General features: G+C 42.1%; 3 protein-coding genes across 8 annotated transcripts; 1 reads left to right on the plus strand and 2 right to left on the minus strand.

Annotated features, from left to right (window-relative positions):
- Positions 1–2,925: 2,925 nt before the first annotated feature.
- On the minus strand, positions 2,926–16,914 carry MAPK1IP1L (mitogen-activated protein kinase 1 interacting protein 1 like). Of its 3 annotated transcripts, none has more exons than XM_048854306.2 (4): positions 16,806–16,914; positions 7,755–7,782; positions 6,503–7,216; positions 2,926–5,219 (listed from the first exon to the last, which is right to left on the minus strand). In XM_048854306.2, exons 2-4 carry the CDS (start codon positions 7,776–7,778, stop codon positions 5,193–5,195), a joined length of 765 nt encoding a protein of 254 aa, XP_048710263.1. In that variant the 5' UTR covers positions 7,779–7,782; positions 16,806–16,914; the 3' UTR covers positions 2,926–5,192. The 3 variants fall into 3 exon arrangements, with proteins under 3 accessions (XP_048710263.1, XP_048710267.1, XP_074986080.1); XM_048854310.2 differs by having other exon boundaries at positions 2,926–5,661; positions 16,806–16,913; XM_075129979.1 differs by lacking the exon at positions 16,806–16,914 and adding an exon at positions 10,099–10,227.
- A 35,907-nt stretch (positions 16,915–52,821) lies between these two features.
- On the minus strand, positions 52,822–63,656 carry SOCS4 (suppressor of cytokine signaling 4). Of its 4 annotated transcripts, none has more exons than XM_048853935.2 (2): positions 63,517–63,656; positions 52,822–54,712 (listed from the first exon to the last, which is right to left on the minus strand). In XM_048853935.2, the coding sequence occupies exon 2, from the start codon at positions 54,611–54,613 to the stop codon at positions 53,303–53,305; it is 1,311 nt and encodes a 436-aa protein (XP_048709892.1). In that variant the 5' UTR covers positions 54,614–54,712; positions 63,517–63,656; the 3' UTR covers positions 52,822–53,302. The 4 variants fall into 4 exon arrangements, with proteins under 4 accessions (XP_048709892.1, XP_048709893.1, XP_048709894.1 ...); XM_048853936.2 differs by having other exon boundaries at positions 63,521–63,635; XM_048853937.2 differs by having other exon boundaries at positions 63,446–63,567.
- A 5-nt stretch (positions 63,657–63,661) lies between these two features.
- On the plus strand, positions 63,662–116,111 carry WDHD1 (WD repeat and HMG-box DNA binding protein 1). The gene is made up of 26 exons (XM_048853933.2): positions 63,662–63,744; positions 66,365–66,449; positions 69,706–69,817; positions 76,397–76,548; positions 79,717–79,828; positions 80,419–80,469; positions 81,418–81,513; positions 83,146–83,238; positions 84,205–84,311; positions 92,523–92,664; positions 92,849–93,050; positions 93,245–93,429; positions 94,376–94,560; positions 95,974–96,215; positions 97,028–97,165; positions 99,095–99,251; positions 101,725–101,839; positions 106,265–106,396; positions 107,226–107,440; positions 109,347–109,477; positions 110,902–110,958; positions 111,227–111,270; positions 111,409–111,567; positions 112,006–112,139; positions 113,669–113,804; positions 115,141–116,111. Exons 2-26 carry the CDS (start codon positions 66,373–66,375, stop codon positions 115,342–115,344), a joined length of 3,378 nt encoding a protein of 1,125 aa, XP_048709890.1. The 5' UTR covers positions 63,662–63,744; positions 66,365–66,372; the 3' UTR covers positions 115,345–116,111.
- Positions 116,112–116,416: the final 305 nt, after the last annotated feature.

A 116,416-nucleotide genomic window follows, 5' to 3' on the forward strand; every position in this document is an offset into this window, starting at 1 on the left:
GGAATGGGGGGGGACGGGGACGACAGACAGTATAGTAGAGACACACACCCAGAGAGAGAGAGAGAGAGAGTGAGATGTGCATTTCCCCTTTAAGTATGCTGATCCCTGTCTTAAGTACACTGCCTTGTTAATTAGATCAGCAAGCTGAGACCCACCTCAGCTGATGCCTCCAGGACTGTCCTGTGTCCCCCCTACTCTATGGAAGATGGGGTAAGCAGGGTGCAGGGTGCACACACCCTGACATTAGCCCCCCTCTCCCCTCCCCCCACACGTCTCCCTACCCGCACAGCAAGCAGGAGGCTCAGGGAGCAGCTCCAAGGCAGAGGGCAGGAGCAGCACATGGCAGTGGGGGGAGGGACAGCTGAACTGCCAGCAATTGATAGCCTGCTGGGTGGCTGCCACACAGGGAACTTAGGGGAGCGGGGAGCTGATAGGGGGGCTGCCGACCCACCCTGATTCCAAGCCCCCACCAGCTAGCTCCCCCGGGCTGCTCTTCCTGCAAGCAGTGGACAAAGTAGGCAGCTGCCAAAGGACATTAGAAGGGAGCATTGCGCAACTTTCAACAAGCGTGTTCCCTAATTGATCAGCAACCTAACAATGTTAACCGGGATGACTTTAGGTGTGGAGTTCCTGTACATAGGTCTGTACCCAGGACCCATTGTCAGAGTGGAAAAACTGGAAAATCCCACCCTGAGCCAGGAAAAGGTAGGCGGCCTATCACTTGAGGGGATTCACTCAGACCAGAAAGGAAAGGTGCAGCTAGCTAGTGCCAGTCAGAGCGTGTGATGGCTCTAGATACTACAGGGCTAGCAGCATTAGGCAGGCATACATGGTTCCAATGATAGAACACACAATTATCACCCCTAACTGCTTCAGCTACCTTGTAAGCTAGGAGGGAAGATATAACAACTTCTAGCTAAACTTTCTCTCTCTCTCCTGCAACTTTCACTTTGGCCAAACATAAGAACGGCCATACTGGGTCAGACCAAAGGTCCATCCAGCCCAGTATCCTGTCTTCCAACAGTGGTCAATGCCAGGTGCCTCAGAGGGAAGGAACAGGGAATCATCAAGTGATCTATCCCCTCACCCATTCCCAGCTTCTGGCAAACAGAGGCTAGGGACACCATCCCTGCCCATCCTGGCTAATAGCCATTGATGCATCCTCCATGAATTTATCTAATTCTTTTTTGAACCCTGTTACAGTCTTGGCCTTCACAACCTCCTCTGGCAAAGAGTTCCACACTGACTGCGTTGTGTGAAGAAATACTGCCTTTTGTTTGTTTTAAATCTGCAGCCTCTTAATTTCATTTGGTGACCCCCTAGTTCTTGTGTTATGAGTAAATAACGCTTCCATATTTACTTTCTCCACACTAGTCATGATTTTATAGACCTCTATCACACTCCCCCTTAGTCCTCTCTTTTCCAAGCTGCAAAGTTCAAGTCTTATTAATCTTTCCTTATATGGAAGCCGTTCCACACCCCTAATAATTTTGTTGCCCTTTTCTGAACCTTTTCCAATTCCAGTATATCTTTTTTGAGATGCGGCAACCACATCTGTACACAGTATTCAAGACGTGGGTGTATCATGGCTTTAGATAGAGACAATATAATATTTTCTGTATTACTTATCGCTTTCTTAATAACTCCCAACATTCTGTTCGCTTTTTTTGACTGCCGCTGTACATTGAGTGGATGTTTTCAGAGAACTATCCACAATGACTTCAAGATCTCTTTTTCGCATGGTGATAGCTAATTTATACCCCATCATTTTATATGTATGGTTCAGATTATGTTTTGCAATGTGCATTTTGTTGCCCAGTCACCCAGTTGTGAGAGATCCTTTTGTAGCTCTTCGCAGTCTGCCTGGGACTTAACTATCTTGAACAGTTTTGTATCATCTGCAAATTTTGCCATCTCACTGTTTACCCCTTTTTCCAGATCATTTATGAATGTGTTGAATAGGACTGGTCCCAGTACAGACCCTTGGGGGCACCACTATTTACCTCTCTACATTCTGAAAACTGACCATTTATTCCTATCCATTGTTTCCTACCTTTTAAACAGTTACCAATCCATGAGAGGACCTTCCCTCTTATCCCATGACAGCTTACTTTGCTTAAGAGCCTTTGGTGAGGGACCTTGTCAAAGGCTTTCTGAAAATCTAAGTACACTATTATCTACTGGATCCCCCTTGTCCACATGCTTGTTGACCCCCACAAAGAATTCTAGCAGATTACTGAGGCATGGTTTTCCTTTACAAAAACCATGTTGACTCTTCCCCAACAAATTCTGTTCATCTCTGTGTCTGACAATTTTGTTCTTTACCATAGTTTCAAACAGTTTGCCTGGTACTGAAATCAGGCTTACCGGCCTGTAATTCCCTGGATCACCTCTGGAGCCCTTTTTAAAAACTGGCATCACATTAGCTATCCTCCAGTCATTTGGTGGGAGCATGACCTTTCAGGCACTGGTCAGCTCAGTATGTATTTTCCCTGGAAGGCAATTAGGATAGAAGGAGTACATATGCATAGACCTTGTATAGACTAGGTGAAAAGGTGTTCAGTTTATAAAATGGTACCTCCCCCAATTTAGAGAAGGCTAAAGGACATTCTAATCCTGAACAAATCACATCCATGATGTCCAATTTCCACTAGCTAGCAAGGCAGTTTTTAAAAACAGGTGCCACATAAGAGGTGCTACGGACAGCATTGCAGTGTTACATCCATGCTTTCTGTATATCCTTCATCCAAGTGTCACAAGCAGCCTTTTTAGAGGCCAAACAATTCCAAATTTATATTCAGCTTTTCCTTACTTCCCTCACTCAGGGAAGTCCTGTTTTTGCCATTCACAATCAATATAAAATTTGTGCTTTACAGTGTGGCAAAAGTGGGTAAAAGCAGGAATTGAAAGACAGAAAAACATCAGTCCTGAAAATACGTTTAATGTCCAATCTTATACAAAAGTGACAGCATTTTCAAAAAATATCAAATCCTGTATTTATAGCTTTTCGCTATCATACAGCAATATTTGTCTCATCTAAAGAAAATACAGCAGCAGGTGATAGTCTATACTTTTTAAAGATGTGATTGCTTATATTTCATATTGTAAACAAATGCAGTATGCCAATCTCAAAGCACAAATCAAAACAAACTTCTCAGCAATTTAACTTAAATGATGCATAGAAATGTACAGATTCCATTGCAAAAGCTTCAGGCCAGAAGTTGCTCACACTTGACATTACATGTGATAAAGTTACTACACAGCATATAGTGACAACTTGAGTTTTTACACAATACATTAACAGATAAACCCTTTCACTGCTATGCAAGGACCCTTGCTCACAAAACAAAGGGGATATGAAACAGTTTTCATGACTTCAAGAAATATGAATATACACTGAAAAAGTGTCCCATATGTATCTGAATTTTAGCCTAACCTTTCCAGTAATAAATCCTGCCTATTCCAGGAAGAACCCAGACATCTATTTTATTTACTTTTGGAAATCGCCATTTAAAAAATAATTTGATATGTTCACTTTGTATTTTCTACATCTGGCCCCTTCCCCTGCAAACAGATCCAGACCAGTGCACGTTCTATCCACATTGTGACTACAGGATCAATTCCTTTAAATAAATTTATGTTTTCCGTAGATCAATTTACAGACTAAGGCCGCACATGTCAAATGCACTTGACCAGATGCAACAAAGCACGTTTGCTATAGTCACGTGTAGAAGCTGTATCAGTCTTGGAGAAATTTAAGTCAATTCAGCAATGAATTTTTGAAGTCTATATTCTAGAGGAATAGAATTCTACACTAAATTTATGAAATATCCTATTTAAACTATTTCTTCTGGTTCTGATTTCCAGTGTTCATAGATACTGTGATTTATGTTGAATATTAGGGACAAGTCTTTGTTGTGTTCAGTTCCACTATTGTCTTCCTAGTACAAAACACACCTACCTTGGCTATTTAGTGTCAATATGCTAGAGTGGCCACAACTCCTTCACAGACTGCACTATTCTGTAAAATTTATTTCAGGGTTCTTGCAACTGCCATGGAGACTATGGCTATGTATCCATCATCACTACCAGGCCAGTCAGTTTATTTTTAAAAGCCCACTACTCTGTGCATGCAGACGTCCATAGTAAGGGAGGGAAGAGAAAGTTACCTTGATTTCACAGTTCCACTACGAAAATGGATTTCCTAATGAGCTGATGTATTACTAATCCGTCAGTATTACTAATTCAGATTTTTAATTCCACCAACAGATGCTAAATTAAGATTTCCCAGGTTGGGATAAAATAACTTCTGCATGGTCACAAAAAGTCTAGGTAATCAAAGTACCATAATGAATTTAAAAAAGCCCAAGTCTCAGTGAAGAATGGGTCTTGGTAATGCAAAAAATCATCATTATGATAATTCCATAAAGATTCTCAGTCAGGAGAATGAAATTGATAGCAGTGACACTTCTGATGAACACAGATTTCTAGTCATTCAATTAAAACCAAATCAGATCATGTCATTCAGTGAGGTACAACATACATCTAGGTATGAACAAAGGGACTACCAATTACTACGTTCAATAGAGTTCTGACATAAGACTGGCTCATTTTAAAAATATGGCAGAAGGAGGGAGATGGATTTTAAGGATCTACCTAGGTCACAGCACTATGTGGAATGCCAAAAGCAGCTTTTTGCCACTGGACTATTTTAATTTAACTCAGGCTTAATTTCCAAGGATGCTGAATAAAAGTTCTGCAGAGTTCACATAGCTTGGCAGCAAAGCTAAGTTTCAGATGGACAGAACCCAAGTTAAGAGACAGGATTATCTCCTAGTGGGAATCAGTTTATCTTCATGTAGAGAACAAGCCAAACTTCCAGTCACCACGACTAATTTTGGGCTGGCAAAATTATGCCCTCCTTTTCATGCACAGACCTCACATTTGTGGATTTGTGCTACTTGAGTTGCACATAAATGCCTGTTTGTGAATGTGAACAGGTGTGCATACAAGTTAGACTAAGTACTTCGGCCTATGACTGCTCCTCTGTAGTCCCAGAATCGGAGAGAAATTGTGCTTGAGTGTATCATAAATACATGCTGAGACCACCTTCAAATTCACATGCTCCATTTCTCTTTAGTGTGTTGAATTACTGTAGCATGTTTAAAATAAAGAGATTTCACAAAGAAATCTCAAAATACGTTGTTCTTACTGATATCCTAGAATAAACAGAAAATAGACAAAATATGACTATCCATCCATTTAGTGACCCCCACAAGTCTGGTATCAAAACTTAAAGCAATCACTGACATTTAATGTTTAACTTTTTAGTAAGACTTTAGGCCTGATCCTGTAATCCTTACTCACTTGGCAACTCCCTTTTTCCCCCCCCCAAAAGGAAGTTCTGCCTTGAGTAAGAACCACAGGACTTGACTTTGTCTGCTCATCCTAATTCACTTTAATAAACCAAAAGATGCCAGCATATGAGCAAGTTAAATTTATGCAGATTGCTCCTTCATACGTCAGAAGTACGTACAAGAGGTGAGTGCTCTTCACAATTCCAAAAGTTACTGAAACAAAATTTTTAAAAATCTCTGCAAATAGTGGATGAAGGTGGAAAGCTACAGTACTTTGTTGCCCAGCATGAATTCAGCGGTAAGGCTGTAAAAAATTAAAAAGTGAAATTCAAGGTCAATTTATGGCTTTAGCAAGACAATACATCCTCAAATCAGCACTAAGTAAATGTCTCAACTAAAGGCAAAGACAAATTTAAGTGTACAAGTCAATTGGTACTATGGTGGTTTGTTTTGTTTTTTACCAGTAGTTCTACATTCTAAGGCTATGTCTACACTAGAGACCGTACAGCGGTGCCCTTGCAAGGTCTCCTGTGTAGCCGCTCTATGCCAACAGGAGTGATCTCTCCAGTTGGCATAATTAAACCACCCCGCAACGAGCCGCAGTAAGGCTATGTCAGCAAGAGAGTGTCTCCCGCCAATATAGCACGGTCCACACCAGTGCTTCTGTCAGTGAAACTTATGTCAGTAAGGAGGGTGTTTTCTTCACACCCAATTGACATAAGTTTTACCCACAAAAGTGCTAGTGTAGACAGCCTTTGATTCTAGTCTCTATACGAATAATTCTTTCCATTCTCTCGTTTAAGCAAGGAGTTCTAGCTGCATTTTCATATTTAGAAGACAAATCAAAGTGATGCCTGAAATGAAAGTATTTTTGGAAGGCCAATAAAATACAACCCTAAAGACCACTGTCATACTTCTCAGGCTTAATAGTATTTCAAATCTGAGTTAACTCCCTAAACTGAGCATTCCCATACTTTTAACTCCACTAGGCAGATAATGTCCCATTAAACTGTTGACTGGAAAAAATACATAGCAGTTCTAACAGTCCATACCATTTTATTAAGTGGTCTTTCCACTGCCCAACATCAGTACTTGTGTGTGATGAATTTTGGAATTGTTCAACATAGTACAATTTAAATACTCACATGGTGACCACCAGGCATTGATGGAGTACCAGCAGGACCAGATGGCACTTGAAAAGGATTAGGGGGTGTAGGATATAGTCCTGGAGCTGGATATGATCCCGTGGGTGGAGGAAATGGACCGGGTGGTGAAGGTCCCCATGTTCCAGGTGGAACAGTACCCCACGGTACTGTAGGTGCAGCCCCGGGTGTCTGGGTAGGAGTGGCATATGGCCCTGGGGGTGGATATGGCATACTAGGTGCAGGATACTGCCCTCCCATTGTTGCTCCCCATGCTCCAGAAGGCATGGATCCCCATGGCCCAACAGGAGCAGGAGGTGCAGCTGGCTCTGTTGGACCACCATATGGTCTTGGAAGCTCTGGAAAGGGCATATTTGGTGGAGGATATTGCCCTGGCGGGACAGGACCTGGCACAGATGGGGGTGGATATGGACCACCAGGAGGAGGGCAAGAGGGTCCAGTAGGAGGTGGTGGAAATGGAGCAGGCGGTCCAGGTGGCATTGAAGGATACATTCCTGTTGGGGGAGGTCCAAAGGGCACACTGGAGGCTGTTGTATTTGGTGGCAATCCAGATGGCCCAGTAGGTGGAGCACTTGGGGTGTTCCAAGGATTGGAAGTTGGCCAGCCTTGTGTTGGTTGACCAGTTTGTTGACCAGATTTTGTATTGCTCACTTTGGAGGTTTTAGCAGGGGAATGATCCGGTAAAGCATCTGCCAACTAGAAAACAGAGCACCAGTGAGACTGCAAACTGCCTACTATTGTAATCACTAACTGTACATTTACAAATTACATACAATATTGTTAGGTAAAGCTATATTAGCTCCTGCATGGTTGCGCTTAATTTCATATAGCTTCTCTCTTCAGAATAGCTTCTCTTTAGAATAGAAGTTAAGAGACATTCTGACATGCTATAGCGATAGAACTGAAGACAAAAGGAGAGATACCATTGTGACAATAAGCAAACTTTTCAGTGCAAATCTAGAGGGAAGGGTCTTAAGCATCTTCTACATAGCTACCTTGAAGGCAGCATGTTGGAATTACATTTCAATGCTAATCTCAGACCTGAAAGTCCCAAGGAGACCATCTGACAGATTAGTACATTTAGCCCTCTGCATTGCTCTACTCACTCCAGAGCGAATACCACAACTGCAGCACCAGAAGAATCACCTCCCCATTATTTCTTAAATAACTGTCTGAAATTCAGAATCAAGTTGCTTGGCCAAGCAATTTTTAAGAAAGAAATGTAATTACTTACCGAAAAGTCATCAGCTCCAGACATTTTACTAGGGAAAAAAATAAAATAATGAAGTTAGTTGAAAGTAATTCTCAAAGTATTTCAGGCAAGAGCTTGTAAGGAGGCTAATTCCTGCCTATTTTTCTAAGTTCAGTGCACACAGCAGTTCTATTCTACTAGATGTCAGTTTCCCCAACCATGGCTTTGTTTTTAGGATTCAGAGCTGAACAGATATCCATCTGTTGCCAGGGCGGACTAAGATAGTTCTCTCATGGGTGAAGAGACAGTTTTAGTAGGTTTCAGAGTAACAGCCATGTTAGTCTGTATTCGCAAAGAGAAAAGGAGTACTTGTGGCACCTTAGAGACTAACCAATTTATTTGGGCATAAGCTTTCGTGAGCTACAGCTCACTTCATCGGATGCATGCTCTGGAAAGTGTAGAAGATCTTTTTATATACACACAAAGCATGAAAAAATACCTCCTCCCACCCCACTCTCCTGCTGGTAATAGCTTATCTAAAGTGATCACTCTCCTTACAATGTGTATGATAATCAAGTTGGGCCATTTCCAGCACAAATCCAGGTTCTCACACAGCAGGAGAGTGGGTTTGTGTGTGGGGGGGGGAAGGGAACCTGGATTTGTGCTGGAAATGGCCCAACTTGATTATCATACACATTGTAAGGAGAGTGATCACTTTAGATAAGCTATTAGCAGCAGGAGAGTGGGGTGGGAGGAGGTATTTTTTCATGCTTTGTGTGTATATAAAAAGATCTTCTACACTTTCCAGAGCATGCATCCGATGAAGTGAGCTGTAGCTCACGAAAGCTTATGCTCAAATAAATTGGTTAGTCTAAGGTGCCACAAGTACTCCTTTTCTCTTTAGTAGGACCTCTGTCAACATTACAGTTCCAGCACATCAGGGAACCAGTCATAACATGGTAGATGGGACCTGCCTATGCTGTAAACTGGATCACATAACCAGAGCTTAAAAATTCCATGTGCTTATGGCAAGTTGGAAGCTGCCCCAGGCAACTGCTCTCAGTTTCTGTATAATCTAAACTCTTATTTTTAGTAGTATTAAATTTGTGAAGACAACCTTCAAAATGTGAACTGACTGAACAGATGCTGTCTTCGTGAATCTAAAGACAAACCATCCCATTGTCTATTCCTGCTCAGAACTTTCCCAAACTGCAGCAGGGTGAAAACTGACCCATCTTGTCAGTTTTTACTACTCCTATTTGGAACAGCAGGGGCAGCAGTGAGCTGAATCAAACCAAACCAGTTTCAGTCTGCTACTTGGGCAAATTGAGGGATGGCTACTCATTGAAGGTGCCCACAAACAAAGGAGACGCAGAGTAGTGGAGATAGTTTGTAGCAACCAGAAATCTCGAGGGATAAACTGGGTAGCGGACAGCCCTTCATCACTATGGCCGGAAGGCTAGAGGGAGGAGTAAAGAAGTGGAGGTGCAAAAGTCTGTAGTGTAGACCTGGCCTTCGTATCAATCTCTGGCTAGCAGATTTAATCTTCAGGCTATTAGATCTCCAATTAACTTCTAAGCCCTATGGTGCATTGATAGGTGTGAGGTGGGCAGGAGTGAGCTGGAGAGACTGATGGACAGAGCTTAAGGCCAGAAGGGAGCATTTTATCATCTATTCTGGCCTGAATAGATATTTGTGGGGAAAGAGAAAAGCTTTTCTAGGGCAGGAGTTAGAATACGAAACGTAATGGAAAGAGAACAAACAGACCTCAAATTCAACTCAGGAATAGATACCCATGATTTATTATAGAAAAAAGACAAAGGGCAGTGAATCCAGAAAGGGAACGAGAATAACAAAAAGCAAAACCAATATAAATAGGGCTGGCTGAACAGTGTTCATTGACTATATTGACAAATGTCATTAGTATCTATCAAGTTGTACATTCAACATGTTTTGCAAAATTTGACCGAAAACACTATTTAAAAAATACTAGCTGAATATCTAAAATCAGTCACATTTATTCAATGAACATTTTTCTGTGGTGACTGACAACGTTGCCATTAAAAACAATTTACAACTGTTTTATTCCATTAAATTACAAAGGGATATAGCCTGGTGTGAGGGTTTAACGATAATTTTTACTTTGGCAAGTAGGCCTAACCCTCAAACTAACAGACGTCAAGTAAAATTTAAATGCTCTGTGCATAAATGAGCGAATCCCATGCATGTATCTCGTGCTAGGTCAGAGGACAGTAATTTTATTTCTAGTATCCCCGACCATGGTTATATTTTTAGTGTAGACTTGCCATACCAGTTTACCCATCCCCTTTTCAGAACCCTAAAAGTAAATCTTTAAAACATATTAGATAAGATATTATTTATTCACCTTAATGTATGTAGTTTTTCACTAAAATGTTTTAGAAATTATATTTAAATTAATATTCCATTCAAGTTGTTCAGTGCAGGGAAAATACAGGTCCCCCAAGGATCTGGACTGGGATCTGTGCTGTTCCACATATTCATAAATGATCTGGAAACGGAGGTGAACAGTGAGGTGGCAAAATGTGCAGACAACACAAACTTACTCAAGATAAAAAGAACAGGAGTACTAACACGGCTGCTATTCTGAAACCTGTCATTACTCAAGATAGTTAAGTCCAAAGCTGACTGGGAAGTGTCACAAAGGGATCTCACTAAATTGCGTGACTGGGCAACAAAATGGCAGATGAAATTCAATGTTGATAAGTGCAAAGTAATGCACATTGAAAAACATAATCCCAACAATACATACAAAATAATGAGGTCTAAATTAGCTGTTACCACTCAAGAAATGTCTTCGAGTCATTTTGGATAACTCTCTGAAAACATCCACTCAATGTGCAGTGGCAGGAAAAAATGCTAATGTTAGGAACCTTTAGGAAAGGGATAGATAATAAAACGGAAAATATAATGTCACGTTATAAATTAATGGTACGCCCACACCTTGAATACTATGTACAGTTCTGGCTGCTGCATCTTAAAAAGATATATTGGAACTGGAGTAAAGAGAAGGGCAACAAATGTTTGGGGTATGGAATAGCTTTCATCTGAGGAAAGATTACAAAAACTGGGTCCGTTCATCTTAGAAGAGATTAAAAAAGGAGGGATATGATAGAGGTCTATACAATCATGAATAGTATGAGAAAGTGAACAGGGAAGTGTTATTACCCATTTATATAAACACAAGAAGTAGGGGTCACCTAATGAAATAGACAGGAGGTTTAAAAAACAAAACAAACAAAAAAGTACTTCTTCACGGAGTGCACAGTCAACCTCTGGAACTTGTTGCCATGGTATTTTGGAAAGGCCAGAAGTATAACTGGGTTCAAAAAATAATTAGATAAGTTTGTAGAGGATAGGTCCATCAATGGCTATTAGCAAGATGGTCAGGGATGCAACCACATGCTCCAGGTATCCCTAAGCCTCCAGCTGTCAGAGGCTGGGACTGGATGGATCAGTCCGAATTTCCCTGTTCTGTTCATTCCTTCTGAAGCATTTGGCACTGGCCACTGTCAGAGACAGGATATTGGGATAGATGGACCATTCGTCTGACCCAGTATCGTCATTCGTATGCTTCAATTAAAGTCTCAATAGGCAAAATGCCAGATCAAGTGGTAAATGCCTCATTTGAAGTTTTTTTTTCCTTGACACTCTTCATATATGCTTACAACTAGTTACGGTATGTCTACACTTGCGCTTTAAAGTGCTCAGACTTGCTGCACTCAGGGGAGTGATTTTTCACACCCCTGAGCCAGCAAGTTAGAGCGCTATAAAATGTTAGTGTAGACAGGCTCCGAGTGCTGGGAGAGCACCCCCCGTGGAGGTGGATTACTAGGAGCGCTGGGAGAGCTCTCTCCTAGTGCTTCCACGCGACCACACTCACACTTCAAAGCGCTGCCGCAGGAGCGTTCCCGCACCAGTGCTTCGAAGTTTCCAGTGTAGACATACTCTTAGATGCAGTGGAGCTGTACCCATGTTGGATCCAAGATATTAGAGAGAGGGAAAGGAGTTATTCAAGTTTAAGAGTTTGGAAGGGAGTGGGAATGATTACAGAACTGAAAGAAAGAAATAAAACCTAAGTCAGGCTTCCCTCCATTTGTGGCAAGACAAAGGAAATTCTGTCTTATAAACCCCTGCCTCTGGAAATACCCTCCACAGCAGCTCCATGCCCTGCTCCAACAGATCCAGCAGCTTTGAGACACCAAGCCTCAGCAGCCTCCATCTATATATACAGCCCTGACTGTGAATCAGGGGAGGGGAGAGAGCTGCCAGAATGGCCTGTGAAAAGATTCCGATCCTAGATGCCAACCACCTCCCTCTTCCCCCAGCATTCAGGGTAAGAAGAGGGCCTGCTAGATACTCCCACTACTCTGATCCAGAGATATGGGGCACAACATTCCAGCAGCCTCCAGTTCCACCCACCAGCCCCTCTTCCACAGCAGAACCAACAACTGGACTACATACTCCTGAAGTCACAAGTGACATTTACAGTGACTTTTCTGAATTATGAACTCTGCTCAAATCACGTCCACCCCTCCTGCTGCTTGCTCTCTCTCTTTCCCTAACACTAACATTAAGTGCTGGTGATCTATTAACCATTCTTTTTCTATACTTCATGCCTTACAAAAAGCCCTGTCTTTCCAGCTCCCTTCCAAACCAAATATATCATTCAGTCTGACCTGCACAATAAATTATTTACTACAGGACTATAAAAACAACTTGTACATGTTGAGGAGATGCGCTAATAATTAGATCATTAACTAGCTGCTGAGATTTGATAATCTCTGTCCTTGAGCCACCACAACTGGTCTTGAACAGGAAAAAGGGCTCTGTAGGATTTTTAAATTTTATCTGGAACTAACTGACAGCTATTTCCAGGACAGGCATAACAAATGGCACGGCAACTGCCATAAACACACATGGTTCTTGGTATCAATTACTTACAACTCAAGAGCTAAGTTTACTTCACCTTAAAAAACAAAATAAGAGTGTTTTCCGTAGAAGGCTGAACTATTTGGATATGTAAGTTTCTCAAAACTTCTCTTTTCATAAACCTATCCCACCCTTCTCCTTCCTGCTGGGATACCTGTTTGTTGCCACACCACATTTTTATTCTTTCACTTTCTCTTAGCACAGTGGTTCTCAAACTAGGCTTGTTCCGGGAAAGCCCCTGGCGGGCCGGGCCGGTTTGTTTACCTGCTGCGCCCACAGGTTCGGCCGATCGCAGCTCCCACTGGCCGCGGTTCACGGCTCCAGGCCAATGGGGGCTGCAGGAAGCGGCGTGGGCTGAGGGATGGGCTAGCCGTCCTTCCCACAGCCCCCACTGGCCTGGAGCGGCGAACCGCGGCCACTGGGAGCTGCGATCGGCCGAACCTGCGGACACGGCAGGTAAACAAACTGGCCGGGCACTCCAGGGGCTTTCCTGGAACAAGCGGCAGCCCTAGTTTGAGAACCACTGTTTTAGCATTACATAGCTTCTATTCTCAGATTCATAGGGTTTAAGGACAGACGGGACCATTAGAAAGGTCTGAACTGTACATCACAAGCCATTCATTCTCATTGTTACCTTTGTACTGAGCCTACTAACTTGGGTACAGGTTAAACACTCTCTCCAGAAATGTGCCCATTCTTGATTTAAAGACATCAAGAGATAGAGAATCCATCACTTCCTCTTGGTATTTCTGGCTTCTTATGCTCTTGTTATGCCTTTCTCCACTAGGTTAAAGAGCACTGTAGTATCAGATATTTTCTCCCCTTGAAGATATTTACACTCTAGTCAAGTCATCTTTTAATCATCTAAACAGATAGAACTGTTTAAGTCTCTCACTGTAAGGCCTTTTCTCCAACCCTGAAATAATTTTTGTGGCTGTTTTCTGCGCCCTCTTATTTTCAACATACTTTTAAGATATGGATACCAGAAGTGTACACTGTATTCCACTAGTGAGCCCTTTCTTCTTTATGCTCATCCTGGATACCTCACAAGAAATACAGAACTTTGGTGCAAGTTGTTTGCAGAAAGTCTAGAAGATGATCCTGATAAATTGAGAGATGAGTTCAAAAGAGACAGCAGAAAGAAAGTATATGGTATATAACTTCAATAACATGAACGCTGAAGAATTATCCTTGAAACTAGATGGGCAGACATTACCGAAAACGCAATGTTTTGAGTATATGGGTTTCAGAATCAGGGAAAATGGGGAAATTAGAGCTCAGATAATAAATGCCTGGCACAGACAGACAGGTCCTGTACTATGTAACAAGAAGATACCAATAAGATTAAAAGGGAAATATCTATAAAAACAGTGGTCCATCCAGTTTTAGTGTATGGTACTGAGGGCTTTTCTACACTTAAAACGCAACAGTGTAGGTAACACTTACACCAACAGGAGGGTTGGCATAGATAATCCACCTCCTGAGAGGTGGTAGCCAGGTCAGTAGAAGAATTCTTCTGTCAACCTAGTGGTCTGTACACAGGGACTTAGGTCATCTTAACTATGCTACTCAGGGGTGTGGATTTTTCCACACCCTGGACCGACATAGCTAAATCGACCTAATTTTCTGGTGTAGACTAAGCCTGAGTTTTAGGCAACAAAGAAGAAACATGACCAAGTGATCTGTCCCTCAGAAAAGGAAATGCTAAGGTGAATAAGTGGTGTAAGCAGGAAAGACCACGTGAGGAACATGTATGTTAGAGAGACGCTTGAAATAATACCCATAAATGAAAAAGTTACAGTTTGGTCATGTAAAGCACAGTCCTGATAACTATGTGGGGAAGAGAGTTCAACAGATAAAGAGTAAAGGAAAAAAGAGAGGCCAACCCAAAAACAAGTGGTGGGATGTCATAAACAAAGACATGTTAGCATATGGCGTGACAGAGGGTTATGGCTAAGGCTACATTTTAGTCACGGGTACTTTTAGAAAAAGTCATGGACAGGTCATGGGCAATAAACAAAAATTCACGGCCTGTGACCTGTCCATGACTTGTACTATATGCCCCTAACTAAAACTTGGGTGCTGGGGGGAGAGGTGGGTCGGTGAGCTCCCTACCCAGCTCCCTGAAAGCGATGCCACGCTCCTCAGTTCCTAGGCAGAGGCACAGCAGGCCGTGAGTGCCCACTCCGCAGCTCCCATTGGCTGGGAACCACAGCCAATGGGAGCTGTGGGGGCAGTGCCTGCAGGCAGAAGCAGCATGTAGAACCGCCTGGCCACCCCTCTGCCTAGGAGCTGAGGTAGGGACATGTCACTGCTTCTGGGAGCCCCCCCCCCAGGTAAGCGCTGCCCAGAGCCCTCACTGCATCCTAACCCAACCCCCTGCCACACCCAAACTCCTGCTGCTGCTGGCCCAGGGGCTGCCCAAGTTGCTCAGGCAGCCCCGGGGGCCAGCCGCTGCAGAAGTCACGGAGGTCATGGTCATGAATCTGTGACTTCCTTCAAATTCTCTGATGCTGCAAGTCTGTCACAGAAGAGGATTTGAAGTGCCGCCCACATTTGATATGATTAACACATGGAATAGGATGACTATGTATACAGAGGTAAAATCACCTACATACTCCTTCTCACTACTCCCTTGTTTTATTTGAGTGTGTGTGTGTGTGTATATACACACACACATATACGAGCCTCTTTTGCCACACCACTGCACTGGTAGCTCATATACAGGTGCTTGTCCACTAAAACACCCTAAACCCTTTGTAAAGTCACAGCTTTCCAGACTTCAGACCCCCCTATTCTACAAGTATGGCCTGCATTCCTTATTCCTAGATGTACCACTCTGCATGCAGATGTACTGAAACCCATTTTGTTTGAACAGGCCAAGGCTGTCAAGTGACACAAATCACACCATATGAGTACTCAGTGCTCACTATTTACCACTCTGCCAATCTGCAAATTTTATCAGTGTGACTTCCAAATCATTGATGGAAATGTTGCTGTGTCAGGCCTAGTCCCAAACCCTGAAGAACCCCACTAATCAATGATGAAGATTCCCCACTGACAAATTTGAAGTCTGTCAATTAGCCAATTAACCTGTACATAATATTGCAGGTTAATTCTAAAATCAGAATGTCATGTGATACTAACTCAAACAGCTTACAAATGTTTAGGTATTACATCTCACATGATCTGAACTAAGGTCACACTGAAAGGAAACAGACTGGCCAAAGGCTTTCTTCAATGAGGCGTCCTTCTGCCCGAGTTAATATACATTTTAATAAGCATTTTATAAGCTTAATGGACAAAATGCTTTTTTCAGACAATCAAAAAACACAGTAAAGTTTTTTTTTGTACTATTACACTATACACAGCTGAACAAACTTGAGACTGAACCTGTTTGCTTTTTACATGTGGTGTACGAACACAGCACTACCTAGTATAAATGCCATCTTGACGATCAGCTCCTAAGCACCGATCAACGGGTTACCAACATGCCCCCTGGTGTAACGCGGCGTGCTGCCGCAGTTACTGAATTCCTTTGTGCAACATTTCGTGTCACTCGTTTAGCGCCGCTCTGCGGGGTGACTCGGGGTAGCTCGCACACGGTGGCCGCGCTTCCAGGCACCTCCTTTTCACAGCGCTTTTAGCGGGGGACACTGCACCCCGCAGGCGCTCGCGCAGCACTCTGGAGAGCAGGGGGCGGACGTGCGGGGCTGAGCCCCTACGCAAGGGGCGCGCAGGGGCGCGCTGGCCTCCGCGGTCCGCAGGGACACATCCCCCCCCCGCGCAAGGGCTCGGCGGCGGCCAACAAGAAGCGAACAAACCCTTCCGCGGCGCGGAAAGAAACCAGCCGCCAGGGCGCCTCGCGCAGGGCGGAGAGAGACCGGAGTCTGCTCCCCGGGCACCGGCCGCCCTCCCCGCCCCCGGGAGGGAACCGGGCCAGACCCACCGAGGCCACGGCTAGGATCTGCCAGAGCCTCCCCCCGGCCGGCCTCGGGCCCCTGAGCCCAGCCCGCCCCCGACGGCCCGCCCCGACTCGGGCCCCGCCGCACCCGGGCCGGGCCGGGCCACCTTCCCCCGCCCGCGCTGGAGGCCGCGGCCCGGGCTCCGCGGCCGCCCTACCTGCGAGGGGGACTCGCTCGGCGGAGGCAGCCGGCCCAGCAGCAGCGCGACCCAGCCTCCCACTCGGAAGCGGAAGTGCGTCTCTTCCCCCGACAGGAAGGTCACGCCCGCTGGGCCCGCCCCTTCCTGACGCGGGCGCGAGCGAACCCGGCCCCAGCCACGGTGGGTCACGTGATAAAGACCCCGCCCTGCGGCCCGAAGCGCGAGCGGCCTTTCTCGGCGCGAGGTGGATGACGGGACAGCTTCCAGCCTCCTCCCGGGTCCAGGCTCCCGCCCTGCGCCGCTGCCGATTTTGGAGGGCGCCACAGCGGCCCCTAGTGGACGGCAAGAGAGGTGCTGCTGTGAATCTAGTGCTCGGGCCATTAACAAGAGCGCCCTGCCCAGTAACATTGTTCATAGTCTCTGTGTGTATATAATGTCTTCTGCAGTTTCCACGGTATGCATCCGATGAAGTGAGCTGTAGCTCACGAAAGCTCATGCTCAAATAAATTGGTTAGTCTCTAAGGTGCCACAAGTACTCCTTTTCTTATTGTTCATAGAATTCACCCCCTGCGAGAAGCCAAGAAAAACAACTGAAACAGGTTTCAGAGTAGCAGCCGTGTTAGTCTGTATTCGCAAAAAGAAAAGGAGGACTTGTGGCACCTTAGAGACTAACAGATTTACTTGAGCATAAGCTTTCGAGTGAGCTGTAGCTCGCGAAAGCTTATGCTCAAATTATCATACACATTGTAAGGAAAGTGATCACTTTAGATAAGCTATTACCAGCAGGAGAGTGGGGTGGGGGGAGGTATTTTTTCATGCTTTGTGTGTATAAAAAGATCTTCTACACTTGCCACAGTATGCATCCGATGAAGTAAGCTGTAGCTCACAAAAGCTTACGCTCAAATAAATTGGTTAGTCTCTAAGGTGCCATAAGTCCTCCTTTTCTTTTTTCAGATAAATTGGTTAGTCTCTAAGGTGCCACGAGTCCTCCTTTTTACAAATAAAACAGCAACAGCCTCATGTGAAATAAGTCACACGAGCGTTGCCTGTTTAAGGTGAAACAAACAATGAAACAGCAGCTCTCAGGGAAGGAAAACAAACACACAACCCCGTCATCCGAAATGGAAAAATTCTGACTTAAATCCCCAAATGCTGGGGATTTGGTTAATAACAGAAGAATACAATGGGGTGGGGGGTTGGTTATTTAAAGAAAACCTGGATATTTTGGTGAATTTTTTTCCATAAAATACTTCATTTTTTATGAAACTCTAATTTTTATTTAAAGACTTTTTATCAGAAAAATGTCAAGCAGCTGTAGCAACCACATACATTTATATATATAAATAATAAATATACAAACAACCCTTTGCACTTGTATAGCACTATCCATCCAAAGATCTTACTCTGTTACAAAGGAGGTAGGTGTCACTCTCTGTCAGCCTGTCTATTGATCTATCTAGGACTCAAGGAGCTCAATCTATTTATCTTAGCAAGGAGAAGGTTAAGGGGTGCCTTGATTACAGCCTATAAGTACTTGCATGAGGATTAAATATTTAATAATGGGTTCTTCAGTCCAGCAGAGAAAGGTCTAACACGATCCAATGATTGAAACTAGACAAATTCAGACTGCAAATAAGGTGTAAAGTTTGAACAGTGAGAGTAATTAACCATTGGAACAATTTACCAAGGATCATGGTGGATTCTCCATCACTGACAATTTTTCAATCACTATTAGGTGTTTTTCGAAAAGATCTGTTCTAGGAATTATTTTTTGGAAGTTCTATAGCTTATGTTATCCAGGACGTCAAGTTAGATGATCATAATGGGCCTTTTTGGTTTTGGAATCTATGAATCTGTCTATGAGCTCCAAATATGGTACCTAGCACATGTAGCCCTTGCTATTGAGTCTTCATCTTAATGAGCATAAACCCTGCAATGTGTTATTTAAAATTATATCACAGCATTGGTAATATATTTAGGGACATACTCCTGCCTGGCACTCCAAACTGTAGTACCGATCCTGCAAACATTTTTGTATCTGAATAGTCCCATTGAATTCAATGAAGTGTATTAATGCGAGTATGCACGTCTCTGAAGAATTGGGCCCCTCATTTGATGCATTTTACTTTTGTCATAAATGTATCTCTTTTATCACTTTCCAAGATCTTGCTCCTGCTCCCCTTTGAAATCACTTACAAAAGTACCACTCTCTTCAATAGGACCAGCAACAGGCCCCAAATGTTACCATAGCTGAAATGGGAATGAGAATGCTATAGCTTTGCCGATGCAATTTATTTACATAAATTATTATTGCCTAAGCCAAAATATATTAACTACAGCCCCAATCCTTTTATGAGGCAAATGATGATTTAATAGTATCTCTGCTAATCAGCTCACTAAGCATTTAATGAAATACAATGGATCATTTAGGCCAGCTTCAGCAATTCTTTACTACTGTAATTTTATCTTTGGCTTTTTAGATTGTCTGGCCAGTATCATCACCACTGATGCTTATATCAGAACAATCCTGACCAAGTTGGAAAAATGAGGAAATAACATAATAGTAAAATGTATCCTCTTGCCAACAGTGTGCCATTCACAATGGTTCATTTAGTAGCATACTCCAAATTAAGGGGTCCAAGCATGGCAGCTGCTCAGTGCCCCAGACTGTGTAGTGAACACTGTAGTGGCAGCTGGGGTTCAGATAGCATGCCTGCCCTGTGCTGAATAACCTGGTAGCCAGGACTCTTAATTAAAGAGCATTTGTGCAGCTAATGATGGTTACAATGTATAACCTTAAACATTGAGCTAAAGCTGCCCTAGATCAGTGGTTCTCAAGCAGGGGTATGCGTACCCCTAGAGGGTAAGCAGAGGTCTTCCGGGGGTACATCAACTCATCTAGACATTTACCTAGTTTTACAACAGGCTATATAACAAGTACTAGCAAAGTCAGTACAAACTAAAATTTCATATAGACAAATGAGAAAGTGAGCCATTTTTCAGTACTAGTGGGCTGTGACCCTTTTGTATTTTTATATCTGATATTGTAAGCACATAGTTTTTAAGTGAAGTGAAACTTGGGATACACAAGACAAATCAGATTCCTGAAAGGGGTACAGCAGTCTGGAAAGGTGGAGAACCACCGTTCTAGATCCATCACATCCATAATACTGCAAGCGTGAAGAAAGAGAGATCTGGTATGTAATGCCCTCCTTCTTCCCCCAGGAAACAAAGGATTGTGCATTTTTACCAAAGATACCTATTTGCACATACAGTCTTCCATTTCTTTGTGCGAAGGCATATTTTGTGTATGTGTGCAAATGCATATGTTGCAGGTGCAAAAGGCATGAAGGCTGGAAAATGTAGCCTTGGTTGTGATTTGCCCAAGGCCACACAACTGTGTGTAAGAGCCAGCTACAAAATTCAGGAGTTCTGACTTCCAGTTCCATGCTGTATCTACCAGTCAATATTATTTGTTTATTCTAAAATATGTAACTGTAACCTCACTACTGGCACGCAACTCCCTTCGAGGTCAATGGAAGTTATGTGAAAGTATCTGATTGTAGAATTTGGCCCTTAATTTAAAAAAACCTATTTTACATTATTTTGCATCATTCATTTTGGGAATGGGGAATGTATGATGCAAATGATGACTTCAGAAAGGATGTTACGTGTAACCATACACAAGGCTATGATTAAACGTAGGCCCACATTAGAAGTACACTGTATAGTAGCTTGTATTTTTCTTTAGTGGCAGAGTTGTCATCCTTAGCTACTCATTGTAGATTCGTATATGGCAAAGATTGTTAGGAAATACTTAATCTAGAATTTAAAATATGAACAAAGTGTCAGCAATGCTATTCCATGTGAGAACTGTTAGCAATTCCATTGTCCATGAACACAAACATTGGCTTCCTTGGGGTTGCAGGAGTGAAAAACGAGGGTGAAATTTGCCTATGGTGCTTCAATTATATTTCGCAGGAATTGAGCTGTCATTGTTCCTACCGAGTCAGATTTAATCTTTTGCAGGGACAACAGCAGAGATGTGGAGATGACAAACATCAGAGCCAGGAAATCCAATCACACCCTCCAGGCTGTGCATATCACAAACAAGCTATCCAGAGGAACAACAACAAAATCTTTTTTTGCACCAGCTGTGTGAATCCAGCTACTCGGACCCAAGAAATCCATAACAGAATGGAGAAAAGAAGCATCTTTTACACCCAGCCTAATAAAAGGATTTTTATATTTTAGCCCAATAAAAGTTCTGGAATACAAAATTACTTGTAGTTAAGACAGAAAGAAATTGCCAAAAGCTTACAATGGAATAGAATGTGAAATTAATCTGCAGTTACGCAGAGCTGGGTCTTACTGAGTTACTTCCATTTTCATATCCATCATTGTGCACTGTGTACATCATGCACTCTAAAGAATTAGCTGACCCACCCTGAATCTAGTTTGTAAAGGATACCAGATGGTATGTTCAGTGCATGTGGTAAGCTTTTATGTGCTTCTCCCCTATGGCCAATCGCAGACTGATAATTTATTTCAGAAACCCTCATAAAATAAATCATGTTGAAAAAGATGCTGTCTTCTAGTTAATCATTGCTCTTTCTCTAGGCAGATCCTTACTGCCACGAAGATAAAATCAGAAAGCTGGTTTAATCTGCAACGGAATGGAAAGCGCACCCTATTGAGAAAATGAGATTAGACTGGGTTTAACTGGAAAAGAAGCAGCGCTAACATAGTAGAGCCTTTGATTCTTCCGGAATTGTATGCAGGCGGTCTGTCACTAGAGACACTTTGATAATCACTTAGGCTCTGGGGCAAGGGGTGAATTCTGCAGCAAGTTCTGGGCCTGTCGGGCGGGGGAATATATGGGACCCTGATTACATGTCAAACTACTGTTGGGACTTTTTCCAGGCCTCACATACGTGGCCATCTGAATGTATTTAGCAGCTGCCAGGACAGCCCCCTCTAGGGAGGAAGATGTTTACTTTCCATTGATGTTCAGTGAGCAGGAATTAGGTATTTCCAGTACATGCTGACACCCAGAAATTGGGCCTCCTCAGAGCTTCTCGTACCATTTTCCGTTCTCTAAAAGGGAAAAAAGTGTTTTAAAAAGGACTAAATATTGGAGCTGGACCCAAATCAACCCCCCCTACATCTGCACTAACCACACATTTTGGATCTTGTTCCAGTGATGCGAACTGTCAAGTCTCACAACCTCAGCTGCTTTGCTTAAAGCTCCAGTTCTGGAACCAGGTGATTCTAGCCCTCACTGTGGTGGAAAAAAGCGTGAAAACGTGACACCCCTGGGTCCACAAAGCAGAAGGCAAATAAAAAGAACCCCAAATTTATAATTTTTAAAAAAACTCACGATTTTAAAGCTAATCTCATGATTGTGGGGGGCCTGACAGGATTCTTAAATGCTTGGGGCCACCAATACTGTGGATTCAAACTCCCTGGTTGACCCCCAATTCTCTAATGGATAATAAGAGCTCCATTACGGTGCCTGGTACTACTTTTCAGCTCCACAGAATGTTGTATTCCTGTATCTCTGATGGTGCAGCTGCTGGGTACATACATGTGATAGATTGGTCAAAAGCTATATGCCTTGTCACCCAGATCCTCAAAGGTATTTAGGCTTCTAATTTCCACTGAAATCAATAGGAGTGAGGTGCCTAAATATGCTTGAGGGTCTGGGCCTGTGTTCAAGGTGAAATCTTTTCTGCAGCTGCTCTTATTTTGGATACTGTTTTGAACAGCACTAAAGCAATTCATATTCTAATATGACAAATATATGTCCAAAGCAAGAACAGCATTTTCTGTAGGCAGTATGTCCAAAGATTGCCTCTATGGCCATGTGAGTAGCCCTGAGCAGGGAGTATATTGTGTATCCTAGGACACGAAAAAGGATTCATGTCTGCATACATAGCACATTACACCGACTGCAGTCATTTCAGAGACTCAGCAACATGGCTACATCAGTCAATTGTTTGCCACTTGACTGCTTACTTGTGAGTCAGCTTGTGAATGCATCTGTGTCTCACTTTGTCTTTCTGTGCAATGTTGCTAGGATCCATCCATCTGTCTCAAGATAAACGTGCATTCACACTTTTTTCTCTCTTTATCAAGCACGCTGCATTTCCTCTAGCAATCCCTCTTAGTTCCTTTGAGATCTCTAACTTTGTAGAGCCATTAATGCATGTATTTCTACATGTGAAATTAATTGTTCACAATATAAGGTTTCTCATTTATCTAGTTAAAATGTATAGTAATGACACACATATGGGTAAGGTCAATGATTCACTGATTGGTGCCAGAGAACACATTTTCAGTTGAATGGCTTGTATTAATGATTGGAATGAAGCATATATGGATCATTTGGACTTGTCAGGGGTCTATAAGTTACTCTGATGGCAAAGATGCTAATGAAAGGCATATCATGAATTACTGATATAAGTACTCAGTCAGAAGCAGTTAGTGGAAAGGGTTAGGCATAGAAGGTCTGGCCCAAGAGCTAGACACAGGAACCTCACCTGGACAAAGGGGGTGGGTTAAACTTTCCCTTTTGTCTGGATGGGGACTATTGGAGGAGTTGGCTCCTGTGGACATTTGGTTTAAGTTGAACCTCTTTGAGGTTCCTTTGTGTTTCAGAGCAGCAGCATAGAAGAAGTTTTAACAGCCAGGCTAGGTTAATTGCCCAACCTAGACTAGGGAAGGACAGGCCTACACTAGAACCTTTTACCTGGATCGTAATGTCAATTGGGGAGGTGGGGTAGAGTCATGAGCGAGAGACAGACCAGGCATTTCTGTACTGGCAAAAGCCGCAGTGCTGACTCAGTTATACAGGCAGAAAGTGCTTTTGCCAGTACTGTATAGCTTACCCTGTTCACTGAACCAGTATAAGCTATATCACCAAAAACACGTTTTTTCTGGTATAAACTGGGTCTATATGAGTCAGGTTTGCTGGGATAGCCATACTGGCAAACCTTTTCTAGTGTGGAGCTGGCGCTAGTTTTGGGAACACAAGCATCATGCAGCCAGGGGGACAGTGACTTTGGGCTATGGGATTTCATGGGAGTAAAGTACGGGACAGAGGCAGGAGAGAGAGCGAGCCCTGGTCTACACTACGAATTTAGGTCAAATTTAGCAGCGTTAGGTTGATTTAACCCTGCACCCATCCACACGACCAAGCCTGTTTTGTTGACTTAAAGGGCTCTTAAAATCGATTTCTGTACTTCTCCCCGGCGAGGGGAGTAGCGCTAAAATCAACCTCGCTGGGTCGAATCAGGGGTAGTGTGGACACAATCCGATGGTAATGGCCTCCAGGAGCTATCCCAGAGTGCTCCATTGTGACTGCTCTGGACAGCACTCTCAACTCAGATGCACTGGCCAGGTAGACAGGAAAAGTCCTGGGAACTTTTCAATTTCATTTCCTGTTTGGCCAGCGTGGCGAGCTGATCAGCACAGGTGACCATGGAGTCCCAGAATTGCAAAAGAGCTCCAGCATGGACCGAACGGGAGGTACTGGATCTGATTGCTGTACAGGGGCGGCGAGTTATATGGGCCCATGGTACCTGTGCTCCAGGAATATTCAGAGCACAGGGGCCCGTCTCCACCAATGTTCGGGGCCGGGTCTTTCCCCCAGCACCTGCCTGCTGCCCCTGCGCGCCCCGCCTGGAGTGTCTCTCGGCCCTGACTGCCGCCCCCAAGCAATTTAAAAGGGCCTGGGGGGCCCTGGCCGCCGCCACCACCACTGGCAGCATAGCGGGCCTAAGGCGAGTTCCTGCCCATCCTCGCTCCTCACCACTCCCAGAAGTGGCTGGCACGGCAAAGCATGGCCCCGCGGCCCCTGGGGAGGGTGTGTCTCTGCACACTGCCCCTGCCCTGGCCGCTGACTCTGCAGCTCCCATTGGCTGGGAACTGTGGCCAATGGGAGCTAAGGGGGCGGTGCCTGCAGGCAGCGGCGAGCGTGGAGACCTCCTGCGCCCCCCCACCCAGAGCGGGGTGTGTGCTGGTCACTTTGGAAAGCACCTCACCCCTCACTCTCACCCGCACCCCAACCCCCTGCCCCAGCCCAGAGCCTGCATCCCACACCCAAATTCCCTCCCAGAGCCTGCCCCCAGACCTCTTCCTGCACCCCAACCACCTGCCCCAGCCCAGAGCCCCATCCAGCACCAAATTCCCTCCCACCAGAGCCCGACCCCTCACCCCTCCCGCACCCAAACTCCCTCCCAGAGCCCGCACCCCCTCCTGCACCCCATCCCCCTGCCCTAGCCCAGAGCCCACACCCCTCACGCGCCCAAACACCCTCTTAGAGCCCGCACCCCTCCTGTACCCAAACTCCCTCCCAGAGCCTGCACCCCAAACCCCCTCCTGCACTCAAACTCCCGTGCAGAGCCCGCACCCCTTCTGCACCCAAACTCCCTCCCAGAGCCTTAGGCAGGTGTTGGGAGGGGCGGCAGGCAGGACTTGGACCCATTCTGGGCACCACCAAAAATTATACAAACCTGCTGCCCCTGTCGCTGCATGGGGAGAAGAATCCGTGCAGGCAGAACTCCGTTCCAAAAGATGAAATGCCAGTATATGTGCCAAAATCTCCAAGGGCATGATGGACAGAGGCTACAACAGGGACACACAGCAGTGCCGCGTGAAAGTTAAGGAGCTGAGGCAAGCCTACCAAAAAACAAAGGGTGCAAACGGTCGCTCCGGGTCAGAGCCCCGTACATGCCACTTCTATGATTAGCTACATACAATTCTAAGGGGAGCCCTTACCACTTCCCCACCTCTGTCCGTGGACACCTGCAAGGGGGGAGTCTCACACAACAGGGATGAGGATTTTGTGGATGAGGAAGATGAGGAGGAGGAGGTTGAGGATAGCTCACAGTAGGCAAGTGGAGAATCTCTTCTCCCCAGCAGCCAGGAGCTGTTCATCACCCTGGAGCCAATATCCTCCCAGCCCTCCCAAAGCGGGCTCCCGGACCATGAAGCCAGAGAAGGCACCTCTGGTGAGTGTACCTTTGTAAATATAATACAGGGTTTAGAAGCAAGCATGTTTAATGATTAATTTGCCCTGAAAACTTGGGATGCATTCAAGGCCAGTATAGCTACTGGAAAAATCTATTAATGTGTCTGGGGATGGAGCGGAAATCCTCCAGGGAGATCTCCATGAAGCTCTCCTGGAGGTACTCTCTGTGTTAGCCTCAGGAGAAATTTGTTTAAGGGGACATTCAGAAGTGCCCGTTCCTGCTGGGCTGTATGCCTTTGGCTGAAAAGAAATCATCCCCGCTGTTAGCCACGTGGTGGGGTGAGACCCGTTCATGCTGAGCTGTTTGCGTTTGGCTGACAGGGATCTTCCCTGATACTAGCCATGCCGGGGTGTGTCGGGGGGTTTGAAGCGATCATCCCAGAGAATTTGGGGGGCATTGGGTTGTGCTGCACATTCACCCTAAAACCACAGCCCCTCCTTTTAAATGGCCAACCCAATGGGCTTTGCTTGGTATGGGAAAGGAGGGTGCTGCTGTTTGAAACCGTTCCCACATGTTATGAAGGTTGAAGAAGCCGAAACTCTTTGTCTTACCATGGCTGCCTGCAAGCCGAATTCTGTTGCCCAGCTGAGCATGTGTGATGTCTCACACCAAACCGGCAGGCACTCAATACAAGAGACAAATGCGACCTTGTACCAAAAGCACATGTGCTATGAACTGTGCATCACTTGATTCAGTGTGAAATAGTCTTTCCTTTGTTCTCTAAAATGTATCTTTTTAAATACTACTCTCCCTTTTTTTCCCTCCCGCAGCTGAAAATGTTGCTACGCTCCCCCTATCATCTCCGTCCCAGAGGCTAGCGCAGATTAGAAGGTGAAAAAAACACACTCACCATGAAATGTTCTCAGAGCTCATGCAGTCCTCCCACACTGAAAGAGCTCAGCAGAATGCGTGGAGGCAGACAGTGGCAGAGTCCAGGAAAGCATTAAATGAATGCGATGAGAGGAGGCAGGAGCATGATGAAAGGAGGCAGGATGCAATGCTGAGTCTAATGGGGGAGTAAACTGACATGCTCAGGCATCTGGTGGAGCTGCAGGAAAGGCAGCAGGAGCACACACCGCCGCTGCAGCCCCTGTATAATCGCCTGCCCTCCTCCCCAAGTTCCACATCCTCTTCATCCAGACACCCAAGAATGCAGGGGGAAGCTATGGGTACCCAGCCACTCCACCCCAGAGGATTGCCCAAGTAACAGAAGGGAGGCATTCAATAAGTTTTGAACTGTAGTGTGGCCTTGTCCTTCCTGCCTTCCCTCATCCACCACCCCATCCAGTGCTTCCCTCCTCACCCACCCTTCCTGGGCTACCTTGTGAGTTTTCCCCCTATTTGTGTGATGAATTAATAAAGAATGCATGATTTTGAAACAATAATGACTTTATTGCCTCTGAAAGTGGTGATCGAAGAGGGGAGGTCGGTTAGCTTACAGGGAAGTAGTCAACCAAGGGGGCGGGTTTTCATCAAGGAGAAACAAACAGAACTGTCATGTCATAGCCTGGCCAGTCATGAAACTGTTTTTCAAAGCTTCTCTGATGCTCAGGGCACCCATCTGTGCTCTTCTAATTGCCCTGGTGTCTGGCTGTGTATAATCGGCCACCAGGCAATTTGCCTCAACCTCCCACCCAGCCATAAACGTCCCCCCCTTACTCTCACAGATATTGTGGAGCACACAGCAAGCAGCAATAACAATGGGAATATTGACAGGTTTCAGAGTAGCAGCCGTATTAGTCTGTATTCGCAAAAAGAAAAGGAGTACTTGTGGCACCTTAGCGACTAACAAATTTATTTGAGCATGAGCTTTCATGAGCTACATGCATCCGATGAAGTGAGCTGTAGCTCACGAAAGCTCATGCTCAAATAAATTGGTTAGTCTCTAAGGTGCCACACGTACTCCTTTTCTTTTTGCGAATACAGACAAACATGGCTGCTACTCTGAAACCTGTCATTATGCAAGGCACTGAATTTAGCCGTATGGAGGGGAAATCTTTCAACTTCAGGAAAAAACTCGTACAGATACAGACAGACATCATCTTCCTTTCCAAATGCAAACAGATGGACATCATACCAAAAGGACTGAAGGTAAAAAATCCATTACAATCTACATACCACACAGACTATGCTGACAGCTTGTGCCACACACTCTCAAAGAAACTGCGTAACCACCTGATCAACATCCTCTACAGCAAACAGGGAAAGATTAAGAATGAGCTCTCAAAACTGGATACTCTCATAAAAAACCAATCTTCCACACAAACTTCCGATGAAGTGAGCTGTAGCTCACGAAAGCTTATGCTCAAATAAATTGGTTAGTCGCTAAGGTGCCACAAGTCCTCCTTTTCTTTTTGCGAATACAGACTAACACGGCTGCTACTCTGAAACAAACTTCCTCATGGCTGGACTTTACAAAAACTAGACAAGCCATTTACAACACACACTTTGCTTCTCTACAAAAGAAAAATGACACTAAACTCTCTAAACTACTACATGCCACAAGGGGCCATAACAGTGGTTCCCTTAACACACCCAGCAATATTGTTAATCTATCCAACTATACTCTTAACCCAGCAGAAGAATCTGTCCTATCTCTGGGCCTCTCCTTCTGCCCCTCCACCCCCACGAACATGATACAGTTCTGTGGTGACCTAGAATCCTATTTTTGACATCTCCAACTCAAGGAATATTTCCAACATATCTCTGAACAACATACTAACCCACAGAGACCTTCCTACCACGACTACAAAAAGAAGGATTCTGGGTGGACTCCTCCTGAAGGTCGAAACAACAGACTGTAGTTCTTCATAGAGTGCTTCCGCTGACGTGCACGGGCTGAAATTGTGGAAAAGCAGCATCACTTGCCCCATAACCTCAGCCGGGCAGAACACAACACCATCCACAGCCTCAGAAACAACTCTGACATCATAATCAAAAAGGCTGACAAAGAAGGTGCTGTCGTCATCATGAATAGGTCGGAATATGAACAAGAGGCTGCCAGGCAACTCTCCAACACCACTTTCTACAAGCCATTACCCTCTGATCCCGCTGAGGGTTACCAAAAGAAACTACAGCATTTGCTCAAGAAACTCCCTGAAAAAGCACACGAACAAATCTGCACAGACATACCCCTGGAATCCCGAGCAGGGATATTCTATCTGCTACCCAAGATCCATAAACCTGGAAATGCTGGACACCCCATCATCTCAGGCATTGGCACCCTGACAGCAGGATTGTCTGGCTATGTAGGCTCCCTCCTCAGGCCCTATGCTACCAGCACTCCCAGCTATCTTCGAGACACCACTGACTTCCTGAGGAAACTACAATCCATCGGTGGTCTTCCTGAAAACACCATCCTGGCCACTATGGATGTAGGAGCCCTCTACACCAACATTCCACACAAAGATGGACTACATACTGTCAGGAACAGTATCCCCGATAATGTCATGGCAAACCTGGAGGCTGAAGTTTGTGACTTTGTCCTCACCCATAACTGTTTCACATTTGGGGACAATGTATACCTTCAAATCAGCGGCACTGCTATGGGTACCCGCATGGCCCCACAGTATGCCAACATTTTTATGGCTGACTTAGAACAACGCTTCCTCAGCTCTCGTCACCTAATGCCCCTACTCTACTTGCGCTACATTGATGACATCTTCATCATCTGGACCCATGGAAAAAAAGCCCTTGAGGAATTCCACCATGATTTCAACAATTTCCATCCCACCATCAACCTCAGCCTGGACCACTCCACACAAGAGATCCACTTCCTGGACACTATGGTGCTAATAAGCAATGGTCACATAAACACCATCCTATACCGGAAACTTACTGACCGCTATGCCTACCTACATGCCTCCAGCTTTCATCCAGCTTTCATCCACACCACATGATCCATTATCTACAGCCAAGCTCTAAGATACAACCGCATTTTCTCCAACCCCCAAGACAGAGACAAACACCTACAAGATCTCTATCAAGCATTCTTACAACTACAATACCCACCTGCGGAAGTGAAGAAACAGATTGATAGAGCCAGAAGAGTACCCAGAAGTCACCTACTACAGGACAGGCCCAACAAAGAAAATAACAGAACACCACTAGCCATCACCTTCAGCCCCCAACTAAAACCTCTCCAACGCATCATCAAGGATATACAACCTATCCTGAAGGACGACCCATCACTCTCACAGATCTTGGGAGACAGGCCAGTCCTTGCTTACAGACAGCCCCCCAACCTGAAGCAAATACTCACTAGCAACCACACACCACACAACAGAACCACTAACCCAGGAACCTATCCTTGCAACAAAGCCTGTTGCCAACTGTGTCCACATATCTATTCAGAGGACACCAATGATAGGGCTAATTACATCAGCCATGCTATCAGAGGCTCGTTCACCTGCACATCTACCAATGTGATATATGCCATCATGTGCCAGCAATGCCCCTCTGCCATGTACATTGGTCAAACTGGACAGTCTCTAAGTAAAAGAATAAATGGACACAAATCAGATTTCAAGAATTATAACATTCAAAAACCAGTTGGAGAACACTTCAATCTCTTTGGTCACTCAATTACAGACCTAAAAGTGGCAATACTTCAACAAAAAAACTTCAAAAACAGACTCCAATGAGAGACTGCTGAATTGGAATTAATTTGCAAACTGGATACAATTAACTTAGGCTTGAATAGAGACTGGGAGTGGATGGGTCATTACAGAAAGTAAACTATTTCCCCATGTTTATTCCTCCCTTCACCCCCCACTCTTCCTCAGACGTTCTTGTCAACTGCTGGAAATGGCCCACCTTGATTATCACTACAAAAGGTTTTCCCCCCCCCGCCCCTCTCTCCTGCTTGTAATAGCTCACCTTAAGCGATCACTCTGGTTACAGTGTGTATGGTAACACCCATTGTTTCATGTTCTCTGTGTATATAAATCTCCCCCTGTATTTTCCACTGAATGCATCTGATGAAGTGAGCTGTAGCTCACGAAAGCTTATGCTCAAATAAATTTGTTAGTCTCTAAGGTGCCACAAGTACTCCTTTTCTTAATGGGAATATTGGTTTTGCTGAGGTCTAACCTAGTCAGTAAACTGCGCCAGTGAGCTTTTAAACGTCCAAATGCACATTCTACCAGCATTCTGTCCTTGCTCAACCTATAGTTGAACTGCTCCTTACTACTGTCCAGGGTGCCTGTGTATGGCTTCATGAGCCATGGCATTAAGGGGTAGGCTGGGTCCCCAAGGATAACTATAGGCATTTCAACATCCCCAATGGTAATTTTCTGGTCTGGGAAGTAAGTTCCTTCCTGCAGCTGTTCAAACAGACCAGAGTTCTTGAAGATGCGAGCATCATGCACCTTTCCCAGCCATCCCACGTTGATGTCGGTGAAACGTCCCTTGTGATCCAGCAGTGCTTGCAGCATCATTGAAAAGTACCCCTTGCGGTTTACATACTGGCTGCCAAGGTGGTCCAGTCCTGAGATAGGGATATGCGTTCCATCTATCGCCCCACCACAGTTAGGGAACCCCATTGCAGCAAAGCCATCCACTATGACCTGCACATTTCCCGGAGTCACTACCCTTGATAGCAGCAGCTCAGTGATTGCGTTGGCTACTTGGATCACAGCAGCCCCCACAGTAGATTTGCCCACTCCAAATTGATTCCCGACTGACTGGTAGCTGTCTGGCATTGCAAGCTTCCAGAGGGCTATTGCCACTCGCTTCTCAACTGTGAGGGCTGCTCTCATCTTGGTATTGTTGCACTTCAGAGCAGGGGAAAGCAAGTCACAAAGTTCCATGAAAGTGCCCTTACTCATGCGAAACTTTCGCAGTCACTAGGAATCATCCCAGACCTGTAACACTATGAGGTTCCACCAGTCTGTGTTTGTTTCCCGGGCCCAGAATTGGTGTTCCACGGCTGCCCCATTACCACCATGATGTCCAAATTGCCAGGGCCCGTGCTTTGAGAGAAGTCTCTGTCCATGTCCTCATCACAATCATGATCACGCTGTCGTCGCCTCCTCGCCTGCTTTTGCAGGTTCTGCACATCCTGCAGGATAATGCGCAAGGTGTTTGCAATGCTCACAACAGCAGTGGTGAGCTGAGCGGGCTCCATGCTTGCTGTGGTATGGCATCTGCAGGAGAGCAGAGTTGCAGCGGAAGCAGTGGATGATGAGGGATGCCACGAGAATAGATATTTATACAGAACAATGAGAGGACCTGCGAGGTGGATTCATGGCACCAGGAAAGCAGGAGAGCAGAGTTGCAGTGGAAGTGGTGGATGACGACGGCGCTTAGCAGTCCTACTGCACCGTCTGCTGGCAGCAGTATGGCATCTGCATGGAAAAAAGGTGTGAAACAATTGTCTGCCATTGCTTTCACAGAGGGAGGGACGATTGACGACATGTACCCAAAACCATCCGCGACAATGTTTTTGCCCCATCAGGCATTGGGAGCTCAACCTAGAATGCCAATGGGCAGCAGAGATTGCGGGAACTGTGGGGTAGCTACCCACAGTGCAACGCTCCAAAAGTCGACACTAGCCACGGTAGTGAGGACGCACTCCCCCGACTTAATGCGGTTAGTGTGGACATACTTAATCAACTGTATAAAATCTATTTCTAAAAATCGACTTCTATAAGATCGACCTAATTTCGTAGTGTAGACATACCCGAAGAGTGCACAGTGGGAGCAAAGCTGAGATGTTTAGCTGTATCCTCCCCACTTTGGCTCGTAACTTGATGGCTGCACTGCAATGCCGCCAGGAATGCAGGATCCAACTTCACAGCACTCCCTGTACCTCAGCCACTTTTTACATTGCTCTGTCAGTTTCCAACCCTTAAAGAGCAAATTGTAAAAACAGGCATATCGCTCTCAAAGCTCATCAAATCAACACTAACAAGGACATTTCTTCCCACATAGCTAAAGTTAAAGGGCATTCCACCATTCAAAGCAAATCTGGATAAATAATACCCATGTTATTCTTCCTTGGTTCCCCTTTTCAGATTTAAGGCCCTGCTTTGGCAAATCACTTAAGCACATGCTTGAGTGCTTTGTTGAATCAGTCTCTTACTGCTGATAATACCAACCTGCATCTTCAATCCATGTGAAAGTGCTGTAGGGGTGGCAGGGGAAAGCATTCTCACAATATTGCTTCTGAAAACCCACATGCGTGCTTCTATAGCTGGGTTTTATTTCCGCGTCAGCCCTCAGGAAAAGCTCAGCAAGAAAAGAGGATAGCCTGGGAAAGGCTTTTCTTCTCAACTAATAAAAACACCATGGTGATACTTGTTCAGCAGCATTTTAGATCAAATGGATTTGCCAAATCAATAGCCATCAATGGATGAATGATTCCTGTAAATAAATAAGAGACTGAGATATTTTGAATACCTGTTTGACAGAGCTATTCAAATCCAGAAATTAGACTGCAATTAATTGAAAGCACAATCAGTTCAAGCCAAAAGACCCATAATAAAACCTTGAACATATTTTAATCTTAGGGGTCTCTTTAGTCAAATATATAGCAGCAATAATAAATTCAGACAAATTCCATGAAAATCTCTGTTCTTCCAACTCTCAAGGCAATTAGCATAATCACCAGTTCCTCTTCCTTTTTATGAAAAGAGGAAGAAATTATGCAGGGTAGGAGTATTTTAAACTCTAGCTCGCATCCCTGGGGAGTTTTATAGACATTTCAGTGATAAATTAAAAGATGGATAATTGAACATTCTTAATAGGCTTGATCCAAAGCCCACTGAAGTTACTGGGAATCTTTATATTGATCTCAGGGCTCTGGATAAGGTCCACGATGAACAGGTCTCATCTGGTGGAGCCATGCTGCCAAGGCTTTCTCTGTGGGCAGAGCTCGCAACAACTTGGGTTTCACAGTGGGGATTACAGAAATGTTAAACCAACCTTGGGCTATATTCTGGGAAGTCAGATTGCATACACTGAAATTAATGGATTTCTAAGAGAGAGCTTGCCGTGCCACTCAGTTCATCTCCTTCAGGATCACTGAATTCATCTGTGACATTAATCTTATCAGTTTCTTCAAAAAGGTAGAGTATTGTTAAGGAAAAGTTAGCACATGTGACTCCATTTTGGTTTGGGGCCCACCTTTGTTTAAATGCCAGCACATTATACACCAGGAGGAGTGATCCTTAGATACTGAATCCCTGAGAAAATCCTCCTCCTTGTCTCCAGCCTGCCTTGACTCCCAGTATCTGGTTTTTGTTAGTCTCTAACTCCCTGTCTCTTGGCCTTGATGTGAGGCCTCCCATTCTGATAATAAAAGTTACTGATGCATGGCTTTAGGACCATGCTGTGTAATTAACATACTGGTATAGCATGAGGAATGCACCAAGCAGGGATAGGTGGTAGATAAGACAAGGGTTTGTTTATTGGCTAAGGTTTCCGATGCACGAGGGCAACATGCTTTGCTAAAAAGTATATAACCTTTGTATAATCTGTATTCAGGGTCCCCCCGGCTAGCAGGGGGGCACCACGCTCGAGCGTAATAAACTTAGTGTCTTTTGGGAATTCTGCAGTTGTGGACTTTGTTTCTGTGCCTCAGCCTAGATTTGAACTGTGCGTGACCTATCAGGTATAATTCGTAGCATTGGTATGCGTGTCCTATCAGGTGTAATTCGTAGCATTTGTGTGCGTGTCCTACCAGGTATAATTTGCAGCAGTTGCATGCGTGTCCTACCAGGTGTAATTCATAACAGTATAGCACATGGTCAATTTGTGCTAACAATATTCTTCTCTGTATGAATAGAGAGATTTCTGTCTTCATGTCTGTGCCTCCTTTTTATCTTGATTTTAAAGTTCTGCTCTCAAGTACAGACCTTTTAAGAAGGCCCTGCTTTTACAGTTTACCTAGCATTCTAGCTGGCTGGACTGGGATCTCAGAGAATTATTTGTTTTATCATCATGTGTATAAGTCCTAGTCATGTACCAGAACCCTGCTGTGCTAGGCACTGTATAAACACAGAACAAAAAGACAGTCCCTCCCCCAAAGAGCTTAGAATTTAAGTATAAGGCAAGAGACAACAGACAGATGGGGGAGTACCAGGAAACAATGAGTCAATAGTGGTCAGCCAGGTAGTCTATCGTCTCAACACATCAGCAACCTACCTGTTGTCAAATCAAATGGCCTCCCTATGCTCATTCAAGCTCAGCCAGGATAAGATCTCAAGATCTTACTAGTGTCTAAAATGTTGTTTTAACTACTAGACCGCATAGTCTTCCTTTAACTATGAGGTATGATACTGAACAGCAGATGCTATCCTGGCTCTTTTATCTGTCTGCTGAAAATCATGGCCCATTCCTTTGTCTGTCTGCACTGATTCAAAATTCCCTCAGAAATTTTTTGCAAAGGGAGAATTGAGCCTAATTAATGAATATAAATATTTATAGCAATCATGATAGAAAGAAAGAGAATTGAAGATTTCGACAAAGCACATTGCAAACACATTTGGTTTGATAGATAGCTCTGTCACAGGAATCAGAGGATGTAATGATAGAATCATAGAAATATTGGGCTGGAAAGGACCTCAAGAGATCATCTCATCCAGCCCCCTGCACTGAGGCAGGAGCTGCAGGAAACAGCTAGACCATCCCGGACAGATGTTTGTCTAACTTTTTCTTAGAAACCTCCAGTGACAGGGAATCTACAACCTGCCTTAGAAGCCTGCTCCCGATCTTTACTATCCTTATTGTTAGAAAGTTTTTCCTAATGTCTAACCTAAATCTCCCTTCCAGATTAAGCCCATGACTTCTTGTCCTACCTTCAATGGACATGGAGAACAATTGAACCCTGTCCTTTTTAGAGCAGCCTTTAACATAGTAGAATCCTCTTCTCAAGTCCCCCCTCAGCCTTCTTGTCTCAAGGCTGACCATCCTCTGTTTTTATAACCTTTCCTCATAGGTCAGAGTCACAGGATGCCTCCATCACTACCCACTGAACCTCACTATCTGGCCTGTTCAGATGATTTCACAGTAACAAACCCACACCAGGCCATTTATCTTTCACCAGGGTGTGCATTTATTTCCCTCTGACATAACGATACTATGCAACACAGGCTTACGGCAAGGACAGGCTTTCCTACAGCCCACACCCTCTGACTAGGCTTCCCCTCTGAGTTTCCTTTCAAGCTCCTCTTGCATTTCCACCCCTTATATTCTCCACAGTTACCGTGTTAGCCCCGTGATTGTCAGCCAGATGCTCACAATTCCCCACCAGAAAGTATGTAATTGCCCTCACCTGGGCCTGCAGCCTCCTCCAGGCTGCAGCACTGTTAGTGATCAGGGTGCTGCTGAGAGCACCCAGTCATAGTCTGGGTTTCTAAACCTTTTATCATTTTTATAGCTCTCCCCAGGACTTTTTCCAGTTTGTCCACATCTTTCTTAAAGTGTGGCGCCCAAAATTGGACACAGCACCAGGTCACCGCATCTCAAAAGAGATATATTGGAATTGGAAAAGGTTCAGAACAGGGCAACAAAAATGATCAGGGGTGTGGAGCATCTGCCTTATGAGGAGAGATTAATAAGACTGGGACTTTTCAGCTTGGAAAAAAAGACGACTAAGGGGGACAAGATAGAGGGCTATAAAATCATGACTGGTGTGGAGAAAGTAAATAAGGAAGTGTTATTTACCCCTTCTCATAACACAAGAACTAGGGGTTACCAAATGAAATTAATAGGCAGCACCAGGCATTGGCCACTGTCGGAAGACAGAATACTGGGCTAGATGGACCTTTGGTCTGACCCAGTATTGCCGTTCTTATGTGCACTGGAACTAGGGATACCAACTTTCTAATCACACAAAAGTGAACACCCCTGCCCCACCCCCTTCCTCGCCCATTCCCCAAGGCACTGCCTTACCCACCCCTTCTCTGAGGCCCCCCCGCCACCCAGTCGCCTGCTCTTCCCCACCCTCACTCACTTTCACCAGGCTGGGGCAGGGGGTTGTGCAGGAGGGGGGAGAGGGCTCCAGCTGGGGGTGCGGGCTTTACGGTGGGGCCAGGGATGAGGAGTTTGGGGTGCGGGAGAGGGCTCCAGGCTGGGGCAGGAGGTTGAGGTGCAGGGGGGGTACGAGAGCTCCGGCTGGGGGTGCAAGCTCTGGGGCGGGGCTGGGAATAAGGGGTTTGGGGTGCGGGAGAGGGATCCAGGTTGGGTAAGGAGGTTGGGGCCTGAATGCGCCGCCCCCGCAGCTCCCATTGGTCATGGTTCCCGGCCAATGGGAGCTGTGGAGCCGGTGCTGGGGGTGGGGGCAATGTGCAGAGCCTGCCTGGCCACCCATGCACCTAGGGGCCGCAGGGACCTGGCAGCCGCTTCCGGGACCCGTGTGGAGCCAGGGCAGGTAGGGAACCTGCCTTAGCCCTGGACCCCCACTGTGCCGCCGACTGGACTTTTAACAGCCCGGTTGGCAGTGCCGTCTGGAGCCGCCAAGGTCCATTTTCAACTGGGCGTTCTGGTCAAAAACCAGATGCCTGGCAACCCTAGCTGGAACCTCAGGAGATGGTGTGTGTGGGTGGCCCCATGTGGGTGTGTGGGTGGCTCCATGTCCCTGCCCCTCTCCATGGCCACGCCCTGCTTCTCCTCTTTCCCCTGAGGCCCCACCCCCTGACCAGGCGGAAGCTCTGGACCCTCCCCCTGTCCTGGGCTAGGGGAGCCTGAGAGCAGCCCCTAGCCCATGTCCCTGCCTCCTGGGGCAAACACCCAGGGCAGGTGAAGGGTCCAGAGCTCTCCACAGTGGCTCAGGCTCCCTGGGCAGCTCTTACCAAACCCTGACTCTGGCTTCTGGCCTGGCCAGCAGGCAGGGCCTCAGGGGAAAAAGAGGAGCGAGAGGGGACCTCATGGTGAGGGGGTGCTAAGGCCAACCTCGGTCCCCCCGCACCGGGAAGAGGCTGGAGATGCCAGCAGAGGCTGTGCTTCACCGCGGGGGAGCTGATCATCTCCCCCGCCATGAAGCGCAGCCCCTGTCAGCGCTGTTCAGCACCTGCCCGAAGCTTGCAGTTTGGGGGAGCAACACAACCCCTCAAACTATGCCCAAGTTAAAAAGGAGGGACATGGTCCCCTTGGCCCACCCTAGTTCCGGTGCCCCTGCACAGCACTTCAGATGAGGCCTCACCAGTGTCTAGTGGAGCAGGTCACTTACCTCCTGAGTCTTACATACAACACTCCTTTTAACACACTCCAGCATTATATTAGCCTAGTAACTGTCTCATTGTTACCTGGTTTTCCCCAAGCTGTTTGCTGCATTCATCTCCTCTCCCTTGAATTATACTTAGATTCATAGGTGCCGACTTCCCCTCTGCCCAGTGGGTGCTTGACCCCTCCACACCCCTGGCCCTGGCCCTGCCCTGCCTCTTCCTTCCCCTGCACCGCCCTCACCCCGCCCCCAGTCCCCCAAGTTCCCGCTCCTCCTCCTCCCTCCTGGAAAGTCTTAAGCGCTGCCAAACACCTGTTAGGTGGCGGGGGGGGGGAAGCGCTGGGAGGGGGGAGGAGCGGAGATGTGGTGCACTCTGGAGTGGGAGAGAGAAGGAGGCGGGGGGGGAGCTTGGTTGCCGGTGGGTGCGGAGCACCCGCTAATTTTCCCCCATGGGTGCTCCAGCCCTGGAGCACCCACAGAGTTGGCGCTTATACTTAGATTGTAAACTCTTTGGGACGGACACCATCTTATTAGAGTTTCCAGTGCCTAGAACAATGGGACTGCAGCCTCTAGAGGGGCATAGACAACTTTTTTTATTTGGGGTGGGGGGGTAATAAAGTTAAGAAACAATAAACTAATAGTTGTTAAATATCACTCTAATGAGTAGTTTTGTACCATGACTAAACTTGTCCACTTTTAATAAAGTGAAATAAATTAGCTTAAATTCCAAGCTCAGAGTTTTCTTTCTTTATTCGTGCAATCCCTAAATTTTGGAGGGGCTCCAGCCACCCTGAGCCTCCAGCTGTCTGCCCCCATCCTCTAGGTAGGTGCTATCTCAATACAAATAATTAATATAAATAACACTCAGCTGTCTACATCTTTTCTGTCTAGTATCACATATAGAAAGGAGATCTCTTGCAGAAAAACATAATATCAGGGCTGGTTGCTGACCTGAGAAAACTAGTCACATTCTGGAACAGTTCAAAGAAATCTCTCTCCCTTCCCCACCACTAATCTTGCTAAATACATTTTGAGAAAACAAGATTTGCTGCCAAAATAGCTAGAATGGACCAACTCCCTAACTGGGAGGGAGACCTTCCCCTAAATCTACCGATGCTTCAAAGCACTCTTCTCCCTTCAGTACCAAGTATTTTTAGTGCTTCCAAAGAGCAGCCCAAGATTTTGTGATATTACTATTTATGTGGTTGTTTAAATCAAATAACAGCGAGTTAAGAGCAAAGGGCACAATACTGCAATCCTATGAAGAGTCCTTACTCACAAGACTAACTTCATAGAAAGACTACTATGTGAATAAAGGTTGCAGGGCAAGAAACCAAATCTTATACATTAGGGCCTCAAATCTGCACAGCATTTAAGCACATGCTTAACTTTAAGCAAGTGCTTAAGTCCCATTGGCCTCAATGGACTTATGCATGTGCTTAAAGTTCAACGAGTACTTCAGTGCTTTGCTGAATCAGGATGTAGGAAGAGAATTTAGTTTTGCTGATTCATTTTGAAATTAGACCACGCAATAGTGGTTTGGATCATTTTAAATCATTATTTACTACAAAGATTCAGTATCTGAACCATAAAGTCTATTCCCCTTGCACTTTATGGTATTTGAACCAAAGCTTATGAAATATGGTCAGATCTCAATGATTCATATTATACTCCCAAATAAAAATATATTTTATTCCAAATTTGTGGTTGAAGAAAATGTATTGGCTAATAGGAAAGTGATATTTTACAAGGTGAGCAAAATCAGAAACATATGTGAAAGGAAATTAATGCCAAAGGACATGAGACCTACTATCTTCCTGCATTTAAACTAGCTATCATGTGGTCTACCCAAAATATTCTTATTCCAGGTTGCTGCTAATCCCTCTAAAATTACATTAAATAGTAGGTGGGTCAAGGAAGTGCAAAGAGAGATTTTATATAGCTAGCCCAGAGCTTATTCTACTAAGCTACTATTTACACTGTTGGTTAGGCAGCTCTTGTGTTGTCGCTACTGCTTATTTGACTGTCCATAATTATCTCATTGTTACCTTGTGCTCCATCCATCTGTTTGTATCCATCTTTGGGGGCAGAGACCATTTTTTGCTGTGTGTTTGTACTGCACTTAGCCCCTTAGAGTCCTGATCCCTGGTTGGGGCTCCTAGGCACTATGGCCTAGATCTTCAAAGGTATTTAGGCACCTAACTTCCATTCAAATCAGTATGTAGTATGTAGGACCACATCTCTATACAAATGTCCTTTCTGAATGTCTGCCAGAGAAGTGATATGAAGGCAGATGAGGTCATGGTTATGGTTTTGCATTAGAGTACAAGTCTGGGGAAGCTGAGGCTTCTGCTTTTGGGTATCTGTTGGAGACAGAAGTTAAAGCCTTATGGGACATTGGAGCATGTTATTGATAGGGCTGAAGGCCAGATGATGATGGAAAGGACTGCACAAGTCTTTCCCCCTAACTTCTTATTTTAATGTTTTTAAGGTTGTGGGTGGATAGAGTGTGTCTTGTCACAACCTTAACTGCCACTACATGTAATTTTTATTCATTAATACAATATGCTCTTTGTGTGAAATGGGGTATGCATCTTTCTTGAATCATAAAGGGTTACACCAGTTTCCACAGTATAATTTATATTGCAACCTTGGAAAGTGTTGAAAGGCTGAGCTCTAAAAGATGCTTTCTAGAGTGCTATTTGGCCATGTTAGTGTAGGAGTTTAATTGCTTAAGGATGCAGTTTTGGGGACGGAAGGCATTATAGTTAAATAACAATGGCACAGTTGTTGACTTGATGAGTGGCTGGAAATCGATGAGTCAAGTGCTTTCGCCCCTCCCCCCGAACCCCACCTCCCAACTATTCCTGGCTACTTTGACTCCAAAGAAATGAGCATTCTGGGTACAAGAAGGTGGTAGTTTATTTCCTGCTTTTGTCATTAAATGAAGAAAAATATAAAAGTATTGAATATATGGCCTTGACCCATGTAAAAGAAGAAAAGAAAGAAACCTCTGATTTCATCAGCCAATCTTTGTCTAGCCATGAGTTTGCTACCTACACCTTTAATCTCTACCAAGGGAATGCACCTGTGTCGTAAAGCAGTTCCTATTCCTTTCCATATCTTTTCACTGAGGTTTATATAAATACAATCATGAGTGAGATTTTCTTTGAAATCCTAGTGCCTTATACAGTTTATATGTTTAAAGTCACACAAACCCACACAATGTCACCCTGGCATGTATCTACCCACTCAATTAATCTCCTATTCACCATCACACCTACTCCACCTGACTGAACACTGGGTCAAATCCATCTACAGTGTAAATGTTCTGAAACCTTTGGAGCTACACCAAGGATTAATTTCATCCCAGAGTTTAAAAATGCCAGTAGATGGCCTCATTAATCTCATCTGAGAGTGACTGAGGTTGGATTTAAACGAAGCTCCAAAGCAAAAATGTTGTCATTCAACAAAAGATCTTAACAGGATCAGCCTGACCCTCAGTCTACAGCTGTTGGAGCTGTAAGGTTTTTGGAAGGAGATAGATGGGGGATTTCTGAGCAGCATTCAAGAGCTGCAGCATCGAGTTCCCCCACAGGAAATATGAGAGAGGGGTTTCCTGCTTTTATGAATGAAATACTGTGACAGTGCAAGGATCTAACTGTGGAGCCTGGACTCTGATCACTCTGGCACTAATTGGCTCCACAAGAGAGAGCTGATTGGGTAATGGAAATTAATGATCTAATCAGGTAAGTGGAGGCTGGGTGAGCTAAAGAGCCAGTTAGCCCATCAGTGCAAGACTGATAAAAGCACAGGATGTCAGTGCAAGAAAGAGAAGGAGAGTGGTGAGGTTGTGTTGTAGGTCAGAGAGATCTCCTGGAAGTGAGACGACTTCTCTTGGGGCCTGGGAGAAGGGCTGAGGATACAAGGGACGTGGTAAATTGTCTTGCTTGAAAGGTGTTGGTGGAGGAAGCATATACGAAAAGCACAGTGTGGAGCAGGTGGTGCAAGAAGGCAGGAGCAGAGCATGCCCTGCTACAAAGAAACATTCAGTGGTTCCCGCAATTTGATCCTGCACCACACTCAGCCTTCCATCTACACCTCTCTCTTATCGCTGCAGTTTCCCATTCAGAAAGAAAAGGAGGACTTGTGGCACCTTAGAGACTAACCAATTTATTTGAGCATAAGCTTTCGTGAGCTGTATGAAAGCTCATGCTCAAATAAATTGGTTAGTCTCTAAGGTGCCACAAGTTTTCTTTTTGCAAAGACAGACTAACACGGCTGTTACTCTGAAACTTTTCCATTCAGATATCTGCTGTGTCTTCCCTTGTTCTGTTTACTTTGGGCCAGTAACGCTTTGTGTGCACTGAGCATCAGTGGCCTCTGGTATTTATATCAATACTTTGACAATGCAAACCAGGTCCATTCTTTTATAAATGCAAGCAGCTTACAACTGCTCAAAACAACAAAAAAGCATTTAGTCACCAACCTCTGTCAGGCTTTGAGACACTGCTAACACACATACATACAATTCTTCTGTGCTTATTTTGCTAAAGAACATTTATTTTCGGGGTGGGGGAGGACCCAGAACCAATGAGACAATGAGTTTTGGGAGTCTCTGTGACATAGCTCAGATTAATTTTCACCCAACTAAGTTTACTTGATCAATTTGTCAGGGTCTGAATATCAATTAAAATAAAGCTCTCCATTTGTCTTGTGTGTTATTCCCCTACAAAATAATGAACTGTTTAATACCCCAGAGGCAATTTCAATTTATCTAGTTTAATGAGGTAGGTTGTGGCAGAAGATTTATTACCCTGTTTGATCTGCTAATGTATTTCCCTGACCATCCCAGCAGCACCAATCAGCATATTTACATTATGCAGCTCTATTTTCAGAGGGTCCTTACCTGCAAAATAAAAATGACACAGTAGGTTTCAGCCCAAGAGCTAATCCAATTTTTTTTTTTAATTGGAAACAAAATTTGATAAGGCCACTTTCTAGTCAGACCAGCATCAAAAATTAAGAGACGTTTACAGGGCTTTTTGGCCATCTTGTAACTTTTCAAAGGCCTGTCCTGGGAATATAACTACACAGCTGCTGCAGGAGGACAAACTGCAGTCTATTCCTTTAAAAATCACATGATTAATGCAAGCAATAGGTTGCAATTGGTGCTGATTAACACGTATTTTTAAAAACACTGTAAAAAGGACCTATTCAGCTGATGCAAACCCAGAGCTTTTTCTAGCTGTTGGCTCACAATGACACTTTTAAATAAATTGCCTAACTATACAGAGTAAAAAGGTAAATAAGAAATCATTTCTCTCTGATAGGTTAGAAAAAGAAATAAAGCAGGACGAGGTGGATTAGGCTGCAGATACAAAGCCATGCACCTCTAGGTTATTCGTTCAACTCCTGATCAGGTTGGCAGTTTCCAGCAGTTGTTACCAAATGGATTCATTGATTGCTCTTTCGTCATGGGCAACAGTATGTGAAACAAGCGTGGTGACTTTTGGGCTCCATTTCCATATACAAGAACCACCAGCACAGCTGGCACCCATCTAGGCTATCACAACAGAGAAGCCACATGGACTTAAAGGCTGAACTGCTCACCCCCTTCAAAGTGTTTGTGCTATTAGTTTGAATCACATTGATCAGGAAGGGTCCAATGGCACTGTCTGCATTATAGCAGATCTGCAGATCCAGAGAGGATTTCAGTCCTTGCAGGGCTATTCTCAATGAGGATGATATAAATTTCATAGGTAGATTAGCTGATCAAATACACTTAACATCAATGGCGAGTCTGTCTGAAAGATCAAGACTGGATGTTCTTCTAAAATACGTGCTCTAGGAATTTTGCGGGGAAGGTTCCATGGCCTTTGTTATACAGAAGGTCAGATTAAATCAGTGTTTCTTAACCCTTTTGTGTGGGCGATCCCCTTTGGACTTACCCCTGTGGCACAGGGCCCCAGACACAATGCTTCCTGTCCCCTAGCACCAGCCCTGTTTGAGACCCCCCTAAACCTGTCCCGTGAGCCCCAGGTTGAGAAACACTGGCCTGGGAATCTATGAATCTTGGCACCTGTAACAGATACATAAAGGTCAGTGTAAATTTTGCCACTGACATCTCAGGGAACAGAATCAGGGACAGAGATCCCATAGAAGAATTAATGAAAATAAAGAAGCACTCAGGCTTTATTAGGGGTATGAATTCCAACTTCCACTGGAGACAGGCACTTACCTACATAATGTAGAGAAAATAAAATGAGCAAAACAGTTTCAAAAAGGGTGGAACTGCCACTCTTAGAATATGTGGCAAAAGATCAGGGAGGGTTGAGTTTGCCAAGAATGTTTGTGTGTGGATGGAGTGAGGGGGGTGGATGGAGAAAGAAGAGAGATTGCATCTAAGGCCTGATTCAGCTCCCTTTAAAGCCAATGGTGTAACACGCTGGCCAAGTGTGTTTTTGTCCTTTCTCATGGCCGGACCTCATAAAGAGGCTTATAAGCCTGCTACAGCCTTCAAGCTATGGAGTTGGTTCTTTAGCTCTAGTAGTAGAGGTTCATGCTTCTAGATCTAGATGTCCCTAGTTCATTTTCTACAGACAACCTGACCAAGGGGTCTTATAGCAAAACTCCTTTTGAGCATCCGTAGGAGCAGATCTGGAGTCCGGGGAAGTTTACCAGAATCTTTTGAGGTGCAGCAAACACCTTTAAAAATGCATGCACTCCTTAGCACTTTGACTTTATTATCAGAGGGGAAACATTTAGATAATGCATCAGCTACATTCATTGAGGCAATAATTACGACGAGTATTGGGGGTGAAGTTACTGCAATTCACCCCATGCACGTACTATTTATTTTATATGCAGCCCTAGCAAATCATGCAGAGGGGAGTAAACCTGTATCGATTTTTATAGTGTAGCACATGATGAATATTTCCACCATTCTAAAGGCTTTCATGACACTCTTGGAAACTATGCCCTCACCCTTGCTTCCTGAGAGTAGCATTTAATATGGACAATCAAGTTTAAAAATCAGTTAACAGCTACAGCCTCTGTTTCAAATGGAAATCAATGTACACAGGAGGTCAAATCTCACACAGGGCAATGGAGACAGCGATTGCCACCCGACTGTAGTCCAGTTTGTGTCAGAATAGATACTCTGCCTGCAGATGACTCTACACATATCACAATCTACAACTTAAAATCAAACGTTTGGTTTCTGAAGCAAACGAAGGCTGGTGCAGATGGAGCCAGGAGGAGAGGATGTTTGAAATGGTGTTTACATCATTCATTCTCCAGTGCTAGCCGGTTCCCAGACTAGGAGTGGCATTAGCTCTTGTGCACCCTGCCGAGAGGCAGAATATAATAGATATATGACTGCAGTGCTGGGACCGAGAAAGAAGATGGCTCTCAGTATCAAAGAAAGTGAGAATATTGTATAGATCAACCTAAAATCCCAAACCATCCGAGAAAGCTCCCATCAGCAGTATATGAGCTGTGGTCAAGATTTGTGTCTCATTATGCCATCAACTTATCACATCCCATACACATAAAAAAATAAAACAAACAAACAAACAAACACACCTCAACAGCATTTTCTATTATAATGTACTTCAGGGATTAAAAAAACACTTTCTTCACAGTTAATTTTGCTACACCGGACCAACGTACAACTTCTTTATTGGATTTTTATTACAGCTAAAATTGACAGAGAAAATCACTAGGATATACTTAGAAATGGGAAGGAAATGTACGTTTACAATAAATAGGTCTCTGAAGGTCTCTTGTTTCATAGGAAGGAAGCTGTCTTTATATTACATGAACTATAAAAAATGATTAAAACTGAAGAGACAGGAAGCTGATAATTTGATTTATCATCTTAATGGCTATGATTCATGAATAAATAATATAATGGTTTATGTCTCTCTCTTGTAAAAAAGTAAGGAAGAGCAATTTGTCTAATAAATGACTTCAAATATTACAGTTGAGTCTTGTTTGCCACATTTGTTCTATTTAAAAGAATGAGTGAATTCCTTATTTCTTATTACTTACTAAGACATTTGTTGTATTATTTATCAGAGTCAAAAACCTTAACTAAAAGCCACTCATCTTTGACCACAATCTCCCATTAGCTTTAAATTCAGGAAAGAAGATGGGATTGATCACCAGATCAATAAATCTAGCCTCAAAGCTGACTAAAAGCTTCCTTCAACCTCCTTCCTATGGGGTCTTTTTTCAAAATTAAAGTACCCCCTTTTTAATTATTTAAGAGCATGTCAGTTTTACAGTAAGGCCATGTATGACAGCATCATACAAATATTCCTTCTTTATATTGGAAACGTGGGCAGCTTCTTTAAAGGGACAGCATATAAATTATGATCCCTGTATTTCTTTGCAGCTGGATGTGCTACTAAAGAGATATAGCTTGTAAGAAATGACTGCACCGTAGATTTCACTGGTTTGAAGCTGCTGAAGAGTAGTAAAATCGACAAGAAATATATGCCCCTGATTATCAGACATGCTGAGCACCCAAAACCTTCACTCACTCCATGGGAGTTACCAGGGCTCTGCACTGCTGATGTCAGGCCAATAATTTACATTGCTGCAGAGAGCGATATAAACTCAGTGGGAGTAAAATCCAATGTAAAGAGTAATAACCAACACTATCTTTTCTGTAGGAAAAGCTTATATCTGAAATTTGTCCACTGTGCATTACAGGGCCTGACTTTCCTTCCTATGCTTTCTTACCAAACAACTATTTTACTGAAGATAATGATAGCCAGGCCTTTTCTTTTCCTTACCAGATGGGAGACCTAACTAGCAAAAGTTAAAAGCTTTTCACATTTATTACAATCAGCTTGACATGTTCCTAATGTAGGGGTAAAGAAAGCACTTCAGAGTGGTACCCACCCCCCACAGTCATTCTGCTTATGGCAAGACTGGCCGTGTAGTCCAGTGAATAAGGTATTGGGCTTGCTCTCGGGAGAGTTGGTTTGTATTCCCAAAAAAAGAAAAGGAGGACTTGTGGCACCTTAGAGACTAACCAATTTATTGGAGCATAAGCTTTCGTGAGCTACAGCTCACTTCATCGGATGCATGACTAACACGGCTGCTACTCTGAAACCTGTCGTCGTATTCCCAGTTTAGCCACTGACCTGCTGTATAAGCCTGTGCAATTGCTTCACATCCCTGTACCCTTTTCCCCTCTCAGGCTAGTGTCTGCAACTTAAATAGAGGAGGCAGCAGTCTCTTACTATGTGTATGTACAGTACCTAACACAATGGGTCACTTGACTGTGACCTACAAACAATAATTTACTGGCACTCATTTGTTGACTTGGGGAAGCAAGGGTGGACAAACATATGGACCCGTTGTCAAACTATTGACATATGCAAGAGTTTATCCACTGGGTCAGCTTTAGGTGAGGAGTCTTGGGTTAGGAGTAGGAACTGTAGCGTCAGTACGACAGCAGTGCTCAGCTTTTCCTAACACTGAGTACGCTGTGTGATCTATAGCACAAGCGGAGGAGAGGTGATCAGCAGACCAGACCTCCTTATGGCAGGGTTTGCAGCCTCAGACAATAGGACCAGCGTGGTACAATGTAGGATTACCATGGGAAAAAAAATCAAGCCCCAGAGGTTAAATGGCCTGCCCAGGTCTACTAGATTTTGCATGGACCTGGGAATCATAAAGATGATTTCTTATCTGGCTTCTGAAACTAACTCTCTGTGTGATCTTGAGCCTGTCACTTAACTTCTGTCAGCCCCAGTTATCTTTGAAGCAGGCATATTTGCCTACTTCAGAAGCTTAAAGCATGGAATGACATAAAAAAGGTTTGCAAAAAGAAAAGGAGTACTTGTGGCACCTTAGAGACTAACCAATTTATTTGAGCATGAGCTTTCGTGAGCCACAGCTCACTTCATCAGATGTGTACCGTGGAAACTGCAGCAGACTTTATATACACACAGAGAATATGAAACAATACCTCCTCCCACCCCACTGTCCTGCTGGTAATAGCTTATCTAAAGTGATCAACAGGTGGGCCATTTCCAGCACAAATCCAGGTTTTCTCACCCTCCACCCCCCCACATAAATTCACTCTCCTGCTGGTGCTAGCCCATCCAAAGTGACAACTCTTTACATAATCAAGTCGGGCTATTTCCTGCATAGATCCAGGTTTTCCTGCATAGATCCAGGTTTCCTGCATAGATCCAGTGAGAAAACCTGGATCTATGCAGGAAATAGCCCGACTTGATTATGTAAAGAATTGTCACTTTGGATGGGCTAGCACCAGCAGGAGAGTGAATTTGTGTGGGGGGGTGGAGGGTGAGAAAACCTGGATTTGTGCTGGAAATGGCCCACCTGTTGATCACTTTAGATAAGCTATTACCAGCAGGACAGTGGGGTGGGAGGAGGTATTGTTTCATATTCTCTGTGTGTATATAAAGTCTGCTGCAGTTTCCACGGTACACATCTGATGAAGTGAGCTGTGGCTCACGAAAGCTCATGCTCAAATAAATTGGTTAGTCTCTAAGGTGCCACAAGTACTCCTTTTCTTTTTGCGAATACAGACTAACACGGCTGTTCCTCTGAAACCTATAAAAAAGGTTTATGCCTCTCAGTGTATGCGTGCTGGGAAGGGTAAAATGAGGAATTGCCATCACATTCAGCACAGGGGACCCTGCATTATCTATAATGAGGACAATGGCATCATCAGGGCTTTTAGAAATATCCCAGGAATTACTCTTCTCAATGTAGACAAGCTGAATCTTTTGAGACTTACTCCAGGTGGCCATGTTGGGCGTTTCTGCATTTGGACTGAAAGTGCCTTCCGCAAGTTGGATGAATTGTATGGTCACAGAGGTGGTGTTAGGCCTTGTATTTAAGACAACATATTAGCAAGTTTGTTAGTGGCAGAGGTGGAAAAAGAACTCAAGGATGTTCTAAACCAGATAGCCTCTTAAAGGGTTCTTTCTCAAAAACTTGACAGTTTGAATTTTTGAACAAAAGGGGCTTTTTGAGTTTTCACATGCTTCACAGTAAAAAAAGTTTTGTCTTGTGAAATTACACGCCCACAGTCAGATCCCAGGGGTGCAAAAAATCACATTAAATTGGCAAAACAAAACAAAAACCTGCACAAATTTTCAAAAAAACACGCTCAGCAATTTTGTTCCTATCTAGTTACTTTAAACAGTTATGATTAATTAACCCACACATGAAAGGCTCTGTTTTTATACACACAATAGCTATTCTATTTAACTATTTAGTCTCCTAAAATTGTAGAAAAATCTGGAATAAACCAAGCTACTGTTTCATTTCAGTGTTATAACAGATGCCACCATTATAAAGGCTGCATAAAAATACATAGACAAAGCTGAAAAAATGCAGCAGGCTGTAAAATTGCATCCAAGACACATTTGTCTGATGGCCTTTCGTTGTGAAGGGACAATTTTTGTTCTTGAAAATGAAGATAGTCTTCGCTTTGTAAGCCTTCATTAAAGCACTCATCTTTCTTCTTAACGGGTTCAGTGTAAGAACTTAAATATATTAGATCATTTTTATGGGTTGAAATCTAGTTTTTGTACAGTGTTGTGGAAAACATGATGAACAATTCCACTTAAGTAAGAAATCCTTTAGTTATGAAGTGCTTGGCTTATATTGGAGTTTCTGAACGAGACCACTTTGATTAAGCAAAGTGCCTCTGCAAATTTTGGATAAATTTAGGTTTGGACTATTTATTAGTCAATCATGGACCAATATCCCATTGTGCTTGATGCTACGCACACATGGAACAAAAGATGATTCCCGTTTTTCATCCAGTCTTATGGATGAAATAGATAATGAAGAAATAGATTTCCTAATATGAACTAGCTTAAAAAAAATCATGAATCCTCTTAAAGAGAATGTCTGGTCTATTCAATGAAGTTAATTGAATTGAAGCAGTACAAGGAAGTATGCATTGATGGCTATGGATAGTTTCATAAATATCAGTTCCCTAATAGCCATTTGCACATACAGGGGCAGAGGCTCAACTGATGTAAACTTTTGATACTCATCAATTGTGCTATGATAGTTTACACCAGCTGAGAATCTGCCCCATAGCATATTCATCAACATATGTTCATGCAATAACATGGATTGATGCACTAATATTTTATTCCTGGAGACTTTGGTTCAAAACCAATTTAAACCACAAGTGAAAACAAACACAATGGTCTCCTTTTAGTCTCTAGTTGAAAAATGTCCACATCACAAGGACACCAGACTAGTTCAGTGTGTTTTCTACGCTGAGACGGCTGAGGCCTGAAAAGGAGATGTGACACCGAGGCCTATTAGTGGTTCGCTATTCTGTCAGCAACTCGTCAGGCCTGCCCTACTCGCTACACCTAACATCATGATGTATACCCAAAAGGTGGCAAGTAATCTATCATTGGAAAACTAATAACTCACTGATCATTAAAATTCCTGAGTGGTGTATGTATGGGATGTGTACAAAGAGTTATAAGTAGGTGCTAGAATTATGTTCTTAAAATGTGTTTGGCAAGAAATGCGTAAGCCTAGACTGCCTTAGATGAAGGAATGCGAACTTGCTTGTCTGACAAGCCTGGTCCTCAGGCAGAAATACTGAAGGTACTTTACGTAAAAAGGAAACAAAGCCATCAAGCTAACAGGGGGAGGAACCAGTATGAAGTCTTCCTCAGACTGCATGGCATCTCTTCCCCATAGGAGAAAAGTTACTTTATCTGAGAATACATTTCAAAAGTTTATTGGTCAATAAAGACAGGGGGTCTGAACCTCAAATCATAAGCCATTGAATCAATTGATTGTAAACAATATTGCTGTATTATAAAAGTATATTGAATAAAGTCTTATGAAAGCCTATGACATGCTGGTGATTAATATAATTGTGAAATGTATTCATTAACACTATATGAGGAATTTTGGATATTCACTGATATTATGCTTTAAAGTATGTGACCAAACCCAGGGACAAAAAAGTTCTCTCTCAGCCAGGAGGGAAGGAGCTCTATACCAGTCTCCAATGTTAATTAAGCAATCTAGAATCAAAAAAACAGAAGCCCTACTAACATACAAATCAGCGTGGGGATAGGAAGTCCACAGGAAACTTTCCTGACTCTTGAAACAGAGACAATGAACTTTGGAGTGATATAAGGGGGCAAAAAGACAGTGATCCATTACTTGCGTGATTCAAGGGGCCAGAGCTTTTGAAATCAAAGAACATTGGGTCCTTCAATGTCAAATGTTCAATAGGAGTTAAAGACTTGAGGAACTGAATATAGGTGAGAAACCTACTTCAGCAATGATTGTATCGTGCTGAAATTAAGTTTTAGTCTTAGAAGGGTATTTTTACTTTTGTTTGCTTGTAACCCTTTCTATCTGTATTTTGTATATAAATAGAATAGTGTATAATTTGACCCTATGGCTTTTTGTTTAATAAACTGTAAAAGTAAAACAAGTTTATTAAACAAAAAGTCATAGGTAAAAATACCCTTCTAACACTAAAACTTAATTCAGTTCTGTGACTAAAGTAAGAGTGTTTGTCAAACCTCAGTCAAATTAACAAGCTGCAGCATATTCTCTTTAAAGGAGCAACAAAGGTAACTTCTGTGACTGTTCCAGGAGCAGGCCGCAGGGAGACAGCTAAAGAAATTTGGCATTTGGGGGGCACTGGCATCACTCTGCAAACAGTAACTGGGCTGTGGAAGCCCGGGTGTAACCTGCATGCTTGTAGACTGACTGTTGGCATTCAGGCTGTGACCCACAGCAGCCTAGCGTTTAAGGTATCCAGAGTTCCAAGGGAGGCAATGACACAACCCCTAACTGGTCTGGGTTGAACCTTAAGATGATGTTACAGAAGAATTTTTAGGCAAGGAATGCTGTGCTTCAGTGGAGCTGTGGGGGAAAGTTTGCATAACCACCCCGGCATTACTCAGTCTCCAACTTTGGTGGGAGGGGAGATTTGCTGCCCACAAATTCACATAATTTTCTGACAGCTGAAATTAAAATGGCCAAAGAAACAATGTAAATGCTATTTTAGCTTCCAGTTCTGCAAACATTTCTGCATGTGAGTGATCTGATTCAAGTCAAAGAGACTACTCATGAGTCAAGTTAATCACAAAGGAAAGGATCAAGGCCTAAATTCGTAAGGGATTATTCAACATGTCAAAACTGTCCACATGGTTAAAGGGAAAAACAATATGCTCACTTTAGTTACCTATATTATTACTTATCACATTTGACAGATTGGCTAATCTGGGCCCAGTGCCATAAGCAGTGGTGAGTCCCTTCAATGAAGACAATGAGATTGTGGAGTGCTCAGCACCTTACAGAATTGGGCCCCTCTGCCATTTACAGTGACTAATTCTATGCCTAAACCTGCACACACTGAGGTTCACTGAGATTGTGCCATTGATTCAAGTATGAGCAGAATAACTTTACTGAAAAGAAGGCAAGAGTTTGATGTTTGTAAATGACCACACAAATATAATGTAAAATGGTGCCGCTTTCTGGAGGATTATCCATGCATAATTTCCTTGAACACAGAATTTGGCAGCAAGGAAATTATGCATGGATAATGGAAATCTTGTCTGGGGAGATGTAGCATTTGATCAATCTGTAGCTATTTCTTCTAAACCATATTTAAAAAAAAGCCCTCCCGCTACGAATGAAGTAAGAAGGTTATCCATCTTCTTTTCAGGATTAACAGTGCAAGATAAAATAGTGCTGTGTCACAAGTGTTTAAAGAAAAAAAGTAGAAAAAAATTCATAGCAATAACTGCCCATCAAAATAATATTTTACACACAGTAATAGTGTTAGAAATAGACTGATTAATTTTACTTTATATATAGGTCATTAGCACTCATTTTAAAAGATAGAAAATACAGATTAGTCAATCTTTAGTTTACAGTGCATACATTTCAAACATGCCTGCAACATATGCAAATTACAATATAAAAAGACAGATCAAATTCAAATATGAATTTTTATTTTTAAATCTAAAGACTATCCTTATGTGGAAACCCTAGAAAACCTACCTGAAGTTCCATAAAACCCTAGGGTATGAACATTACCAAAAAACCACAGACTCTAGTGAGTTGACTAAAAAGGGGTGGAAGGAAGAGTCAAAGTACATTTGGACAGAAAGACCCAGGCAGAGATCAATTTGGACTGTAAATAATCTACAGAAAAGATTCAAATTGCCATAGAAAAAAAATGCAAGGGAGGAAGGACAACACAAACGTTATCAGATCAAGAGACAACCCCTATTCCCCCGCCCCCCAAATACATTCTAGCTTTGTTGCTCTGGTACATCGATCCTGAGTACTCTAACTTTTGATTTATAGTGATATTCCTTCAGATATAACTTGACAGATGGAGGAATAGGAAGAGCATCAATGCCATCATATGTTGTAGAGTTGCAAATAACTGTTCTGCATATATGCTGAAGGGAAAAAGGAAAAGTCCTGTTTAAGGGAGTGGATAAAAGTGGTTCAAAGAACATACAAGAGCTTGGGTCTTTATAATGCTCTAAGAGACCAGTAATGTCAGGAGAATGGAAGACACAAGGATCATGAGCATCAAAGCTGAAGTTATGATTCCACTGTTCAATTCTTGCATGAAGAGAACGACTATAGCGTCTAAAACTAACAGAAAACAAATAGTCTTCTTGGGCAGAGTCTCGTAGTAAAAAAGTTCCTTCTGGCTTTCCTTCTAGTAGTGCCTCAGCTGCATATTTGTCCATTACACCCCAGTAGCATGGATTATTATTGATCTGGAGAAGGTCTGGGACAAGACAGTGGACATAATCAATCTGGGTATGGTATTTGGGAGGAGTTTCCAACTGTAGCAGCTCATCATCCGTTTCCCATTTGGGTTTGTTCCTCTTTCTAGAACTTGTGCAAAGTGTTATAACTTCATCATCAGAGTCCATATCACTCTCGTCTTTATTGTTCTTTAACACCTTACTCATAACCGATTCAGTCCTAGGATCACATTTACAGGAGTTGCTATCTGAAATGTCACATGGCTGTGAGAAAGTGTTTCCTCCCCGATCTGTGCTCTCTCCATCTCTCAGCTGATCATCTGTCTCTTCACTTTGGGATAAATCAGTGATTATCCAATCTTCTGATTTTTGACTTATGGGGGCAGTATGTCTTTTAATTAAATGCCATCGAAAAGCTAGCTCTGATCGAGGTGGGAAAGGACACTTATCTAGCATTAATTCACTGATATGAATTTTTCTCTTTGATGGAAGCACTGAAGCGTGCCGACTGCTACAATTCTTTATAGGAAAACACTGTCCCACAGCATCTTGCAATTTCTGTTTAAGAGACCGGCCTAAAAATCTGTGGCCACATGAACGATCTAAGTCCAGTTCAATAGATGAACAGCTGTGCTTCCTCTCTTGGTTCCTTAAACCAGCCACTGGTTTTCCTGCACTACTTGCTGCTTCACCATCAGAACAATTCTCATTCTTTTTTGACCATGAGAGCTTCTTTCCACTCCATACGTAACCATCCTTTCTGTCTGCACTCCTACTACGGGTGGTTTTGGGTCTTACATCGACATTTTTACTATTACTTTCTTTATTTTCCTCCATTTTGACAGCTTAACTCCAAAAGTCCCAGAGCTATATGTTGTGTTTTTCTGTAACAGTTTCTACAGCTTGAAGCGTCTTTCAGGCATTTTTTGGAAGTATCTAAGGAAATAGAAAACACAGCTAGGTTAACAGCTTTACAAGTTCATAACACAAGACCAACGCAACTGTATAAGTGACAGTAATGGCAATTCACTGCTGGCATATGTATAAATAATATACGTAATGGCAATTAACTGCTGGCATATGTATAAATAATATACATCAAGCTCAATTCATTAGGAAGATTCTTCACAAACGCTGCCTTGGTCGCAGACCTAGACACTCTTAATCCTTCTCCATTATTAATATTTCCCAGTAATTACCATCTCTTTGAGTATGAATAAGGCATACATTCAACCATGCTTTATAGCAGAAAGACCTGGTTGTTGACAATAATTTTGCACGAGGTAGGTTTTAAAATGGCACATCACATGCATTAGGTTATATTGCTTTAGTTGTTCACTGAGCAAATGCTGCAACTATTTCAATCAGCCTTTCAGGAAAGAACAAGCCGGAACAGAAACAAAGTAGGTTAAAGAGTACAAAGAGCTACTGTACCTAGATGATATGTTTGTTTATAACTAATCCACAAAGGCTGATGCCTAGGATCCTATTCTTAATTGACACTTTTGGGTCACTTTCAGGATACAAAAGAAATTAAAAATAAGTCACAGATTCTGCCAATCTCTGAATGCTTTTTTCATTTATTTTTCAAAATGGAGTTAAAAAACACAACATTAGGTCCCCGGGGGGCTGAAATATCTGGAGCTTTACATACTGAAAAGGATTAAAACAAATCCAGATCCCTTACTAAAAGCAACTGAAAAAAGGCCATGAAAGATGGAGCTGCTTATTACTCATTGTGGAGGAAAATGTACATTAAATGAGCGTTTTCCTGAGACTTATACATGCTTATTTCACTCCCTATGTTTGCTTCCTAAGGCTTATTGTATTCTTAAGAGTTTAAATGTTTGTGTGTGGGTACGTACAATGGGGAAGGGAGGGGGGCATCTTGAAAAAATCTCCTTGTGAGTACATAGCTGAAAGTATAGTAGTACATTTTTCAATATGCATGGCAAGGTGCACCTGACCATTCCAGGTCTGTCATAACCTGAGGTGGGTTTTTTCCATACCAAAATCAGGATATGCGTCCTCTCCTCAACTGTTTAAAAACGGATAGAGATGGTGAATACAAAGAAGGGGAAGAAAAGGCATACGCTTCCTCTCTCCATCAAATCCATTCTCATCATGAGAATTACCCAGTATTATACCCCATCGCTCTGCATTCCCTGAGGGGCTGAGCACGCTGACACTTCTGCATGCTGAGTTCCCTCCTCTGTTAGTAAGTGAGCAAGAGAGTCCGATGATAAATGAAACCTATGTCTCTCATACAGAACTATACAGCACTACTATTAGGCTAGCAAGATGTTTAAATTTAATCAATATGCCAAATTCGTCCCTGATGTAACTCCACTGTGGAATTTTGGAGAGTCACTTCATTTTACTAGAAAGTATTTCCCGCAGGCATAGTATGGACTTTGCAGCCTGGATAGACAGATATATGGGAGCAGGGCTTGCACGAATACACTAAAAATAGTTGTGTGAACACTGCAGCACTGGAGGAGGCTCGGCCCAGCCGCCTGAGCTCAGACCCACCCTACCTCCTGAGTCCAGGCTCAGGTGGCAAACCTGAGCTGCCGGTGATGCCTCAACATCCACACAGCTATTTTTAGCACACTAGCCCCACCCTGTCTACTCAGGCCAGAAGGCTCACTCCCAGTTGCTGTGTAGACATACCTTTTATGTCGAGTAGGGGAAATATACAGGAAGTCCCAGAAGTTTAATCGAATACTTTTCACAGAGCACTCTTGATGATTAAAAACTCAACAATATCTAGTATTGGAGAATGGAAACTACAGGCCTGGAGAGTAAGTTTAAGAGATTCACTGGCTCAGTTTTCATTTACATCCATATGCATATATGATGAACAATTAGCATTTGTACTTCAGTAGTGCCTAGAAGGTCCAATCAGGGCTCAGGCTCCTGCTGTGGTAGGCACTGTAGATACACATAATGAAAAGGTTGCCCTGCCCCAAAGAGAATATTATTTTCCCAGTTTCATCTGCTACTGCAGACTAATTTTGTCAGGCCAATTAGAAAGGCAATTGCTACTCAAAATATATGACTATGCAAGAGTACCTGGAGCTGCACCCTCTCAAAACCAGATCTGAACTTGGCCTGATAAAAGGACAGAAAGCAGGGTGCAGTGGCTAGCTGGGGATTTGGGAGACCCAAATTCAACTCCTAGCTCTGTACATACTTCCTGTGTGAAGTTGAGCAAGACACTAAACCCTATTGAAATCAATAGAAGTTAGGTGCCTAAATACCTTTAAAAAACTGGCCCTCAGTCTCTGCATGCCTCAGGGCTTGTCTACACTTAAAACACTACAGCGGCACGGCTGCATCACTGCTGTGCTTCAGTGTAGACACTTCCTACACCAACGGGAAGTATTCTCCTGTCAGCATAGCCAATCCACCTCCCCAAGAGGCAGTAGCTGGGTTGATGGAAGAATTCTTCCGTTGACCTAGTTCTGTCTACATGGAAACTTAGGTCGGTCTTAACTACTCCGCTCGGGGGGATAGATTTTTCACACCCCTCTCCGACGTAGTTAAACTGATCTAATTTTCAAGCACAGACCAGGTCTTAGTTCTCTATTTGTAAAATCAGGTGAACAACAAAGTCACAGAGGCATTGTGAGATTTAAAAGATTCTGAGGTGCTCAGACACTATAGTGATAGGGGTCATAGAAGAACCTTGAAGAGGTACTGTACACGTAACTATCCTATCCATAAACTGAAGACTTTCTAACCAAATAATGCCACGTAGGTGTACTTCCATTAGTGATTAAAACGCAACCCAAGGAAAAAGAAAAAGAGAAAGGCAGCAGAGATAGAGAGCATACTTTTACCTACCGGGCAATGTTAAATGAAGAAGCTATCCAGTATACCAAGTTATGCACATCAGCTCTGAGAACTTTACATTTACAAATTATACCCATAAGAGTAGAGTCTCCTGAGGCTTTCTTGTAAAGTGCATATACCTTAGGCATGTTAGAAGCAGATACAACTGACAAAACTCTTAAACATGAAACTCTTCCTCCTAAACAAATGACAAGACAAAACAACATGCATGGATAAAGCAGGGTTCATGTCAGGCCACCGGATTCTGAAGGTCATTAGATATCATCATAGCTTTAAAATCCCTACAGGGTCATTGCTACACGGTGTCCTGGCATAAACTTCAGGATCTCAACTAAAAGCAACATCTTCTAGCGGATGCATTTATACAATGAAAATGCTTCCCTCAATCAGACAGTAGGCAACAATCACCAGCCAGTGAAAATATAGAAGAGAGAGAACCTGATCCTGTGTGCTGAAGTCAATGGCAAAACTCCCATAGACTTCAGAAGCAGTAGGATCAGGGCCATAACAAACACAGGGAAGTCTTGTTCTGAATAACTTGAGTGTTCCCCTCCTAAAATATTCTTTTTCTACAGTCACCGTGAATGTTTGTCTGCACTCCACTGCCAGTCCCTCCAAAACCTTTCTAATCAAGTTGTTAGTTATAGTTTCCATGTGATTAATTATTTAGGACAGTTCTCTACTCAAATACAAAAATCCAAGTGTCTCCATCTGATTATTCCTCTCATTAAATGACACAACCCCACCACTGGTATACTACTAACCAATAAGGTTAATTTCAGTCATAATTGTGGAAGTTGATATTTTTATGTAACTTATAGCATTCAAATCTATTAAATATTTTTTCCTAACTACTGCCCATAGTTTCAGACTGCTTACATTTCAATAACTTGTATAAATTAAATATATTATTTGAATGGTCTATATTTATCTGTCTTCTCTTTATATTAGTATTTTTAGTTATTTTTTTTTAAAACAAATGATTTAAGTTGAGAACACAAGAATGGCCATACTGGGTCAGACCAATGGTCCATCTAGCCCAGTATCCTGTCTTCCAACAGCAGATGGTGCCAGATGCTTCAGAGGGAATGGACAGAATAGGTAATCATCAAGTGATCCATCCTCTGTCATCCAGTCCTAGTTATTATATACAAAAATATATTCAGTTATTTATATATTTCTCATTGATCAACTGCTGTTCACATTAATCTTTGCCCAGTCATTATTTTGGCCATCACACCTCATTTTAATTTAACACTTTCACTTCCACTGAAGGTGGGACTCTGTTGACTTACTTCTGAAATAAACCCAGTTAAACATAGCATTAACTCTCAATTCCCTTGTCTCCATTAATTTGTCTCAATTCTAACTATTTATTTATTTTGATTTATGTTTCAGATTCTAAAAGTACCTAACCTTATCTCTGGGTGCCTCTGTAATACATTATAGATACAATCCCACTCAAAAATGGAACCAGCAGCTACCTCTCACCCTTAAACCAGAAAATAATTTACTAGAGATAAAATCAATACCCAGATGATACCTCTAACCCAAGAAGAAATCCTGATTCTTATCCTGCCCTTTTCTCCGCCAAAACCCTGGGTAGATGGGCCTTGCACCATGCCCAAAGATTAAATACCGGGGCTATTTCAGATCCAGTATGTGCATGAGTGTGGGAAATAGGTTCCAAAGTTCAGGGCTACTCATGCAAAATGCCCTACCAAAAGTTCCCTCTCTTTTATACTCAAGGAGCTCCAAAAAAGAAAACGTGCCTCTGCAGACTAAACAGCAGTGGCCATGTGGCACAGGGAGAAAAGCAGTATCTCAAGTGGGCAGGTACCAAGACATTCAGGGCCTTACAGCTCAAGACTAAGCCTTTAAATTCCACACAGAAACCGAACAGGCAGACAGTGCAAATCATGGAGAACTGCTATCATGCTCCCAGCAAATTTACAGTATTAATAAGTCAGTTACTGCAACGTGCACAAGCTTCACCGTCCAAGTAGATTTAAAGTGTAGCCCCGTGTAGTGTGCCCTGCAATAATCTAATACTCAGACAACAAATGCATAGATGACAGTAGCAAGGTCTGGAAAAAAATGGTTGCATCCTCTTGGCCAAGCAAAAAAGAAACAAGCCTTAACAGAAAAACTACAGCTAGACAATTTTTTAACAGCAGCTGAGGATCCAATAATGCCCCCAGATTGTACGTACAACAAATGGAGGGCAGACAATTATCGCTATATCTTCTGATGGCTTTCCTAACCTAACAACATTATATCAATCTTATACGGATTCAGCTTCAGCAAGATTAGCTGTAACCTGATTTTGTACTTAAAGCATCCTTTACAGTATAAAGCATTTTAGCTGAAATCATTAAAACATTTATGAAAGACACTATGCATAAGACTACTGAATTGTTTTAAAACATTTGACATGAAATTCCCTCAGCTCCCATAAGAAATTTATGAGTTGAAGAGTGTAGTTCTACCTTCCCACTCACCTGATTAGGCGTTCCTACTAGAATAATTTGTTAGAACACATATTACCCCATATCCCCACTGAAAACCATGTCTCTGCACAGCTTCTACAAGGTTCCATAATGAGAGCTGAGAATACTAAAAAATAAAAAATATAAAGGAAGCCTAGAGTCTAACACTGTCACTGACTCAAACATGAAAGCACTAATAATGAAAGCACTATTACAAAGGGCCCAATAACAGTTCCAATACAAAAATTATTTCCCTCCACCAGGCACCAATAGCGCAAATGCAGAATAAAACTGGGCATAAAAGGGTTCAGCCTATAAGCAATTTTTCTTGGAAGCATGAATAAAATGTGCCATATGGTTAAAGGGACAGGAAGGGGAAACAGATCTGTTTTCTTATTTCAGATACTTTGTGATTTTAAGACAAGCCATTTTTTCGTCCTTAAAGAAATAAAACTGTATTGCACCTTTAGTGCTGAATACAGCGGTTCAAAGCAATACAGCCTATTGGTTTATGTATTGGAGTAGCTATTCATTTAACTACAACTGTATAGTCATCGTAAGTACAGTATCAGTAAGATACGCTAGTTATAGGATAGGAACAGATTAGTCTCTCATGATTCTGAGAACGATCCCACAATCGGTCAGATCTTGCACTCTTTATTCAATACCCGCCAACATCAATATGATGCCTGAATAAGGACTTGTTCTTTAACTGGAGCTTCCCACAATTTCATTGAGAATGGAGGAGTTAAGATCACAAAGGGAAATTTTAGTTCAATTTTAAAAATGAATACTAATTAATGAAGGTTATAAAGGACCAAATGTGCTTGCATGGACAACTTCTTTTTTTTTTTTTTTAAACTACCGACAACACATTGCAGGTTTGACTTGTACAGTCAAGCTATTATAGCTAAAAATTATAACAGCAGCATCACTCAGAATGGTGTAAGACAGCGACTTGTGTTTACAAAAATATGTCAATGTATTCTGAGAAAGTCTATTTTAGTAAAAATGACTATGTAAGTCAGCATGAAACATAAAATGTGTTCTGCAAACACAGGCTATAAGACATCAACATTTATTTTAACTGCTTTTGTAGACGTCACAACTATCTACAGCCACAAACCTGCACCAAAATACTTAGGAGGACAAGTTCGATTTCCTGTTATTCTCCCCCTTCACAAAGACAATAGTATCAGAAAAGAGGGAACGTGTCCTCAAAATACTATTATGTGTCTCTCTAGTGCTTATGAAATCACAGGCATTTAATACCTGACTCTCTGGAATTAACAACAGAAGGAAAACACCATTACTTGTACTTATCTACACTGTAAAGCTTTCACTCCATTAATGAGATACAAGAGCTTTCACTCCATGAATAAGATACTACCCCACTATTAAGAGTTCAGCCTAAAACTATTTTCAAAGCTAAATAACTGCTTCTTTAGGACTACCGTGAAAGAGTATAAATGGAAAATAATGCATATTTGAAATGGAGCATAGATTTGTGCATACTTAGTTCTAAACACTAGCTTCTGTCATAGTCTGTTCTGAGCAGTATTAAAAACCCAGCATCCCACCGTATTTTAAGGCACATGCTAAAAGGTGTGAACTGATCAAAGCTTTGAGCCCTTCTCTTTTAGCTGCTCCTGAGCAATAAATAAAAGAATAGCACTGTCCTAATGCAAATGCAGCCAACATTACTTACCTGCTGCTCCCCAGCAGAGCCATTACGAGGGGAATATGCAGGTGGGAATCTCAGAGCCCGACCTCATGCCAGGCAGCAGCAGATAACACTCACCATCAGACACAAAGATAGACTGGATTAATTGAACAGCTGGATGGGTTGCAAGGGGAAGAAGGAATGACAGAGGGGGCATAGGGAGAGAGGAAGCGGAGATTAGAAGGAGGAAGAATATGGGGGTGGGGTTGGAGAAGAGAGAATGGAGACGAGGAGAGAGGGGACTGGCGGAAAATGAGAGAGGCAGGAGAAGTAATGGGAGTATGGGACAGGGAGGGGAAAAGAAGGAGGGAGGCCTGGGGGCACAGAGGGGACACGAGGAAAAGGAGGGAGGGGGAGGCTGTGATACAGAGGAGGGGGAATGAGACAGGCTGAGTCAGGGAGCGAGGAGGAGGAAGAGGGAGTGAGCCAGGCTGGGGCAGAAGAAAGGGAGAATGGAGGGGCAGGAAGAGTCTGGAACAGGAGGAAGGGGGAGTGGGGCTGGGGCAAAAGGAGGAAAGGAGGAGTGGGGCAGGCTGGGGTGGGAGAAGTTGGGGAGGAGGGGGAGGAGGGCAGGCAGAGGGAGGGGGAGTGGGGCAGGAGGGCAGGCTGAGGGAACAGGAGGAGGGGGAGTGGAGCAGAAGGGCAGGCTGAGGGGGGGCAGAAGTGGGGCAGAAGGGCAGGCTGAGGAGGGGCAGGAGGGAGAGGAGGGGGAGTGGGGTGGGAGGGTACGCTGAGGAGGGGGAGTGGGGGAGGGGGAGTGGGGCAGAGGGAGGGGGACGGGGGGCAGGCTGAGGAGGGGGCTGGGGGGCAGGAGGGCAGGAGGAGGGCAGGGGCAGGCTCGGGGGGCGGGGAGGAGGAGGAGTGGGGCAGGCTGCGGCAGGAGGACAGGCTGGGGGGGCAGGAGGGCAGGCTGAGGGGGGGAGGAGGAGGAGGGGGAGTGGGGCAGGCTGAGGAGGGGGCAGGAGGAGGGGGAGTGGGGCGGGGAGCAAGCTGAGGAGGGGGCAGGAGGAGGGGGAGTGGGGCAGGCTGAGGAGGGGGCAGGATAAGGGGGAGTGGGGCAGGCTGAGGAGGGGGCAGGAGGAGGGGGAGGGGGAGTGGGGCAGGCTGAGGAGAGGGCAGGAGGAGGAGGAGGAGGAGGAGGAGGGGGAGTGGGGCAGGCTGAGGAGGGGGCAGGATAAGGGGGAGGGGGAGTGGGGCAGGCTGAGGAGAGGGCAGGGGGAGGGGGAGTGGGGCAGGCTGAGGAGAGGGCAGGAGGAGGGGGAGGGGGAGTGGGGCAGGCTGAGGAGAGGACAGGAGGGGGAGTCGGGCAGGCTGACGAGGGGGCTGAGGGGCAGGCGGGCAGGCTGAGGAGGGGGAGTGGGGCAGGAGAAGGGGGAGTGGGGCAGGCTGAGGAGGGGGCAGGAGGAGGGGGAGTGGGGCAGGAGGGCAGGCTGAGGAGGAGGAGGAGGGGGCAGGCTGGGGGGGAGGAGGGGGCAGGAGAAGGGGGCTGGGGAGCAGGAGGGGGGGAGTGGGGCGGGGGGCAGGAGGGCAGGCTGAGGGGGACAGGAGGGCAGGCTGATGGGGGACGGGAAGGACGGCGCAGGGTACGGAGCTGCCTACCGGGCTCTGTGGGGGGGAGGAACCGGCCCTCTCCCCGCGCTCCCCTCTCGGCGGAGCCCCGATCCCCTCACCTGCCTGGGCAGAGCAGCTCCGAAGCGGCCTGAGTCGCGGCCACCGCCGCCATCCTTCTTCCCCGGCCCGGGCTCGCCCCGCCGGCCCCGCCCCGGCCACTGACGGGAGCAGCAGGCCCGAGCCGCGGGGGGCGGGCCGAGCCGAGCCGAGCCAGGGCCGCGCAGGCGCAGCTGCGCGGGCAGGGAGCGCGGGAAGGCTGGAAGCGGGGCCGGGCGGGACCGTGGCTGGTGAGTGCCGGGCTGACGGGTGGCTGGGTCTCGCCGGTGGCGGCGGGCGAGGGGGTATGTGTGTGGGGGGGTGGAGGAGTTGAGTGCGGGTGGGGTGGGGAGGAGAGGAGAGGAGAGGAGAGGAGGGGTTGGGTGGGGGGAGGAGGAGGAGAGGAGAGGAGGGGTTGGGTGGGGGGAGGAGGAGAGGAGGGGTTGGGTTGGGTTGGGTTGGGGAGGGGGCTATGCACACATCAGGCCTTGCAGGAAAGCAGGCGAGAGGATTGTGGGGTGTCTCACTGTGACCCCCGCACTGGGCCCGATCACCCCTCAGGGGCTGGGTGCAGATCTCCCCTTCCACACACAGAAGATGGAGGCAGTAGCCTCTAGATACCAGCCACCCCAGGCTTTGCCTCCTACTTGGGGTTCAGGACCTACACACGGTGAGCGTGGGGATATATCTCCCCCTGCATCACCATTCCTGTGGCGAACGTAATCCTATCTTAGGGCTGTATAATTTCTGAGGGGATCTCTCCCCATCCTGCCCCCCATATTGATCTAATGTGGAGGTTTTAGGAGCAGCCAGGGGCCAGCAGGGAAGCCTTTAGGTTATGTCTACACTGCATATTAAGCCTGGGCTCTGACTCGGGTTTGAGCCCAAGTCCCCCTGCCAGCCACACAAAAATCAGTCAGATTCGGGTCTGTGAGGACAAAGAACCCTGATCCTAGGACCCTGCTAGGGGGGTGGCTCAGAGCCCACGTCTCACTGTGACTTGGGTGCAAGCCCTGTCATTCTGCAGCGAGGATACAGCTCATTGCTTGAGGGACAAACTTCATTCCGAACTGGTGGAATGATCTGCCCCTTCCAAGAGGTATTTTGCTCCTTGGTAGGGGATGATGATTATCTAGCCCTATGCTACATACTGAATGAATGACTGAATCTGATATCTGGTCATTTTTTCTATTGCCAGTGACTATCCAGTGATGCTTGCAGTGAGGTCCCTACCTCCAATAGGCAACACTCTGTCTTAAGCAGCCACTGTACTTCCAAGTCCTGCAGCCTTATTTTGTTTCACCATTAGCCAAAGGCCCACCACTCTAGGGAACAGAGTAGCAGCCGTGTTAGTCTGAATTCGCAAAAAGAAAAGGAGGACTTGTGGCACCTTAGAGACTAACAAATTTATTTGAGCATAAGCTTTCGTGAGCTACAGCTCACTTCATCCGATGAAGTGAGCTGTAGCTCACGAAAGCTTAGGCTCAGATAAATTTGTTAGTCTCTAAGGTGTCACAAGTCCTCCTTTTCTTTTCACTCTAGGGAAGTGGCTTTCACTAGTTCCATGGGAGGTTGCTAAAGTCACTTTTTCCATATATTGTAAAAAGTAAAACATACATCGAATCAATATAACAGATGTATATGAATTGTGTGTTTTAAGGTTCTATCCAGTTTATAGGTTTGCTGGCAGCGTAAAATACAGAGGTATTCAAAAAAGCAGACATGTGGAGGCAATTTTCTTATTTTAAGAGCCACTGTGTTTAACCAAGTTTAAGGCCTGGTCTACACTGGGGGGGATCAATCTAAGTTATGCAACTTCAGCTACGTTATTCACGTAGCTGAAGTTGACGTACTTAGATCTACTCACTGTGGTGTCTTCACTGTGGTGAGTCAACTGCTGACGTTCCCCCGTCGACTCTGTCTGCCTCTTGCACCGATGGAGTACAGGAGTCAATGGGAGAGCGCTCGGGGGTCGATTTATGCCCTCTAGATTAGACTCGATAAATCAACCCCCGCTGGATCGATCGCTGCCCGCTGTAGTAGTATAGACATACCCCAAGTGATTAATATTTTTTTAACTATGATCCTTCTGGACCTTCAAAAAATAGAAGCAAAAGTGAAGTGCATTGTGTGTGTTGTTCAGTCACAGTTAGTTCATGAAGAATTTAAAATACAGAACTGTTCTGCTTATATCAATACAACTTAGAACATATGTAGAATTTTAGAATAGATGGCTTTTTAAAAAATGCCTTCTGTTGCAACTACATACTTTGAAATGACGGTTATTTGGAGCTGATGTTTATCCATATTTATTTCCCTCATAATAAAGATATAGGCTTGTCACAAAGATATCGGTGTTGCTTATGTGAGTCCCAGTACTTCAGTTGGATCTACCCAGGTGAACCCTGATGCTTGCATGGGACCCTGTTAAAGTCATTGGAGCTCTACATGGGTGCAAGGTTCTATCTTTGTGGATACAGTTACAGGACTTGGGGACGCACTAACGTTTTTGGCATAGGCTAGCAGTTGTTAATAAAGTTCTAATCAATTTAACTCTCATACAGTAAAGTGGTGGTGTATGCTCTCGGTTTATATTTGTTTAACCAGAAATACTGCAGTATTTGCTAATCCCCCCTCTAAATTTCCTCATTTCCCTTCATCATACTTTTCAGGAATATTTTTCAAAATACATATATTGTAGTGATTCTTATCAACATTGTCAAGGTCTTTAATAGGAAAAAAACATGCAAAAATATCACTGCATCAAAATGTTTTAACTACTGAAGTTTCAATAGTGTTTTCCTGTTATTAACACTAACAAATCATTTGTATTTGTTTTATAAAGCTTTTTACATTTTTTTAATTATATAGATGAGAGGATGCCTTCAACACAAAAGCCAATGCGCTATGGACACACAGAAGGCCACACGGATGTCTGCTTTGATGACACTGGAAGGTAAATTATTGAAACTAGGGCTTATTTCAGTAGTTCATGTGTCTGCAAGCAATGCCATTGATATTGCAAAACTAGACAGGGTGAGAGAAGAGTGATGAGAATGTTCACTGGCCTTGCAAAACTCTCTTATGAAGAGATGTTGAAAAGATTGGGATTGTTTACCTTCGAAAGGAACTGAGTAATAGAGGACATGATAAAAGTGTATTAAAGTAATGAACGGTATAGATAAGGTAGATCAAGAGCTTCTGCTCTCTGTGTCTCATAGCATGAGAACAAGGGGACATTCAATGAAATTGAAAGGTGGGAAATTCAAAAATGATAAATAGAATACTTTTTCACAAATGTGCAATTAAACTATGGAACTCACTGCCATAGGAAGTCATTGAGGCCAAGATCTTAACAAGCTTCAAAAAGTTATTGGATATTTATATATTTTTATCATCATTAATTAGGACAGCTCCCGATATTCATATCAAGAATATCTGGAGTTGTCCTAATTAATAATGATACAAATTTTGGAAGGGATATTAAACCTCATGCTTCAGGCTTTAAACCAACCTCTAAATCTTAGAGGTCAAGTTGAGATATAATGTGAAGGACAGATTATCCCACGTCTGCTATGGTTCTTACACCTTTCTATAAAACATCTAGTATTGACCATCGCCAGAGATAGGATACTGGACTAGATGGACTTTGGGTCTGATCCAGTGTGGCAATTCCTATGTTCCTGTGACTTTCCTGAAAGTTGGTTATAATTTACATTTTGATGCCTCAATCATGCAATGACTTACACATTAAATCAACTTTACACCCATGAGTAGTCCCATAGGTTGAAGTAGAAATGGGGCAGTGCGAGGAAAAGTGTTATGTATATATAGACATTGGAAATCCAAAATGTAGCTGCACAGGTCCAGCTATTGGCTTGCTATCTTTCAGTGTTCTCTTTGGTTTATATCCTTTCAACTTCAATAACATAGTCCAAGATCTATACCCAACAGTCTCCATTAACTTGAGTCTACAAAAAACTCAGGCAGCAAGCGTTAAGTGTGTTAAGGACCTGTTCCATAGCCAACTGAGGTCATTTGAAAGACTGTTATTGTCTTCAGTGGGCTTTGGATCAGACCTTATGTGAAGATTTAGCCAGATAACTTTAATCTTCCCAACAAAAAAATTCGTTCACTTAGAGTTGGGGTTTCTTAAGTGTGTTTATCACAAGTCAAATGCTAAAAAACAAGGAAATCAGAATTGCAGCCTACAAGCATTAGCCCGCTACCTTTATCACACTCCACTCCACTAACACCCTCAGTAACATGATCAGCTGCTGCTCTGCAATACTATGGATCTCAGCATGCGCTCATCAAAGAACTGAAAATTGCATAGAAACACACAACTTCGTTCCAGTGCTACTTATTTAATTATAATTGTAAGAGTACAAGTGTACTATCCAGTTGCAGGGAAAAGAATGCAAAGTTCGGTCACATACTCAATTTCTTACTGTATTAAAAATGCAAACTTCTGTATATTAACATGACTTTAAAATAATTAGCTCAACTATATGGTACACACAGCTAAACAAAAGCATACATACTCATTTTACACATATACATATTATGTTATATAACAAAGTAACAAACAGGTCAGGCTAAAGGTGGTGAGAAGTAGGCTATGCCTACACTTAAAACATTACAGCAGTTCAGCTACTGTGCTGCAAGTGCGCTGCTGTAGTGTTGAGTGCAGGCACTCAATACAGCAACGGGAGGGGTTCTCCCATTGCTGTAGTTAATCCACCTCCCTGAGAGGCAGTAGCTAAATCAAAGGAAGAATTCTTCTGTCAATCTAGCACTGTTTACACCAGGGGTTAGGTTTGCATAGCTATCTCTCAGAGGAGTAGATTTTTAACAACCGTGAGAGACATAGCTATGCTGAGGTCTACTAAAGGTCAAGCGTGATAATGCTGCTGAATTGAAATTGAGACCTGTTCTACACTACAGAGTTAGATCGATGCAAGGCAGCTTACATCAACCTAACTATATAAGTGTCTACACTAAAATTTTACTCCCTCCAGTGTAACTCACTGCTACACCGACTTAATAATTCCATCTCCACGAGAGGTGTAGAATCAATGTTGATGTAGTTAGGTTGATGCAGTATCAGTGTAGACAGTGCATTGTTTACATTGATGTCATTGGCTTTCAGAAGCCATCCCACAATGCCCACAGTGAGGAGTTCAGTGGTGTAAGCACTCCTGGTGACGGATGTGCACCACCAACACATGGAGCAAAGTGTAGACATGTACAAGCGATGTAATTACTGCCGTGATTACTGTATGCCAATATAAGTTAGGTCAACTTAATTTTGTTGCGTAGACGTGGTCTGTGTGTGTTAAAAAGGGTATCAGGGTCAGAATGGTATGGGGATTGATCTACCAACAAAGAACCAAAACCACAAAAGGACAAAATACAAAAAATGATTGACAGACGTTATAAAACCTTTGCATTACTTAGCCAGCATTACTGATAGCAAATACAAATGTCATAGTCTGAGGTAAGGACACTAAGAGGAAGCTGAAGTGTTGCTGATATAACGGAATCCTGAAATCATTCCTGTTTTTCTAATATTTAAAATTGGAGATTCAGATTTCTGCTCCAAATCTCTGTTGGTAAAGAACGTTGTGTAACAATTTGTTGCATCAAAGTTGTAGAAGTGAAATCATGAACGACAGGAGAGTTGAATTCAGAATCTTGACAGTTTTTAAAAGGCCTGCCCTCCTGTACAGCCATCTCAGCTTCAATCAGGTGTGTTTAACACATTTGGATTAGGTCAAAACTTTGTGACAGGATAGGGGGCAGATTTTCAGAGGCACAAAGGGCAGTTGGGTGCCCAACTTCTAGTGAAAGTCAGTGCAAGATGGGATCCTAACTTTCCTTTGTGCTGTTGAAAATTTCCTCCTAGATGCTGAAAAATGAATTGGCTAGTTAGTGTCTGAGTATCTAAGGTCAGATACAAAAGAGGGATGGGCAAACCTAGTTAGTAGACTTATACTCAATTATTGTGTTATGCTAGCAGAATTACAAGTTTTTCATGTTGTATAATATGAGTGTCTTTCTCATATTATTTGAAGAATAAATACACTTATAAAATGTGTTTCATTTAATAAAAATGTGAATTTTTAAACATTTCCCCCCATATTTTGGGCTGAGGAAAATCAAAATAACCCTGCTATACACAAATGTAAATAATATTATTTTCTTAACAGCTGTATTGTAACTTGTGGCAGTGATGGAGATGTTAGGATCTGGCAAAACCTGGATGATGATGATCCTAAGTCCATTAATGTGGGAGAAAAAGCATATTCATTTGCTTTAAAGGTATTAGTATAACATTTCCTATGAAATGTGCAATGCGGGTGCTGATATATACCTTGATCCTGCAAAATCTTCCTCATGTCCTTAACTGTATGCATGTGAACTCAATAGGACTGCTGACGTGCATAAAGTTAAGCATGTGTTGGAAATATTTGCAGGGCTGGAGCTAGAATGGTATTGGATTTAGCAAACTTGATTTAATGTTACACATAAAACTCATTGCGTTAACTTACATAACATAGACTACTGTATTTGTTGAAAGCTAACTTTTTTTCTTAATGTTGTCACAGACACATCTTACATGATATTAAAAGGATCTGTCTTAATCATACAATCATAGAAATGTGGGGCTGGAAGGGACCTTGAGAGATCAACAGCTGCAGCCCCTGGCACTGTGGTAGGACCAAATAAACCTAGACCATCCCTGACAGGTGTTTGTCTAACCTGTTCTTAAAGCCTGCAGTGATAGGGATTCCACAACCTTGGTTGGAAGCCTATTTCTGAGCTTAACTACCCTTATAATTAGAAAGTTTCTCCTAATATCTAACCTAAATCTTTCTTGTTGCAGATTAAGCCCATTACTTCTTGTCCTACCTTCAGTGGGCATGAACACTTGATCCCCTTCCTCTTTGTAACAGCCCTTAACATATCAGATTCCCCCCTCAATCTTCTTTTTTCAAGACTAACCATGCCCAGCTTTTTTAATGTTTCCGCATAGGTCAGGTTTTGTTAACCTTTTGTAATTTTTGTTGCTGTCCTCTGGACTCTCTCCAATTTATCCACATCTTTCTTAAAGTGTGGTGCCCAGAACTGGATTCACTACTGCAGCTGAGGCCTCACCTATGCTGAGTAGAGTAATTACTTCCTGTATCTTATGTGAATGCACCCCAGAATATTAGCCTTTTTTGCAACTGCATCACATTGTTGACTCATGCAATTTGTGATCCACAATAACTCCCAAAAAGAAAAGGAGTACTTGTGGCACCTTAGAGACTAACCAATTTATTTGAGCATAAGCTTTTGTGAGCTACAGCTCACTTCATCGGATGCAGTCTCTACGGTGCCACAAGTACTCCTTTTCTTTTTGCTAATACAGACTAACACGGCTGTTACTCTGAAATAACTCCCAGATCCTTTTCAGCAGTGCAGTACTACCACCTAGCCAGTTATTTCCTATTCTGTAGTTGTGCATTTTATTTTTCTTTTCTAAGTGAAGTGTTTTGCACTTGTCTTTATTGAATTTCAACCTGTTGATTTCAGAGCAATTCTGTAATTTGTCAAGGTCATTTTGGATTCTAATCCTGTCCTCTAGTGTGTTTGCAACCCCTTGCAGCTTGGTGTCATCTGCAGATTTTATAAGCATCCTCTTCATTCCATTATCGAAGTCATTAATGAAAATATTGAATAATACTAGACCCTGCACTGACCCCTGCAGGACCCACTAGATACACCTTCCCAGTTTGACAGTGGACCATTGATAGCTACTCTTTGAGTATGGTCTTTCAACCAGTTGTGCACACATCTTATAGTAATTTCATCTAGAGCACATTTCCTTAGTTTGCTTATGTTACAGTTCCACATGACATTCTCATAAGTCTTACTGAAATAAAGATATATCATGTCTACTGCTTCCCCCCCATCCACTAGGCAACTAAGATTGTCAAAGAAGGAAATTAGATTGGTTTGGAATGATTTGTTTTTGACAAATCCATGTGGCTATGCTTTATAACCCTATTATTCTCTAAGTGCTTACAAATTGATTGTTTAATAATTTGTTCCAGTATCTCTCCAGGTGTCAAAGTTAGGCTGACTAGTCTATAATTCTCTGGGTCCACTTTGTTCCCATTTTTAAAGATAGGTATTATGTTTGCCCTTCTCCAGTCCTCTGGGACCTCACCCGTCATCCATGAGTTGTCAAAGATAATTGCTAATGGTTCCAAGATTGCTTCAGCTAGTTCCCCAATTACCCTAGGATGAATTTAATCAGGCTCTGCCGACTTGAATACATTTAACTTATCTAAATATTCTTTAACCTGTTCTTTCCCTTTTTGGCTTGCATTCCTTCCCCCCTTCTATTTTTATTAATTCTAAGTATCTTGTCACCATTAACCTTTTTAGTGAAGCCTGAAGCAAAATAGGCATTAAACAGCTCAGCCTTCTTGATGTTGTCACTTATTAGCTCTCCTTCCCTACTAAGTAGAGGACCTACGCTTTCCCTTGTCTTTCTTTTGCTCCTTTTAAAGAACCTTTCTTTATTGCGTTTTATGTCCCTTGCTAGGTGTAACTCATTTTGTGCCTTAGATTTTCTGATTTTGTCCCCACGTGCTTGTGCTATACTTTTGTACTCCTCCTTAGCAATTCATTCATGTTTCCACTTTTTGTAGGATTCCTTTTTGATTTTCAGGTAATTAAAGAACTCCTGATGGAGCCATATTGGTATCTTACTATTCTTCCTGTCTTTTCTTTGCTTTAGAATAGTTTGCAGTTGTGCCTTGCATAAACTGCAAAAGTGACTGACCTCCACCAATGTGTTTAGGTGAAGGTATTAAAGCCATTAAAAATTGATCAATTTACTTTAAATATCATTTTACCCCCACATCTACTGACATCTGTTCCCAAAAGAGAGATTAATGTTGAATCACTAGAAACATCTAATTGGTTGAACATGTCTATCTGGTTTATAGTTTAGATAAATCATTCAAGAACTTTAAAATGCTTTAGAGTATATTGATTTGACCATTTATTCCTTACCCCATTCAGTGGGGTAAAGAAGTATAGAAGTTTTCCTCATGCTGAGTTTCTCTAATGTACATATCTATCACTTCAAATCAGGATATTCTGACTTCATGATTTTAAACTCTCTTAGAAAAACTGAAACAGCAAATTATTTTTATTTTTAATCCACAGTGTAATTTAATTATGATGCTCAGACTTTGTAGTGGTCATTTGGCTATATGGATCAAAAATTACATTCCGGAAGTCATTTCCTAGTGGTACAGATAACTCTGCCCTTGCTAATCAGTGGGTGTCTGGCTTTAAAGATTTTTGGGTATCCAGAAGATGATTCTCTGACCTTTTCAAAGATAAGAGAGAAATTGAGTCTTGAATCCTTCTTCCACTGCAAATAATAGTAGTTTGTGGGAGTGATGATTAGAACCTATTCTAGTAATCTAACTGATCTGCTCTAGCATTAAAGTGCCTAATATAACTTGCTGTATCTATCCCTCATGAAGGAAATTCATATTTTTTATAAATATGGATGGAATGATTATTTGGATATGATCATTAAAATAAGGATGAGTTACATCACTTCTTATAACAGGGGTCAACTGTGCATCATTAATGCATCTTTTGAAAACTTCACATATTTGTGTTGACAATTTTCATAGTAATTCCTTTGTCTGAAGCTATTCTTATGCTACATTAAAATGTATTACATAAATACTTTGAGTTTTGTTTGTTTTTGTATAAAATCTGAAATGTCCCCTCATTTTACAGCATCTTTTGAAAATGAGAAAATGATCCCGGGGTTTGTAATTAATCTTCAAATAGAAAACAGTGTTTGTGGCATACAAGTTTGCAGTGATACATACATTTTTAAAAAATAAATTTGCTATTAAATTTTGGTAACTTTTTGGGGGGAATGAATAAGCAATTATTGATGTGTACTTAAAAAAAATGACTGCATTTGAATATATAAGCAAAAACTCAATGTTATAAAGAAAAATTCACTAAAACAGGAAAATTTTGAGGAATACTGGTTTTATTTTTTTGGATTAAATAGCCCACTGCTTTCAAAGATGTATGTCTGAGTTTCTTAGCCTGAGTTTCAAAAACGTTTTCCAAGACTTAATTCCAGTAATTTTGTTTTAAAAATTAGATGTAATTCTTAATTCACTCATAAATAATTTATCTTTAAGGAAAAAAAGTTTTTAAATTGAAGTAGGTCTGAATCAGTTAAGTACAGTCTGATTGATATCTCTTAACACACATTAGATTATCTAGTCTGAGTGTTGCTGCATGTATATTTTTTGTAATATTTATATAAACTTAATGTAACTCTGCTTTTGGAGAAAAATATGCATGGCAGCTGTAATTATGTATTTTATATAGCCTGTAACTTAAATTATTTGTCGAACCTGCTGCCACACATATGTGAAGAGGAATGATATATTTTCACCTTAACAATAGATCTTTTCTATAAACATAAAAGATTGCCATGGCACTTGACCATATATTAATTTGGAATTCTGAATAGGGAATATTGGAAAGATTAATATGACGGTCTTCTGGTTTGTACTTCTGCAAACTGGCCATTTGTTAAACTATGGCTGACAAACCATCAAGCTTTCCTTAATGGCATTTAGTGTGTGATATTTGGGACAAGGGCGCCCTCTCATGATCATGTGGCACATAAAAACCAAATACAGGCAGTTCTCGACTTTATGACGAACGGCACTTACGATGTTTATAAATTGTCATTGTGTTTCGACTTTACGACGCTCGATCGGACACTGTTCCTACGGGAAATTCGAGTTAAGATGTTTTCAATTTAAGACACGATTTTCAGGATCTGATTGTGTCGTAAGTCCAAGGACTGCCTGTATATTTTGATTAAACTTTTTATGTTGGGAAGTGCGCTTTTTTCCTCTCTAACAAAACCCTGAGAATCCTCCTTGTTTTCCTGCTTCATACTCTCCACAGTTAAGGCCTCATAATCCCCTTCCTGGTGAAGAAGATTGAATGGATCTCATTAGACCTCATTAGTGCCGTTCCTGGACTCTCACGCTCATTATTTTAGGAAAGACACAAGGCTCTAAGGCCCTGATCCTGTAAAGACCTATTCACATGCGTAACTATGCATTGTGATTAGTCCCATTGAAGCCAGGTGTTAGGGGGCTTATTCCTTCACCCACTTACTTCCCTGGTCCTTCTCGCATGAACAGAGAGCAACAATACCCGAAGTCCAAAGGTGCAAACAATTCGATGTTTATTGGGGTGAACTTCCAGCAAGCATGATTCCAGTTTCCTTCCTTAGTATCCTCCTTCCCAGCTCTGACACCACAGAGCCTTACACCTGTGTCCCTGTTCCCATTCCTACCCTTAGCCAAACATGATTCCAATTTTCTTACCCCCATTCCCTGTTCCCATCTCCCCCTTTAGCAAAACATGATTCCAATTTTCTTACCCCCATTCCCTGTTCCCATCTCACACACCCACATGCCCACCCACACCCAGTCACTTCCTCATTGACTACAGATTATATAGTAAAACTTGAGTTCTGCTTAGCTATACCTTAACCAATCATTTTCCTGAAATTTAACTAACCAATCCTAACATATTGTAACATGATTATGTAACCAATTATATCCCACCACCTCAATTAGTTTACACCCAGCAAAATTAATTATACAGCAGACAGGAACAATCACAGAACCAGACAGAGATTATACAGACAAACAACAGCAAAGTGGGAACTATAATGACAAAACAATACAGAAGTGAGGATTTCACATCCCAGCTATTGATAAGTGAGTTCTTGCCAGACAGGATGCTATCAAACTAAGTTTCCTTTTACATTTTCTAGGCACTTCCCTTTCTCTGGAGGTGATAGGAATACAATCCTGTCCTGATAGTGCCTAACAGCCCAATAGCACCTTATTTCAATGTGACTAGTTTGGAATGTGAGGATGTGACCGTTCGCTTCCCAGCTTATGGCTGCCTCTGCTGCTTAGCCAAAGGCCTTAGCCTAAGAACAGGGCCACAAACTGTCACAGTAAGAGAAGGCCCTTACACCAGCAGACAGTGATTTTGATTCTTTCTTTTATACCTCTATCACTAGCCAAGTGATAAGAATACATCTAAATTCTTAGAGTATAGGCCTTTACAGACAGGCCTGAATATCTATATCCTAACACCAGGGGGCTGCTCACAGAGCAAATATTTAAGCATGTGAATACATCTTTGCAGGATTGGGGCCTAAAGGAGTAACTTTTTTAAATAGCTTAAAGCAGTGATTCTCAACCTTTCCAGACTACTGCATGCTTTTCAGGAGTCTAATTTGTCTTCACCTCACTTAAAAACTACAAAAGTGTCACAACACAGCACACTATTACTGAAAAATTGCTTACTTTCTCATTTGTCTATATGAAATTTTAGTTTGTACTGACTTCTCTAGTGCTTTTTATGTAGCCTGTTATAAAACTAGGCAAATGTCGAGAGTTGAGGTACCCCCAGAAGACCCCTGCGTACCCCAAGGGGCATGTGTACCCCTGGTTGAGAACCCCTGGTTTAAGGAAGATGGTTAAGTAATATTATTAAATTAAAAGTGTGGAGGGTTGTACTTGTTAATTGAAAATTTTCTTCTTGGTTTCTGTTAATTTTTTTTGTGGCGGGGGGGAGAGAGGGAAGAGGAAGAAATGTAGCTGGAAGAACATTTCTCAGCTGCTGCTCCTTTTTAAAACCAGAAGCTCTTGTGGAACTACTCAAGATTATATATGGAAAGAACTGGCTTTCTGTTCCTTGGACCAAAATATTTTTCTTTAATCCACGAATTCCAGAGTTTATTTGTTTCATTTGTAGAATGGAAGACTGGTTACTGCAGTATCTAACAATACCGTCCAGATTCATACGTTCCCTGAAGGAGCTCCTGATGGCATCCTGACTCGTTTCACCACGAATGCAAACCATGTTGTCTTTAACAGGGATGGTACTAAAATTGCTGCTGGATCCAGGTAATTTGATCTTGATGCAGGAGAAGTCAATAGCCACACTAAATGTGGAACATTAGCGACTTCCTGGGATGTGACTTTTGTTCGCAATGCCATCTAATTAATCTGCATTTTGTGAAGGTTTTACAATGCCTCAAAAGGTCGTCATAGAAGAAAAAAGTCAAATGGAGGAGGCCATTGAGAAAAACTTTTATGGGAGAGGTTGGGGCCACATAAATATCTGCCCCACAACATCAAGTTTCCAGATGTAATTTATATTCTTCAAGCGCTTACTTTGTGACAGCACAAGGGTTCATCCATATGGAGCTCATTTCAGGATCAGGGCTTTAGTTATTAACTTTGTATTAAGAATCACAGTATTGTTAACAGTTTAGGGACCCAGTACTGCAAACGCTAATGCCCACGAAAAATTAAGCATGTGCATGTTTGTTGGATTGGGACATTATTTTCTAACATAATATATTGTCACCCCTCTGCAGAGCAGTAGTAAATGTTGGGTGCAGGATTATACCCCTGGCCCCTGAGGAGGAGAAAGGAGCGATGCAAAGTCTAGTTAATATCTTGGGCAACTTGTTTATTTTACACTATATACACCAGTTCTTTAACAGAGGTGGTAAAACAGTCCTCTTATTCATTAATTTTAGACAAAATGCCAATTCCCAGTTTCCAGAGAGCAGCTCTGCCCCAATAATTGACTCTAGTTAGATTAAAGCAGAGAACATTCTCCTGCTGCTTGCAACAGCTTTCCTGAAAAGAAAATTATCACAGATCTAACAAAAATACAGTATTTTTTCAGACCGAGCAGTCCTTCCACACTAAGAACTTGTAAGACTTTAACAGTGCCACCTGGAGATTTCTGCCATAATAGTGTTGAAAGAGAGGGTGACATACAAAAAAAAGGGAATGCAAATAAATTGTTTTTATTTTAATTGTCACAAGTCTCTCAAGTATTACTTGAAGTCTAGAACTTTGTGAGTTGACAGTACATTCCACTTAAATGCAGAACATATGGATAGAGCCCGGCAAATCCGTGGGTATCTGCTTTATATCCTTGGACCATTTCTGTGGATTCCAGCGTGGATGCAGATACAAATTTTGTATCCGTGCAGGGCTCTGACCGTAAGGACGGGCGAGCAGCTGTGAGGAACTGCAGCGTGGATCTTCCACCTGCCCTGGTCGGGAGGCCTGGGGGCAGGGACAGGGGTCAGGATCTGCTCAGGCCCCCCACCCAGGGCAGGTGGAGGATCCACCGTGACTCCCTACAGCCGCCAGTGCATCTCTTCCCGATCGGGCTGTGGAGGAGGGTGGTTCACCTCGGAGCCTCAGTCTGCACCCCCGTGTAGAGCCCTGCAAATCTGTGGATATTTGCAGATATCCACAGATAATTTTTGCGGTTCGCAGATCAGATGTGGATACACACTTGTGTATCCACATAGAGCTCTCCATATGGATTGTTTCAAAGGCTTACCTGATCTATTTGGAAATATTTATGTAGTTTGTTTAAAAAGTAAATTTCGTCAACTGTTCTGTTTTAAAGTTGCAAGGCATGTTATAAAGATACTAAAATAATAATAATATGGAAATGAATGAATACAATTTATACACTTCTTGCTATGGCAATTTTTTGTGTTAGACTAAAATATTCAGGGCTTGTCTACATAACGTGGCAAAGCGCTCCAGAGGGGTGTGATCTGATGAGCTCTGTAACATGTTATGCCCTGACTGCCCTGTGTATACTTTGCAGTGGTTCTCAAACTAGGGCTGCCACTTGTTCCAGGAAAGCCTCTGGAGTGCCAGGCCGGTTTGTTTACCTGCCGTGTCCGCAGGTTCGGCCGATCGCGGCTCCCACTGGCCGCGGTTCGCCGCTCCAGGCCAATGGGGGCTGCGGAAACTGGTGCGGGCCGAGGGACGTGCTGGCCGCCCTTCCCTCAGCCCCCATTGGCCTGGAGTGGTGAACCGCGGCCAGTGGGAGCCGCGATCGGCCGAACCTGCGGACGCGGCAGGTAAACAAACCGGTCCGGTCTGCCAGAGGCTTTCCCTGTACAAGCGGCAGACCGGCTTTGAGAACCACTGCTCTAAAGGGTACCTAGTTTGCGATAACAGGGACTACTTTGTCCCCTTTAATGCAAACTCGGTACCTTTTAGAGTGTGCCAGTGGGGTCTATGCTGGGCAGCTAGGGCTCAACACCTTAGAACATTCTACAAATCACACACCTTAAAGTGCTTGCCATACAGTGTAGACAAGCCCTTAGTATCCTGCAGAAACTGTGGCTGTGATCCTGAAAAGAGTTGATTATGCTTAAAACTGCAGGATTGAGGCGCAAGGTTAGATTTATTTAATGAATATGTAGATTGCAACTCTCTAGTGCTATTAAGATATTTTTTGGGAAGTGCATTATAATCCTGATCTTAAGTGGTTCATATGTCAACCATAAAAATGTATTCCAAACTGAATTTGAGCCTCAGATGTCTCTAACTAGTATTCTATTTTTTCACACATCAGAAACCTCAATTCAAGTACTTTTAAATGTTACATTATTTTTTAAGTGTATGGAGAGTGCTGGGTGAAGATGCTATTGTGGGGCCTAGTATGCTTAAAAGTTGATAGTGTTCTTAATTATGGACTAAACTGAGTCATAATATTGAAAAAATCCAAATATTTGAAAATTAGCTAATGCATTATTTACATGAAATATTTTAAAGTTTCATAATGATTTTTAGCAAACAAGCTTAATATGCATATGTAGCAGCTATTTAACAAGATAAGTCAATCAGTTGTGGTACTGATAAAATATAAATCTCTACCTTTTAACAGCCAAAGTACAGATTTAGGTGATATTAATCTAAAATTACATAATAATATAGTTATTAATATGGGGTGGGTGGGTGTGATTATGACACATATATATGATTTCTTACTAAAGCATTCCATTTCCTCTTTAATTTAGGGGGAAAGTTATTCTATTCTGCTATTGATGGCCTGCTCCTGTTGAAGTAAATGGCAAGACTTCCATTTTCACATAGATTCTACAGTGATAAGTGTGATTAAAAAAGCACCCTATCCATCAATGATCAATAAGATAGAACTCACATTTACTTCAAGCAAAGCAGAATACTGCCTATCAGTATTAAAGTAATATGGTTAATTAAGTATATTGCTCTCATCCACAGTGATTTTATGGTCAAAGTTGTGGAGGTGACCGATAGCAGCCAACAGAAAACATTCCGAGGACATGATGCCCCTGTCCTAAGTCTGTCTTTTGATCCCCAAGATGCTTTTCTGGTAAAAAAATTTCCTGTCACTTTCTACCTTGTACTTTTTCCTCCAGCAGTTCATATTTTATGTTTCTTATGGGATCTTAAATCATAAAATGGTCCACAGGCACAGAGGACATGGTTTTTATTTCATTTGTCTACTGAGTACGGCCTATCAAAAGGGTCATGTGAATATCAAACTGTCTCCAATAACCTTAGCTTTATTTTCCTACACATACATTCTCAATGTGAAACTTTTATATTGTCCTTACTGCTGAGGGGAGAAGTTGATCCACTAACATAATTTAAAACAAACTATTGATTTAAAAAAAAAATTACATCTAATTTTAAGTATTTCATTGTGAAGAATTTGTAAATACAGAAGGGTTGGAATGAACAAGGGTTTCATATATTTTCAAACAAGATGATTTATATTTTATTTAATATCAAAAATATAAATCATATAAAATTTATTGTGAGTTTGTTTAAAGGCAGTTCATATAGTGTATGTCTATATTACTGGCTGTACACCTCTTAAACTTCTAATTGTAGCATGACTTTTGCTACTTTTACTGCGAATTGTTGATGACATTTTAAAAACTACTTTTTCTTATATAGACATCAGCAAGCTGTGATGGGTCTGTCAGAGTATGGAAAATCTCAGATCAGGTAAAATGCTAATCTTCTGGAGTTAGACTTTAGATTTTACTGTGTGTATTTTACAAAAGAATGATCTTAACTAAAATAATGCATTTTGTCTCTTGATGTGTCAGAATTGGTGTATTGGCAATAAATGGAAAAGATAAATATTTTAAAAATCCCAATACAGGTGAAATCTAATTTGCAGATTTAATGCTGACAATAGCTCATAATAATATAGTTCTCCAGAGTTAGGGCCCAGTCCTGCAGAGTTGTGTCTAGAATTACTTTTGCTTAAATCCCGTTGACTCTACAATGGGACTCCAAATGGGAGTAATTTATACATGGGCTGATTGCAGGATTGAGTAGTATCCTTGTGACTCGCTAGTTTTTAAGACAAATACGCACCTAAATGGTCAGACCTAGCATTAGAAGTTATGATCGTGGATGCCTTTTGTATAGCAATGTTGGCACTGTAACTTTTCGTAGACAACGTTTTGAGATTATAGCTGTGATTTGCATTTCAATGTATAAGCAGTAATATGGGGCACAACAATACAACCCTTTTTGTATCACTGTGGTCAGATCCTGCCTTGACACATACCCTGTCCAACCCTATTAAAATCACTGTGGTTTTACAAAGTATTAGTCGGGTAGAATAACCAATCTGATTTGTACCGTATTTAATAAAAATGAAAGGTTTGTACTTGGTCTGAGACTTATATTTTATAAGTGGCTATATTTTTATAGAAATATTTTCACTAAGTTATAAAACCTGGACATGGTTTTTTATAATAATAATAATAAGACAGACTTAATATCATATTTGGGTGAGATATATTACTTCACTTCCACAATTCTAGTATAATTACCTCTTTTCCCTACACTCCACTTTTAAGACTTTCTATTTTTTATAATACAGAAGGATTTTTGCAGTTGCAATCTAGAGAACCTAGTCCCTAAATATTCTGTTTTCAGACATGCGTGACAAGCTGGCCACTGCTGCAGAAGTGTAACGATGTGATAAATGCTAAATCAATATGTAGGCTTGCCTGGCAGCCTAAAAGTGGGAAGGTAAGTGACACATTGTTTTGCTGTCTGTATTAGTCCTCTCTCTCTGCGAGTACTTAGCACATTGTTAACAACGGAATTTAAGCCAGGCCAATCAATATCCCAACACCAAAAAATAAGAAAAGTGTTTTTGATTAAATTATTTAAAAAAACAAACAAACCCTGGAAATGGATACTTGTTAAAGTACTGTATAGTCAGTGCCAAAGTGAGGCTGGTAATACTCCAGCTGTCAGCCTGATACAGTATTATATATTCAAGTTATGCTGAACAGGAAGGAACCCTGTTGGTGGGGAAATAACATCTTTGTACACTACTAGGTATCAAAATGGTTTAGTCATTCTTTCATGTAAGTAAACTTTATACTGTGAATAATTTCTATTGTATAAATAAACAAGCCTTTTAAATAATAAGTTATTGTATTTTCAACAGAAGAATAAAATTGATTTTAGTGTGGGATGAAGAAGTGTTGATTGTCACATTACAAATAAAATGTATATACAATGTGAAACTTACACAGCCATAGTAAAGGAGCTTTGGACAGGGAGCTAAGTGAAAGTGGGAGACATGGCAAAACCCCTCTTCCAACTTATGATCTGAAAAAATGGTTGCAACTTCTGCACGCCATGTGGGGTTCCCATCCACTGGATCTGCATAAATGCATTTCCATTGTCCCCTCACAAAGCTTGCCTGAAGAATACACTTCAGGCCATCTTGTTCTGGGGCTTTATGTGGAGTCTCTTTGCCCATGTCCACTATCACTGGTACCAGGAGGCTTAAGTTGTGCAGAAGACCATGTATCACTTTTTTGTGCTGCTTGAATGTCACTTACAGTCCATTAGATGTGCATGTTGCTTTACAGGTATGCACTTTGTATACAATTCTAAAACAGTAACAGTTTTGATTGGCAGAACAATCTATATTGCATTCATATCTTGAAATTTAAACAAATATTATTTTTCTTATTTAGACATAATGTAAGAAGTACTTTGAACTGCAGTGGTCTATGGGGTGACTGGCAGTAACTTTGTTTTTTTCCTTATTTTTTTATACTCTTTGAATTAGGTGAAATTATCTTGTTTAGGTGTCAAATATTCAAAGATTTATATATAAAATATTATCTAACAATATAAGTATAAAATATTAATACATCCTATCAAAAGGTTTTATAGATATCAACTTTTGAAGGGGTCCATTGGGGAAAGTTTTATTTATAAGCAGTTGAAAACTATTTATAAATTTTGCTAGCAGTTCCAAAGGTCAGAATTTCTGTAATTTTCAGGGGCAGCTGTCAGCCTCTTCACCCTTCTGCCAGAAATAAATGCAGATTAAAATACAAACTGCTGTGCTCAACTATGCTTACTTATGGTTTCTTGAAATTTCCAATACAATTCACAATGTTTTATCTGTCTTTATTTTATCAATCAACAATGTTGGGATGCTAATTAAGATACTGTGTCAGATTGGCTGTTGTGACAGTTACAGCTATAATGTCACTTCTGAATAAAGGAACTACACTGCTTGTTGGCTGCTGTAATTAGCCTTATTTGAAGGGGAAGGGACATGTGAAATAAAACTAAAGCTGTTTAACAAAATTTGATTTGTCCTAAATTAACAGATTTTTTTCCCCTGAATAGTTACTAGCAGTTCCAGTTGAGAAAGTTGTTAAACTGTACAGAAGAGAAACTTGGGATAATCAATTTGATCTTTCAGATAATTTCATTACTCAGGTAAGTGCCCTAAATCATAGGTTTGTAAACTTTGTCATAGGGTGAAACACATCCCCTTAGAAATTGTCTCATGGACATGTACCCTCCAGGTCAACTTCCCTCTCATTTGCAATCTTGTTACAGTCCTGTGGAATCTACAGCAGTAGTTTATATAGAATAGTAATATTAGGAAAGTATCTGAAGTGTTTTGAAGTATCCTTGGATGCAATGTGGTAGAAAATCAAGAGGAGAGACAGCACCATGTAACCAGCCAGATCTCTGTGGGTCTGAGTTTGGGAACATCTGTTCCAGATGTTTGTTCCAAATAGATTTAATACAAAGAGAACTGTTAGAAATATTTCTTTGCTTGCTTGCATAATAGAGATTTCATTATTCTACTCTATATTTTGATTAATTGAAATCTGCCTACATAGTAGGGAAATAGCAACTTTGCGATCTCCTGTCTTATAACATCCCGTCTTTGGAGATCGCTGGGTAGGAGAATGCAAATTCACCTACATGGTAATTTAGATATATGTGTACCTAGGCCTACAAGAGTCTTGGTATAGTACACGTGTAAATCACTGGGCGTATCGTCAGTGGAACAGTTCTTAATAGTCTTTCAAATATTAAAATATAAAACAGTCTTTTATGCGTACATAACTCCACCTAAAATGGTTGCTTTCTGCAGTTGCAAAATGCATTTTGCTCCTGTCCACGTGTTGCAGGACATTTAAAAAACTCAGACTTTGTTGCACTTCTTTATAGCATGCAGTGACTGAAAATAAGTACTCTGAATGAAAAGGAATAAAAAACATGCTGATTTTTAAAAAGTGGCTCTTATAAGAGGGTAGCAAAAAATCCTCCCACAGACAGCTGGATATAGTTTGCTAAAAGTTCTTGATCTTTTTCATAGATGTCTATTTTACTATACGGGACCAAGAACATTGTTAGCACTCAACTAATAGTAATGTCTACTTTCCCTAGACTCTGAGTATTGTGACCTGGTCTCCCTGCGGACAGTATGTAGCAGCTGGAAGTGTCGATGGTTGTATAGCAGTTTGGAATGTGGACACTCAGGAGTGCATGGAGAGGTATTCATTGCTTTCCATAAAATATATAAATGTTTATCTATTGTTTTCACAAAGGGGAGTTTTTTCTTATCCCTTATTTTTAGACTTTGTCCATGTAAATAGATACATAGAATCATAGAATATCAGGGTTGGAAGGGACCTCAGGAAGTCATCTAGTCCAACCCCCTGCTCAAAGCAGGACCAATCCCCAATTAAATCATCCCAGCCAGGGCTTTGTCAAGCCTGACCTTAAAAACTTCTAAGGAAGGAGATTCTACCACCTCCCTAGGTAACGCATTCCAGTGTTTCACCACCCTCCTAGTGAAAAAGTTTTTCCTAATATCCAATCTAAACCTCCCCCACTGCAACTTGAGACCATTACTCCTTGTCCTGTCCTCTTCTACCACTGAGAATAGTCTAGAACCATCCTCTCTGGAACCACCTCTCAGGTAGTTGAAAGCAGCTATCAAATCCCCCCTTATTCTTCTCTTCTGCAGACTAAACAATCCCAGTTCCCTCAGCCTCTCCTCATAAGTCATGTGTTCCAGACCCCTAATCATTTTTGTTGCCCTTCGCTGGACTCTCTCCAATTTATCCACATCCTTCTTGTAGTGTGGGGCCCCAAACTGGACACAGTACTCCAGATGAGGCCTCACCAATGTCGAATAGAGGGGAACGATCACGTCCCTCGATCTGCTCGCTATGCCCCTACTTATACATCCCAAAATGCCATTAGCCTTCTTGGCAACATTGCTGACTCATATCCAGCTTCTCGTCCACTGTCACCCCTAGGTCCTTTTCCGCAGAACTGCTGCCTAGCCATTCAGTCCCTAGTCTGTAGCTGTGCATTGGGTTCTTCCGTCCTAAGTGCAGGACCCTGCACTTATCCTTATTGAACCTCATCAGATTTCTTTTGGCCCAATCCTCCAATTTGTCTAGGTCCCTCTGTATCCTATCCCTGCCCTCCAGCATATCTACCACTCTTCCCAGTTTAGTATCATCCGCAAATTTGCTGAGAGTGCAATCCACACCATCCTCCAGATCATTTATGAAGATATTGAACAAAACCGGCCCCAGGACCGACCCCTGGGGCACTCCACTTGACACCGGTTGCCAACTAGACATGGAGCCATTGATCACTACCTGTTGAGCCCGACAATCTAGCCAACTTTCTACCCACCTTATAGTGCATTCATCCAGCCCATACTTCTTTAACTTGCTGACAAGAATACTGTGGGAGACCGTGTCAAAAGCTTTGCTAAAGTCAAGAAACAATACATCCACTGCTTTCCCTTCATCCACAGAACCAGTAATCTCATCATAGAAGGCGATTAGATTAGTCAGGCATGACCTTCCCTTGGTGAATCCATGCTGACTGTTCCCGATCACTTTCCTCTCATGTAAGTGCTTCAGGATTGATTCTTTGAGGACCTGCTCCATGATTTTTCCGGGGACTGAGGTGAGGCTGACTGGCCTGTAGTTCCCAGGATCCTCCTTCTTCCCTTTTTTAAAGATTGGCACTACATTAGCCTTTTTCCAGTCATCCGGGACTTCACCTGTTCGCCACGAGTTTTCAAAGATAATGGCCAATGGCTCTGCAATCACAGCCGCCAATTCCTTTAGCACTCTCGGATGCAACTCGTCCGGCCCCATGGACTTGTGCACGTCCAGCTTTTCTAAATAGTCCCTAACCACCTCTTTCTCCACAGAGGGCTGGCTATCTATTCCCCATGTTGTGATGCCCAGCGCAGCAGTCTGGGAGCTGACCTTGTTCGTGAAGACAGAGGCAAAAAAAGCATTGAGTACATTAGCTTTTTCCACATCCTCTGTCACTAGGTTGCCTCCCTCATTCATTAAGGGGCCCACACTTTCCTTGGCTTTCTTCTTGTTGCCAACATACCTGAAGAAACTCTTCTTGTTACTCTTGACATCTCTCGCTAGCTGAAGCTCCAGGTACAATTTGGCCCTCCTGATTTCATTCCTACATGCCCGAGCAATATTTTTATACTCTTAATAATTTGCTTATAGAAAGCTCTGAAAAAGATATATATTTAGATTTATAAAAAAAACACTTTCTCTTGCTCCCTGAGCTGGGAGCAGTAGAGAGGCAGCCCACTCATGGTTAGATTAGTGACTCCCTTTATATGGCCCCACAGTGGGTGGGATGAGGGAGCATGGAGTCTCCTTACTGTTGTACAGCCTGTGAAAGGGATGGTCAGAACTGCAGGCGTGGCACTCAAGGGAGCTCAGGGGCTGCTTGAGGTGCTTTATCTCCTCCCCTCACCAGGAGCAACTTCCCAGACAGAGGGTGGGAAGTAGGCAAAGCCATGGCATCATCTTCACATATGTACACATAGTGTGCACCATACTTTCGTCTCAGGGCAACCAGGGAGCTCTGGGAGGTATTCTCTAGCTCACTTTGAGTCAGAATGCCTCCTGAGGATTCTTGTGGGGCAGGGACCTGAGTGTGGGTTTATGACTCAATACCACTATCTAGCCCGCAGCGGATAAGGTGATGCATTTTATTACTCACCTTCATCCTTTGGTTAATTTATAAAGAGTAGTGTTGTGACAGGCTGTGAGGGGAATATGGCTTTGAGCCTCCCGAAAGGGCAAGAACAGTGGCTCTTGTGATGCATTTCTTCAAGAATGGGATACTTAAATCAGGAGGAGGGGAAATAAAGATTCATCAGAGAGCCAACCACTCTTTCGCCTTTGCCCCAAAGGAGAAAAGGCAGAACCTGATTGTGCTACTGTCTTGTTAGTAAAGTATTTCTGTTCCATAAGTCTGATGAAGTGAGGAGGAGGGAGGGTTTTTGCATGTGAATAAGTCAGATAAGAAACATGATTTATTACTTTTAAAATACATGTTAGGAGCCCAGGAAGATTATATGCCGATGATTCGTAGGAGGACACTTATGTGAGAACAAAGGGAGAGAGGAGACTTAATCCATTTGACATTAGAGGCAAAGGGCTAATTAGTCAAATGTGATTCACGAGAGCAGTCATGTGTGCTATTGTAACTGGACAATTCAGCAGGACGTGTCTGCTGGGGAATTACTTTTCTTTTTCCACCTATAGTGGGAAATTATCATTTCATGAATATAATTCTGATTTATTAATTATTTTAAAACTCAAATTGATTTTTTTCATATGAAAGGAAGAACTTCTAGGTGCTATATTACAAATTTCTGCTAACTTCACTTCAGTTCATAGACTTTGAGGCCAGACGGTACCATCTTGGTCATCTAGACCAGTGATACTCCGTAGGGGGCCCGCAGGCCCGAAAAAGCTTCCTGTATAACCCGCCAGCTCACCTTAAAAATATGTTCCGCTGCCTATCATTTGCCTATGATTTCCTTAGTAAGTAATTTACTTGCAGTGTTTAATTTGTCATGAAAGAGGTGCCGGGGACTCAGCCCCAGCAAGTCCTGGCACAAATTAAACACAAATTAAGCAACTGGAGAGGGGCAGCTCCTGGGTGGTGCCCAGCTCTGAAGGCAGCGCTGCAACGAGCAGCAGCACAGAGGTAAGGGTGGTATGGTAGTGCCACTCCTCTGCGCTGCTGCTGACGACGGCGGTGCCTTAAGAGCTGGGCAGCCGGAGAGCGGCAGCTGCTGGCTGGGAGTCCAGAGGTGCGAAGGCTGAACCCCCGCACAAATTAAGCACTGCTGACTGGATCTTAAGTTCTCATGATAGCGTTGGCTATGATTGAGCTAGGTTGCTGCCCATTTTTTCATTAGGAATGGAAATGGAGCCAAAAATGAATGCGAGTGGGAGTAAACATCGCAAAGTCGACAGCAAAAACCAAGCTTTTAACCCAAACTGGACAGCAGGTTTTCCTTTTATTACGCCACCTCATTTAAACGCAAAACCTTTGCACTTAATATGCCAAACCACTGTATCCATCTACAAGGTCATCAATGTGAGGTGATACTATCAAAGCACAGTAACTTCAACACGGCCTAGCCTCCTGGCAGTGTTGCAAGTCGTGACAAAATTGAAAATATGAAGTCTTCGTATCACACTTCAAATGTCATTCTCACAACGTCAGCGACTACAAGAAAAAGCAACAGCTGCTTCTCTTCGGATAATGTTGGTACTAGCTAAAAAGAAAAAGCCTTTCTTGGGTGCCGAGCTTGTGAAGGAGTGCCCTTGGAAATGCTGGAGGAGCTTTTTGCCGGAGATAAAAACAAAGATGACAATGTGAACCATGTGAAGCATGTGAAGCAAATTCCCATGTCTGATTCCATGGCAATGCAAAGATTGGAGGTAATTTACGAGGGTTGTTTGTCAGCACTTCTTTCTGATTTAAAAAATGCCAAATACACGTCTCTTGCAGTGGACAAATCAAGCGATTTGAGTGACACTGTTCAGCTATTGCTGTTTGTAAGATTTTATGATGGTGACATTTTCAAGGAAGAATTTTTGTGCTTAAAACCATTAAAATCCTACTCCACAGGAGAGATCATTTTTGAAAAGGTAAAAGGCTTTTTTGAAAAAAATGGTTTAGATCTGCAGAAAGTAAATTTGCTTGTTACAGATTGAGGTCCCTCCACGACTGGGAAAGAGAAGGGCTTTGCTTCCTGTTTGGCAGCGACACACCCTTCATTAAATATGCTTCACTGCATGATTCACCAGACTGTCCTATGCGGTAAATTGTCTGGGGACTTGAAAAAAACAGTGGGTATTGTGATGACATTAGTGAACTACATATACACTCAACTTCTAGCTTGCAACATCATCTTTTTAAACCTTTTTTACAAGACGTTTCAGCTGCATACAGTGACCTGTTGCAGAACAATGACATTGACTGGTTAAGTAGGAGGTGCATGCTAAAGAAGTTTTGTGCAATTCAAAAAGAAATAATCGAATTTCTTTCAAACCACAAGACCAAGGCTTGTGAGTTCCTGGAATTTATAAATGATGTCTCCTCTATGTCACAGGTAACTTTTCTGTGCGATATTATTGGTCACTTGAATTCCCTCAGCTTGCAACTCCAAGGCCATGCAAGCAGTGTTGGGGATCTGTTTGAAAAAGTGTGTGAATCGTGAAGTCTTTCAGACAGACTTTACAGGAAAGATGCTGCATTTTCCCACATTGTATGTTGTTGTTACAGATGAAACTTCAATGAAAACGATCCAAGAATTTCTAAACGATCTGACTGAAAATTTTAAAATGTGATTTGAAAATTTTAAAATTCCAAAGGATTTGCTTTTATTTATTTTTTATCTGTTTGTTGTTTCTGCTGATGGACCTTGCCCTTCTAAAGCAAAGAACATTCTTGATTTAATTGATGAAGGTGCCCTTCAATTAGAAATTGTAAGGCTCCAGAGCTCAGATGTCTTGAAGGCAAAATTCAGAAAAGTGGGACTTTGTGATTTCTGGACTTAATATGCTGAGCAGTTTCAGAATAGCCAGAATCTATTCATCTATCTTTTAACAATGTTCGGATCAACGTACCTCTGCGAATCTGGGTTTTCTACCATGAACATTATAAAAAAACAACGCTGCAATTGCCTGACAGATGAGAGCATCTTCAACAGTGCATGTGCTTTGCCCTGACCTCCTACAAAACACGCTTCATAAAGCTTGCCAGAGATCGTCAATATCACTTCTCCCATTAGAGGTTGCCAGAAACACAGGTAATAATCAAAAAGAATGAGGAGTACTTGTGGCACCTTAGAGACTAACAAATTTATTTGAGCATAAGCTTTTGTGGGCTAAAACCCACTTCATTGGCTGCGTGCAGTTTAATGGTGTCCAGTTTGCAAATTAATTCCGATTCAGCAGTTTCTCGTTGGAGGCTGTTTTTGGAGTTTTTTTGTTGTAGTATTGCGAGTTTTAGGTCTGTAGTCGGGTGACCAGGGAGACTGAAGTGTTCTCCGACTGGTTTTTGAATGTTATAATTTGTGACGTCTGATTTCTGTCCATTTATTCTTCTACATAGAGACTGTCCGGTTTGGCCAATGTACATGGCGGAGGGGCATTGCTGGCACATAATGGCATATATCACATTGGTAGATGTGCAGGTGAACAAGCCTCTGATAGTGTGGCTGATGTGATTAGGTCCTATGATGGTGTCCCCTGAATAGATATGTGGGCAGAGTTGGCAGTGGGCTTTGTTGAAGGATAGGTTCCTGGGTTAGTGGTTTTGTTGTGTGGTGTATGGTTGCTGGTGAGTATTTGCTTCAGATTGGGGGGCTGTCTGTAAGCAAGGACTGGCCTGTTTCCCAAGATCTGTGAGAGTGAGGGATCGTCCTTCAGGATAGGTTGTAGATCCTCGATGATGCGCTGGAGAGGTTTTAGTTGGGGGCTGAAGGTGATGGCTAGTGGCATTCTGTTATTTTCTTCATTGGGCCTGTCCTGTAGTAGGTGACTTCTGGGTACTCTTCTGGCTCTGTCAATCTGTTTCTTCACTTCAGCAGGTGGGTATTGTAGTTGTAAGAACGCTTGAAAGAGGTCTTGTAGGCTTTTGTCTCTGTCTGAGGGGTTGGAGCACATGCTGTTGTATCTTAGAGCTTGGCTGTAGACAATGGATCTTGTGGCATGGTCTGGATGAAAGCTGGAGGCATGTAGCTAAGTATAGCGGTCAGTAGGTTTCTGGTAGAGGGTGGTGTTTATGTGACTATCGCTTATTAGCACTGTAGTGTCCAGGAAGTGGATCTCTTGTGGGGGCTGGTCCAGGCTGAGGTTGATGGTGGGATGGAAATTGTTGAAATCATGGTGGAATTCCTCAAGGGCTTCTTTTCCATGGGTCCAGATGATGAAGATATTATCAATGTAGTGCAAGTAGAGTAGGGGCATTAGGGGACAAGAGCTGAGGAAGCGTTGTTCTTGCGCTACATTATCACTACGAAAGTTTTTTTTTCTCCTGCTGATAATAGCTCACCTTAACTGATCACTCTCATTATAGTGGGTATGGCAACACCCATTTTTTCATGTTCTGTGTGTGTGTGTGTGTGTGTGTGTGTGTCTTCCTTCTGTATTTTCCACTGCATACATCCGATGAAGTGGGTTTTTAGCCCACGAAAGTTTATGCTCAAATAAATTTGTTAGTCTCTAAGGTGCCACAAGTACTCCTCATTCTTTTTGCTGATACAGACTAACATGGCTACAACTATGAAACAGGTAATAATGTTGATTTATAAACTTTGTTAAAAGAAACACTAATAGTTATGTTGCAGTCAAGGTCTTTATTTATTGGCAGCTGAAGTTTTGTTTTGTGTTTTATTTTGTCAGCCTTCTGCACTAATGGCCCGCCTCTCGTCATAAAATACTCAAATCGGCCCATGGGTAGATCTAATTGAGTATCACTGATCTAGACTGACTTCCTGCGCATCGTAGGCCACAGACCCTCTCCCCCGCCCACTCCTGCAATAGGCTCATAACCTCTGGCTAAGTTACTGAAGTCCTCAAATCTTGATTTTAAAGACTTCAAGTTACAGATCCACCATTTACTCTCGTTCAAACCAGCAAGTGACCCATGCTGCAGAGGAAGGTGAACCCCCTTGTGGATCTCTACCAATCTGACCTGGGGGAATAGTTCCTTCCCAATCCCAAATATGGGGATCAGTTAGACCCTGAGCATGTGAGCGAGTCTCACCAGCCAGACACATAGGAAAAAGTTCCCTCTCCCCAGAACTCTCCCCATCTAGAGTCTCATCTGTGGCCCTTGGAGATATTTGCTAATAGCAGTCGTGGATGTGCTGTATGCCATTGGAGGCAACCTCATCATACCATCTCCTCCATAAATTTCTCAAGCTCAGTCTTGAAACAAGTTAGGTTTTTTTACCCACACTACTCCCCTTAAAAGGCTGTTCAAGAACGTCACTCCTCTGATGGTTAGAAATCTTTGTCTAATTTCAAGCCTAAACTTGTTGATGGCCAGTTTATTTCCAGATGTTCTTGTGCCAACATTGGCACTTTACTTAAGTAACTCTTTCCCCTCCCTGTTGTTTATCCCTCTAATGTATTTATAGAGCGCAATCATATCTTCCCTCAGCCTTTGTTTTTTTTAGCTAAACAAGCCAAGCTCCTTACGTCTCCTGACATAAGGCAGTTTCTCCATTTCTCTGATCATCATAGTAGCCCTTCTCTGCACCTTGTAATTTTGTTGTTGCTACATTTATCGGTATGTTGTTTTATAGTACAAGGAGTACTAGAACTTTGCAGAATACACTTATGAAGGTTCCTACCTTAAGCTTAAAAACTTTTTTTTTTTGTTTTTAGGATGAAACATGAGAAAAGTTACACAATTTGTGGGCTGGCATGGCACCCCAAAGGTGGGCAAATAGCATATACAGACACTGAAGGAAATCTGGGACTGCTTGAGAATGTTTGTAATAGAGATGGAAAGAAATCAAGTGGGAAGGTAATAAAAATATTACTTAACCCTTATCTGTAAATGTTAAGCAATCATGCTTATTTTGACTGAGTACATAAAAACTCAAAGCTCTAGCAACCTCAGCCCCTGTATGGTTTGATTTATTAGCTAATCCAATTTGTGAATGCAAGGTTCAGAAAAATGCTCTTTGAGGATTGTTTTTTCACTTTAGGTCTCCAGTGCAGTGACAAAGGACTACAACAATCTTTTTGATGAAGATGATGACTTTTTAAACACAGACCTGATTGAGCCACGGTCATCTCCAAAGGTCCTATCTAATGAGGAAGATGATGATGATGATGACGACCTCATGCTAGCTTCAGGCCATCCTAGACAACGAGGGGCAATAATAGAGGACGATGAGAACTCACTAGGTACAGAATGAACTGGATTCTACAGCTCTTAGTGTTTTTTCGGGCTCTGATAGCATTTTATTGAGTCTTACCTACATCCTCTGTTCAAATATGGCCTCTGTTTTATCACACTACACAGTTTCTAGTGTTTTCTTTAATTGTTTTCTATCTCATCTGCCATGGTAATCCTCTGATATTAAAGTTTTACCTTCTAGATACTGCACTGATGAAAGTTAATTCCGATCTTGAAAAAGATGATGACAATGACCAAGATGGTAGCATTCCAGTTCTGCCAGTATCAACCACCCAAAGACCTTTCTATGATGGACCAATGCCAACTCCCCAGCAAAAGCCATTCCAGTCTGGTTCTACCCCTTCACACCTCACGCACCGCTTCATGGTAAATCTAATTTTATCTATGGCTGTGTTGATTGATATAATAACTTTTTCAGTAATTACTGACACTACTTCTTGTTTGACTTGCCTAAGACTAAAATCAATTCTTTTACTGTTATCTTGAAAAACTGTAAAATTTGACATAACTCTAAAGCTAAATAATAAAAGTAGCCTTCTGTTAATACCCAGAGCTCTTAATGGTATACTTTGCACTTAGCACCTTTTACCTGTAAATCTCAAAGTACTTCTAAAAAGATGGGTAAGCGTTATATATATTTATATATCTATACCTATATATCTATATATCGCCATTTTACACATAGAGAAAGTGGGCTGTAGAGAGGTTAAGTAACTTGCCTAAATCACACATGAGTGAGAAGTTCCTATTTTTACTTATTTTCATGTAGACACAATATTTTGTTTTAAGGGAAAATTAGAATATGACATTTTGTACCTGTGCTATTGCATTCTAGATAAAATACTCTTTTAAATTGTTTATCTTCAACTATGACTGAGATCAAGATTTTGTCACTGTTATTTTTAGTAAAAGTCACGGACAGGTTGCGGGCAATAAACAAAAATTCATGGAAGCCTGCGACCTTTCCATGACTTTTACTAAAAATAACTGGGGTGGGAGGAGGGGCTGACTGCTGGGGGGACTGACAGCCTGACTCCCACTGTGGGAGGAAGGTGGGGACTGACAGTTCCTGCTGCTGCGGGGGGTGGGGTGGGGGAGACAGTACCAACTCCAGCCCTGGCTGCTGACAGCTCCAGCTGTGGCTGCTGGGAGGCAGGGGGAGGGGGAACAGCTCCGGCCATGAGGGGGAACAGTGGGGACAGCTCCGGCCCCAGCAGCTGACAGCCACAGCCACTTTTAAACTGTTCGTAGGTGTGACTAATTTAACTGGCTTCTTTGGAATTGCTAATATTCTTCACCTTTTGTCTTATAGGTGTGGAACTCTATTGGTATTATTCGTTGTTATAATGATGAGCAAGACAACGCTATAGATGTGGAATTTCACGATACCTCTATACATCATGCAACACACTTGCCAAATTCTCTGAATCACACAATGGCTGATCTTTCCAGTGAAGCTATCCTGTTGGCATGTGAGAGCACAGAGGAACTTGCAAGGTAATCTATAGTGCATCTGCATGGAACCTGTATTGTGGAATTAAATTCAGCATGTTCGAAGAGCTCTTTGAAGTTATCACTTTTTGGTTCTTGATCTTAATTTAAAAAAAAAAATGGTGGTAGATTTTCACATCCTTCCGCTATGTAGATTTAAGGAGTATCCTAATACTTTATGTAGTGCAGGTAGTTTTCTTTGTTTCTTGTTGTTTGAAGTTCTTCTGTCTTTCCAAGTGTATACTGGAAGATTTTAATGCATTGATGTCTCAAACGAAACTCTACATATTAATGACAGAATTTCAGTCCCCTCAAGTCAATAATGCATGATAAGGCATTGTTGGGAAGATTGTTACTTCCCTCTGCAGTAGTAGGAGTGATAATAGAAAGCTATTGTGTCTGAGCATTGGTGCGTAGATGCATTTTAGCTGCAGGGCACACACTGACAGAATGGCTTAAGTGTGTGCCCTGTATAGTGCTTCTTAGAACCTGCTGATGAAACAGGCAGTACATACTTTCCAACAGCAGCTGGGGAATGTTCAGGGGCGAGAAAGATCTTCACCCATTTCCTCACCCAGTTCATCCACGTACAACTAGCCAAAATGTAGATCTTCATTTATAAAATGTGATCAGCATCTACTAGTTATAGGAGCTCTGAAAAACCTGTACGTTTTTCAAAGCTTTTTCAAAAGTGTGTCAAATACTTGGGAGTCTGCCTTTTTTGCCTTCTGGTGTTTGAATGTAACAGGACTCTAAAGCGGCTGTATTTTTTATTTGCCATATGAAAGATGTTGCACTTGGAATTCCACCTTTAAATGACAAACAGGAATATAATGGGCAGTAATGACCAATGGACACAAGGATCGAGCCCTTTTTATGTCCTTGCAGCACTGAATAGAACTATTCATGCAAATAATCTCATCAAATTGAAATTTTAAAAGCAATTTGCTTATGTCTGTCTCTTAAAGTTTAAATTTTAAAAATTAAAAGTTTTAATTAAAAAAACCTCTGAATTTGTCAGGAAAATGTGACAAGATTTGTAGGGCCTCATTTTCAGGTGTGCTTAGCGCCCTCAAATCACATTAATTTTAATTGGAGTTGGAGTTGCTCAGCACATCTGAAGATCCCACTCATAGACTCCAATCAGATTCAACATCATACTTTTGAAGAATCTGGCTTTCTGAAGCTGCAAGTTGAATTGGATGATCAGTCACTGAGCAATAGGGTTACAAATGGTAATCTGCACGTATCATGCCATTTCACTTGTCTGATAGTTGCAGATTGTAGGTAATCCCTCAAGTCTCAGAAAATAATAAAACTTTACAGAGCACAGGTAAGTCGATGGTGTATTTTAAGTCATGACATCTATTTCAGACTTAAATGTTTAAATGTTTTCCTTTTGTTCCTCTCATTTTTTAGCAAGCTTCATTGCGTTCATTTTAGCTCCTGGGATTCCAACAAGGAATGGACAGTAGATATGCCAAAGGATGAAGATATTGAAGCTATTTGTCTGGGTCAGGGCTGGGCTGCTTGTGCCACTAGTGCAATGCTAACTCGTGTGTTTACAATTGGTGGAGTTCAGAAAGAGATCTTCAGTCTCCCTGGTCCGGTGGTGTCAATGGCGGGACATGGAGAGCAGCTTGTGGTTATTTATCACAGAGGTACTCTTCTTCCTTTCATGCTTTTTTTTTTTGGTTTGTTTGAAATCCCTACCATCTCTTGTCAGTGGTTTCAGGTATTGGTTAACGTGCATGGTCACCAATTCTTCTTTTCTTTTCCTCGCTCTGTGCTTCCTCTCTCCCTCTCCACCAGTAACTCCTTTTATTGCAGCAAACACACAAATGTCATTAAACAATAAAACCTACATATTCCAACTTGAGTGCCTTAAATTAGGCACCTAAAAATAAGTAGCCTAATTTTGAGAGGTGCTAAGGATGCACAGCTCCCAATGACTTCAGTAGGAGTTGTAGGTGCTCAACACTTATGAAAATCAGCAAAAAAAAATTTTGCTTGAAATTTTAGGCACTCAAGTTTGCAGATGTTGGCCTCATTGCATATTTATACACATCTATCGCTTAAAATAGCTTGAATTCTGAAGAAGAATATGCAATAGACATTTAATTGCAGGAACAAATGAATGCTTTGATAATTGGCTGAGTTTGTGGGGAGAGGATTGTAACTGTAAGATAGCCATGATCCAACTTGGATTTCAGATACACAGGAGGAAGTTTGTAGAAACTTGTAGTTTGTAAAAACAAGTATTACGCATGTGTTTGTAAGAGCTGTAGCTGAGCTTATAAGATACACACAACATGTACCCACATATCTGAGATCAGAATTGGGCTTTCAGGCATAGACCTGAAATAGAATTACTCAGAGGAAGATGCATTTTACCTTCAGATTCTGTCTAATCAAGTATAAAATTATATTGTTATGCAACACAGTCATTGGGTTGACCTTCTTTTCTTACTAGGTACTGGCTTTGATGGGGACCAGTGCCTTGGAGTACAGCTGATAGAGTTAGGAAAAAAGAAGAGACAGGTTTTACATGGAGACCCACTTCCTCTTACAAGGAAATCCTACCTGACGTGGGTAGGATTTTCAGCAGAAGGTAAGATGATGCAGCTATGTGATGAGAGTTCCAGTGAGCAACCTTGGCTTTTTTAGGTGGAGAATTTTGCAGAATCGTTCACCTAATTTTTAAAAAATAAGATGTTCCTGTAACTCAAATTTGTTTTTAAAGTCTCTTGACCACTGATCCATCCATCTTCCTCTGATATAAATGTGGTAATTGGAAATTTTAGTGTATTTACAGTATTAAAAAAATACTTTAAAATGTTACCAAAAAACCTTGAGCCAATTGGCTTCCCTCCTGCCTCCCCCCAAAAAAGCTACACCTCTGCCTTTCTACTGAAATAGAAAAAACTTGAGATCTGTCCCAAATATCTGCTTAGGGAAAAGCCTGGGAGGAAAAATAGATAAGCCCTGTAGCCTTCTAAGAAGGTCAACAAAGTCTCCTCTGTCAGATCAATGTGTGGAGTGAGTTCTAGAACTGAGGGTCCGTAGCTGGGAACCCTATGCCACCAATCACTCCCCTTTTACATATGCGGGCTTTTAAGTCAGTTCTTCAGCTAACCTCAACTGCTGCAGTATAGCATGAGGAGAGGTGTTCTCTGCAATAGTCAGGAACAAAATTAGAAAGTTATTTTATAGGTTGCAGCCAACACCTTGACTTGCACCTGGACACAAATTAGAAACAAGAGCACACTGTGGACTACAGGTGTCGTTCTCCCAGTGAGAAGCACCACTAAATATTCAGAAACTGCATTCTGCACTACCTGAAATGTGAGTGGTCTTCAATGACAGCTTTGAGTGCAATAATAATTGCAGCTTGAGGTAACAAAGACCAGATAGCTGGGCAGCTCTGCATCCAGAAAGAGAGGTTCCAATCTGCTAGTTATACACAGATGAGAAGAACCCTTCTTGGCTATTAATGCTACTTGAGTGCTAAAAATACTGGGGTTCTGGCTTGCACATCTTATTGACTAAATGCAGATAAACACCCTCGAGTCCAAGGACAGGTATCAGCCCTAACATCTCTTCTGAATATTTTCTGTGCCAGCCAGTATTACCTCTTTCTTCTGTGGATTGAGTCTCCACCATCTAACCTTCATCCAGGCCCCAATTTTGGTTGGATAGTGAGAGAGCAGAGAGACTGCACCATCTGAATCAAATATAGATTATGATTACAGCTGCTAAGTAGAAAGAAAAGGAGAACTAGTGGCACCTTAGAGACTAACCAATTTATTTGAGCATAGGCTTTCGTGAGCTACAGCTCACTTCATCGGATGCATTCAGTGGATAATATAGTGAGGAGATTTATATACACACGGAACATGAAAAAATGGGTGTGTATATAAATCTCCTCACTGTATTTTCCACTGAATGCATCCAAAGAAGTGAGCTGTAGCTCACGAAAGCTTATGCTCAAATAAATTGGTTAGTCTCTAAGGTGCCACTAGTACTCCTTTTCTTTCTGTGAATACAGACTAACACTGCTGCTATTCTGAAACCTGTCAGCTGCTAAGTAGCTGAATTTGGGAACTACCTGCTTGGGAGTTTCAGGATAAACTGTAAATACTGCTGTGCCTCGAGTTGAAGAGAGAAACCTTTTTTCTGTTGAATTTCTAACTTCTGAGATTTATAGTAGGAAAAAGTGCTTATTCCCAAAGTTGTGGTTTTTCCTAAAGTAGCTTATTTTCTGTCAAATTCTTGAAATCTTTCAGGAATTTCAATCTCTTACGTATCTCCATGTTTAAATGTCAGTTTGAATAATCTGGCCAGCAGGTGGTGCAGCTTTCTAATCAAACAGTAGCTTCTCCCAAACAGTTTGTACTTTTGGGCTGGAGGACATTACTTAATATTTGGGCATCCTAACCATGTACTGCTGCCTAGCAGCATCTGCCCATAAATCCTCAGTCGTATTGCGGTCTTAGATTGAGTTGGCTGCCAGAACAATGCTTGTGTTTGTTATAAATAGGTACCCCATGTTATGTGGATTCGGAGGGAATTGTGAAGATGTTGAACAGAGGACTTGGGAACACCTGGATTCCAGTGTGTGACACACGAGAATACTGCAAAGGAAAATCTGATCATTATTGGGTAATTGGCATCCATGAAAACCCCCAGCAGCTGAGGTGGGATTTTGCAAAGAGAGTTGTTTGTCTTGGTCATGGTATAAATGTTACATTTCCCCTTTAGAATAATAGAAACTGTAGAGAAACTTTAACTAACATGATTTTTAAAGGGTAAATAGCTAATAAATATGCTCAGAAAGTGATCCAATTATATATGTAATTTTTAAAATGGACATTTAATTACTAAATTGACCTTGAATAAAATTGTCAGTAATAATTTGATAAAGAAATTTCTAATGTGTGGCTAACAGGCATCTTACATTTTATTGTGAATTACAAACCTTACTAAAATTACAATTTTCTAAAGCGAATAAGTTTGTAATCTTTCTTCTATGGGGTTCCTAAAACAGCATCAGAAGCTCCCAATTCCATTTGGTCCAGTCCTACATTGCTTTTTTAATACCTTGATCACTTTGTATACTTTTCCTCCTCATATCCCCTCAATAATTGCCAGATCCTGCAGTGGCATCCACATGAGTTGACCCCTGTGCAGATCCAGTCGTAGCTGGTTATTTGTGTGATAATACTTAGCCTATGACTGTGAGGAGCTGTGAGCGAACTGTCATTTTATAGCGCAATATATGACAATAACATTGTTTTAAGGAATTGATAGTTTTCTATCCCTTTTTTTAATGCACCCAAGCATCCTATCTGTTTAATTGCTGATCCACACTAGGTTAGCCTCTTTGTTCAGCTATCTATGACTTCTCCTACATCCTTTTCCAGAGAGGTTCCTGCCAGTTCAGAACCCGTCAGCTTGTTTTTTCAGTGGTGCACTACCCTACAGACTGCTGGCAGATAAATTTAGAAAAAATGTACAGTAGAACCTCAAAGGTATGAACACCAGAGTTACGGACTTACTGGTCAACCATACATCATGTGGAACTGGAAGTAATCAATCAGGCAGCAGTGGAGACAAAAAAAAGAACCAAAAAACAACCAGCTCAGGGCTTCAACCACAACGGGTTGGGGCTGCAGCCGCAGGGTGGGGGAGGGTCAGGCGTCCGGGAAGGGGGCTCGGGGCTTCTGACCCTCAGGTTTCAGCTTCAGTGCTCCCCCGTAGCTAAAGCCCCAAGCCCTGGCATGTTCCCCCCCACCCCCTCGGCTGAAACCGGGAATGAAGCCGTGGGGAGCTCTGAGCCCCAGTTCCCCCTGTGAGGCTGCAACAGGGAGCGGAGCCATGGGGCTAAAGTCCTGAGTCCCAGCACTCCCTCCAGGTTTAAAGCCCTGGGACCTGAGGGCCCCCTCTCCCCACTACACCTGGAGCCTTGACACCACCCCCACCCCATGGCTGCAGCGCCAACGCCCCCATAGTTGAAGTCTGTAACATCTTGTTCGGAGTTACAGAACCTTTCAGGATTGCAAACAACCTCCATTCCCGAGGTATCTGTAACTCTGAGGTTCTCCTGTAATTCAAAATTGAGCTTTTTACACTCCTCTGTAGTTTTTTATTAAGTGAAAGTATTTTGTGTCACTGGCAGACTTCAATTCGCTGTCCACTTCCTCTTCCAGCTCTTTAAATAACCCTGGTCTCCAGGAAACTCATTAAAATGTGTATCAAACTGGTGGGATGACTGAGTCAGAGTCATCATGAGTTTTTTCCTCCTGCTCCTCTAAGAAAAAGGGTGCTCCTCTATGAATTACAAAGAACTTTTTATTCAAAGCCACCACAACTGCTAAAGATAAGAAAGCAGGGGAGGCTCATTGTTTGGTGTTTCATTTATCAAACCTTATACAATAACGGACACACCTAACCAGACCAGTAATGCTTCCTCTTTTTTTATGCAGTGTTAAGGAGAAATTTTGTTAATGCTGCAGTGATGCAGCTCTATAGATCACCTTTCCCAAACTGACATTTTACTTAGCTGAACCCTGCAAGAGAGTGCCAACTTAAATGCCATTATAGTGCTCCAATAACACTAGAGTCACTTTATTCAGAACTGTATGTGTGATCCAGTACGTCAAAAAGCAGAACGTGCTACAAGACTGTCTTGAGAGAGAGAGAGAGTGTGTGTGTGTGTGTGTTCCCGTCCCTTTCCATCACACACGCCACTCCTCAGCCAAAAATAAAACAAACAATAAGAAAGCCAGCTCAAATTTTGCAATTATCTTCTGTTTTTCTGTGGACCGTGATTTGGATAAATTGGAATTTACGGTTTCTAGAATATACTAAATCATGTGTTAGAAATTTGCTATAATGTTTTTATTGTTTGCCGTATTTAAAGTATCTAAAGTGAACAAGAGAATGGAACAGAGAACTCTGGTGTAGCTGACGTTGTGGAGCATATGTTCTGGTCTTTCCATGAGCTTTTATTTCTCTCACCAGTTGTACAGATGTAAAAATACAATTTTTGTAAATGACAAACCCTGTTAAAATACCTCGTTCCTTCTATATTCTTGGGAGACCTGACTTGCAGTTTGGCTTTTCTGTAGATTTTGAGTGGTTTGTATGTGTTTTGTTTTCCTTGGACAGGTGCATTCCTTGTAAAGGAGCTCGGTTCCCTCCTACACTTCCACGTCCTGCTGTAGCAATTTTATCCTTTAAACTTCCTTACTGTCAAATTACAACAGAAAAAGGACAGATGGAGGTATGTAGACTTTACCAACAAATTGGGATGAGATTGTCTTAAGTGTTCCTAGTGAACAGGGGTCCACATTATTAAAACCCTCACTATAAAGAGGCAAACTATTGAATACATGACAGCACTGAATTAGTGTTCTGTTCCTAGGTCAAGGTTGAGGCACATCGGTAGGATAGTATAGGGAAGCTTCCACTTCTGAAGTCCATCTGTACATAAATAGGGGTCTTCAGTCTCCAGAGCTGTCAGTCTGGCATTTTTCACTAAATTTATTGCAAAATATCTAACCCCAATAAACAATTTGGGAACTGTACTACAAAGAGGCAGCATAGAGTCTGCAGAAGAGATCTAGGTGTGGAGTTCGTTCAGGTTTGGTAGTTCATGCAAGTTTTTTATTGTTAAAATAATTGTATGTACCAAAGAGAATAAATATAGAACAAAGTTGATAGAATCAATGTAAGATTACACATTAAGAAATGCTATCTCCCTTTGATCATCAAAATCTAATCTGTCTGCTTTTCAAAAGTGATTAACATTTTTTGGCTGCCTTAGTGTTTGGGGCCCAACTTGAAACCCATTATAGGTGTCTGATTTTCAGGCACTGCTGAGCACCCAACTTTTAAAAATCAGGCTCTTTTAAAGTATTTAATTAAGCATGCAAAATTATTAGTCATTCTGAAAGTTTTGGTCTTCAGGTTTAATTTGTCCCTTAAAGTAGAGACTAGTTGAAAAAAGATGCAAATGTAGAATATTCTTTGGTATCTCCGCAAAAGATCTGTACTTTGTTCCAAATTCTGATTTGATTTAAACCTCATTTCAGTTGGGGTGCACATGGTGTAAATTGGCACTGAGTTTTAATCTCCATCTCAGGGGCAATTTCATATGTTTTCGCAAAAAGAAAAGGAGTACTTGTGGCACCTTAGAGACTAACCAATTTATTTGAGCATAAGCTTTCGTGAGCTACAGCTCACTTCATTGGATGCATACTGTGGAAAATACAGAAGATGTTTGTTTTTATACACACAAATTATGAACAAATGGGTGTTTATCACTACAAAAGGTTTTCTCTCCCCCCACCCCACTCTCCTGCTGGTAATAGCTTATGTAAAGTGATCACTCTCCTTACAATGTGTATGATGATCAAGGTGGGCCATTTCCAGCACAAATCCAGGTTTTCTCCCCCCCACACACACCCCTCCCCCCAAACAAACCCACTCTCCTGTTGGTAATAGCTTATCTAAAGTGATCAGTCTCCTTACAATGTGTGTGAAAATCAAGGTGGACCATTTCCAGCACAAATCCAGGGTTTAACTAGGGGAAATAGGTTACATTGCATAATGACTTAGCCACTCCCAGTCTCTATTCAAGCCTAAGTTAATTGTATCCAATTTGCACATGAATTCCAATTCAGCAGTCTCTCGCTGGAGTCTGGATTTGAAGTTTTTCTGTTGTAATATCGCAACTTTCATGTCTGTAATCATGTGACCAGAGAGATTGAAGTGTTCGCCAACTGGTTTATGAATGTTATAATTCTTGACATCTGATTTGTGTCCATTTATTCTTTTACGTAGAGACTGTCCAGTTTCACCAATGTACATGGCCGAGGGGCATTACTGGCACATGATGGCATATATCACATTGGTAGATGTGCAGGTGAACGAGCCTCTGATAGTGTGGCTGATGTTATTAGGCCCTATGATGGTGTCCCCTGAATAGATATGTGGGCACAGTTGGCAATGGGCTTTGTTGCAAGGATAGGTTCCTGGCTTAGTGGTTCTGTTGTGTGGTATGTGGTTGCTGGTGAGTATTTGCTTCAGGTTGGGGGGCTGTCTGTAGGCAAGGAATGGCCTGTCTCCCAAGATTTGTGAGAGTGTTGGGTCATCCTTCAGGATAGGTTGTAGATCCTTGATAATGCGTTGGAGGGGTTTTAGTTGGGGACTGAAGGTGGCGTTCTGTTATTTTAACACGGCTGTTACTCTGAAACCTGTTCATATGTTTTGAAATCTATGCTCACTGATCTATGTATACCAGGGATCTCAAACTCAAATCACCATGAGGCCTACATGAGGACTAGTACATTGGCCCGAGGGCCGCATCACTGAAACCTTTTCATACAATGATACAAAAGTAGAGTCAAAAATGAAAAAAATGAGGAGTAATATAGTATGCTATTAAAAGTCAATGTATTAACTTTTTTAAAACTGTAATGCGAAGAGGGGTTTTAATAAAATATAAATACCTGTAACCATTCCTTATGTGGTCAGTAACACTGATGATGATCTATACTAACAGTCTATCAACATAGCTGTAATGGCAGGAACTTTTTAAAGTAACTATTCATACAAAATACGTTGCCACTTTTAACAAACATTCTTCCCAGCTACTCACAGCAAAGAATCATCCATGATGAATGTCATACCTCAGACTGCTCGTCTAGTCCATGAGGCTCCGCCCCGCCCCTGCCCTGCCTCTTCCTGCCCCACCTCTTCCCATCCCTTCCCCACCCCCATTCCAACCCCTTCCCCAAAGTCCCCGCCTCCACTCTGTCCCCCCCCCCCCCCCAGTGCACCGCATCCCCGCTCCTCCCCCCTGCCTCCTGGAAAGTCCTAAATGCTGCCAAACAGCTGTTTGGCGGCAGGAAGCGCTGGGAGATAGACGGAGAAGCTGGGACACGGCGCACTCAGAGGAGGAGGGGCTGGCGGGGGGGAGGAGAGCTTGGCTGCCGGTGGAGTCGGCACCTGTGGCGGGCCACAGGAAATAACGCCGTGTTTGAGACCCCTGATGTATACAGAAGAAGCTTCAGTAAAAAATACTGTATTCTTTTGTGAAGTGTTCAGTGGTTTTCCTCCATTTTTCAACAGTACTGACTGAATGTGTGTCTCATTGTCCTTGCCAAGCAGTGGAAGAAGGACTTCCTGAAGTGTTAATTTGGCTGGAGGGAGCTTGTATTTTAGGTAGTGTCTACAGGGGTTTTTAAACTGGGGGTCGGGACCCCTCAGGGGGTCCCAAGGTTATTACATGCGGGGTCACGAGCTGTCAGCCTCCACCCCAAACCCCACTTTGCCTCCAGCATTTATAATGGTGTTAAATATATAAAAAAGTGTTTTTAATTTATAAGGGGGGTCTCAGTCAGAGGCTTGCTTTGTGAAAGGGGTTACCAGTACAAAAGTTTGAGAACCACTCGTCTACACGCTACAGGACTGAACGGTTCCCAATTGATCCATTGAGCATGGACTAGCTTAAACACAAATGGTTCCGACTGTGCATGTTAGCTCTGTTTATTTGTGTTGCAGACCACTGCAGTTTTGGCCAGTGTCCATGCTAGTGCTGTTTTATACTGTTTCACTTAAAATGCCTTCTGGTATTCTATCCTACAGTTTCTGTTACAGCTCCCAGAAGCAGTGGATTCTGGGGATTTTGAAAGGCTGCCAATGCACTGTAGCACAGTAGTAGTAGGACTGTTCGAACTGTTTTATTCTGAATGGTTTAGCATTGTCCACTCTAGCACTAAACTGGTGAAGGCTCAGATAGTTCCGATTAGACCAGATTCAATCCAGCTGTGAACAAATATAATATAAATGGCATTTGTTGTGCATGTAAGCTGTTTGGAGCTAGGGTTGCCAAGCCTCCAGGATTGTCCTGGAGTCTCCAGGAATTAAAGATTAATCTTTAATTAAAGATTATGTCATGTGATGAAACCTCCAGAAATACATACAACCAACATTGACAACACTATTTGGAGCACTTTTGTGTGTGGATATGATGTGGTTTACAAGCATGCCATAAAGTTCGAATCATAGGACTGCAAGGGACTTTGAGAGGTCATCTAGTCCAGTCCCCTGCACTCATGGCAGGACTAAGTATTATCTAGACCATTCCTGACAGGTGTTTGTTTAACCTGCTCTTAAAAATCTCCAATGATGGAGATTCCACAACCTCCCATGGCGATTTATTCCAGTGCTTAACCCCCCTGACAGTTAGGAAGCTTTTCCTAATGTCCAACCTAAACCGCCCTTGCTGCAGTTTAAGCCCATTGCTTCTTGTCTTATCCTCAGAGATTAAGAAAAACCATTTTTTTCCCTCCTCCTTGTAACAACCTTTTATATACTTGAAAACTGTTATCTTGTCCTCTCTGTCTTCCCTTTTCCAGACTAAACAAACCCAGTTTTTTCAATCTTCCAACACAGGTCATGTTTTCTAGACCTTTAATCATTTTTGTTGCTCTTCTCTAGACTCTCTCCAATTTGTCCAAGTTCTTAGTGTGGTATGTTTTTCTTTTGCAAATAAAGGCTTAAGGACAAATATCTATCTCTTGCCCCAACAGAATGTGAAAAGGAACATTAGAGAATAATTTGATACAAGTTGGTGGAAAGTACTAAGCACTTTTTTTTTCCTGGCCTTTAGTATGCTTTTTTCCCCCTCTCTCTTATTCAGGAACAATTTTGGCGTTCAGTAGTGTTTCACAATCACTTGGATTATTTATCCAAAAATGGATATGAATACGATGAAAATGCTAAAAATGAGGCAGCAAAAGAACAGCAGGAGCTTTTAATGAAATTGTTTGCTGTAAGTAAAATTTAAATGCAAAAGAAATTAAAGATTATTGTTGAGCATTAATTTTCAGTAGATGGTATTTGATGCAGTTTAATTATGGATAGCTACTTTGTCATTTTCTTCCATGTGTACAGTTATCCACCTAACACACTGTATGATTTTAGCCACAGTATTGCTTCTCAATCGTGGAAAAGGTGTTGCACAGAGAGAACTACTTTTTTTGCTATACCATTAAGTATTGTTGGCACTCTCTGCCTAATATGTCTAGCACCAGAATACTATAGGTATTGCAGGGTCAGAACTGAATTGTGTTGGCAGTGCTATGTGAAATGTTTGCATACTTCCTGCCCACATTGTGCAAATCCTGTTAAATTCTCTTATGCAAGTAGGCACACTGAAATCAGTAACACTAATCAAGAGAGCCAGGGGGAGAGCAGGATTAGGTCTATTGTTCGTTGTTCAAGGGAGTGTTGTTAAATTTTCACTGTCATGATTACTAAATTTCCAACATTTTTTTAATAAACGAAAGCCTTAATTGATGGGCTTGCATATCCATGCATGCTCCTATTAAAAAACTATTTTGAATTTCCAGGCTTTTATATATATGTGTGTGTGTATATATAATTGGCCAATAGGTCTGTGTTGCCTAAGAAAAGTTACTGTCCTTACAAAATAAGGGAGCTATAAGGTGTATATACAGGTGTCTGGCTAAGCTATACCCCTTATGAGATATTAAGTTGGTGGTGCTTAGTGCCATTACTATGATTAATTATTCTCTTTCGGTTATTCTAGGAAGCATGCCTGTGGAGTGTGTAACTAAAGGATTGTTTTTCTTTCTTAGCTTTCGTGTAAACTGGAACGTGAATTTCGTTGTGTGGAGCTTGCTGACTTCATGACCCAAAATGCTGTCAATTTAGCTATCAAGTATGCATCTCGCTCTAGAAAACTAATACTAGCCCAGCGGCTTAGTGAGATGGCTGTAGAGAAAGCGACAGAGATGGCAGCACCTGAAGAAAATGAGGAGGAGGAGGATTTCCGAAACCATCTGAATGCTGGGTAAAAATAATTTTGACATGATAAAGAAACCTGCAGATTTTTTTGTTAATACGGATATATTCAAAATTATGGTGCAGTCAATACAATTTTATTGTCTGATACTATAAACATGCAGTATATTTATTAGTGTGTGACAATTGGCTCTAATCCTAGTGTGATTCTACTCTAACAATGGTCTATATAAAAGTAGAACTGTGTTGTTCAATAGCTCTACTCCTTGGGATTCATTTTAATAAATTAGCTCTGAAGAGCCAGCAAAGCTAGAGAGAGTGGGTTGGTTCATTTCCTGCTTATGTGGTGTTGGAAGAATTTTTATCGAAGTCACTCAAATACCACAGTAATGAGGGTGGCATATGAACCTATATAGAATAGAACTAATTTCTGATTGCAAACTACTGTTGGTGATGCATGAGGCTGAAGGAACGCAGATTGATTTCTCGAGATTCTAGGCTGAGTTGGCAGTGCAGGGACTTAAGGCTGGTCTACACACAAACTGATCCTGAAATAACTAGATCAGTTTTAATGCACACCTTTTGTTATTAGTGTCCACACGCAGACTTGCACCAAAATAACAAAAATTGTGACTTAAAACCAATTTAGTTATTTCAATGCAAGAATGTGGTAGAACAGCCCTTAGTTGCGATTTACAGCCAAAGTGGATGTTCTTCACAGCACCTGTCCCCTCTAGGAATAGACAGGATTAGAGCTGGTATTAAACAGTATCACTAATCCAGTGATAGAAAAGCTTTCACAGCCTTTCACCAGCATTGAAATAATGGCATCACAGTATAGTGCATAAAGTTAGGGAGCTTATTTTGATAGAAAGAAGTTTAATTTTGCAACAAGTTTAAGGCCCATATGTAAAAATGTCTGCAGGTTTCCTTTGGAATATGTGGCTGCAAACAGGTTGATAACTCCCTTCCAAGTAGTCTGCTCCAATTTCCTGGTTCATGAATGGAAGCCACAGTCTAATGTTGGTGATTTTAGTCTCTTCTAGGGTTGGATTATATCACGAAAACTAGATTGTTCTTATTGCCAGATTCAGTCATTGCTGTAAGAGTCTTGTTGGAAAATGAGAGCTTCTGTTTACATATACGCACATCTTAGTAATCAGCAAAGATTGAGAGAGAAATATAGAAAATGTACTTGGTAATTTAATGGGATTTCAGTAAAATACAAGATCATATTTTTAACATTTTCTGCCTAAATTGCAGTTTGAAAATATATGAATCCAGTAATTTGGCTTTGTATTTAAATGAGTAGTTTGTGCATGTAATTGGCATGTGTGCATAATTAAATGATTAGTCTTGAAAACTTGGCCCATTTATATTTTTGCAAATTGTCAACACTATATAGCAGGAGATCTCGGATGTTTTATCCCTTTCCTCAATAGTTAGCAGCTTTCTCCTTAACTCTTCCTCCAGAAATGGTTGCAAGGTTCTTCTTATTCAGAGCCCACCTTACTCTTGCCCATCTTGGGGAGTAAGGTAAAATTGTGTGGTCTGTCTTTGAGCCTTTGAGTTCTGAGTACATTGGAGGTCAGTGCAGGCTGTTTGAATTCAGTGTTGTGAACTTCAAGAGAAAACACAGGCACTTGTGATCCCCCTTAGTGTCATAGGAATACTGTGGTGGTGGTGCTGAACGTATTTTGTGTGGTGGTGGCACTGAAGTGGTTATTGATATTTAATTTATTAAACCCTTGAATTGTTTTGACTGTCATACCACAGATTAATCAACAGCATAATCAAAAAAAAAAAAAGCCCAGACTGTTTTCATTTTATAAAATTAATACAGAAATGTAACTTGGTCTTACTTTATTCCTTTCTGTTAATGAGCGTTCCTCTTTCCCTTTGGATGAGGTGGAGTTTCATGCACAACCTCATTAAAATTAATTATTTCCACTTAGTTATAGCAACTCTGGTACAGAGTGGAGCCAGCCTCGAGTCAGAAACCTTCTGCATGAACAAGATATGGAAGACAGCAAGGAAGCTGATGCAGTTGAGGAAGTGGAAAAAATGCCAGAAATACAAAAATTTAGTAAGAAACACTTTTGGGACAGGTTGGGAAGTTTACACAGACCTTTGTTTTACAGATTTAATAGGAATTAATTTTTCATTGTGGAAATTCCCCTCATAACTTTATAAAATGGATTGGATGATAACACAACAATTTATATAGCGTTTAACATTTTTAAAGAATTAATTTTCAGGAGACCAATGTGAGGTAGGTAAGTATCATCTCCATCTTACAAGGAAAGTGAGGCACAGATGTTAAGTGACACAGCAGGTCAGACACATAGGTAGAGCCCTGCACGGATACAAAATTTGTATCCGCATCTGAGCTGCGATACACAAAAATGATCCGCAAATATAAAGCTGATATCTGCAGATTTGCAAGGCTTTAGATATAAAATTTGGATCCGCATCCATCCTCAATCTGCAAAAATGGTCCGTGGATATCCATATCTGCGGATGCAAAGCAGATATCAGTGGATTTGTAGGGCTCTACACATAGGGCCTGATCCAAAGCCCACTTAAGTCAGTGGAAAGAAATAAGTATTCTTGACTCCAGTTAGGACACTAACCATTAGACATGTTCTGTCTGGTTTGAACATCCCACTTAACTACGTTACTATCATTGCATTTTTTTTTGGTGGTTTCATTTTTAACAATAGCACCTGCTGACTTCTGGCTTATCTGATGGAACTGTTTTCTTGGTTTCATTTCAGCTCTTACATGGGCTGAATTAACAGAATGAAGGTACACCCTGGCTGTGCCCTCTCCCTGGCTGCCAATGCCCATTTTCTGGGGCACCTGAAGGAAAAGGGTTATAGGGAGCTTGTGATGCTCTGCTGTATCTTCACTATCACCTCCAGACAGACTTTCTAGCACGCATCTCCTTGTGCGCTTTCCATTTCCCGCCTTCTGTGTGTTAATACATACATAGTAATATGAATGCTTTGGACTCTAAGATGGAGGGGTTGGAGGGGAAATAATCACTGAACTACTGTCTAGCATGTGCTTACCGTATTGTTTGAAGGAGTGAAGAGTGCGAACACTGAAACTTGCTTTGAAGACATGCAATTATAAGTTCATTTTTTCTTAGCATGCTCTTTTCTGTATTATGGTAACACTTTAAGTACTAGAAATTCTTTTAAATAAATGCTGTTGCTTCTACTGCTCAAAAAGATGAAGTTTAAATGGGATTATCCATAAAAGTGGCAAAGTAAAGCTTAGCTTAGCAAAGTAAACATTCAGCTCTTTCCTTCTTCTTAGAAAAGGTGAGCCCAAATAGGGATACAATGATTTAAATGTGTCTGTTAAAGCACTTACACAAATATTAAAATATAAAGTATTGATGAAAGTTACATATGAGTTCACTAGGATTTTTTTAAAATGAGTTGTGCTGTTTTAATATTTGCGTTTTGTTATGAGTTTAAAATGTATCTTTTTATTCTGAAGGACAGAATCCATTCTGCAAAACTGTAGGATTGTCAGAAATGTCTACTCCTAAATCTGGTGAGTAAATCTCATTTTATTTCAATAAGAAAATGTTGTTGTCAGGTCTATCATTTTGTTGTCAGTATCTATCCATCTGCCTCGCCTCCTGTTTCCTAACATCGTAGTAAAAGTGCAGACCTTTCAGTTTTGATTTAACAAGGCTGGAATACTTTTATTTTTCTAATTAAGGAAATAAAATGAAAAATGTTCCATTTAATCTTATGGAACACACACAATACTTCTCAGATTTTCATGTGTTGTTTTTTTCCCTTTTCTGTAACAAAAGCTGTAATTACATCAAGCAGCCAAGGACGAGTCAATCCCTTCAAGGTAAGAATTTTGCAGTTCATCTGATAATGATTTTTTTTTTTTTTAAAGTTAAGATTTTCATATAAAAGAAATTCTTTGGAAAAGAAGACTCCCTTTTGTCACTGAAAATAAAATGCTCCCAACTGTTTGTTACTTTAGGTATCTGCTAATCAAAAAGACCCAACAGCTCACTCACCTAACATTCTAGATAATATGAGCAAGTTCTCCAAGAATACCCCAACACCTAACAGCCGGGCTGTAAACAAACAAAAGTCTCCAGTTATAAAGCCTCTGATCCCCAAGCCCAAGTCCAAGCAGGTAATATTTCCGGTCTTTACACTAGTTCAGTGAGCAAAAAGTTAGTGAGTAAAATTGAATTTTCCCTGCTCTTATTGCATATAGGAAACACTGTAGATTGAATGAAACAACCCAGATGGTAAACTCTGTCCAAGCAGAGTACAGAAATGTGTAGAACTCTACACCATGTGCAGACTAAAAAGCAATATGAGATTTTTTTTGTCAAGCTGTAGAAAGCATGTCCTTGCGGTGACTTCAGTAGTTATTCTTATTTAATAATAGCGTATTAATAATAACCATGTACCATCTTAAGGTTTTAAACCATCAGTTTAACAACAGAAACCCTCAGTCAAATCGCTTTTCCTTGGGATGATGTGATTTGTATTGTCAGATGTAGACGTATTCACAATGTGTAAATATCACCAGTGGATTTTTTTAAATCTCTATAAATTTTTATAGGCTTTAGCAGCCACTTTTTTCCAGCCCCGTACACCCCATGCTGGTGACAAAACAGTAGAAGAAAGAGAAGAAAAAGCTGAAAATATATTGCCTGAAATCCAATATGCTGCCACTGAAAACACTGAAAACAAAAAGTGAGTGAATACAAGGGATTTTGTTTCTCACATAACATTTAATTTTAATTTTGATGTATACACTTGACACAATTTCAGAAATGTCTGCATTTCTAATATAAGGCTCATTAATTGTTGCTATTTCATTTTTCTCATCTGTACATTAATGTTCTTCAGTGCTTTAGATCTGGCTAGTCTCATGGTATGTCTGCTTTGCAACCAGAGGTGTGAATGGTAACTCTCAGAGATGAACCCATGCTAGCTGTGCTCTAGCTAGTTTACTAAAAATAGAAGTGAGGATGCAGCCGCATGGGCTTCAGCAGTTGCTGCGCAAGTGAGTACATACCCAGAAGGGTCAGGTGGACTTGTGCAGCCCGCACTGAAGCCTGTGCTGTAGCATCTTCACTTCTGTTTTTCGCGAGCTAGCTAGATTACATCTACATGAGCTGCCATTTGCGCCCCAGGCTGCAATGTTGATGTACCCTAGAAGTGTCACTTTTTTTTTTAAAAGTTTGGTTTGAACATTTTGGAACATGAGCTATAAAAGTGGTGCGTCAACACTTCTGTTATATTCATCTTCTGAGTCTCACTAGCTAATTGAGTATGAAGACTTAGCTGCCTCGCCTCTAGAGGTAGTCCTTACACACCAAGATTGTAGGAACGATTTCTGATGGCATTGGAATGAGATGAAGCTGTATAAAACCATGATAAGAGCATTCATTAATAAGTTTTTGCAGTTGTGAAGCCACTTTTATGATCTTAGCTGGCTGCTATTTATAGTATATGTATTGTCAAACCTGTCTCTGCATAAAACAAATCGTGCGATTGTAAGGAAAACACAGTGAAAGCATAGAATGTTGCATGTCTCCCGATAGTTACAGAAAATCCATTCACAGCTGATTTTGTGTCACTTTGAGAGAGGTGCATTTGTATGTGACTGATAGTCATGTACGATGTGTAATGTAAGTTTTAGGCCCTCGGCCATGATTTCTGCCTGGGTATTATTTATGCATCTGATATTGATCGTTGAACAATAGGTTAAGCCATGCTGCTATGCTAGATGGAAGTACTGGAAGTATTTAAATTTGAAACATTTCCTGACATCTAAAATCTAAATCTAAAGGCTTCACAAGTGGTTCCAGATTCATAAGGGACTTGCATGAAAGTCTCCAATCTGAAAAGAGAACTTTTTAGCAGAGATCATTTTAAAGCAGTGGTGGGCAACCTGCTGCGTGTGGCCCATCAGGGTAATCTGCTGGTGGGCCGTGAGACAATTCGTTTACATTGACCATGGGCCGCAGGTTGCCCACCACTGTTTTAAAGTCAAGTACTCTGTTTTAAAAACACTCAGATTTGATCTGTTGCTGCAACCTACTGGTGAACTGTTCTGAAGAGAGAATAGAAACTGCTGAGTATGCTGACTTGCTTTTCTAGACAGGATCTCTGTGGCAATAAAAAACACTCCAATCAGTTCTTGTTGCAAATGCTATTTTTGTAAAGTTGTTCTATAGGCTTCATACACTGGAAATTATTTTTTGCGACAATTTTAGACCAAAGACTGGATTCCAGATGTGGCTAGAAGAAAACAGAGAGAGTATTTTGGCAGATAATCCTGATTTGGAGGAAGCAGACATAATAAAAGAAGGCATGAGTCAATTTAGAGTGCTGTCATCTGATGAAAGGATGGTAAGAAAGCCGTGTTGCGCTATATTTTTCAAGAATTGTTTCTCTTTTACCACTGAATCCTGTGGAAATTCCAGTTTTGAAATTTCCTTAAATGCTGCTGCTCTCCATCTGGACTCAAAATATTATACCAGACCAAAACCCAAAATACATGCTTTAATTATCAGCCAGATCTTTATAAATTGTTTATTTTCGTAATGATTTAGAGGAAGGAGTAATGTTTGCAATAGTAAATTGCAGACATGAAATCAGATTTGGAAAGGATGCAGAGACTAGTAAAGGAAGGAATTTAAAAGTTCAGAGAAGTGGTCAAGAATTAGTAAGGTGAGAGAAAGAGGTGAAAACACCAAACGGAAGTTCAAAATGGAAGAATACTTGTTACAAAGGAGAAATATTGAGAAGACCTAGATGTGATCATGCGCAGCAAATTAGACAAGCACTTACAGTCTGCAGTTATAGCAAATGCCATAATGGTATGTATAAATAAGCTGTGGCATGTAAGAGCAAAGAGATAATAGTTCTTCACAATGCCTTGGTTAGACCATCTTTACGTGAAATGGTGTGTGCAGCACTTCCTTATTTGTTACAGAAAAGACATGTGAAGGAAGGCAAGAAAACTTTGCTATTTTGGACCTGTAGTGATCTCATGGTGCAAATATTAGTGATTAGATGTCCAAATTTCACCTGCAAAAACAAATGGACCAAGGCCTGAATAAAACCTGGCTTTTAAAATGTATAGGCTAGAGAAATCAACAAAGGGACTATAACTGTGCTCTAAAGCCTGGGGCATTAAATATCCATCATGCTAAATTGAGAGAAACATAATACATTTTTTTGGCGGGTGAGGGGTTTTTTATTTATTGATATTTGGGTCATTCACATTAAGACATCCAATTACATTGTCTTGACACGTATAGGTACATATCTTAATATGGAATTAACAATATTAAGCGATATTGTTGTATCACTAATATTTCTTTTTGTTGTCAAAATTACTTAAACACAACCTTAACGTGGTGTGTGTGCGTGTGTGCATTTAGAACAAAGGACCATTGAATAATTTGTCAAGAGTGATCATTAAAATACTACCATTAGTGTTCACAACTAGACTAGTTAAGATATTGATGTAAAGAAGAGTCCCACAGTAGCACAAGCTGGACTTGGGAAGTAATTTCCAACCTTACCAATGTGTCTCAAACTTTAGCAGTGGTCAGTGTAGTCACTATTCCAGTGCTGACTTATTCTGCAGATGTTTTCTTTCTGTGATTATATGGTAGGGTAGTAGAATTCACAATAATATGCTTGGTTTTTAGTTTTTTAACATACCTGCTTTTTTAAGATCTGGACAGAGAAAGCCAAAGGAGGAGCAGCTAGTAATTCAGCTGAAGCAAAAAAGAGGAAGCGCCCAGCAGATGCAAAGAATGAGGAGAAAGAGAAACTAGAAGAAAAATCAAAGGAGGACTCCAGTTTGCCCAAAAAGCGGAAGCCGTTAGATCCATCTACAAATGTCAGATTGTCAGCCTTTGCATTCAAGCAGAGCTAAATCAAAATTGGTACCTTTCCACTGTTTTCTTGTCTCAAGACATTAGTTCTCCAGTATTGAGAAATTTTGCCAACATACTCTAAGTGCACTTGCAAAAAAGAGTAAGTGTTTTGTCCTAAACATTCCTTTACAAAGTGGAATGATGGAAGTGATGCAGCATCCCTGAGATCCTTCATGCAAATAAGTTTTTATATAAAGTGTGTATAGTTAATACAAATAGTCATAATTCACTGATTATTTTCTAGATATAGGGCCAGATTCTATGATGCCTCATTGCCTTTGTGTGCCGTACCGGTTGTGATATTTGATCCTAAAGCCAGCTAGTTAGCCCATGGAGAATCAGCAAAGTGTAAGGATGATCTCATGGTGTTGTCGAGCCAAAGTAGGGGCTCTTATGTCACTTACTCTTCCTCCTGTCAATGTAGAAAGGAGAAAAAGCTATGGGGGAAGAGAAAGATGCCCCTGTACCATACTGATCTTTGGCTGCAGTTTCAACTCCTTATGGTGATTTCCAGCCGTTGAGCTCCAGCAGCCTAATTTAGTAATGAGGGTCCAGCCATGTACCGAAGCTGTACTGGAAACAGTGGGTGTACAGAGGAGAGGTTTTAAGCTGTCTTGTGTGTACATGCGTATGCTCCTCCCCTGACCTACACTCTGCAGAAGAACTCTACCCCAGGATTTGGTCCATAAAGCGCTCTTAACTTTAGAATTTGTGGGTTTTGTATGTAATATTTGTTTAAAATAAAATGTGAACATTTCTGTGTTTAGGTTGGTGGAAGTCTCCTTTTCAGTTTTTTCATGTTGCACAAGGAAGTAGACTTGCACCTCATAGTCAGAAGCCAGTTATATACACCGTTCTTGCAGATGGATAAAATACAGTGTCTGATGACTGGAAGTCAAGCACACATTGATTTTCATTTTAAGATCTAGGAGTAACAGATTTAGCAAAAACCTCTTAAATTCTAGAGAATTTAAATTTCAGATGTTAGTGATAAAGTGAGAATTTTTGTACGTTTTAACGTTTTTCATTTTGAAAAACTTGACCTTGAGATTTCAGCGTATCACGGCAATT

This window comes from Caretta caretta, chromosome 6, assembly GCF_965140235.1.
Source record: "Caretta caretta isolate rCarCar2 chromosome 6, rCarCar1.hap1, whole genome shotgun sequence".
In the NCBI taxonomy this organism is placed as follows: domain Eukaryota; kingdom Metazoa; phylum Chordata; order Testudines; family Cheloniidae; genus Caretta; species Caretta caretta.

Coding starts and splice junctions, on each gene's coding strand:
- WDHD1 (XM_048853933.2), top strand. CDS start 66,373: ATGCCTTCAACACAAAAGCCAATGCGCTATGGACACACAGAAGGCCAC. Junction 97,166..99,094: donor GGTAGGATTTTCAGCAGAAG/GTAAGATGATGC, acceptor TGTTATAAATAG/GTACCCCATGTTATGTGGAT. Junction 106,397..107,225: donor TTTTAATGAAATTGTTTGCT/GTAAGTAAAATT, acceptor TTTCTTTCTTAG/CTTTCGTGTAAACTGGAACG.
- SOCS4 (XM_048853935.2), bottom strand. CDS start 54,613: ATGGAGGAAAATAAAGAAAGTAATAGTAAAAATGTCGATGTAAGACCC.
- MAPK1IP1L (XM_048854306.2), bottom strand. CDS start 7,778: ATGTCTGGAGCTGATGACTTTTCG. Junction 7,217..7,754: donor CTGGAGCTGATGACTTTTCG/GTAAGTAATTAC, acceptor TCTGTTTTCTAG/TTGGCAGATGCTTTACCGGA. Junction 5,220..6,502: donor CAATGCCTGGTGGTCACCAT/GTGAGTATTTAA, acceptor TGTTTATTCTAG/GATATCAGTAAGAACAACGT.